General features: G+C 41.7%; 2 protein-coding genes and 1 pseudogene across 3 annotated transcripts in view; 1 reads left to right on the forward strand and 2 right to left on the reverse strand.

Moving 5' to 3' along the window:
* The first annotated feature begins 9,567 nt into the window (after positions 1–9,567).
* On the forward strand, positions 9,568–81,892 carry LOC137644184 (uncharacterized). 2 transcript variants are annotated; one of them, XM_068377185.1, is made up of 14 exons: positions 9,568–9,595; positions 13,169–13,315; positions 33,313–33,514; positions 34,035–34,182; positions 43,689–44,165; positions 44,721–44,987; positions 45,718–45,842; positions 46,957–47,123; positions 58,937–59,078; positions 61,021–61,109; positions 63,539–63,721; positions 65,547–65,691; positions 68,191–68,339; positions 70,010–81,892. In XM_068377185.1, exons 2-14 carry the CDS (start codon positions 13,176–13,178, stop codon positions 70,038–70,040), a joined length of 2,265 nt encoding a protein of 754 aa, XP_068233286.1. In that variant the 5' UTR covers positions 9,568–9,595; positions 13,169–13,175; the 3' UTR covers positions 70,041–81,892. The 2 variants fall into 2 exon arrangements, with proteins under 2 accessions (XP_068233286.1, XP_068233287.1); XM_068377186.1 differs by having other exon boundaries at positions 9,575–9,663.
* Positions 81,893–87,804: 5,912 nt separating this feature from the next.
* The window catches only part of LOC137644186 (autophagy-related protein 13-like), a 97,673-nt gene continuing 41,298 nt past the window's right edge, over positions 87,805–144,179 (reverse strand). The window contains exons 4-9 of the mRNA XM_068377187.1: positions 144,115–144,179; positions 121,140–121,332; positions 120,068–120,181; positions 112,876–113,089; positions 112,470–112,613; positions 87,805–95,609 (exon numbers count right to left, since the gene is read on the reverse strand). The exon at positions 144,115–144,179 is cut by the window's right edge and continues 65 nt beyond it. Of these exons, the coding sequence (XP_068233288.1) occupies positions 95,394–95,609; positions 112,470–112,613; positions 112,876–113,089; positions 120,068–120,181; positions 121,140–121,332; positions 144,115–144,179 (946 nt within the window). The 3' untranslated portion in view covers positions 87,805–95,393. The remainder of the gene's footprint in view (positions 95,610–112,469; positions 112,614–112,875; positions 113,090–120,067; positions 120,182–121,139; positions 121,333–144,114) is intronic.
* Positions 125,621–125,739, reverse strand: LOC137644703 (5S ribosomal RNA; annotated as a pseudogene).

A 144,179-nucleotide genomic window follows, 5' to 3' on the forward strand; every position in this document is an offset into this window, starting at 1 on the left:
AGGGGCACGGACCATCTCATGATGTGGTGGCAAAGCATGTTGTTAATATTGTATACAGTTGCTACGACGTAATGAACTAAATTTTTTATTGTTGCTACGATCGCGGACTTAGATCACTTATGAGTGACTCCGATATATTATTATATTAGGCCTAAGCTACACAGAATAATATAAGGGAATTAATTTTTTTCTTTGTTATTAAATCTGCTGTATATAAAACAGAAAACGTACAATAGATCTATCAAAAATGGATAATTACTAACTATTTGACAAAACATGTTTCAATGAGATCTGAGGATATTTTATGCATAATGTAATAAGTAGAATATTCAAAGAGGGACATCCAAAGGAAGGTGATTCACCATCCCGTCCTACAGCAGAAGCTTTAAATTCTGTATACTGTATACCAGTAGTTACGGTAAAAGGCTAAGGTGAAATTATAGTTACGGATGGAAGAACATCTTGAACAGAAAATTTTTTTTCCTGTAGTAAATAATGTGCTTTCACTAAATTTGACCTTCATTTCAACAAAAAATAACAGAAAACCGGATAGACTGTCTAAGAACGGGTATATTTTTTAGAAATCTAAAGGTTTTTGCTCCGCTGCAAGCTTGCTTCGTATGCAGAAAGAGAAAAACATTAAGCCCCTATTTACTAGCAAGCGGTACATGCTGAGCTGCGCACGCTAACCCCATTGATTATTACTTCTTAAATAATGAAGTTTTTATCTGCAGTAAAAATGGCGTTATTTTCTAAGAAAACGGACGTTTTTCTGTAGGAAACATCTGTTTTTAAGTAGAAATGCTTTTTCCGTCCGTAACTATAATAAAACCAAGGCATAATCTAAGTACAGTCGTGGCTATTGGAAGTTTTATGGCCTGATACCGTACCATACGTCGAGATAGGGAATAGCAGCGTCACAAGAGCTCCAAGCTTATTCGGTCATAGGGAGTAAGCCTAGCTGAGTAATGACACATTCTATGGTAAGTGTAGAGGAGGTAAAGAACCCATAATTGCTAATAAGGGGAAAGTGACCTACGTTAGGTTAGTATATTGTGGTTTGACTAAAATGGAGTATAATATTACACTTAATTTGTACTCTAGCACTTCAATAACTAGATTTACAAACTTTATTCTTCCTTCTTGTTTAGAGGAGGTAAAGAACCCATAATGGCTAATATGGGAAAAGTGACCTATGTTAGGTTAGTATATTGTGGTTTGACTAAAATGGAGTATAATATTACACTTGCTTTGTATTCTAACACTTCAATAACTAGATTTACAAACTTTATTCTTCCTTCTTGTTTACTTCAAGAGGTTTTTATATGTGAAAAAATATATTTTCGATAGAAATTAAAGTAAAATTTATTTAAAAAAGTGACCTACGTTAGGTTAGTATATTGTGGTTTGACTAAAATGGAGTATAATATTACACTTGATTTGTATTCTAACACTTCAATAACTAGATTTACAAACTTTACTCTTCCTTCTTGTTTACTTCAAGAGGGTTTTATATGTGAAACAATATATTTCCGATAGAAATTAAAGTAAAATATATTTCAAACACATTATGATGTAGACATGCCTACATTTAATTTCGAAGTCCCAAATACATTCCTAGCCTAGATATTGTAATTTCTATATATCAACGACTGTATTACTGTATACAGGATATGAAAATCATACAGAATAACTTGTAAAATATAAATTAATATAAATGTACAGAAAAAATGTAAATAATGGTTCCATTAGCTCAAAACGAAGTCGTTAAACCATTCCTAGTCTAAACATTGTAATTTCTATATATCAACAACTGTATTACTATATACAGGCAATGAAAATCATACAGAATAACTTGTAAAATGTAAATTAATATAATGTACAGAAATAATGTAAATAATGGTTCCATTAGCTCAAAGTCATAGCCTAGACATGCAAAGGTACAATAAAAAATACCAATATAATACCTTAATCCGTAGCTCCCATAGTTCCTGGTCCATAATGTGCTTCGATAAAGAGACAGGTTTAATTAAAAGTGGAAAATTAACACTAAAAACATCACTAAATTATATAAAAACATTAACGAAAGTGACATAGAGGACTTTCCTTCGAGTCACTGAATCTAGAACGCAGGTTTGCCAGATTTCAACTGGATTATCGTACATGAGCCTTAAAATTGTCGTGTTTTCAACCAAAATTATCGTACACAGTTTCAATATAATTATTAAGGAGTTACATGATTGACTTAATTCAAAATATTTTAGTATAATTGTTTAATTAAACATAGACGCACACATTTATGTACCTAAGGTATGTATCGTACATCGTACTGTACCTAAAATAATCGTACATGTATGATGATTATCGTACGAATGGCACCCCTGAGCTGAATGCGAATATTTGCGATTTAGTAATTAAATTAACTTAATTATTTAAGTAAGTGATTAGCTAATAACTATTAATTTAAGTATTTTTTTTTAGTAATTGATCTGAAAAAATTGCTATAATAAACCATAATGCTTAAAAAATGCAAGTATTTTGAATCTGGAACGAAGCCCAGTGAATGCGAATATTTGCGATTTAGTAATTAAATTAATTTAATTATTTAAATAAGTGATCAACTAATAACTATTAATTTAAGTAATTTTTTAGTAATTGATCTGAAAAAATTGCAATGATAAACCATAATGGTTAAAAATCCAAGTATTTTATTAAATTATTTGATGAAGCTGAATGGAAATAGTTGCCAGTGAGTAATTAAAATAACTTAATTATTTAAATAAGTGATCAACTAATAACTATTAATTTAGGTTATTATTGAATAATTGATCTAAATAAAATTTACAATAATAAAACATAATGGTTAAAAAATGCAAGTATTTTATTAAATTATTTGCTGAAGCTGAATGGATACAGTTGCCAGTAAGTAATTAAATTAACTTAATTATTGAAATAAGTGATCAACTAATAACTATTAATTTGGGTTATTATTGAATAATTGATCTAAAGAAAAATCAAAATAATAAAACATAATGGTTAAAAATGCAAGTATTTTATCAAATGATTTAATAAAACATGATTTTTGAGTCACTGGGCCGAAGATGAAGCTGAATGCGAACAGATACCAGTTAGTAATTAAATCGACTTATTTATTAAAGCAAATGATTAACTATTAAGCATTAATTCAAGTAACTGTTGAATAATTTATCTAAAAAATATTAAAATAATAAAACATAGTTGACAAAAATGCAAGTATTTCATTAAATAATTTAATGAAACATGATTACCATGGCCATAGGACTAAACCAAAAATATCTATGGGACTATACATTTGACTTTCAAATTGGATGTTAAACAAAAAATGACATAGGGAAGACTATCCTTCCTATTAAATTTTCCAACAATATCCCCACATAAAAAGAGAAAATTAATTATTTAATATTTTTACCCTTCGTGCCTCTCTCCCAAGAACATTTCATTTTCAGTAGTGTGTACCTTAATTTCAGGTACAGTTATGAAAATATTCATTGAAAATTAAACTCAATGTTGGCTAGTTTTATTTGGCCAGCTAAAAGTCTGTTAAATATCCTAGGCTTCACTTTAGGTTGGTTTTGTTCTGCAAATGTGAAAAGTGGATTATCAAATTTAGTTTCAACCATATACGAGACTGCACAGTATTATGCAATAAGTCGAACATTACTAACAAATCCCTTTTCTAATTCGTAGCTAAAGCCAATATCCAATATCTCAGCATGGGGTTGGTGTGGATGGGCGTGAAATGGCTAGTTAACTATCAAGAGTAAACTAATAAAGTAAGATTTTGAAATATAATGTGACCACAGCTATACATGCTACATAAGCAATGCCTCTGACTAGAAATTCGTTCCCATACAGGAGTAAAATCACCAATGCTACTACTGTTAATTCAGTTCCATATTACTGACACACAAACATATATGAGTATCTTATTTTGCTCAAAATTAAGGTAGTTTAATTCTATTTACATAGACTATGTACCTATTCCATTTAAAGGTTTGAAGGTCACTCATGAATGGCATAGGGAAGAGATAGGACAATGACACAGACGCTGAAAATATATACCTATGATCAACACCCAAACCCCCTCTCCATCAACCTCGGACCAGGGAGGGCCAGACAATGGAATCTGATGACTCAGCAGGTAGACCTATAGGCTCCCCAAAAACCCCATCCCTATCTCACAAAGATGTTGAGGTTGCAGATAGACTACTACTAACAACTATCGTGTTTGAATATTTCTCGAACTCCTGTCTAACAGAATGCAAGGCAGGGACATATACAATAGGCTGGCATCTAAAGATGTTAGTCAATAGGATGAAGGTTACATTTTTCAAGTGAAAACCAGAGATTTTTTAAAAAGATATACACAATATACACAGACGCATTGACATCCATTTATGTAGGTAGGCCTACATGCACATAGCCTCAACATAGTTAAAACAGCCTATAAGCCTAGTAGAGAAGTGGTAGGCTATAAAATCAACCATTAATAACTGGCTTGAAGAAACAACTCAAATATTAGTGAAATGAAGGCTGTAGGAAACTTGCAATAGGAATTATTTGAAGAGTAAGAATATTATTTTAGTGATAATCACGTGTGCCTTAAAAGTATTTGTGAAATGTAACGATAAATCTGGAACCGAGAATCAAGTTTACTTTAAATTGTGCATAAAAATTTAGAATAACCATACCATAACCATAAAGCTTTTATATATTAATCTGTAAAGTCTTTATAAGCTTTAATGTAAGAAAAATTCAACTTATTAGGAAAGACTATACGTTGAATAAGTATCGTTTGGTATAGTTAGCCATTCTATCCAAATGAGTCTCCGTTTTCTTATAATCCTATAGAAAACTCAGAGAGAACTATCTGTTACAGTGACTATTATAAAATTGAGCAAGCAGCTTCTACTTACGAGTATTTGTAGTATCGTAATGTTAAAATTTAATAGACATAATATATTCATATATAGATGTTAAATAAAACTAACTAAGTTAATCTATTATAGTAAAGTAGAAAGAATAATGAAACAAGAGCTAAGAGCATGCAAATTTTTGACAAAGTAAAGCGCCGATTTTAAAAAGTTCCAGCAATGATAAAAAACTTGGAAGAAGATTTTGTACTTTAATATAATACAAACCCAAGTATTCTAAATTAATATAACATTAATTAAATCTGGAATGGCATTAGAAATTATATTCAATCTACTAAACTAATAAGTAGCTGGAGGGTGCATAGCTCACCGAGGACTCAGTATTTCGTTTCTTCTGATTCGAAATGAATTAATATGAATGATTTCGGTTTATACTTTATGAAAATTACTAATTATCTTCCAGATTTACGATTTTTTCTTACGACGATACAAGCTTTTATAGGGGAATTCTTTCTGAGATTGTCAATAAACAAACTGAAATACCAGGTTAAAAAAAGAAAGAAAAAACTACTAAGCTTTCTAACATATGGGATGTCAGGCTAAGCTTAAAACTGGCCAAAGTATGCAATGTTTAAAGCTATACTTTAGGAATTATAAAAGACACATATTATATTCATATGCAATTAAAATATACTGTCTCTTAGGGTAACATAATAAATACAAAGATATCCCCTCAGAATTTTATGTTCTACTGGGTACCCACTCTTTTGTTGAATAGAGGTGTGGGGGCATACACATTCCTTTAACAAACTTAATTATCCCTAAATCGTTTAACCTGATAAGTACCTCACATGCCTCAGTCCAATGACTGAAAAAGAGAAGAAGACAATGAAAGAGACATATATCAAAAGTACTACAGAGACACAAAGTGAAGTTTAAACTATTTGCTGACGATACATGAGTTTAGTTCTCCATAAATGACATTGATTACTACTGAAACCTTAAACCAAATTCTTACTACTTTCAGGTAGTGGATGACAGTCAAACAACTAAGATTAATTGAAAATAAAACTGAGTTTACGGTACTTGGAAATGAAAATTGTTTAAGAAACTTAGGTGACATCCAAATAAATAATAATAACTAGGTCACAGAATCTAGTAAAGTTTGTGACCTACAAACATTGATTTTGCAAAGAATTATCTGTAAAGAAACTTGTAATAAACTGTGTTATTGCAAGGCTTGGCTATTGCAACTCCATCTATTATAATCTATCTAAAGTGAAACTTGATAAATTACAAAAGAAATAGAGGAGCAAGAATGATAAAAAAGGGTTCCCCACCATGGGAAAGGATGATATAAAACTCCTATTTTAAATGAATTACACTGGATTCCTATTAAAGTTAGGATAGAGTTTAATGCATATTTGATAACCCATCAAGTTATCAGAACCGGACGTCTAAAGTGCCTAAGATAATTTCTACACATCCTGCAGCCAACGCATTGTGAAGAAATGACATTAATAGTCTTATAATTATACTGTTCTTATAATATTATATTTTTAATTATTTATTTCATTTAGAATACTTAAAATACTTAAAATATATTTGATATAATCGTAATTTTTTTTTTATCCAATTTGACATTAACAAAATAAGAATCTTAGGCTTAATATGCGTTGTCAGTATCTTTAAAGTGTTTAAATATATATCAGAATAACTACATATACCTGAATTACTTTAAAATACTTAAAAACTTAAAATTCATTGGATATAATCAAGAATCTTTATTTTTTATCCAATTTAACATTAAAATAAAAATCTTAGGCCCAATATACGCTGTCAGTATCTTTAAAGTGTTTAAACACACACCAGAATTACTATATTTATCTGAATTACTTTCAAATACTTAAAATACATTAAATATAATTAAGAATTTTATTCTTTTTTATCCAATTTGACATTAACAAAACAAGAATCTTAGTCCTACTATATGCTGTCAGTATCTTTAAAGTATTTAAACATACATCAGAATAACCATATACATTTTAATTACCTTTAAATACTTAAAATACAATTAATATAATAGATTATTTTTGTTTTTTTATCCAATTTGACATTAACAAAATAAGAATCTTAGTCCTACTATATGCTGCCATTATCTTTAAATCGTTTAAACACACATCAGAATAACCATATATTTTTTTATTACCTTTAAATACTTAAAATACAATTAATATAATCGATTATTTTTATTTTGTTTTATCCAATTTGACATTACAATAAGAATCTTAGTCCTCATATATGCTGCCATTATCTTTAAAGTGTTTAAACATACACCAAAGTAACTATAATTATCTGAATTACTTTTAAATACTTAAAATACATTAAATATAATTAAGAATTTTTGTTTTTTATCCAATTTGACATTAACAAAACAAGAATCTTAGTCCCACTATACGCTGTCAGTATCTTTAAAGTGTTTAAACACACACACCAGAACAACTGTATTTATCTGGATTACTTTTAAATACTTAAAATACAATAAATATAATTAAGAATTTTTATTTATTATCCAATTTGACAGTAACAAACTAAGAATCTTAGTCCTATTATACGCTGTCAGTATCTTTAAACCGTTTAAAGATATACAAGAATTACTATATATAGCTGAATTACCTTTAAATACTTAAAATACAATTAATATAATAGATTATATTCATTTTTTATCCAATTTGACATTAACAAAACAAGAATCTTAGTCCCTCTATACGCTGTCAGTATCTTTAAACCGTTTAAAGATATACAAGAATTACTATATATAGCTGAATTACCTTTAAATACTTAAAATACATTAAATATAATTAAGAATTTTTGTTTTTTATCCAATTTGACATTAACAAAACAAGAATCTTAGTCCTACTATATGCGGCCATTATCTTTAAATCGTTTAAACATATACAAGAATTACTATATATAACTGAATTACCTTTAAATAATTAAAATACAATTAATATAATCTATTATTTTTATTTTTTTCTCCAATTTGACATTAACAAAATAAGAATCCTCACATGTTTCTCTCTTTTATCTTTAAAGTGTTTAAACATACATCAGAATAACCATATATATTTCAATTACCTTTAAATACTTAAAATACAATTAATATAATTGATTATTTTTATTTTTTAACCAATTTGACATTAACAAAATAAGAATCCTCACATGTTTCTCTTTTTTTTTTTTTTTACCTTATCGTGCCAGAATAACTATAATTATCTGAATTACCTTTAAATACTTAAAATACAATTAATATACTCGATTATTTTTATTTTTTATCCAATTTGACATTAACAAAATAAGAATCCTCACATGTTTCTCTTTTTTTTTTTTTTTTTAGCTTATCGTGCCAGAATAACTATAATTATCTGAATTACCTTTAAATACTTAAAATACATTAAATATAATAGATTATTTTTATTTTTTATCCAATTTGACATTACAATAAGAATCTTAGCCCTCATATATGCTGCCAGTATCTGTAAAGAGTTTAAACATACATCAGAATAACCATATATATTTTAATTACCTTTAAATACTTAAAATACATAAAATACAATTAATATAATCGATTATTTTTATTTTTTTATCCAATTTGACATTAACAAAATAAGAATCCTCACATGTTTCTCTTTTATTTTTTTACCTTATCGTGATCAGAATAACCATATACATTATAATAACCTTTAAATACTTAAAATACATTAAATATAATTAAGAATTTTCATTTTTTATCCAATTTGACATTAACAAAATAAGAATCCTCACATGTTTCTCTTTTATTTTTTTTTTTACCTTATCGTGCCAGAATAACTATAATTATCTGAATTACCTTTAAATACTTAAAATACAATTAATATAATCTATTATTTTTACTTTTTATCCAATTTGACATTAACAAAATAAGAATCCTCACATGTTTCTCTTTTATTTTTTTTTTTTACCTTATCGTGCCAGAATAACTATAATTATCTGAATTACTTTTAAATACTTAAAATACATTAAATATAATCAATTATTTTTATTTTTTATCCAATTTGACAGTAACAAACTAAGAATCTTAGGCCTACTATACGCTGCCAGTATCCTAAAACCGTTTAAAGATGTACAAGAATTACTATATATAGCTGAATTACCTTTAAATACTTAAAATACATTAAATATAATTAAGAATTTTTATTTTTTATCCAATTTGACATTAACAAAATAAGAATCCCCACATGTTTCTTTTTTTTTTTTTTACCTTATCGTATTTGATCTTTAAAGAGTTTAAACACAACAGATTAACCATATATATTATAATTACCTTTAAATACTTAAAATACATTAAATATAATTAAGAATTTCTGTTTTTTTATTCAATTTGACATTAAAATAAGAATGTTAAGCCTGATATACGCTGTCAGTATCTTTAAAGTGTTTAAACATACATCAAAATAGCCATATATATTTTGATTACCTTTAAATACTTAAAATACAATTAATATAATAGATTATATTCATTTTTTATCCAATTTGACATAACAAAATAAGAATCCTCACATGTTTCTCTTTTATTTTTTTTTTTTTACCTTATCGTGTTTGGTAGAAGGCAAGGTAAAGCCGCGGCGTTGGGCCCGATTAAGGTATTAAATGTTTTTCCAATGTAAATAATACTTTGTGATCTCTATTTTACATAAAACAATCTTCATTTGTAAGTAATATATATATTAATATAATTACTTTTCAGGTAAATATATCTAGATCTATTTAAGCTGGACAATTTCTGTATTAGAGACCAATTGATTCCATGTTGAGATATCGTATAATTTTGGGTTTACATTAATATTTACAAGTTTCTAATTATACATTTATTTAAATGTATTCATTATTTCATTATTTAATACATTCTTCATTCATGACTTCAATGTTTAAGTGTCATAGCTGAGTCATAGGGTATTGTCCCATTGGCTTAGGGTAGGTCGTACGCTAGGTTAATGTCACTATATTTTAGTCTTTCCATTAATATTTAATCATCGTAATTACTGTCATTTAAGTAATTTATGAATGGCTAAATCATTCTGCAAAGCAATTGTAAAAAACTGAAGGCCTACATGTAAACAACACAATTTTGGATCATTATGGGTTAAATATTTACTCGTGCACCGTCAGAAGATCTCGATGGGTCAAATCTTTCCCCGTGCACCGGTGTGACGGTCTGAACGATCCTCCGGTCTCAGAATTCTCCTTGACATTGTATGATGGTTCTTTTCCGCCATTAGCTCGCTTCGCTCGCATGAAAATAATACATCAAGCTCGTATGTACTGGCAAGCGGTAATGTTGAGCTGCGCACGTTAACATTACAGGAAAATAAAACATCAACATTGTATGTACTGGTAAACGGTAATGTTCGCGCATGCGCAGATTATCAAGGAGAATTCTGAGACTGGGGGATCGTTCAGACCGTCACACCGGCATTAATAGATATTTAAAACTCGCGTCCCCACGAACCTAACCTAAGGTACCGTGACATTACTTGGGGTACCACCCTTCGCTTACCTAAACTAACCTTGTATACAGTGTTGTATGCCAAAGTAATACTGAATTCGGGGTGTACGTATAATTACGGCTATCTTATAATACGTCAGTGTAACGTGGTCGCAGGGGACCGTTATCCCCCGCCCCATAAGGTAAATAGGTAAGGACATGCTTGTAATTTAAGTTAGGAGGAAAAGTTTACGTTAGTTGATGTCCATTTTTAATCCTCACGCGAGGAACTGGCCGCTGTCATACAAAGGCTCCGTGAATTTTACCTGTAATCTTGGCCGATTGTATTTGTTGTGTAGGTCATCTATTTTTGTATACTGTAAGTTATTACTCCTAGGCTAGTCTGTCTAACAATATAGGGACAGTTACAGGCTAAACTCCCTGCTCGTAATACGTTGTAGTTCGTGTACAGTCAATTCGCCGGCTTTATTGTACAATCAACTCATCGTCTTTTGTGTAACGTCACCTCGCTGCCTTTCGTGTACAGTTAACTTATCGCCTTTCGTATACAGTGAACTTGTTTTACGTGTACAGTCAACTTACCTCCCTCTAACTTATTGTCCTTCGTGTGCAGTCAACTCTCAACCTTTTGTGTACAGTCTACTCACTGGCTTTTTGTGTACAGTCAACTTATCGCCTTTCGTATACAGGGAACTGGTTTTTCGTGTACAGTCAACTCACCGCCCTCTAACTTATTGTCCTTCGTGTGCAGTCAACTCGCCACCTTTCGTGTGCAGTCTACTCACTGCCTTTAGTGTACAGTCAACTCGCCGCTTTTCGTGTACAGTTATCACCTCCTTTTGGGTACAGTCAACTCGCTGCTTATCGTGTAAAATTAACTCGCCTCCTTTTGTGTACAGTCAACACCCTGCTTTTCGTTTACAGTTAATTCACCTCCTTTTGTGTACAGTCTACTCATTGCCTTTTGTGTAAAGTCACCTCACTGGCTATTGTGTACAGTTAGTGCACTGCCCCGTAAATTATCGCTCTTGGTGTACAGTCAGTTCACCACCGCCTTAATTCATTGCTTCTCGTGTACAGTCAACAACTCACCGGCCCGCTAACTAGACGAGCTATGCCTACAGTCGGCTCAATTCTGGGGTGATAGTTATAGGTGAGAATTTGTTGTTATTATTATTATTATTATTATTATTATTACTAGCTAAGCTACAACCCTAGTTGGAAAAGCAAGATGCCGAAAGTCCAAAGGCTCCAACAGAGAAAAATAGCCCATTGAGGAAAGGAAATAATCGATACAAGAAGTAATGAACAATTAAAATTGAATATTTTAAAAACATTAACAACGTTAAAATAGATAATTCATATATTAACTATAAAAAGGCTTATGTCAGCTTGTTCTATATAAAAATATTTACTGCAAGTGTGAACTTTTGAAGTTCTACCAATTTAAATTCCCGATTAGGAAGACCATTCCATGACTTGGTCACTGGACCGAAAGATCTACGATGTTTACCATATAAGTAAATACTGAGGTACAGTAGGTACAGTATTATGGATATTTGGTAATAGTATGATAGTTTAATTTCTCGCCAACAAGGAATTCGCTATATGAAATGGTCAAGTGCGGGTCGTTTGTGGCGTATTTTGATTGGAATGATTGGACTTGTTAGGTTAGGTTAGGTGGGTGTGGTCAGATTGCAATATATCCTTATATTATTTTCCCTCCGAATAACCTTGGTTTCCCATGTCGTTCGTAAGTTATACTGTATGTTTTTCCAACTGATTTTAGTATAGTTTATGCATACTGTATAGGCCAGGAGTGCATAGTGTAATACTGTGATGTAATGTTATTTACTGTATACAATGCTAATTTTCCAGTTGTGACCCCCTGTAATAGTTTTATCTTAGGCGTGAAGTAACAAAAACTAAGTGGTGTGTAGGAATGATAATTTTCAGATATATATAAAGTAGACCTATTTTTCATATAAACCCTTACTGTAAGGAATGCCTCATATATGGTGAGAAATTTAAATACCAAACTATTAACAACTCATTTGTTCTGAAAGGTGATGGCTGCTTATAGCACTTGAGTTCTTCTCAAGCGTATGTTAGTATTTTTAATTTTTTTATGTTGCCTAACCATTACCTAACATTATGAACCTATTAAAACTTTAAAAAAATTTATGCTAAAGTACTCGTATGCGGTTATACTTTAGCCGTTATTTGTTATAAAATTCTCGTCAGTGCATGCAGGGATTACTGTTCAATAATTTAAAAACTCTCGAAAAGGAATTCGGAACTCTAACCTATCCATAGTCATAAGAAATAGAGTCATTTGTTCCACTAATTAATGATTCTTGCCAATAGATAGATTTGTTAAACTGGAAATTCCAGGATTTATTTGAAAACAAATACACTTATATCCTTATAATGATAAATTTATTTATTTTTCTAGGATTTATTTAGCATAAATATAAACTAACACTTTGTTTAAAACAAATAAAAATTTGTAAGTAATAATAGAAAATATACATAAGCAATATTGAACAACAGTAGCTTATAGAATAATAGTACTATACAGTAAAGACACCATTACACGGCAAAATTTTACCCTACGGATAGTGTTTTTGTCAATAGATGTGTGAAAAGTCCATTTCACAGAGTAGGCCAATCATTGATTCTATTTCACAAAATGTATTCTTCTTTTCAGTAATAACATGTGGGCCCCCATACATATGCGTAAGGTATTTGTGGGTGGAATTGACTATACCACCACGGATGAGAGTCTGAAGGAGCATTTTTCGACATGGGGCGAGGTAGTCGATGCAGTTGTGATGAAGGATCCAGCCACAAACAGGTGAGTCATGATGTTTATAGGCTTAATGCATTTACAGAACATAACATTTGGTTTAAAGGTGAACAGGGCAGCTCTGTAAGAGTCGAGTTTGTATATTAGTCCATAATTTCTTGCCAAATAGGAATTTCCTTCAAAGTTCTTCTGTAACATGAATAATTCAATAAGTCAAAGAGCTAGAAAAGTTTTATTGAGTACAAGATATTTGAATAGCAGATTGGAATCAACTTCTTCATCCATATTGAAAATGAAAAATCTTAGGTTGTACAATCCTGGGGTTTAGGTAAGGGAGACTATTTCTTAATATTTCCCAGAAGAAATGTTACAGCCTAAGATTTTGTTTTTTAATTTTTCAAAATTTGGATAGAGCGTTAATACTTGTCTTAAATGAGAGAGCTTGGGTGTGAAAGGTATAGCTTAAATAAGATTTGCACCTAAGCAAATACAAACCTTTATCCCTTAATAGGAGTATGTTTCAGTGTAGCCGGAACTCGGCTGTTGAAATTTATAACGAAGTATCGGTAGATTTTGGCGACTGGAGGGAAGCCCCACCATTTCAGTGTGTAGCCATTTTGTTTTTAGTAACTATTTCGTTTTTAGCCGCTGAGAATACAGATTTACTCCGGGCACTGTCAACTAAATGTTTTTTCTCCTAGATAATGGTTGGCAGTTCATTGTGTGTGAGGGACATTAAGGAAGCAGAAAGGTTTTTGCAGTTTTCCCGGTAACTAGCTGAGTGACGTCTGTGTAACCTGCCGTTATACACTTCCTTGATCTCACTGTTGTTTATTCCTGTGTGAATGGGAAGTAGTATCTGCTGCTGCTGAGTTAAAGGGAGAAGTTCCATCCTTCTTCTCTTCAGCGTCTTTCTGTGTCCGAAAAGACAATAGACACATGTCTCCTAGCAGTGTCATCTCTCCTTATCTCTCCTTCAAGTTCCTAGAATCTCTTTTCTTTCCTCGTTGGAGTGTTGGTGTCAGGCTGGAATAGATGCTATTTGTTCCATAACTGAAATACAAACCACGCTATTTAGCTACCCCTCCCCCCCTCACCCACCTGTGATTAGCTCACTTTGCTTTTGGCTCGGGTGACGATCAGACGTGTCTGCTCCCACCCTCGCTTGTATGACAGCCTTTGATCTTTGTTTTTTGCTTTTTCTTTTCAGTGTGTTTGGAAGTTGGCCTCAACCATGCGGAAGTGTCCCGGCTTATCTGACCGCCCTTGCGGAACGTTTATGTCTGCGGTGGACACAGACCCTCACACCTTATGTCCTTATTGCAGGGGCTAACGGTGTGAAAGAAATAAAGTATATGGTGAGTGTAGGGAGTGGTCTACCTCCCAGTGGGAGAGGTTTTCCCGGCGCCGTAAGAAGAAGTCCAAACAGGATGTTTCTCCTCCAGGGGTTTCCTTGAAGGGAGAAAATCCCAAGGACTCTTCTTCCGTAGCCCGAACCTCCTCCAAAGATCTCACTTGATCGGTCTCTCCCGAGAGGCCGTCGAGTGGTAGCGTAGGCCGTACTTACGTTCACCAACCTCGGGGTTCGGGAGAGGGAGTTGCCTCCCATAGCGAGGCAGCTCCTCCTCCTCCCCCGGGGGAGGATATTTCTGATAATGTTTCTAACAATGATTTATTGCAGCTTTGGGCTTCCTTGGGGCTTCAGGGTTCGCCCTCCAAGGAAGCCCTGTTTCACATAATCAGGTTGGGGGGTGCTGTCAAACAGTCGCCGACGGTAGCAGCGGTTGATCCTTTGTCTATCGTCGACGTTGTTGTGGCAGGGGCTTCCGATGAGTTTGGTCAAACCCCTGCTATGGTTCCTGATGCAGCTGAAGGCTTAGTTCCCCCCTCTGAACATCCTTCGAGGGAGGAACTAAGTCCAACGGTCTCTCCTGCAGGTGATTCTTCCCCTCGGGAGTTCACTGACTGAGACTCCTCTTCGGAGGACTGCCGATGGTCTGACTGCTGCCCCCAGAGGACGTATCAGACGGAAAGCTCGCCTTCCTCTTCGCCGTAGAGGCCTTCCTTCTCCCCACAAGGGAGTTAGGAGGCACCTCTTCGGTTCTTCGTCTTCACAGTCCCCCCGCAGAGGATCCTCCTCGCCGTGCACCGACCGTTGCAGCTGTATCCCTGGACCTCTCTGCAGATCGTTCACAATCTCCTTCGCCTGCCATACCTGCTGACCTTCCATCTCCGTTCCTGGCCGCTGACGCACTGTTGGCGCCCACCCACCCCGTTATCCAAGGGGCATTGGTCCCTTCGGGGCAAAAGGGGCTTTCTCACATTGTGAGTAAGTCCCTTAAACGCCAGGTATCCCCTGCGTGCCAACGCTCTCCTGCACGCCCACATGCTATGGTGTGCAAGCGTTCTCCTGCTGTTCCTGAGACTGCACTTCAGAAACTACCTGTTCCAGGGACAACGCGCCAGCGATCTCCGGTGGCTGAGACTACGCGCCATCGCTCACCTGCGCGCCAGCGATCTTCTCCCTGCCAGCGCACATCTGCGCGCCACATGCGCCCACGATCTCCTGCTCGCCAGTGCTCTTCACCTACGCGCCAGCGTTCGCCTGCGCGCCAACGTGCAGGCACGCCCACGATCTCCAGATCTGGGCGCAGGAGAGAAGAATCTTTTGTCTCCTTCCCGTCAGCAATCTACTACGCGCCATCCCGCTCAGTCTCCATCACGCGCACCTGTCCCAGCTCCTGCGGTGCTCCCTCCTGCGCACCCACGCGCGAGGGGTATTTCCCCTGCGCTTGCGCACACACCTTCTAGAGCTCAGCGAGTTCCTGCGCACCCACGCGCTCGCGAGCTATTACCTCCGCGCGCACAAGCGCTTGCACACCCTTCGGCGCTCCCTCTGCTTTTGCCAGATCGCGCACCTGCGCGCCATCGCTCGTCAACGCGCCCACTCGACCACGCATCGTAGATCGCCTGCGCGCCCACGCGCCCCCTCGCCTGTGCGCGGTCGCTCGCCAGCGCGCCCGTAAACGTACGCCTGAGCGCGAACCAGGGAAAATCCCATCGCCAGCGTGATTCCCAACGCGATTCCCATCGGGATTCACAGCGCGAGCCCCCGCGCGAAGCTACAGGAAGGAGAGCCTCCAGGTCGTTATCTTCACGTCCCCCCCAAGCGCAGATCAGCGCTCCCGCAGGAGGAGGGGAATACTCCGGATAGGTCCAGGAACCAACTTTCTTCTTCCCTTTCTTTTCAGGCAGGCCCAGTTGTTTCTACTCCGAAGGATCGCCCGATCCCCTTCCCTTCAGAGGGAGTCTCTGACAGCGCAGCTGTCAGTAAGCAGCCATGGTTCGGGCCCCTTGTCAGAGCCGTCATGCAGGCTTTCAAATCTGCCTTCTCTGAGTTGGGCCTTAAATCAATGGCAGATCCGACCCCACTGAAGAGGAAGAGAGGAGTAGAAGTCGTGGTAACTTCTCCCAGGGCCAAGCTGGCTCCTCGGAAGTCCTTGGGGGAGGCTCTTCCCCCCCCCAGACTTTCCCTACCTCTCCTGTGGACGAGGATTTTCCGTCCTCAGGGGAGTCTACCGAGGTGAGACGTTCTCCCATCGCACCATTGGGCGAAACCCCACCTCGTGCAGGAGAATTGTCCCGGGTTGGGGCGGATAAGAGCCCACAGACGTCGTTGTTGGAGTCCTGTGTTCCTCCCAGGAGGGAACCTAAGGACTCTAAAACCATCCCCAAGTCATCCTCAAGGATTCGACCAGAGCCAATAAGACCCGCAGAGAACGTCCACGTGTCCCCCCAAGAAGAGCCTTTGGGGACGGGAGACTTTGCTGCCAGTTCTCCAGGAGGGGAGCCACAGGAGTCAGATCATGCCTTCTGGCAGGTTCTGGCCCTGATGAGGCATCTCAATGGGTTCCCGGACCCTGAGATTCCTCCTTGAGAGGGCAAAGACACGGTCCTGGACCGAGTCTTTGCCACTCAGAAACCCGCTAAAGCCAGTGCGGCTTTGCCCTGGTCCCAAGGGGTGAAGAGTGCCAGGGATAAGGTTGAGGACCAACTCGCCTCCTCCAGCCGTTCCACTGCTGGCAACAAGCTCCTCCCTCCTCCTCGTATCCACCAGAGGAGGTACTTTGAGATCATGGAGGAATCTTGCCTAACTCTCCCCTTGCACGATTCGGTGGAAATGCTCACCAAGGGAGTCCCTCTAGAGAGGCTCTCTAGCCGGCAAGTGTCTTTCTCGGCTACAGAGATCCTATGTCAGGAGAAGGTTGCGAAGTGTGCCATGCAGGCTACTTCGTGGCTGGACGTCTGGCTGGGGTCTCTTGGCATCCTGTTGCGATCCGAGGACCTGTCTATGGAGAGCACCAGGAAGGCCCTGGAGACCTTCCTCCTTTCGGGCACCCGCACCATTGAGTTTCTGGCCCACCAAGTCTCGAACTTGTGGGCCAATTCCATCCTGAAATGACGTGATGCGGTGGCAGAGAGGTTCCACGCGAAGGTCCCAGCCGTCGAGGTCAGCAGGCTCAGGCATTCTTCCCTTTTGGGAAAGAATCTGTTTGAGTGTGAAGACATGGAACAGGCAGCTGAGAGGTGGAGGAAGTCCAATCAGGACTCTCTCCTACATAGGGCTCTTACATCAAAGCCCTATAAACCTCCAGCACCTCAACAACCTCGCCCGTCCAAGACGACGAAACCGGCAGTGGCAGCAAAGGTAACGGTGTCGAAGCCCTTTCCTGTCAAAGACAAGAAAGGCAAAAAGTCGTCCAGGGGAGGGAAAAATCCTAGAGGGAGTGGCCGAGGCCGCAAACGCTAGGATTGGCAATCCCCCTGCATGTCCACCAGTGGGGGGATGCCTACAAAGTTGCGCAATCAAGTGGCAGCAACTTGGGGTCGATTCCTGGACTATTTCCGTAATTAGTCAGGGATACCGCGTCCCGTTCACAACATCTCTTCCTCCCCTGACAGCGGATCCAGTGTCGTTGAGCTCCTTTACCATGGGATCGGTAAGGGGCCAAGTCATACGGGCAGAAGTCGAGACCATGTTAAAGAAGGACGCTCTCCAGGATGTCGTCGACGGTTCCCCAGGCTTCTTCAGTTGACTCTTTTCTTGTAAGGTGGCGTCTGGAGGCTGGAGACCAGTCATCGACCTCTCAGCTCTGAACAGGTTTGTCAAACAAACCTCGTTCAGCATGGAGACGGCAGACACGGTCAGACTTGCAGTGAGACCACAAGACTTCATGTGTACACTGGACCTGAAGGACGCCTACTTCCAGATCCCAGTCCATCTGTCTTCAAGGAAGTACTTAAGATTCAGCCTAGACAACAAGATCTACCAGTTCAAGGTGCTGTGTTTCGGTCTCTCCACAGCACCTCAGGTATTTACCAGAGTGTTCACACAGGATTGGCATCCGTCTCCTCCGTTATCTGGACGACTGGCTGATCCTGGCAGACTCGGAGTCGACCCTTCTTCGACACCGAAACAAGCTTCTGGGACTTTGCCAAGATCTAGGGATCATGGTAAATCTCGAGAAGTCTTCTCTGCTTCCAACTCGGCGACTGGTATATCTAGGCATGATATTGGACACCAATCTCCACAAAGCCTTCCCATCAGACGACAGGATAGCAAGGCTGAGGAGGGTCGCAGATCCTTTCCTCAGACGGGAAGAACTCCCAGCCCAATCGTAGTTACGTCTCCTCGGTCACCTTTCTTCCCTGGCCCGTCTAGTTCGAAACGGTTGCCTCAGGATGAGATCCCTGCAATGGCGACTAGAGTCTCGGTGGAATCAAGGACACGATTCCCCGGACGTCGTGGTCCCTATGGGTCCTGCAGAACGGACGGACCTTCAATGGTGGGTGACAGACGAGAACCTACGAAAGGGAGTGGATCTTCTCGTCCTCCCCCCCGGATTTGATGCTGTTTTCGGACGTCTCAAAGAAAGGGTGGGGGACCCATGTTCTGAACCATAGGACCTCAGGCCTCTGGTCAGAATCCAAAAAGTGCCTCCACATAAATCTGCTAGAAATGAAGGCCGTATTCCTGGCACTTCCAACAGTTCCAACAGTACCTGGCGGGTCACTCCGTGGTTGTGATGAGCGACAACACCACGGTAGTGGCTTACATCAACAAGCAGGGAGGTACTGTGGCGGGATGTATACAAAACACAACCCCCACACCCTTGATCACTCTTACTTCCAAAATACCCCACAACACAAACTTTCCCCTTACTTTACTTTAAACTAGACTCTTGGACAGAAGGAAAATGAAAACAAAACATAGCCTTAAAACTATATTAACGCAACCAAAAGCAAAAATTCTGCATTCAAAATAAGCTTAACATATAAACCACCAACAACCAAAATAATTACACGTAAAACAAATCATTACATTCATAAATATACCGAAAAAAACCGTATCACCATTCAAATAAAAAAAACCCTAACACTTAAAATTAACACACCCAAAACCAATATTTGTTTATGAGTGGAACTCTTTATCCACACACACGTGACACACCAAAACCAATATTTGTTTATGTGTGGACGTCGTTGTCCACACAAGGGCCAACAGTCCTTTTCGGCCAAAGCCACAACTCCCTGGCAGACGCAACACTGGCACAATCTGCTATAACTGCCTCACTTAATTTGGCAGTCTATATCGTCATCATCATCATCATCATCCTCATCAGTAACAGCAATCGAAATCGTAATTGTAATAAACAGGCCAGGTCGTCAACAGTTGATCAATCCACTAGAGCATTCTAAACACAAGTTCCTTAAGTAAGCCAGGTCATCAATAGTCAAAAATTTAAGTTTCTCCAAAGGAGGAATCGCGGCCTGCCAAAATAAAAAAAACACTTATGAACACTCCTAACTAACTTAACTATCGCACCATAATCAAAGATAAACAATAAACTTTCTATCACTCATGAACGCGCCTAACAAAAATAAATAAAAACAGTACTTACTCAGAATATAAAAAAAAGCTTCACAGCCGGCTTTCGAAGAGCAAAAAAAATACACAGCCGACTCCTTCTATCGTTTGATATCCAATGCTTTCGCCCAAGACATTCATCACCACCCTATCCTAGCTAAAAAGGTAAACAAACAACCTCAATTATACCAACAATCTTTCCAACTTCAAGCAATCATTCGCTAATTACCCCTTTTTCTTCAGCGCGCACCGCGGACACACAAACACACGCACACACAACCACACATAGCCTACTCTCTTGCGCACGCGCGATCTAGCAAACTAAAGCAAATTAAATTCTTTTTCTTTCTTTCTTTCTTTTTTCTCTCTCTCTCTCTCTCTCTCTCTCTCTCTCTCTCTCTCTCTCACAAAACTATGCAAATAAACACTTTCTTTCTCTCTCTCTCTCTCTCACAAAACTAAGCAAATAAACGCTTTCTTTCTCTTGCGGTTTGACAAAACTAAGTAAATAAACACCCACACTCACTCTCTCTCTCTCTCTCTCTCTCTCTCTCTCTCTCTAATGACAAAGCTATAGCAAATAAAATGTCTCTATTTAACAATACTAAAACAACTCTCTCTCTCTCTCTCTCTCTCTCTCTCTCTCTCTCTGTGACAAACTAAAGCCAATACTGTAAACAATTTCTCTCTCTCTCTCTCTCTCTCTCTCTCTCTCTCTCTCTCTCTCGATTTGGCAAACAAAAAAATAAATTAAAATAAAATTAATCCTCCACATTCCTCCCCCCTTACTTTGCCAAATCCTCACACAACACTTACCTATTTTCTCATTACCCAGTCGCAATCAGGAACAGGGCCTCGGCTTCGGGTAACTGGGCCTTCATATACCTGCACTCTCTCATTCACTTCTTCCATGTCGTTTTCATTCAACGTACTATTACGATTCCCGTCTATGCTCTGCTCGTCTAAGATATCATTCACTATTTCATCTACCTCAGTTTCATCTGGCCCGAAAATCCCACTAATTTCTGTCAATAATTCATCCATTACATCTAAACCATTTTCTACTTTAACAAAAGAATCATTCATACTGCTTATCATTCTCCTATCTTTCATTCTCGTGTCCGTCATACGTTCTCTTGCCTCATCTAACGAAAAACCACACACACTATAAGTATCATTCATACTCATCCAAGTTTCATCTGTATTAATACATTTATCTTCCATACTCACCTGTACATTTACACCCTTGTCCTGCTTATTCTGATTCCCGCCTACAACTACAAAATTTTCCCGCCTTTTATCCCCAGTAAAATTCTCAGACTTCTTTTTCCTTCCATACTCTACTAACACCAATTGCTTATCTTCTAAACCTAATGCCTCACACATACTCGGTTCATACTTGTTCGTTTTAAGCCATTTAGTCATACCATTCTCCTGAATATATCTTGGTACCTCCTTCCATTTCCGCAACTGATTGTGGTGTGCCCTAACCTTTTCCACACCACCATCCACACTTACTTTACCTAAAACATAACTCAACCCACTAGAACCAACATCTAACACCTCATATGGACCTTCAAACTTATCACGTACCTTACTGACATTCATTCTTCCCTTTTCAATTACTTCTTTTAACACTTTCTCTCCCACTTTGTAGCTTTCAAATCTCTCATTTGCTTTCTTCCAAACATCTCTATCATTCTCGGACACACTCAATCTCGGTCTTACTATCTTTTCAAAATTCAACACAAACTTACACGGAGACATACCAGTACTCTTGTGCACAGTCGCATTATACGCCCACAACGCACGCCCAACATATAAATCCCAATCATTATCACATGTACTCATCATCCGCAAAATTTCTGTCAAAGTTCTTACCGTCCTTTCAGCCAAACCATTCGCACTTGGCATATACGGAGTCGAATACACATGTTCAATGCCCCATTCTCTCAACATCTGCTCAAACTCCCATCCAACAAACTCCGGACCATTGTCACTTAACATTTTTGCAGGCTTACACACACTCATCGGCAACATCACTTGACTTACCATTCTCGCTACAGTCTCACTTCTTTTATTCTTGATGGGTACTGCATATGCAAACTTGCTCATATGATCGACCATGACAATCATTCCCACATGTCTTCTCGCAGTCACAGGCAACGAAACACAATCAATCACAAACATCTCAAATGGCTCTTTCATACGTAACCTCAGAACAGGCGGACTTGCATGCATGCTCTGATACTTTCCCTTCTGACAATCCTCACAAGTAGTCGCTACATCCCTACAAATTTGACTCAACCCAGGCGTAAACAACCTTTCTCGCATGCATTCCCACAATTTATTCTTCCCCATATGCCCATACCTGTCATGCACTACCATACACATACCCACAGCTGCATGCATTGGAAATACAGGAACATATATATCTTCATCCATTCCCCTATGCAAAAAATACACAATATTCTTACAAACAATAAATCTTTTAACAACTTTCTTATACGCTTCAAAATCACACGGCCATTCTTCCACCCTAATACCATTTAAAATACATTCACGTAATCGATTTATTTCGAAACATTCACCTTGCATTTCTTCCACCTCTTCTTTGCTTAACAAATCATCTTCACTCTTTGCAATATCAATCATGCCAACAAAATTCGCCATGAATACACTATTATCCTCGATTACTATTACCTTACAGCCATTCTTTGAAAGCAAACCCTTACCAACATCAACTGACACATGGTGCAACCTCAAAAAATCTATTCCCATCAAAAAACAACTAGGCATTTCATTCTCTCCCATTACAATAAAATTATGTTCAACTTCCATACTCCCTAGTTTCACCTTCAACCTCACTTCTTCCCAAACAAGTAAACTTCCCTGACCTATTCCATGAATTCTCACACTCGTACACTGTCTTTTCACTTCCCAATTGTACCTCTCAATTTCCCTGATAACCGACTCATTTACTAATGACACTTGAGCACCCGTATCAATTAAACTACAATATTCATTCTCATTTATATTCACATACGTCATCATCCTTCCTTTTACACCATGCATACATACATTTACTCTCCTTTCAATTCTGTCACTCACTTCACCAATATGTTCACCAATATGTTCATCATCATGTTCACTGTCCTCTATACCCCCATATCTTAGATTAAGGTCACTTGCACCATTATCCTTCTCACTCAACAATTTGCAACATTCCTCCTTACATTGAATCCTCAAAATATATTCCCTATCATTCTCCTTACATGCCCTATATTCCATCGGTCTATTCCATCCAAAATACAAATACACAGTTACACCATACAACCTACTTACCACCATTAATATCTTTGATAATACTTCCCCTTCTAGTACACTACTCTCCTCCTCATATACCATTTCTTTTGACACTTCATTCATCACCCTTCTTTTAAGCTCAGTTACACTACCTGGTATTTCCGTATCTAACCCTTCTTGTATTAACTTACTTAAACCCATTAGGATACACTTATACACCATATCTTCCCCTTCACAACTCTGCTCCACAACTAAACCTTCAGGCAACCTTTCAGAATTCAGATTACTCTCTTTATCTTCCATCCTCCCATGCATCCTCGACATCGCATCTGCTATCACATTCTTATTTCCCGGTACATATTCTAACCTAAAATCAAATTCATTCAAATCCTCTATGGTCCTAGCAACCCTTGCATTCACACACTCTTTCCTTATCATATACACTAGGGGCTGATGGTCAGTACGCACAATGAATTTTACACCATACAAAAATACTTTCAATGCTTTCACACAAAATCGTATTGCAGCCAATTCCCTGTCAATCGTCGAATACTTCCGCTCAGCTTTATTAAACGCTTTACTAACATACGCTATTACTCTCAATTGCTCTTCTCCATTTACTCTCTGCATTTGAACCAAACAACCACCCATACTCACCCCACTCGCATCCGTATACAACTCTAGCATACTCGCATTTTCACTGTAGTCTGGAAATGCCAAAGTGACGTCTTTCGCGGCCTCTTCCTTCAACCTTTCAAACGCTTCTACCATCCGATCATCCCATTTTAATTTTGTACTATTCCTTTTACCCGTCCATTCATTCAAAGGCTTCCCTATACCTGAACAATCTCTAACAAACTTGCGACCAAACTCAACCAAACCAAGAAAACCTCGCAACTCACGCACAGTCCGGGGACGTGGAAATTCTCGCACCTTATTCACAAACTTGTCACTCTTCCTTATACCAGATTCACCCACTACATGCCCAAGAAATTCCACCTCCCTGGACAACCATGTACACTTCTCAAGCTTAATTTTCACACCAACTTCAATTAACCGCATCAACACTGCCTCAAGCAGCCGCATATGTTCCTCAACAGTCTCGCTCGCAATCAGAATATCATCTATAAAAACAGTCACCTTCTGTCGATCGAAACCAGCCAATACAACATTCATCGCTCTTTGGAAGGCAGCAGGCGCATTAGCAAGACCAAAACTCAACCTTTTAAATTGAAAGTGACAATTCGTACTTGAAAATGCGGTAATGGGCCTGCTCCCCTCTGCTAGAGGCATCTGATAATAGCCCCGCACCAAATCTAATTTAGTAAAAACTTTCATTCCATGCATCTTATAAACACAATCAGACACCACATTCATTGGAAAACGTTCTTTAACAGTCACCTCATTCACCTTCCTATAATCAATACACATACGTAGACTTCCATCAGGCTTTCGTACAGGGACAATAGGGCTATTCCAGGCACTCTCACTCCTTTCTATTACACCCATACGCTCTAATTCCTGACACTGCTCCTCTATCTCCTTGGCAATAGGCGGAGAAAAATGCCTGGGACGCTGATATATGGGGGTATCTTCACTGAGAACTATTTTAAATTCTGGCAGGTCTGACCCCCCACAATCATCGTCACCGAGACTCATAACTCTCCGCTTATCCCATAACATCTTAAGCAATCGTTCCCTTTCGACCTCACTTATACTCTCATCTAACTTAATTCTTCCTTTCAACGTATCGTAATCCCAATCGTCATCGTTCTTCACCTTACCAGCCATTACCCGTCTCGCCTTAACATATCTTCCATCCTCTACATTGATCAGTGTATACATACATCCCATGCAATCGCCCTCACGTATTCCACGTACTCTCTTCCTCCTAACACTCGGCAACAACCTTACATACACCTGGGGTTCCTGCATATTCATAACACCATCATATATATACGCACTCGTTTTCACCAAATTACCTGCTTCCATACCTTCCACTACATATTCATCCTCGTCACTATTTGAAATTCCCAGACTGCTCGGCCATGCAACTTTTACACTAATAACCTCACCTTTCTTACCCGATAACTTTACACTTTCCTTTGCTACCAACGGCACTCCCTTCCACACCTTCGTACTCACTCTGCCGTCTTCCTTTAAATAAAATTCCCCACAAATATTACCTTTAACCTTTATTTCAATCATATTCACACTTGGATGTACAATCATACCACATTTTTTCAAAAATTTATACCCAAGCAGTACGTCATATTTCTCATTCGCTCCCTCGACCACGTAAAAATCATTATCCTCCATCATCAACCCCCCAATCATAACATTTCCCCGCAACTTTCCTTGCACAGGCATACGCAAATTACCAATACCTTTTACTTCACCCTTACATCCCGTAAATTCACAAACCTCTTTTACCTTATCATATGCATTCCTAAACATTAAATTGTCACCACAACCAGTATCAATCAAACCAACCAACTCTACACCATTAAAAATCATTTTCACACTCATGCAATCATGTGCTCTTTCTCCCATCACATCTTCATGCAATAAACCCTCACGAACATGCATCACATTCACTCCCCACACACACGAGGACTCACCCAGCTGAACCCTCTGATTAATTAGTTTCCCGAACATCCTGGCTGACTTGACCCCTTCTTTCTACAAACCCTAGCTACATGCCCATCTGCACCACATTCAGTACACTTACCCCGTGGCTCCTTGCACATTCTAGCATAATGACCATCCTTACCACAATTACCACAAATTACATTCATACGATTATTACGGCATCCACTCGCTATGTGTCCAGTCATACCACACCGATAACACTTAACCACTTTCTCTTTCTTACAGTCGCTAATACGATGCCCTGTCTCTCCACACCCGAAACATGCTCCTAATGCCCATCTACACTCCTTCTTTTTATGTCCTACCTTCCCACACCTATAACACCTCTCTTCACAGATACCACTACCTAACCTAACTTGCTGCGTACTAGCACTTCTACCTCTCCAAACTTGATTTCCCTGTCTAAACCCGTCATTTCTCGGCATAGGTATTCCTACATTACTCACCCTAACACTTCTATCTACTACACTATCAGCTACCCTCATTGGCCCTCTCATAACAGCATCTCTAAAACTACCAAATTCTGGCACACATTCCTCCATTCCAGTTCTTACACTCACAGATTTACTTTCTTTCATACACCTATCCAACTCGTAATCCTCAACTATCTCTAAAATATCATCCCAAGTTAATCTCTCTCTAGTCCACCTCATTTTCTCCTTCCGTTTCAAATTAATAAACTCACACACACTCTCTGGTACTGTACCCAAAAACTTCTTCATTAGTTCCTTATTTTCATTTATTCCTTCGTCCCCATACTTCTTTCTAGCCAATGTTTCTAACCGACATACATACATCGAGATTGCTTCACCCACCTTCATTCGTGCTTCATCAAAATCATTTTTTCGCTTATACCTAACACTACCTTTCATACGTTTTACCTGTTCAATTATCCTATTCTTTACACTTTCATACTCAACCTCTCCTACACTCATTATCACCCCATACATCGTCAACAAATATCCTGACAAAAATTCTCCCAACTCCCTAGCCCAAACTCTCTTACTATCCCCATACTTAGCCTGACAAAACTTTTCATATTCCCTAAAGAAGTCATATACATCCCTACTGCTATGTTCATTAAAACTTGCACACCTAGGTACCTCTCTCATAAACACTGTCTTACAAACTTCCTCTACTTCATTCTCACTACTATCTTCACTGTCTACTCCCTTCTTGTTGCCTTCTTCTTCATTTGAATACAATGAATCTAATTCTACACTCAAAGTCCTATCTTTAACTATTCCCTTCTTACCCTTTTTCTTACTTACCACCTTCACCCATTCATGATCATCCTCACTCACACCCTGACCTTTCTTCTTTTCTTTCTTCACATTATCTTTACCTTTCTTCTCCTTCTTCCTATCACCCTTCGTTCCAATCTTACTATGTCTAGGCCCCTTACTTTCAATATCACTATCACTACCGTCCCCATTATCACTTACCCTATCCTCTTCCACAATCAACCCGTTACCAGAAGCAGAAGCCACTCCTCCGACTGCACCTTCACCTACAACAGTTTTCATCATCCCCATTACTTGCCCTATCATATCTTCCATTCGTTTCTCCATTCGTTCCTCATTCTCTTTCATCCTCATCTCAAAACATTCTTCCACTTTCGCTACAGTTCCCTTTAACTCCCTAAGCTCCTTCTGCATCACCGCATTCTCCCAGTTCAACCTCTCATTCTCTACTAGCAACCTCTCCTCACGCTCCTTACTCAGCCGCAATTCCTCCCTCAAAACCCTGAATTGCTCCTCCATTTTTCATCAACCTTAATCCTAATTCCGTCCTTCGTCCAACAGTCCAGCTTCTATCCCACCTCGGCAGTCCCTGTTCGGGCGCCAAATTTATGTGGCGGGATGTATACAAAACACAACCCCCACACCCTTGATCACTCTTACTTCCAAAATACCCCACAACACAAACTTTCCCCTTACTTTACTTTAAACTAGACTCTTGGACAGAAGGAAAATGAAAACAAAACATAGCCTTAAAACTATATTAACGCAACCAAAAGCAAAAATTCTGCATTCAAAATAAGCTTAACATATAAACCACCAACAACCAAAATAATTACACGTAAAACAAATCATTACATTCATAAATATACCGAAAAAAACCGTATCACCATTCAAATAAAAAAAACCCTAACACTTAAAATTAACACACCCAAAACCAATATTTGTTTATGAGTGGAACTCTTTATCCACACACACGTGACACACCAAAACCAATATTTGTTTATGTGTGGACGTCGTTGTCCACACAAGGGCCAACAGTCCTTTTCGGCCAAAGCCACAACTCCCTGGCAGACGCAACACTGGCACAATCTGCTATAACTGCCTCACTTAATTTGGCAGTCTATATCGTCATCATCATCATCATCATCCTCATCAGTAACAGCAATCGAAATCGTAATTGTAATAAACAGGCCAGGTCGTCAACAGTTGATCAATCCACTAGAGCATTCTAAACACAAGTTCCTTAAGTAAGCCAGGTCATCAATAGTCAAAAATTTAAGTTTCTCCAAAGGAGGAATCGCGGCCTGCCAAAATAAAAAAAACACTTATGAACACTCCTAACTAACTTAACTATCGCACCATAATCAAAGATAAACAATAAACTTTCTATCACTCATGAACGCGCCTAACAAAAATAAATAAAAACAGTACTTACTCAGAATATAAAAAAAAGCTTCACAGCCGGCTTTCGAAGAGCAAAAAAAATACACAGCCGACTCCTTCTATCGTTTGATATCCAATGCTTTCGCCCAAGACATTCATCACCACCCTATCCTAGCTAAAAAGGTAAACAAACAACCTCAATTATACCAACAATCTTTCCAACTTCAAACAATCATTCGCTAATTACCCCTTTTTCTTCAGCGCGCACCGCGGACACACAAACACACGCACACACAACCACACATAGCCTACTCTCTTGCGCACGCGCGATCTAGCAAACTAAAGCAAATTAAATTCTTTTTCTTTCTTTCTTTCTTTTTTCTCTCTCTCTCTCTCTCTCTCTCTCTCTCTCTCTCTCTCTCTCTCTCTCTCTCTCTCTCTCTCTCTCTCACAAAACTATGCAAATAAACACTTTCTTTCTCTCTCTCTCTCTCTCACAAAACTAAGCAAATAAACGCTTTCTTTCTCTTGCGGTTTGACAAAACTAAGTAAATAAACACCCACACTCACTCTCTCTCTCTCTCTCTCTCTCTCTCTCTCTCTCTCTCTCTCTCTCTCTCTCTCTCTCTCTCTCTCTCTAATGACAAAGCTATAGCAAATAAAATGTCTCTATTTAACAATACTAAAACAACTCTCTCTCTCTCTCTCTCTCTCTCTCTCTCTCTCTCTCTCTCTCTCTCTCTCTCTCTCTCTCTCTCTCTCTCTCTGTGACAAACTAAAGCCAATACTGTAAACAATCTCTCTCTCTCTCTCTCTCTCTCTCTCTCTCTCTCTCTCTCTCTCTCTCTCTCTCTCTCTCTCTCTCTCGATTTGGCAAACAAAAAAATAAATTAAAATAAAATTAATCCTCCACAGTACCTTTTCAGAGCAGCTATCCCATCTGGCAGTAGAGATACTGAGATGGACCGAAATCCACTTGATTCCACTTTCAGCTCGTTTCATTCCAGGCAAGAGGAATGTGCTCGCCAACAGTCTGAGCAGGGCATCCCAGATAGTGAGTACCGAGTGGTCTTTGGATCGTCTAGTAGCCAACAAAGTCCTGACTTTGTGGGGTTCCCCGACGGTGGATCTGTTCGCGACAGCTTTGAATTTCAAGCTTCCGCTTTACTGCTCCCCAGTCCTGGACCCCAAGGCTCTCTGGCAAGATGCCTTCCAACAACGGTGGGATAACATCGACGTATACGCTTTTCCCCCTTTCTGTCTGATGAGGAGGGTACTCAACAAGACCAGAATATCGGTCAACCTTTCAATGACCTTGAGAGCTCCGCTATGGCATCACGCAGAGTGGTTTCCGGACCTTCTGCAGCTCCTGACAGAACTCCCGAGAGAGCTTCCTCCTCGACATGAGCTACTCAAACAACGACACGCCAACATCTTTCACAAAGCCGTAGCTTCGCTGCGGCTTCACGCCTGGAGACTATCCAGGATCTCCTCACAGAGAGAGGCTTTTCACAACAAGTTGCTGAAAGGATGTCTCGTCACCTGCGAAAGTCATCCGCAGGGGTCTACCAGGCGAAGTGGAGGGTTTTCTGTGGTTGGTGTCGTGGAAGGGGTATCTCTCCACTCGATGCCACTATTCCAGCAATAGCGGAGTTTCTCGTGTATTTGCGGGAAGAAATGCACCTTTGTCTCGGCAGTGAAAGGCTATCGCTCAGCCTTAAGTCTTGCCTTCAGGCTCAAAGGAATGGACATTTCCTCTTCGCTGGAACTTTCTTTACTCTTACGAAGTTATGAATTTACCTGCCCTGAGTCGGAAGTGAGACCTCCTCCATGGAACGTGGTTCGAGTACTCAGGTCTCTTAAGAGACCTCCCTTCGAACCATTACGCCAGGCTTCTGATCGCCACCTTACTTGGAAGACGGTGTTCCTACTAGCTTTGGCCTTGGCCAACCGAGTCGGCGAACTTTATGATCTCTCGTATGACATCGCCCATTCAAGGGGATGGGGGGAGGTAACGTTCAGATTCGTCCCTGAGTTTGTTGCTAAGACTCAAAATCCTGGAGTGCCGGACCCTCGGTTCGACTCTTTGTGGATTTCGAGTCTTCGTTCTGTAACAGATGACCCAGACCATCTCCTACTGTGCCCAGTGAGGAGTCTGAGGCTCTATCTTAAGAGAACAGCTGCAATTCGTCCTCGGGTGCAGGCATTGTTTGTGAGTACCGGAAGGACGAAGAGGAGGGTCACTAAGAATACTATCTCAGTGTGGATTCGCAGGGTTATCCATGATTCCCTGAATCCCTACCCTCCTCCGTCACGTCGCCCTAGAGCACACGATGTCAGGGGCATTGCTACGTCCCTGGCCTTCAAGAAGAACTACTCAGTGACGCAGTTTTTATAAGCAGGGGTTTGGAAGCATCAGACGACCTTCACAGCCCACTACCTGCAAGACGTGACCCACAGGAGGCTCGATACGTTTTCTATCGGCCCTGTGGTGGCTGCACAATAGCTGGTTTAAACCTCGGGCTCCTTAATGGACAAGTAGCAGAGGGTTGAGGGCATTGTTACTCGGTTTTAGTCTGCATGAAAGAAAAGGTATGTCTGGCCCTTATTCTTTTCTTCATTCTCCCCTCTCTTGGGGAAAGCGGCATCCTGGGTTCTCTGCAAAGCTGACCCCAAACCACTGCAGGTAAACCATGTTTCCTTGTGTTCCTAGTGTTAAGCTAATACTGTCACGTCCCTATACCCTTACGAGGTGGTATTGGGAACGTCCTATCCTAAAATTCCATCTAAAGGACTTCAGGTCACCTTCCTAGGATGAGTCACACTTAATTCCTTCACACAAAAGCTTACGTAGGCCGCGGTCCTTGCAGAGCAAGGCACTTGCGAGGTGCAGGGACTCCTTATCTTTGAGTACTAACACACTCAGATACTGAGTCCCCAGGCAAAAATCCAAAAGCCAGTAATGGCTGGGACTTACCACCCTACCTAAGGGTTGAGTCGCCCATATTAAATAGCGTGGTTTGTATTTCAGTTACGGAACAAATGACAAATTCGTAGATAATTTGTGTTTTTCCTAACTATACAAACCTTAGCTATTTAATCAAACTTGCCCGCCAGCCCTGTCCCCCGGGAAGTCCTACCTCTAAGCAAAGTGAGCTAATCACAGGTGTGTGAGGGGGGGAGGGGTAGCAAGCTACCCCTCCCTACCCCCTCGCAAATTCTAATGGCTTGTCATTTCAGCTACGCCGAAAGTAATACCCATATTAAATAGCTAAGGTTTGTATAGTTAGGAAAAATACAAATTATCTACGAATTTGTCATATTAAAAGGAGAACTCCATTTCTGCCTCATCTTTGTCTCTTCACACACACTGCTGTTTGGGATGGAAGGACTTCCCCCTTTCTTACCCCTTTATGGACAAAGAAGTTCCATAAGATTGATTGATAGGAATAACGTCTACAGTACACAACTACTTACTTCTGTATATCTCTCGGTGGAAGAGATAATGTTATCTATGCTCGTGTGCTTCCCTACCATTAGTACAAGGTCACTCTGAGTCTTCAGTGGTTAGCCCTATGTGTGTACATTACTGCAGTGCTTAGTGCCATTACTTCTTCCTACTGAGAAGGTTTAAGGACTGCTGAAGTCTACTAATACGAATGGAATAGATGTTGGGAACTAGAGACGGGTCATCAGTCTCCTTGCTTGGTTCCCCATACGCCATTCAGTGCAGGCACAGCTGGCAGTTTATGGTCCGTCAGAAGAGCGAAGATTGCTCTGTCCTCATACACCTGAAGGACACGTACCCTCTTATTCATTCTCTCTGCCCTATAGTAGGCTCTCTCCTCTGTGTCTTCTGGAAAAGTATCTACCTGTTCAAAGCTCGATGCTTCAAACTGGCTACCATTCCCAAGTTTTCACACTAGTCTATTGAGCACTTTGAATCGAGACTCGTCTACTGAAAGGTGTCGGCGATTGCTCTTTTCTACCCACCTACAGGGGAATCACTTCAGCATCGAGACAGACATCTTTCCTCTTGTCTCGATCTGAAGATTGAGATATGCTGAAGAAAGTTCTTCAGGACTCCCAGATAGAGATTGGAATATCTGGGAGTACATTAGCTTGACAGGCGACAGCTACGGGGGTCTCCCAGGCAAATGATAGTAGCAACAGAGTTCATGCAACTGTTACAACACTGCCTTCCGGATCGTTATAGATTATAACAGCTGAGTTCTAGCTATGTTAAAAACACCTTATTCCTATAATGAGCTCAGGTTTGTATAGTCATGAAAATTTTTAGTTACAGAACTTTAAAAATTTCTGATATTGGATAATATAATTGTGAGTTGGGCTATATTTTTAAATGATGCTAGAATTTTTGCTTCTGTTTAAGAATTTTAAACTGATAAACCAATGATAGGTATTTTAATATTTATTGTTTCATTAGAGAATGAAAAATTAAAATTAGGTAGCCAATTATTACCTAGGAAATTATCTCCTATTTACATTCAAAAATACATTTTCCTCGCCAGATCTCGTGGTTTTGGATTCGTGACCTTTATGAACCCTGACCATGTCGACGCAGTCCAAAGGGCGAGGCCACATAAGGTTGATGGGAGGCTTGTGGAGACTAAACGTGCTCTTCCCCGTAACGACACCAACACTGCCATACTACCCACAGGAAACCATCCAGATGCAACCCATACTAGAATTTTCATTGGTGGTCTTCCCCAGGTAAGAAATTTGCTTAGAGTATTTCCTTGTTACAATTGTCTTATATTTTCTATGAAGTGTTATATTATCATTTATGAAGGGCATTTTCCTTAGCTTGAGAAAGAGCATCAAGAAAAAGACATTGAACAGGGGCAATAGGAACCCCTTTTTAACCCTTTTACCCCGAGGCTATTTGGAACTCTCCAACCCTTAACCCCCAGGCATTTTTTTTTTTTAAAGCACATTTTGCAATATATATACAGTATTTTAAATTGTTTTAACAGCCTTAATTTTTGTCATAGAGAGGTCAGGTTGGTCTTATTCTTTTGGAAAATGCCTGAAGTTTCTCATAAAGTTATAAAAGATATGCAAAAAAAAATGTAAATAGCAGTTTTTTGCAAGGACGTAACAGTACGTCCATGGGGGTAAAGGGATGAGTTTTGTGAAACGTACCACGTCCATTGGGGGTAAAAGGGGTAAGATTCCATTTTCTGATGCATTTTTACTATTTTATTTCTTCATTGGCATTTTCTTATTTCAGGATGTGAAAGAAGACGACTTAGAATCATATTTTAAACACTTTGGACGAGTTACGTGCGTCAACATTATGTACGATAAGACTAGTGGGAGGCATCGAGGCTTTGCGTTTGTGGATTTTAATGACTATGATCCAGTAGATAAGGTTTTGTGTAAGTAATATCGAGATTCATTGACAAAGCAGTAAATTAGATGCATTAAGATTTGAAATTTGTCTGTGTTTCTTAGTAGTGTGAAGTCTTATTGTCTTAGTTTGTGTATGGTAAGATATTTTTACGTACAAAATTTATGGTGACTGGAAAATTTGCTCCCAGAAATGATTAGTAAACTGCTCATGAAAGCCTTAATTTAATTGATCAGAATCAATATGAAACAAACTAGAAAAGTAAATTGTTCCGTAACCGAAATACTAACCATGCTATTTACATTGGGTTTACCTTTCGGCGTCGCTGAAATGACGAGCCAATAGTTTTTAACGATGGTTAACTACCCCCGCGCTAGTTAGCGGTGGTAGGGGAAGGGATAGCTTGCTACCCCTCCCCCCCACACACCGGTGATTTGCTTCACCTCACTTTTGGCTCCGGCAATGAACAGACGTGTCTGTCCATCGTCCTCGTTGACAGCCTTAATCTTTTTTTGCTTTTTCTTTCAGTTTGTGTGTGTGTGTTTTAAAGTTGGCCTCACCCATATTGTTCACTATGCGCAAGTGCCCTGGAATTGCCGGCTGCCCTTGTGGTACCTTTATGTCGGCGGTGGACACAGATCCTCACACCATTTGCCCGCAGTGTCGAAGCCGACGGTGTGATAAAGAGAATACGTGTAGTGAGTGCAGGGAGTGGTCTGCCTCCCAGTGGGAGAGGTTTGGCCGCCGGCGTAAGAAGAAGTCCAAGAGAGACAGTTCTCCTTCCAGGGTTGCCTTGAAGGAGGAAGGTTCTCGGGACTCTTCTTTTGCCGCCCAAACCTCCTACGAAGCTCCCCCTCGTTCAGCTCCTAAGGAGAGTCTACCGAGTGGGAGTGCAGGCCCTAGTTCTGTTTCCCGACCTTGGATTGGGGGAGAGGGCGTCGCCTCCCATAGCGGGGCGGTTCCCCCTCCTCCTCCGGGGGAGGTTGTTGCTAATGAATCTCTGTCTATTGATGATCTTTTTCAGATTTGGGCTTCCCTGGGGCTTAAGGGCCTGCCCTCCAGGGTAGCCCTGATTGACCTTGTCCAGTTAGGGGCCGCTGTTAAGCAGTCGCCGGTGATAGCAGAGGTAGATCCTCTGTCTATCGTCGACGTCGTGGTGACAGAGGCTTCCGACGGGTCGGGTCAATCCTCTGCAGGTACTGTTGTGGATGATGGTGCTGATGGCTCTCCTCCCCCTTCCGTACATCTTTCGAAGGGGGAAGGGAGTCCCGCGGGTTCTTCTGCTGCCAAGCCTCCCTCTAAGGGGAGTGCTTTGACTGAGACTCCCCTTCGGAGGACTGATGGTCCTGACGATCTTCCTCGTGGCCGCCTTCGCCGTAAGGCTCACCGTCCGCTGCGCCGCAAGGGCCTCCTGTCTCCCTATAAGGGTGCTAAGAGGCACCTTTTTGAATCTTCGCCTCCTTCCTCCGAGGGGGACTCTCTTCGCTGTAAGCAGCCTACAGCTCCAGCTTCCTTAGACCTCTCTGGGGATCGGTCTCCTACGCCTTCCAGACCTTCAGCTTCTGGTGCAGATGTCCAGCAGCCTGACCTCGTCACCCGACGGGCAACGGTCCCTTCGGGGCAAAGGGATTCTTCCCTTGCGCGTCAGGGTTCCCCTGCGCGCCCTTCTGCAGTGTTAGCGCACAGGCACTCTCCTGCTCGTCAGCGCTCTCCTGTTCGTCAGCGATCTCCTGTTCGCCAGCGCTCTCCTGATGGTCGCCCCTCTTCTCGCCAGCGCTCTCCTGAGGACATCCTTCAGCCTGTTGTTCCTGTTGAGCGCCCAGCGCGCCAGCATTCCCCTGCTCTCCCTTCTGCAGTGTTAGCGCACAGGCGCTCTCCTGCTCGTCAGCGCGCTTCTGATGTCCATCGCCCCACTGCTCGCCAGCGCTTTCCTGTGGACTCCGAATATCCTGCGGTTTCTGTTGTGCGCCCTGCGCGCCATCAGTCTCCTGAGCGCTCTAATTTGGCCAAGGACACTTCTCCTCGCCCTCGCGATCCTGTTCGTCAGCCTGTTCCTGCGCAACATCGCTCGCGTTCTCCAGCTCGTACTTCCAAAAAGCCTGTACGCCCACGCGCCTCCTGTTCCTGAGCGTTCGCCTCTGCGCCCCGCGCCGGCAGTTCCTTCACAGGATTCCACGCGTCGCCCTCTTGCTCGCCAGCGATCACAGACGCATCAACATTCGCCTGCTCGTCAGCGATCTCCTGCGCGTCAACGGTCCCCAGCGCGTCAGCGATCACCTGAACATCGGCGATCTCCAGACCGCTCGCGTGACCTATCGCCTGCGCGCAAGTGTTCTCCAACGCGCCGTTGCCCAGAGGATCTGGAGGGACATTGGTCGCCTTCCGTTAGTTCGCCCTCGCGCGGTCGTTCACCTACGCGTTCTACGCGCTATCGCTCGCCAACGCGCCACCATGCGCCATCGCTCGCCTACGCGCCAGCGTTCACCAGCGCACCACCGATTGCCTGCTCGCAATTGCTCTCCCACGCGCTACAGGTCTCCTGAACAACGTCGTCAGCGGTCATCGGAGGGTTCTCGTTCGCCCGCGCGTCAACGCGCTCCCTCGCTGACGCACCAACACGTTCGTTCACCAGCTCGCCCACGCGCTCGTTCGCCTGTACGCCCTCGCGCCCACTCGCCTGCGCGACCGCTCGCCTGTGCGCGATCACCGTTCGCGTCGGATTTCGCAGCCTGCGACAGCAGCAGGAACGCGTGTCACCAGACCGCACTCAGGATCGCCTCCACCAAAGCGCAGGACTCTTGTGCAGGATAGGGAAGACACTTCAGAGAGGTCAGTGCAACTTTCTTCCCCTTTTCCTTTTCAGGCAGGTCCAGTGGTGTCCACTCCGAAGGATCGCCCGATCCCCTTCCCTCCAGCGGGGATTTCGGACTCTGTGTCCGTGGAGCGGCAGACTTGGTTTGGTCCTCTGATGCGGGCGTTAGTGAAGGCTATGATGCCGGCACGCGCCGATCAAGGACACAAACCAACGGCTGCCTCGCCCCCACTGAAGAGAAGGAGAGGAGTGGACTTCGTGGTGACTTCCCCCGGGGAGAAGTTGGTTCCTAAGAGGTCTGTCAGGAAGGCCCCATCCCCTTCGCTGGCGTTTTCTCCTTCTCCCGAGGACGAGGCTTTTCCGTCCTCGGGTGAATCCAGTGAGGTGATAGTCTCCCCCTCGGCACCAAGGTCTGTCAGGAAGGCCCCATCCCCTTCGCAGGCGTTTTCTCCTTCTCCCGAGGACGAGGCTTTTCCGTCCTCGGGTGAATCCAGTGAGGTGATAGTCTCCCCCTCGGCACCAAGGGGGGAGTCTTCTCCTCATGGAGGAGAATCGTCTCACGCGGAGGGTGCTCTCCGAACCTCTTTGTTGGGATCCTGTATCCCTCCCAGGAGGGAACCCAAGGACTCCAAGACAATCCCGAAGTCTTCTTCAAGGATTCGCCAGGAACCCGCTGCTCCCCGGGAGAACGTCCACGCTTCGCCCCAGGAAGAGATTCCGGGGACGGGAGACTTAGCTGCCAGTCCGCAAGGAGGAGACCAGCAGGAGTCTGAGCATGCCTTCTGGCAGGTCCTGAGCCTGATGAGGCAACTCAATGGGTTCATGGACTCCGTGATCGCTCCCCGAGAAGGCAAGGACACGGTCCTGGACCAGGTGTTCGATGTTCAGAAGCCCCCTAAGACCAGTGCGGCTCTGCCCTGGTCTCGAGGGTTGAAGAGTGCCAGAGCCAGGGCCAATGCCCAACTCGCGACTCTTGCTTCCTCCAGTCGTTCCTCTGCCGGGAACAAACTCATCCCACCTCCTCGTCTCCAGCAGAGGAGGTATTTTGAGATCTTGGGTGAGTCTAGTCTCGCTCTTCCTCTCCATCATTCCGTTGAAGAGCTTGCTAAGGGAGTTCCTCTCGAGAAGCTCTCCGGCCGGCAGGTGACGTTCTCGGCGTCGGAGATCCTGAGCCATGAGAAGGTTGCGAAGAGCGCCATGCAGGCCACTTCGTGGCTGGATATATGGCTAGGGACTCTGGGCATCCTATTGCGCTCCGAGGACTTGTCTAAGGAGACCAATAGGAAGGCCCTGGAGACCTTCTTACTCTCGGGCACCTGCTCCATCGAGTTCCTGGCACACCAGGTCACCACCTTGTGGGCCAACTCGGTATTGAAGCGGCGCGATGCGGTGACCGAGAAGTTCCACCCGAAGGTCCCCGCTGTGGATGTCTGTACAGTAGGCTCAGACATGCTTCCCTCCTTGGGGAGAATCTGTTGTAGCCCCAGGATATGGAACGAACGGCTGAGAGATGGAGGAAATCTAGCCAGGACTCCCTCCTCCATAGGGCCCTTACAGCTCGGCCCTATAAGCCTCCAGCTCTGCAGCAACAGCAGCAGCAGCCTCGCAAGGCACCGAAGCAGGCACCGGCAGCTAAGAAAGTGGTGTCTAAGCCCCAGCCCTTCCCAGCCAAGGTCAAGAGGGGCGGTAATTCCTCCAGGGGAGGCAAGACTCCTAGAGGGAGCGGCCGCGGCCGCAAACACTAGGAGTGGCAATCCCCCCGCGTGTCCACCTGTGGGGGGATGCCTTCGACGTTGCGTGCATAGGTGGCAGCAACATGGGGCCGATGCTTGGACGGTTTCTGTGATCGGCCAAGGCTATTGCGTCCCGTTCATAACATCTCAACCTCCCCTGACAGCGAATCCAGTGTCGTTGAGCTCCTATGCCATGGGATCGGTAAAGGGGCTAGCCCTTCGGGCAGAAGTCGAGACCATGCTCAAGAAGGATGCTCTCCAGGAGGTCGTCGACGGCTCCCCAGACTTCTTCAGTCGACTCTTTCTTGTAAAGAAGGCGTCTGGAGGCTGGAGACCTGTCATCGACCTCTTGGCTCTGAACGGGTTTGTCAAGCAAACTCGGTTCAGCATGGAGACAGCGGACAGGGTCAGACTTGCGGTGAGACCTCTAGACTTCATGTGCACACTGGATCTAAAGGACGCGTACTTCCAGATCCAAATCCATCCGTCTTCCAGGAAGTACTTGAGATTCTGCCTAGACGACAAGACCTACCAGTTCAAGGTGCTGTGTTTCGGTCTCACCACAGCACCTCAGGTGTTCACCAGAGTGTTCACCCTGATTTCATCTTGGGCGCACAGGAACGGCATCCGTCTCCTTCGTTATCTGGACGACTGGCTGATCCTAGCAGACTCAGAGTCGACCCTTCTTCGGCACCGAGACAGGCTTCTGGGTTTTTGCCAGGATCTGGGGATCGTGGTAAACCTCGAGAAGTCCTCTCTGCAGCCGTCCCAACGACTGGTTTATCTAGACATGTTGATAGACACCAATCTCCACAAAGCCTTTCCATCAGACGACAGGATAGCAAGGCTGCGGAGGGTGGCGGAACCCTTCCTCAGGCGAGAAGAGCTTCCCGCCCAATCGTGGTTGCGTCTCTTAGGTCACCTGTCCTCCCTGGCTCGTCTGGTTCCAAACGGCCGCCTCAGGATGAGATCCCTGCAGTGGCGGCTCAAGTCCCGGTGGAATCAAGGATCCGATTCCCCGGACGTACAGGTCCCGATAGGATCTTTGGAACGGACGGACCTGCGGTGGTGGCTGGTCGACGAGAACCTGCGAAAGGGAGTGAGTCTTCTCGTCCTCCCCACGGAATTGACACTGTTTTCAGACGCGTCAAAAGAAGGGTGGGGGGAGCACGTTCTGAACCAGAGGACCTCAGGCCTTTGGTCAGAATCAGGAAAGTGCTTGCACATCAACCTGCTAGAGTTGGAGGCCGTCTTTCTGGCTCTTCAACAGTTCCAACGGACCCTGGTGGGTCACTCCGTGGTGGTGATGAGCGACAACACCACGGTAGTGGCTTATATCAACAAGCAGGGAGGTACTTTTTCGCAGCAGCTATCCCATCTTGCAGTAGAGATTCTGAGGTGGACCGAAGTCCACTCGATAACACTATCAGCTCGCTTCATTCCTGGTAAGAGGAATGTGCTTGCCGACAGTCTGAGCAGGGCTTCGCAGATAGTGAGTACCGAGTGGTCTTTGGATCCTCAGATAGCCAACAAAGTCTTGACTGTGTGGGGCTCCCCGACCGTGGACCTGTTCGCGACAGCGTTGAATTTCAAGCTGCCTCTGTACTGCTACCCAGTCCCGGACCCCAAGGCTCTCTGGCAAGATGCTTTCCAGCAACGGTGGGACAACATCGACGTGTATGCCTTCCCACCGTTCTGTCTGTTGAGAAGGGTGCTCAACAGGACCAGACTATTGGTCAACTGTTCGATGACTCTGATAGCTCCGCTATGGCATCACGCGGAATGGTTCCCGGACCTTCTGCAGCTCCTGACGGAGCTCCCGAGAGAACTTCCTCCACGACGCGAGCTTCTCAGACAACCCCACTCCAACATCCCTCACAAGGCCGTGGCCTCGCTTCGGCTTCACGCCTGGAGACTGTCCAGCGTCTCCTCACGGAGAGAGGCTTTTCGCAACAGGTTGCGGAGAGAATGTCTCGGCACCTGCTAAAGTCCTCTGAGGGGGTCTACCAGGCGAAGTGGAGAGTCTTTTGTGGTTGGTGTCGTGGGAGGGGTATCTCTCCACTCGATGCCACTATTCCAGCAATAGCGGAGTTCCTCGTATATCTACGGGAGGAAATGCGCCTTTCTGTCTCGGCAGTGAAAGGCTATCGCTCAGCCTTAAGCTTGGCTTTCAGGCTGAAAGGCGTGGACATTTATTCCTCGCTAGAACTCTCTCTACTCATACGTAGCTATGAGCTTACCTGCCCCCAGTCGGAAGTGAGACCTCCTCCTTGGAACGTGGTTCGGGTTCTCAGGGCTCTTAAGAGACCTCCCATCGAACCATTACGCCAGGTCTCGGATCGCCACCTGTCTTGGAAGATGGCTTTCCTGCTCGCTTTGGCTTCGGCCAAGCGAGTTAGTGAACTTCATGGTCTCTCGTACGACATCGCCCATTCAAGGGGATGGGGGGAGGTAACGTTCAAGTTCGTCCCTGAGTTTGTTGCCAAGACTCAGAATCCTGGAGTGCCGGATCCACGATTCGACTCTTTCAGGATCGCGAGTCTCCGTTCTGTAACAAGCGACCCAGACCAGCTGCTACTATGTCCAGTGAGGTGTCTGAAGTACTACTTGAAGAGAACAGCTGCAGTCCGTCCTCAAGTGCGAGCATTGTTTGTAAGCACAGGCAGGACGAAGAGGAGGGTCACCAGGAACACCATCTCGGCTTGGATTCGAAGGGTTATCCACCATGCCTTGAATCCAGACCCTCTTCCGTCACGTCGCCCTAGGGAACACAACGTCAGGGGCGTTGCTACGTCCCTGGCCTTCAAGAGAAACTTCTCTGTGATGCAGGTGCTTCAAGCTGGGGTCTGGAAGCGTCAGACGACCTTCACAGCCCACTACCTGCAGGACGTGACCCACAGGAGCCTTGATACGTTTTCTGTCGGCCCTGTGGTGGCTGCACAACAGCTGGTCTAACCTCAGGCTCCTTTATGGACAAGTAGCAGTAGGTTGAGGGCGTTGTTACCCGGTTTTAGTCTGCTTGAATGAAAGAGTATGTCTGACCCTTACTTCTTTCTTCATTCTCCCCTCTCTTGGGGAAGCAGCATCCTGGTCTTCGCATAGCTGACCTCGACCTCTGCAGGTAACCCATGCTTCTTTGTGCTCCTAGTATTAAGCTTAATACTGTTGCGTCCCCCATACCCTGACGAGGTGGTATTGGGAACGTTCTATCCTAGATTCCTATTTAAAGATCTCAAGGTCAACTTCATAGGACGAGTCACACTTTCCTCCACACACAACTTATGTAGGCCACTCGTTCCTAGCGAAGCAAGGAACTTGTGAGGTGCAGGGGCTCCTTCTCTCAAGTGCTACTCACTGGGAGGCGGAGCCCCCGGGCAAAGCCAAAGTCAGTAAGGCTGGGGACTTTCCACCCTTCCTAAGGGGTAAGTCACCCAATGTAAATAGCGTGGTTTGTATTTCGGTTACAGAACAAATGAAAAATTCAAAGATGATTTGTATTTTTCCTAACCATACAAGCCTTAGCTATTTACACATATTTGCCCGCCAGCCCTGGCCCCCAAGTCAAGTCCTACCTCTAAGTGAAGTGAAGCAAATCACCAGTGTGTGGGGGGAGAGGGCTAGCAAGCTATCCCTTCCCCTACCCCGCTAACTAGCGTTGGGGGTAGTTAACCCTCGTTAGAAACTATTGGCTCGTCATTTCAGCTACGCTGAAAGGTAAACCCAATGTAAATAGCTAAGGTTTGTATAGTTAGGAAAAATACAAATTATCTCCGAATTTGTCATTTCATTGATGAAAATAAAAAAGCCAATACAGTATATAAAACAGCAAATAATGTATTTAGAAAATTTCCTTTTATTGGACATATCTTACGAGAAATTAGGAAAATTCTGTCCGAGGAAATTTGGTCCCGGAAAATTCGGTCCCAAAGATATTGATAGTAGACTTTATAAAATATACTGCCCCTAAAAACATTTATTTAACTGATCTGATTAAATAGAAAATGAAAGAGAATGATTTTATTAATAAGACTTTAAAAAATCACTTGTATAAACCAGCAAAAAATATTTTCATACTGCTGCCTTTTATTAAACTTATTAATTAAACAAGGAATTAGGGGTAACTCATATTCAAACCATCAAAAAAATACAGGCAGTAGCTGTAGTGAACGACATCTCGTAGTAACGGGGGATTTTGAGGAGGGAGAAGTCTAATTGGAAAGGGACCTCTGGTAGTGGTATCACTCGCTCCGGTTTTAATACCGACACCCTTTAGGGGTGAGCGAGCTGGGTATATTCCTGGCATTCCATGCAACTTTTTTCTCGGTATATTTAGCAGTATTTATACCTTTGAAATGGTGTTTTAAGGAGCATTTCACTGGGCAACACAGGTTCCTCGCCCAGAAATAGATTTTTCCTTCATCAAAATCCCTTATTTGGTCTGGGAACATTATGGTCCTGAAAATAAACAGGAATTTAATGAATGAGCAATTACCTTTAGGAAAGTTGATTTGCCATTGGTCACCTGAAATACCATTGCGAAAGCTCTAATGACAAGAATAACCATTTACTTAAATCATCCATTAAACGTACCCATTTGTTAACAGCTTCTAAACAACATCCCCCTTCAGTATGCCTTTATTGTCGAACTTATTTTGGGATTGGTCAGATGCATTATAGAAATTGTCCGGGACCAAATTTTCATAGCACTAAAATTTATTGTTACAGTACTTTTCAATTTAGTCTTATGATTTTCATGAAAAAAATTATGAAATTGTCAATTTTTTTGTAGTTAATGACAGCAATTTAGTTTTCAAGATTAAGGAAAGATCTAGTGGAGCTTGAAATATTAGAAGGAAAATGGCTACTGTATGTTCGTTATCTATAGAATTCACTTCATCGTCAGATTTAGAGATAATGTGTATCATATTACTCATGTTAATGTAATAGAATACACTATGCAGAACTTATCTGTTCTTCCTCTTCTTCCAGTGACTCGTAATCATTCTATCAAAGGGAGGCCGATTGACGTTAAGAAAGCCATAAGCAAGTCTGACATTACCAAGATAAAAAGCTTCATGACTGGGGTCGTGGGTGGGCCAGAGGCGACATTTCTCGCCAGTCTGGGAGGATCTGGCTCTAATGCTGGCTCACCTCCTGCGAATACTCCCCTTCCTCCCCCAATAGGCACTCTGCCTATTGCCGGACCCTCTGGGACTGCTGTGGTGAACGGTGCCGCCGGAGGACGTGGATCTAGTCACGGTAGCGGGTCTTCTGCCAATAATACCCCAACTAGTAATGCGAGTCCTGCAGCAGTAACTTCAGGCATAGTGCCGACAGTCCCTCCATTAGCGCATCCGTTTTTCCCCCGGCTTCCGTTGGCTGGTCTTCCAGGTTTTTCCGCTCAGCTAAGATCAGGATGGCAGTACAGTATATCAGGAAATGCCGAAGTTCTCAGGAACACAGCAGGTAAGGAATTCATTAGATATATTCATCTTGATAATTTTACTTATTGTAATTCAGGATTAGATTGAGAATAATGCGTCTATTAGGATAAAAGAACTTGAATCACCAGCCATACTGTATTATATTTTTCTGATAGTTATATGTCTTAGCCAAAATGAAACCGTTATTTAGCTTTATTAAGTTGTTTATCTTAGACTAATTTAGCCAAAAAGTAGTAGTTTATTTAGCTTATTAAATTGTTAATCCTAAAAGCTAATTAACAACTTAAGAGTTGCCTTTTTAATAATATATTTTAAAGAATTCAAATAAAATTAAAGAGAGATATACTGTATATTGATTGTTTTATCTAGCTAACTAATGGTATGAATGAATAAAACTGTATTAAATTTTTAAGAATTTCTGCGGGAGTCTGATTATTTTAGTACTTTTGATAGTAAGTAGTATTTTTTTAAATGAAGTTTTTATTTATGGCCGAAATTACATTTGCCATCTCTGCATACACTCGAACTGTTGCAAGCTATAATTTGATATGTAAGTAATTTAATTAATCCTTTGTAGGGGCTGCTAGCAACCGACCCTCTGGAGCGCCAGCCATAGTGCCAGCAGCTCCATTACCGGCCCCTGCTGCAAGAATTATTCCTGCTGCAGACAGCGATGCTGAAACAGAGGGATCCATAGAGGACCAGGTGATGGATACAGAGGACGGAAGCGAATCTTGGGGCGGAGCTGGTTTGGAAGACCGTTTTCCGCCTGGTGCTAAGCTGCTTATCATAGAGCCATTTTATGGGGGCTCTCATAAACAGCTCATTACTTGTCTCAGGAACGGTAAGCTTGCTGATGAAAATCGGTTCTTGGAGTGTCTTTTTCATTGTCCCCAAATATCATCTGGAAACACAATCATTCAACACAAAGTCACTGTTCATTTTCTCATCCCAAATACAGTACCTCTCATTAAGTCAGTTTGAATTGTGTTCCTCATCCTTTGGTGTCGATATTGTAAGATAATGATTAAATGTATAATGTGGCAGACCTACAGAAAGAATGGGAAATACAGTATGTGCATTTATTGCTCTAGAGAACGTTCACTTTGGTTTTTTAAAGATTCATGCCCTTCTAATATGACAAGGTTTCTGTAGTAACTTGGTACATTTGCTTTTGCTTTGTAATATACTGAAACTTGGGATAAGTTATAGGGCTAAAATTTTTGTATTAAGACAATGTAAATTAATCATTGCCCTTAGGTATTTGTAAATTAAGTTGAAAATGTCATTTATTTTTTGGAAGTAACATAGTACATTTCTTTGTAAAATACTGAAACTTGGGATATGTTTCAGGGCCAAAATTTTTCCATTAAGACAATGCAATTTAATCATTGGTACTTTGTTGATTTTAAATTAAGATGAAAATATATCTCATTTGTTTTTAGGAAGTTTTTCATGTATTTTAATGTCCGTTAAATTTACTGTACCATCATTATTACATTTCACCATACCAGCAAAGTAAAACTTTAAACATATGATTGACCAGTGGTTCAGTAAGACTTTACACTTCGCAGATGACTCGGTAATCGGGAGTGAAGATGCTGCATTATTTACGTTACCGAGTAGAAAGTGGCACTGGCGAGCGAGGACTGCAGCCCTTTACTTTTTCCAAAAAATACCTGTAACTCATCATTTTCAGGTAAACTTAGAATTGTAGGTAATCGGTAAACCTTGGTGTTGCAAGCTTTAAAGGAATTTGTCTTGAGGTCACTGTCTTATTACAGTATACTTTACTCTGTCTTATCTTTTTTTTTTTTTGTATTGAAGAGAGGGAAATAGAACTGTGCTCTTAATGAAATTTAATAATTGCAAGGGAAGAATATAAAAAGGCTCATAAGTTAGGATAGATCTGGGTTTTGAAGACTGCTATGTTAGATCATTGAGGGAAGTCATGAAGGTGAGCCTTTACAGTCTGGAATGGAAAATGTTTAGTTAAATTAATTGACTTGAGTTTTTTACATTTATAGTATGTGTTAGAAGGCAAAGCTAGTATTTACAGGATACCAAAGGAAAGTCTAGTATTGTTTCCATTAGATCCAGGTCTTCAAATAAGGACTTTTTCCGTGACCTTTTGGTCTTTTTACTGATCTCCATCCTTCTACTTCCATATCTGCACCCACTCTGACTAACTGGCCCCTACCTTTGCTCCCACTCTGACTGACAGACCCCTACCTCTGCTCCCACTCTAGCTGGCCCCTACCTCTGCTTCCACTCGACTGACTGACCCCCTACCTCTGCTCCCACTCGACTGACTGACCCCCTACCTCTGCTCCCACTCTTACTGACTGACCCCTACCTCTGCTCCCACTCTGACTGACTGACCCCCTTCTTCTGCTCCCACTGTGACTGACTGACCCCTACTTCTGCTCCCACACTGACTGACTGACCCCTACCTGTGCTCCCACTCTGACTGACTAACCCCTACCCCATTTTATGTACAGGATATCTATCTACCGAGATGTGTTCCGTTTTCAGCTGCACCTGCATCAGACTCCTCGTTTTTACCTTAGCTTTTCTCCGAACAATCCCAGCCAGTACTATGAGAAGGAACCGTGAGAGATTTATTGTTAACTGGCCTTCAAATTAATAGATCTTGGTATCAGATGTAACTGTTTAAGAAATATAACTTTTAATGATAATTATGGTGAGGTAATCTTTGTCATTGTATATTGTTGTTATTATTATTATTCCTAAAACTTTTCAGCAAAAGCAATTGGTTCTCCAACTAAGTTACTTCTCTTTATTTTTTTCAGACGTTATTTGCCTCCTCGACACTGAATTTATGTGAGCTGATAGGATTAAGACCCGATTTGGCTAGGATACGAAAGATTTTGTACTTCCACGAAAACCAGTTGGTCTATCCAGTTCGGAAACAGAAAGATAGAGACTTCCAATATGGATATAATCAAATCTTGTCCTGGTAAGTTGTTGTAGGGTTAATGTTTATTTACTTTTTATTTTATTTTTTTTCACTTGTTATTTAATTACTCTGGTACAATTATGTTGTTAAACCTTTGAGATTCTGAAGATTTTAAATAAAATCCTTAAGATTCTGATGATATCAAAGTACAGTATGTTGTTTGTATATAGTTTTTCAGCCAACTTCAGCACACTGTCAATTTGACTTTATTTTTGTTGTTTACTGTACCATTTTCTGAACATTTGCTATACTGAAGTAATTTACAATTATTCAACCTCAAAATGATACCATTGCTAAGTCCGATAATGGTATTTTAACCGCCCCCCCCAATCTCAAAGGGTTAATTTTCTTGATATATTTGAAAATTAGTTGCCTGCATTTCTTGTGTTAGGTGCTTTGTTGAAGTGTTAAATTTACTTAATAAGAGGTTGTGAATTAAGTTCCAACTTGAATAGATTGTGCTTGGTAAGGGTACAAATTAATGGAAAATATTTGTATTTTTATTTCACCATCTTGGAAAAAATATAATTTTCAATATTAAACTTAGCCGGTGATCATATAAGCTGCAACTCTGTTGCTCGACAGAAAAACCTACGGTCAAAATACGCCAGCGATCGCTATGCAGGGGGGGGTGTACATCAACAGCGCCATCTGTCGAGCAGGTACTTAGTACTCCAAGTAAACAAAGAACCAATTTTCTCTCTGTCGGGCTACCGGCAAGACCTACTAATACGCTGTTACTAACTGGATTTGTTTTCACAACTATTTGGTGAAGTACACTATTCTAGTTTTGAGCTTTCGCTATGCAGGTGTTTTATCTTCATCTCAAAACTTGAACTCGTTTTGGATAGATTTAATTAGGGTGACAAAGAGAGTATGGACTCTCTTTCACTTTTAAATGGCCGACCCTTCCCTTAGACGGAAGTGTGTTTAGGTTTTTAGTAATTTTGCTTAACACGTTATAGATCTATATATTTTATATCTCTCCGCCTTTATTAGGCCTCTTCGATTAACTTTCCATTTATTATAAACATATAAAGATAATTTTTATGTTTTGTTTATATGCGACCTTTCCTGATAGTAGGCGGTCCTAACTTGGAACCAAAGTCAATCAACGTTGAGCCCGTTATATCGTATTTAGCCTTTAAAGAATTTAAAACTTTTTAAATTTAATGTTTTATGAAAGAATTTCTTTGATAGTCTTCGTACTGTTTTCAAAGATGAACTAACGTTTAGTTTTTTATGCTACGCAGTTGTTGACGTTCAGGACGTTCAACATGCGCTCTATCGTTACGATAGAGAGAGAGTGTATCACGGTTTCACTTTGCAGTAAGAGTAAATCGATTCTGACGTTTTGTTCATTCTTTCTTAGCTTAAATGTTTTAAATTCTAATTTAAAGGAACTTTTTATTTGGAAAACCTTTCAGTTTTTTCCTTTAGTCAAATACATGTTTTTTTTGACGATATATAATTGGGCTCTTCTCTTAGGTGCGAAATCAATAGAGAAAGAGAGAGAGAGATAGAGACGGAGGGAGAGAGAGGAGAGAAAACGTTCCGTTCAAGCGGGTAACGTTTTTCTCGTGTTACTCTCGTCCCTAGTCGCTGTACGGGGAAGAAGGTAAAACGTTTCTGGGGTTTTATTCTTGTCCCCAGGCTATGTGCGGTGAGAGATTGTAAACGTAGTTTATTTGAACTAGTGTTTAGTCTCTTTCCCAGCCACTGAATTTTTTATCTTTATATATGTTTTCTGTTTTTTGATAGTATTAATGAGCTGCATTATACGACTGATTTCGCAATTACTACCTTTTAATGAGGGTAGAATTGCGTGTTTCAGGTAGAAATCAGTAAAAGTTTCGATTTCAGTGAAATAAGTGCAAAACAGAAAATCGAAGTGATAAAGTGATATGCGCAAAGTGTTACAGTGTTGCGTCCAAGGGTTCGTCTGTTCGTGCCTGTCGTTCACCTAGTCCGGGACCTCTTGCAAGCTCCCAAGCCCAGGGGAGAAGTAATGTCGAACGACTTATGGGTTCGTCAGGCCTTGATCAACGAACAGACGGTTCCCTCCGTGGTTTCGGGCGTATCTACCCAAGATCGCCCCACCCACACAAAGACGAGAGAGCCCATTTATTTCTCGTCTGCGGAAGAGGTTTCTCGTAAGAAACCATGGACCAAGGTCTCGCAGCTTATTAAGCGCAAGTCTGTCCCTTCCGCGCAAGTCCAACGGCCCAGTTGTAGCCACTGGGTCAGTTCGGACTCGCTGCAGTCTTCCGACGACTGCTCACCTCCTAAGAGAGGCAAAGCGGTACCGCATCAGGCAGTCACACCGTCTGTTGCCGCACCTGCTCCTGTAGACCCTAAGTGGTCTTTGCTGGAGACCATGCAGTCTCAGTTAACGTCATTGATGCGGGACTTTCGTGCGGAGAAGGTTGACACTGCACCAACCTCTAGCCTACAACCAACACGGTTGTGCGTCCTGTGGACGCTGAGGCGACCTTCTGCCGCACTCCAGCTGAGAGAGTCCCGCCACCCATGCGTTCCAGTGTACCCTGCCAGCCGCATGTTGACGTTCAGTAACGCACGGAACCTTCCGTTGACGTTCGCGAGGTACAACAACAGTCTAAGTTGTTTTGTTTTGACGCGGTGCGTCAACCTCCGCATTCTAGAGTTGTTTTGACTGCTCAGTATAGACAGTCAAAGCAGTCTCGAGTGAACACTGTATGTCCTCACGCACCTGTTGTGGTTGACAGTTCAGTTGTTGACAGTTCACAGACTGTCAAGCAGTTACATGACGTTGCCTTCTGGTCTGCTACTAATGCACCAGTGAGAGACTCACTGAGATAACCTAGCTTTTATCGGACAAGGTTCCTGTAGATGAGAAAGTGCTGTTCTCCCTCCTACTGATATTCCCTTGAGGACTCTGTCATTTGGAGAGGAGCCTTAAGCTGCTTAGCCTCCTATGGACTTTAATTAAATCATGATGATTTTTTAAGGATCTTCGTCCGGATCTTGTAACTGCTGCTCCTCGTTCGCCTAAACGTCAGAACTTACACTAGGCCTAGCTACTTCGAAGCCGTTGTTTTTAAGCTAGTGCTCTCTCGCTCTCCTAGAGAGCGTTACGTTGGCTAGGCGACTGGTTTTTGCACCAGGAGGAGTTTTACGGATACAGCCTTTGATTTCCCTTCTTTTAAACTGGCTTATAGAGCGAGAGTCTGATAGGACACGAGAGAAGTTCTCGGCTTGGGAGTTCATGCCTCTGCCCAGATAGACTTCTCAATTCTGGTAGACTCGCCCTGGCGCCTAGCCAGGAGACGCTCCAAGTTGTTTACAGGTCAACTTCTCAACTTTTGTCGAGCCTTTGAAGTTTTGCTGTACTATTATGTCACACATAACAAGGCTTTCAGGGATGGTAAATGGTTCCGCCTCAGTCGCTAACCCCGTCTGTTGCCACACCTGCTCCCGTAGACCCTAAATGGGCTTTGCTGCAAGACATGCAGTCCAAGCTTGCGTCCTTGATAGAGGACTTAAATGCGGAGAAGAACCTTCTGGCCAACAACCTTCCAACCGGTTGGTTGTGCGCCCTGTTGACGCTGAGGTAACCTACTCGCGTCTGCCAGTTGAGGTGGTTCCTCCTTCTGGCCAACAACCTTCCAACCGGTCGGTTGTGCGCCTTGTTGACGCTGAGGTAACCTACTCGCGTCTGCCAGTTGAGGTGGTTCCTCCACCGATGCGACCCAGTGTGGGTTGCCAGTCGCACGTTGACGTTAAGCGACGCTCGGAGGTGGTTGTTGACGTTCAGGACGTTCAACAACCAGCAGAGGTGACTTGTTGTGACGCAGTGCGTCAACCTCAGCAACCCGGTAGGGTGTTGACTGCACAACCCAGACAGTCTAGACAGTTTCGGGTTGACGCTGTACTTCCTCGCGCACCCATGGTTGTTGACAGTTCACAGACTGTGCAGCAGTTCCATGATATTGCGTCCGGCTCCGTCACGCATCCACCAGTGCGACCGGATTCAGCGAGTCAGACGTTGCCCACTCCGTTGCCGTTTCCTCATCAGTTTCGGACGAGGAACCCTCTGATGAGGACGTTGCTGAACAAGACAATCAACCCCCAGCCCTGCTATCCATCCAGAAGATGCTGAAGAAGGAACGCTGCCCAGTCAGGCTGTGGATGAGTCTGGTAGGGACACTGTCATCCGTGGATCAATTTGTGTCACTAGGAAGACTACACCTCCGTCCTCTTCTATACCATCTAGCTTTTCACTGGAAAAAGGACAAGACGCTAGAAGCGGTCTCGATCCCGGTTTCCGGAAAGATAAAGTCTTGTCTGACTTGGTGAAAGGACTATATCAACCTTAGAGAGGGTCTTCCCCTGACTGTTCAGACTCCCAACCACATTCTCTTCTCGGACGCATTGGACGTAGGCTGGGGTGCGACATTAGATGGTAGGGAATGCTCGGGATTATGGAACTCGAGTCAAAGGACAATACATTTCAACTGCAAGGAGCTACTGGCAGTACGTCTGACCTGGAAAAGCTTCAGGTCTCTCCTTCAAGGCAAAGTGGTGGAGGTGAACTCGGACAACACCACGGCTTTGGCGTACATCTCCAAGCAAGGAGGGACCTACTCTCTGACATTGTACGAGATCGCAAGGGACCTCCTCACCTGGTCAAAAGGTCTAGACATATCACTAGTAACGAGGTTCATCCAAGGCAACTTGAATGTCATGGCAGATTGTCTCAGTCGGAAGGGACAAATAATTCCAACAGAATGGACCCTCCACAAGGATGTATGCAAGAGACTTTGGGCCACCTGGGGCCAGCCAACCATAGATCTCTTCGCAACCTCGATGACCAAGAGGCTCCCAATATTTTGCTCACCAATCCCGGACCCAGCAGCAGTTCATATAGATGCCTTTCTACTAGATTGGTCACATCTAGATCTATATGCATTCCCTCCGTTCAAGATTGTCAACAAGGTACTGCAGAAGTTCGCCTCTCACGAAGGGACAAGGTTGACGCTAGTTGCTTCCCTCTGGCCCGCGAGAGAATGGTTCACCGAGGTACTTCGATGGCTAGTAGACGTTCCCAGAACACTTCCCCTAAGGGTGGACCTTCTACGTCAGCCACGCGTAAAGAAGGTACACCAAGGCCTCCACGCTCTTCGTCTGACTGCCTTCAGACTATCGAAAGACTCTCGAGAGCTAGAGGCTTTTCGAAGGAGGCAGCCAGAGCGATTGCTAGAGCAAGGAGAACATCCACCCTTAGAGTCTACCAATCGAAGTGGGAAATCTTCCGAAACTGGTGCAAGTCAGTATCCGTATCCTCGACCAGTACCTCTGTAACTCAAATAGCTGACTTCCTCTTATATCTGAGGAAAGAACGATCTCTTTCAGCTCCCACTATCAAGGGTTACAGAAGCATGTTGGCATCAGTCTTCCGTCACAGAGGCTTAGATCTTTCCAACAATAAAGATCTACAGGACCTCCTTAAGTCTTTTGAGACCACGAAGGAGCGTCGTTTGGTTACACCTGGTTGGAATTTAGACGTGGTACTAAGATTCCTTATGTCAGACAGGTTCGAACCGCTACAATCAGCCTCCCTGAAAGATCTCACCTTAAAGACTCTTTTCCTGGTATGCTTAGCCACAGCTAAAAGAGTCAGTGAGATTCATGCCTTCAGCAAGAACATCGGATTCTCATCCGAAACGGCTACATGTTCTACAACTTGGTTTTCTAGCCAAACACGAGCTGCCTTCTCGGCCTTGGCCAATATCGTTCGATATTCCAAACTTATCGTATGGTTGGAAATGAACTAGAAAGAGTCTTATGTCCTGTAAGAGCTCTTAAGTTCTATTTAAAAACCTTTACGAGGCCCGTCTGAAGCTTTATGGTGTTCAGTTAAGAATCCATCTTTGCCTATGTCAAAGAATGCTTTATCCTATTTTATCAGACTGTTAATACGAGAAGCTCATTCCCATCTGAATGAGGAAGACCAAGCTTTGCTGAAGGTAAGGACACACGAAGTTAGAGCTGTCGCAACTTCCGTGGCCTTTAAACAAAATAGATCTCTGCAAAGTATAATCGACGCAACCTATTGGAAAAGCAAATCAGTGTTCGCGTCTTTTTATCTTAAGAATGTCCAGTCTCTTTACGAGAACTGCTACACTCTGGGACCATTCGTAGCAACGAGTGCAGTAGTGGGTGAGGGCTCAACCACTACAATTCCCTAATTCCATAACCTTTTTAATCTTTCTCTTGAAATGTTTTATTATTGTTTTTGGGTTGTCCGGAAGGCTAAGAAGCCTTTCGCATCCTACTTGATTTGGCGGGTGGTCAAAGTCATTTCTTGAGAAGCGCCTAGATTAGAGGTTTTGATGAGGTCCTGTTGTATGGGTTGCAACCCTTGATACTTCAGATCCTAGGGGTCGCTCAGCATCCTAAGAGGATCGCGAGGCTCCGTAAGGAAGACGTACTTAAAAAGGCAGAGTAATTGTTCAAGTCGACTTCCTTACCAGGTACTTATTTATTTTATGTTTGTTATTTTGAATAACTGCTAAAATGAAATACAAAATACTTAGCTCATAATAATGTAAACATGTAATGCTAGTCTCTACCCACCCCCCTGGGTGTGAATCAGCTTATATGATCACCGGCTAAGTTTAATATTGAAAAATGTTATTTTTATTAATAAAATATATTTTTGAATATACTTACCCGGTGATCATATATTAAAGGACCCTCCCTTCCTCCCCAATAGAGACCCAGTGGACCGAGGAGAAAATTGGTTCTTTGTTTACTTGGAGTACTAAGTACCTGCTCGACAGATGGCGCTGTTGATGTACACCCCCACCTGCATAGCGATCGCTGGCGTATTTTGACCGTAGGTTTTTCTGTCGAGCAACAGAGTTGCAGCTTATATGATCACCGGGTAAGTATATTCAAAAATTTATTTTATTAATAAAAATAACATTTTTCAAAGATTAGGAAGTTGGTAATAATTGCTAAAGCAATTATGTTGCCATGAACTGAGTATGTGATGGTGACACATTAATTTCAAGCTCTCAAAACATCACTAACTAGATGGGCACTCAGTAGAGCCCAGACCTCTGCTGCGGCAGCTTATTTCTCAACCTTTTGCTTGACATTTAAATTGACCTCTGACCTTAACATGTACAGTATTAATTGGTGTGAATTTTCATATACTCAAATATGAACTAAGTTTGAAGTCTCTGTAACAACGATGTCCAAACTTATGGCTGATTACGTGAATTGGACGATTTGGTTAACCGTGACCTTGACCTTTTACCTTGACCCTCTGAAATTTGATCATTTCCTGCTGTTTACATAAGAGTTAGTCCTTGCAAGTTTCATTACTCTATGATTAGAATTGTGGCCAGGAAGCCATATACACAAACAGGGGCAAAAACATAACCTCCTTCCAACTTCGTTGGTGGAGATGATAAATCCAGTTCAAATAGGTGAAACCAGAAAGTTAGCCAAAAACTTGAAATACCCTTTAATTTATACAGTGTTTGTACAGACTTTATTATATTTGTCAATTTCATGAATATGAATTCTATTATCCATTCTTAAGTGTTGTTTTACTTTTTACTTATGCCGCATATTTTTTAATTAAATCATTATTAACCCTTTTACCCCCAATGGACGTACTGGTACGTTTCACAAAACTCATCCCTTTTACCCCCATGGACGTAGTGGTGCGTCCTTGCAAAAAACGGCTAATTACATATTTTTGATAACTTTTTGAGAAACGTCAGGCATTTTCCAAAAGAATGAGACCAACCTGACCTCTCTATGGCAAAAATTAAGGCTGTTAGAGCAATTTAAAAAAAATATATTGCAAAATGTGCTTGAAAAAGAAAACGCCTGGGGGTTAAGGGTGGGAAAGTTCCAAATAGCTTGGGGGTAAAGGTTAAAATCTGCCAAAATGATGTGACAGTATGTATTTAGTACGGAAAGTGTAAAGTTACTAAAAAATTGGTAATCTTTAGGTATGGATGCATAAATGTTTATTCCTATGAGAATGCAATCTCAATATTTCTTTGTGAGGAATCTTCATGACGTATTTTTTTTTGGTAAAATTAATTATAAGGGGATTTCATCTTCAAAAACACAAAACAACACAGAGCAAAATAAAACACGTCTGACCAACGCAGGTCCTGATAGAGGAATGAAGATAAGGGGTGGGGAGATGTTGGGGTAGAGAGGGGGGGATGTTGATGAAGGAGAGGTCTAATTGGTGAGGGATCTATGGTCGTGGTTCAATCACGCCCCAGTTTTCTATACCGACACTCAAGAGTGAGCGAGCTAGGTTTATTCCTGGCATTCCATGCATCTCTTTTTTTTTTTCTCTGGTATATTCAGCAATAACTATGCCTTAGAAATGGTGCTAGAGGAGCATTTCACTGGGCGACACAGGTTCCTCGCCCAGAAATAGATTTTTCCTTCGTCAAAATCCCTTTATAAGGGTATTTCAGGGATAGGTGAACTTTAAGCCCTACGTTTTCTTTTGCTACTGTCGAGTTCATATGTTCCTGATTTTGGTGCGGTCATGGAATGAATTAACTAGGTTTGTAGAAGGACTGGGTAGAAGGAATTATGTAGTTGTTATGGGTGACTTAAATGCTAGAGTGGGCGCTGGAGAGGTAGAAGGTGTCATTGGGAAGTATGGCGTACCAGGTGAAAATGAGAGTGGTGAGAGACTGGTAGATATGTGTGTTGAACAAGAGATGGTAATAAGTGCTAGCTTTTTTAAAAAGAAAGATAAAAATAAGTATACATGGGTAAGAGTGGCAAATGGAAGAGTAGTAGAAAGGGCATTAATGGATTATGTGTTGATAACTAAAAGAATGTTTGGAAGATTGAAAGACGTGCACGTGTTTAGGGGTATGGCTAACGGTATGTCTGATCATTTTTTGGTGGAAGGAAAATTAGTTGTAGCAAAAGAGTGGGGGAATAGAGTAGGTGGATGTAAAACGGAGGCAAGTGAGGGTTGAAGAGCTAATAAAACCGGGGGTAAAAAGTAAATATCAGGAAAGGTTGAAAATGGCATATGACGAGGTGAGAGTAAGAGAAACTGGTAATTTAGAGGAGGAGTGGAAGTTAGCAAAAGAAAATTTTGTTGGGATTGCAAGTGATGTATGTGGCAAGAAGGTTGTTGGAGGCAGCATGAGGAAGGGCAGTGAATGGTGGAATGAAGGAGTGAAGGTAAAAGTGGAAGAGAAAAAGAGGGCTTTTGAAGAATGGCTGCAGAGTAATAGTATAGAGAAGTATGAAAAATATAGAGAGAAAAAGGTGGAAGTAAAGTGCAAGGTACGTGAGGCAAAGAGGGCAGCTGACCTGAGGTGGGGTCAGGGACTGGGTCAGTCATATGAAGAGAATAAGAAGAAGTTTTGGAAAGAAGTGAAGAGAGTAAGGAAAGCCGGTGCAAGAATTGAAGAGACAGTGAAAGATGGAAATGGAAGGTTGTTAAAAGGAGAGGAGGCAAGGAAAAGGTGGGCGGAATATTTTGAAAGTTTGCTGAATGTTGAGGATGATAGGGAGGCAGATATAATTGCTGTTCCAGGTGTTGAGGTGCCAGTGATGGGAGATGAGAATGAGAGAGAGATTACAATAGAGGAAGTGAGGAGAGCACTAGATGAAACGAGAGTAGGAAAAGCTTCTGTTATGGATGGTGTGAAAGCTGAGATGTTGAAGGAAGGGGGTGTGACTGTACTTGAATGGTTGGTGAGATTGTTTAATGTGTGTTTTGTGTTGTCAATGGTACCAGTAGATTGGGTCTGTGCATGTATTGTACCACTATATAAGGGTAGGGGAGATGTGCATGAGTGTTGTAATTCAAGAGGTATTAGTTTGTTGAGTGTAGTTGGAAAAGTGTATGGTAGAGTACTGATTAATAGGATTAAGGATAAAACAGAGAATGCAATCTTGGAAGTACAGGGGGGTTTTAGAAGAGGTAGGGGTTGTATGAATCAGATTTTTACAGTTAGGCAGATATGCGAGAAATATTTAGCAAAAGGTAAGGAGGTGTATGTTGCGTTTATGGATCTGGAGAAAGCATATGATAGAGTTGATAGGGAAGCAATGTGGAATGTGATGAGGTTATATGGAGTTGGTGGAAGGTTGTTGCAAGCAGTGAAAAGTTTCTACAAAGGTAGTAAAGCATGTGTTAGAATAGGAAATGAAGTGAGCGATTGGTTTCCGGTGAGAGTGGGGCTGAGACAGGGATGTGTGATGTCGCCGTGGTTGTTTAACTTGTATGTTGATGGAGTGGTGAGAGAGGTGAATGCTCGAGTGCTTGGACGAGGATTAAAACTGGTAGGCGAGAATGATCATGAATGGGAGGTAAATCAGTTGTTGTTTGCGGATGATACTGTACTGGTAGCAGACACAGAAGAGAAGCTTGACCGACTAGTGACAGAATTTGGAAGGGTGTGTGAGAGAAGGAAGTTGAGAGTTAATGTGGGTAAGAGTAAGGTTATGAGATGTACGAGAAGGGAAGGTGGTGCAAGGTTGAATGTCATGTTGAATGGAGAGTTACTTGAGGAGGTGGATCAGTTTAAGTACTTGGGGTCTGTTGTTGCAGCAAATGGTGGAGTGGAAGCAGATGTACGTCAGAGAGTGAATGAAGGTTGCAAAGTGTTGGGGGCAGTTAAGGGAGTAGTAAAAAATAGAAGGTTGGGCATGAATGTAAAGAGAGTTCTATATGAGAAAGTGATTGTACCAACTGTGATGTATGGATCGGAGTTGTGGGGAATGAAAGTGATGGAGAGACAGAAATTGAATGTGTTTGAGATGAAGTGTCTGAGGAGTATGGCTGGTGTATCTCGAGTTGATAGGGTTAGGAACGAAGTGGTGAGGGTGAGAACGGGTGTAAGAAAAGAGTTAGCGGCTAGAGTGGATACGAATGTGTTGAGGTGGTTTGGCCATGTTGAGAGAATGGAAAATGGCTGTCTGCTAAAGAAGGTGATGAATGCAAGAGTTGATGGGAGAAGTACAAGAGGAAGGCCAAGGTTTGGGTGGATGGATGGTGTGAAGAAAGCTCTGGGTGATAGGAGGATAGATGTGAGAGAGGCAAGAGAGCGTGCTAGAAATAGGAATGAATGGCGAGCGATTGTGATTCAGTTCCGGTAGGCCCTGCTGCTTCCTCCGGTGCCTTAGATGACCGCGGAGGTAGCAGCAGTAGGGGACTCAGCAGTATGAAGCTTCATCTGTGGTGGAAATGTGGGAGGTTGGGCTGTGGCACCCTAGCAGTACCAGCTGAACTCGGCTGAGTCCCTGGTTAGGCTGGAGCAACGTAGAGAGTAGAGGTCCCCTTTTTTGTTTTTGTTTCTTGTTGATGTCGGCTACCCCCCAAAATTGGGGGAAGTGCCTTTGGTATATGTATGTATGATGGTACTCAAATAGGTTGTGAAGCTAAACATTTGAATACATACTATGGTTTTATTCGGCTTTTATCTGTATATCTTTTGGTACTAACATAACAAATCTTAATATTTAATGGCTTTTCTTCGAGGTAGTATGTATCTTTTTCCAGGATACTGTATGCTTAAATGAAAAGCTTCAAGTTTGCACTATTATAATGGTTAGATAATCATTCATTTATACTTTACTGTATTAGTCTTTGCATGCAAGTATACATGGGTAAGAGTGGTAAAAAGGGCATTAATGGATTATGTGTGGATTTGAAACAGTCATTTGTTCTAGTAATTTAAAGAAATATTATAAGGATTTTATATTTTTACTCATGTTTTCTTTTGCTAAAGATTCTAATTTATTCTTCTTCTTACCAGTCTGGTTGCAGATGTTATCGTGTTCAACTCCCAATATAACTTTGAATCCTTTCTGCGTGAAATACCTCGTCACTTGAAGTTACAACCCGACCACCGTCCTGATGCTCACGCCATAACACAGGAGATTAGAGAAAAGAGTCAGGTGAGGCTCCTTAGGCAAAACATCCTTTTAATCCTTTGTATGTTTAATGGTATGAAATGCGTATGAGGGTAAATTTAAGGTATTTTCATCTTTTGGGTTTTGTATACATATTCTCCTCTTTCTTCATACACGTGACAACGCTAAAGGTGCGTCCACACTAGCGACAAAACATGTTGGCAACTTTGTAGGTAACAAGTTGTTAGACTGTTGTCGAGATGTTGGTAGAGATTTATTGGTGATATGTTGGCAACCCTGGTGTGGACGAGTCGAAGTGGTTGGAGATACCCGGACAGACACATAACAAGTCTCTAGAATGAGGCGTGGACGGCTTCACCAAGTTGACGCGTGTTGCCAATATGTTGCCAGACATTGTAGCAGACAAAGTTTCATACATTGTTGTTGATATGTGTACCGATATTGACTGTAAGGTTTCCAACTTTGTTGTTGATATGTCGGTAGACACGATATTGCCAGTGTGGACACACCTTAAGGTTCTTCACTCAAGGGTTAACTGCTCCTCTCTTATTATTCAGTGGCTACTTTCCACTTGTAAAAGGTATAAGAGTGACTTTAGCTATGATAAGCAGCTCTTCTGGGTGAAGGACACTCTTAAGATCAAACTATTATTCTCTAGTCTTGGGTAGTGTAATATCCTTTGTACCATTATCTTCCACTGTCTTGGGTTAGGAGTTCTCTTGTTTGATGGTACACTCAGGCATACTATTAGATCTGTTTCCTTATTTCCTTCCTTCACTTGGCTATTTTCCCTGTTGGAGCCCTGGGGCTTATAGCATCTTGCTTTTCCAGTTGGAATGTAAATTTTCTTTGTTTTTAATGATTTATTCAGAAATTAGAATAGATTTAATCAATCAAATCAATGCCATTTTGGTATTTTTATTTTCCTACGTTTTTAAAGGATAGTACTGTACTACTTTCAGCATACTATGGATGGCATTGTAAATGGTACCAAGTCCATTTTACATCTTACTTTCTATTCTCTTTCATTGCTTCCTACATTTTATTTTTCATCTGTTCTCTATTTTCTTATTACATTATAAAGTTTGTCTAGCCTTCTGAAGAAACATTGCACTAGTTTACATAATTTTCCTACATATTTTGTAGATATGTTTTATATGTATCATACTTTATATATTTAAAGTAATAACGTATACATTAGCACCTCATTTGGTGGGATTAGTTCATTCTGGGAGCTTGTTGGCAAACCAAATTGATCATAAACTAAAACAATTTTTACAATAAGAAATAAAGGAAATTCACTCAATGCCTTCCACACGTCCACTTAAAAATAACAACGGTCGATGTGTGCTGAAGGATGAAACTTTTTTAGGAAAAAACTGGAAAAGACATAAAATTATATGCAGTGAATTTTTTTTTATGGTATCAATAGTTCAGCAATGTATAGTCAAATGAGCGGTTGGGGAAAACAGAGAATAAGGAGGTTTTACTGTAGTTGTACCAATAATGAGCTCACCTCCTACAACACCTAGCGTTGGGAGAATGGACTGACCAGGAACATTGATGTCATTGTTCCTTAGTCTAGGGTATTGCCATAGCCTCTGTGCCATGGCTTTCCACTGTCTTGGATTAGAGTTCTCTTGCTTCATGGTACACTCGGGCACACTGTTCTATCTCATTTCTCTTCCTCTTTTTTTTTTTTTATTAAAGATCTAATTTAATGTTGTTACTGTTCTTTAAATGATTTATTTTGATTGTTGTTCTTTAAATAATTTATTTTGATTTCATTACTTCTCTTGTAGTTTTATTTATTTTCTTGTTTCCTTTCCTCAATGGGCTATTTTTCCCCTGTTGGAGCCCTTGGGCTTATATCATCTTGCTTTTCCAACTGGGGTTATAGTGTAACTTGTAATAATGATAATAATGGTGATGAAAAATAGAAGCTTAAGTTTATCCTCGATTTCAGGTTGTGTTTTTTCCGGTTTGCATTGCACATAAAACTCGATCTCCAAAGGATGCTTTAGAACCACTCCACATCATATGGCCTCATAGATGGTAAGAAAGTGAACTCATTCATACAGATTTTTTTATTGACCCTTTCACCCCTAGGCTATTTGGAACTTTCCAACCCTTAACCCCCAGGGGTTATTATTTTTTTAAAGCACATTTTGCAGTATATTTTTTTTTTAAATTGCTCTAACAGCCTTAATTTTCGTCAGAGAGAGGTCAGCTTGGTCTTATTCTCTTGGAAAATGCCTGAAGTTTCTCAAAAGATTATCAAAAATATGCCAAAAAAAATATAAATAGCAGTTTTTTGCAAGAACGTACCGGTACGTCCTTGGGGGTAAAGGGATGAGTTTTGTGAAACGTACCAGTACGTCCTTTGGGGGTAAAAGGGTTAACTAACAAGCTCCCATATTTCTCGAGCCTGTAGGAGTGTCTCGATTGTCTGAAGCACATCATCAACGCATACTGATTACCTGAATAAGTTTTGAGTAGTGTGGGGAAAGCAGAATCATGGAAATAAATTTGAATTTCCACTAGATAAAGGTGACAATATAAGCTTTAGTAGCATAGCACTATATTTCAACTTAAATTGTTGAATGTTACAGTATTTTCAGTTTTTTAAAACATATAGTGCTTATTGAACATCATGTGCGAACTAATATAAAGTTGCTAGTAAAAAGGTAGTTGAATGGTATACGTTGTACAGTGAACCCTCGTTTATCGCGGTAGATAGGTTCCAGTCGCGGCCGCGATAGGTGAAAATCCGCGAAGTAGTGACACCATATTTACCTATTTATTCAACATGTATATTCAGACTTTTAAAACCTTCCCTTGTACGTAGTACTGTTAACAAACTACCCTTTAATGTACAGAACACTTAATGCATGTACTACAGTACCCTAAACTAAAACAGGCACAAATATTAAAGGTGATTTTATATCATGCATTTCCTAAACATGCTAAAAAGCTAGATAAAAAATGGCAACCAATGTTTTGTTTACATTTATCTCTGATCATAATGTAGAAACAAACTGGAGGTAGAGCTTTGCTTATTACCCAGACATATTTCCCATACTTTTCCCTTAGAACTACATCACATCTTCCTACTTTAGATATATATATATATATATATATATATATATATATATATATATATATATATATATATATATATATATATATATATATATGTACTATATATATATATATATATATATATATATATATATATATATATATATATATATATATATATGTGTGTGTGTATATATATATATATATATATTTATATGTATACACATATACATACCTACATATATACATAAATACATACATACATATATATATATATATATTACTGTATATATATGGGTTATGGAAAAAATCCGCGAAGTGGTGAATCCGCGATGGTCGAACCGCGAAGTAGCGAGGGTTCACTGTAGGCCATTACTATAACGTTACGTCTGTAAATAAGTAGAAATTTGTTGTTTTATTAATGGAGGTTCTTTGTCAGATTTTAGCACATGTAAGCGATATATCTCTGGAGAACGTAAAAGTTTTGAAAGAAAAGCTGAGAATGGTATTATAGAGGTTTGTTCACATGACGTACAGTACAGTGTTTTACGTTATATTTTAGATGTACTTCAACTTACAAACTTAACCCTTTTACACCTAATGGACGTACTGGTACGTTTCACAAAACTCATCCCTTTACCCCCAATGGACGTACTGGTACGTTTCACAAAACTCATCCCTTTACCCCCATGGACGTACTGGTACGTCCTTGCAAAAAACTGCTAAATTCATTTACATTTATATTTGCATATTTTTTTATAACTTTATGAGAAACTTCAGGCATTTTCCAAAAGAATGAGACCAACCTGACCTCTCTATGACGAACATTAAGGCTGTTACAGCAATTTAAAAAATATAGCAAAATGTGCTTGAACAAAAAAAGAAAAAATAAACGCCTGGGGGTTAAGGGTTGGAAAGTTCCAAATAGCCTGGGGGTTAAGGGTTGGAAAGTTCCAAATAGCCTGGGGGTTAAGGGTTGGAAAGTTCCAAATAGCCTGGGGGTTAAGGGTCAGAAAGTTCCAAATAGCCTAGGGTTGAAAGGTTTAATAAGTTCCAAGAAGCTATTTGCGAGTCAAATTGTTTGTAAGCCGTATCTGGTTAAATTTTGGCCTAGGGTATGCTGAACCTGACTCCCATGTTTTATGATTTCTAGTTACTGAAGTAAAATAAACCATTTCATAGGAAATGAATATCAGATCAATGAAAATTTTGTTTTTCTTATAGTATTAAATGATATAATACTATTTTATTACAATATTTCTTTATCTTATAGTATATGAGCTTTTGATACAATATCTAAGATTTACAATTTCAGTTTAATTTGTGTCTGTATGAGGACCTACTGGAGTTTTAATTGATAGAATAGATTTAAAGTAAATATTTACAATAATCTTTATTTTTAGGGAACATGACAAAGATCCAGACACTATGTTTCAAGTGCTTTATCAGCTGGTAGAGGCTGGGCTGAATTTCCGTTTGTCTGTTCTCGGTCAGTCGTACTCTGAAAATCCACCTATCTTTGCCGAGGCACGGCAGAGACTAGCCAACTACATAACGCATTGGGGATATGCAGAAAACAAGGAAAAGTAAGTTCCATATTTTTTTGCTGATATGTTGAAAAAATTACGCTTATAAGATTCCTCTGAAATGTTTATCAAATTTCTCAATACATAGGGTTGAGATAAGAAGTATGCATACTGTTTTTACAGGTTTTTCTTTGTATCTGGTGTTGATTGAGTTCCTTTGTACTGTATTTCCCTTAAAAGATATCCCTCATATTTCTCATTGCATCTACAGGAGCTATAAATTACTATGTACAGTACAGGCAAAGAAAAAGTTAATTACAAATTGTTATATATAGTATTTACATAATTTTCAATATGAATGTACATACAGTATTGTACTAGAGTGCAATATCAGAGTTGTAAAAGTAAGTAAATCTAGGTAATAAAGATTTCATGTATTTAGTCTTGATATAATAATGGCCGACACAACATTGAGTAGCATTACATTTTGCTAACAAGACTAAAAGGACACTGGTCTAATTCATAATAAAAGCAATGGGAAACAATTCAGATGAACTTGGTACAGAGGTTATGGCACTACCAACACTAGAGTACAATGGCTTGATTTTGGAGTGTCCTTCTCCTAGCTAAAGAGTCTCTTCTACCCTTACCAAGCAGAAAGTAACCACTGAATAATTACAGTATAGTACTTAACCTCTTGAACAAAGGAGAATTGTTTAGTAATCTCAGTATTGTCAGGTGTATGAGAACAAAGGCAAATGTGGAAAGAATAGGCCAGACTATTTGGTGTATGTGTAGGCAAAGCAAAGAGGAGCCAGTCAAAAGACCTAAGGTACTGTTAAAGGGAGACAAAGGTTGTAGATGATTGGGAAGACTAATGACATAAGAAATTTGTAGTAAACCTTTGCTTTTGCACAGATTGTTATGATCCTTTTCTTCTTTACTATTTCTGGTTTCTGCCACTTTGGAGTTGTAGATTGTTGGCCCCCTTTGAGGTGAAGTGATGCCACAGGTGTGCTTTTTAATAATGACCTATCAGTGACAGAAAGAAATATTTTGTGTTCACTCACTGCTGTCGTTATTTATTGCAGCCCTTTTAGTGACTGGAATGCCTAAGGCTATTGGGGCTAGGTCTCTTTTTCTTATGCTGTTGAAGGTTCAGACCAGCACAACTCTCCCCATTGCTATCCTGTATGATTAGACAAGACCAGTACTGATACAAGATTTGATGTAGTTTGTCAATGAAGGAAGAGCAGACAAAAATTTCATTTAGGCTCGCCCTCAGTGGCGTCTCCAAGACCAATATCAATGAGTATTTCATTCACTCATCTAAAGTAAGTTACAGAATATGACAAAGAAAAAAAAATATAGAAGGATAACTATTGAAAAAGAGAGGAAATTAAATAAAAACAGGCTACAAATTTTTTTCAGGACAGTATTTATTGCTGGTGAATTATAGATGTAAATTTGATGTCTTGGATAGAATTATATGAATCATTTAAAAGGACAGACAATATATATACAGTACTCAAGCATACTATTTTATCTTGTTTCTCTTCCTCTTGTTTTTTTTTAAAGTTTTTATAGGTTATATATTAAAGCTTTATTTTAATGTCCTTACTCTTCTTGAAATATTTTATTTTAATTGTTTAAATACTTCTCTTGTAGTTTCCTTATTTCCTTTCCTCATTGGTCTGTTTTCCCTGGTAGAGCCCTTGGGTGTATAGCATCCTGCTTTTCCAACTATGGTTGTAACTTAGCAAATAATAATAATAATAGTAATAATAATAATAATAATAACAACAATACAGTAATAATAAAGGAATATTTAGCCGATTCTGATAAATCGTAACCATATGGACAAATGATATACTCTATTTTTCAGATATTGGGAAGTGTTACACACAGGAGATGTTGTGGTGTCAACGGCCCATCATGAGTTTTTTGGAGTGGCAATGTTAGAAGCAGTTGGAGCGGGATGTTTCCCACTATGCCCGAATCGTCTAGTGTATCCGGAAATTTTCCCACAGGTACTGTATATTAAGATTGCCTCGTTCGCTTATATTTTTTATAGAGTATTGGTTTATATAGTGAGCTTTAATCAATTTTATTTATTTCAATCCTTTTAATCCCTTATTTTGCATTTAGATGTTATTGTATGAAAGTTTTGTGATTGGTTTTATAGGTTAACCCTTTTACCCCCAATGGACGTACTGGTACGTTTCACAAAACTCATCCCTTTACCCCCATGGACGTACCGGTACGTCCTTGCAAAAAACTGCTATTCACATTTTTTTGCATATTTTTGATAACTTTATGGGAAACTTCAGGCATTTTCCAAAATAATGAGACCAACCTGACCTCTCTATGACAAAAATTAAGGCTGTCAGCGCAATTTTAAAAAAAGAATATCGCAAAATGTGCTTGAAAAAGAAAACGCCTGGGGGTTAAGGGTTGGAAAGTTCCAAATAGCCTTGGGGTAAAAGGGTTAATTAATTTTATTCATTTCAATCCTTTTAATCTTTATTTTGCATTTAGATGTTATTGTATGAAAGTTTTGTGATTGGTTTTATAGGTTAAAACGATAACCAAATCTTGTGAGTGTACTGGTATGTATTGCTTAATTTGTATTATATAGCGCTGAATGGCCTTTGATGCCCCAGTACTTGGCCTAAGGGCTAAATTTTATATCCAATTCTCTTCTTATAGTCACCAATACTCTTACTTTTCAAAAGAGTTTATTAGCATAAAAAATTGTAGTAAGTTTATGAATAATATTAAAACTTAAAATACACATTTAAAGTTGGAAAATGCCCCTTTCGTTTTTAAACAATTCTCCTGCAAATTGATTGCTCACTTATAAATTATGATTAATACGTAGATAATTAATATTGCTTTCATAAATTTGATAATCTGTTTACAGTTTTAATCATTTAAGATTCTCGTCTGAGAAAATGAACATTCAGTATAGGCTTACTTCTTATGAGTTTAAAGATAATGTCCTATTATTACCCATTATATTTTTCATGTTATTATGGTGGGTTTGGTCTCGTTTACTTTTTTGTAGTTCATTTGAAAATAAAAATCAATAATTTATAATTGACGTTTCAAATTTGTAATAGTCATCTCATCAACCCAATCCATTAGTAAATATATATTAGCACTAACTACTTGTTATTTCTGCAATGCATTATATGCTTAAAAAATTAGCAACTTGTAAAATAGTAAAGATAATATGGTATTCTGTTAAAGTATTACACAGTCAAATCACATGTGAGATATGGTAAGAAGATAACCAAACAAGGAATTCAACAGATGTTTGTTTATGTAAGTCAATGGAATATTTCATTTTATTTTTATTATATTGTGGCTTAATCTCTCTATTACCTCTGCCAACGAAGTTGAAAGGTTATCTTTTTGCCCCTGTTTGTGTTTGTTTGTGAACAACTTCCTGGCCACAATTTTAATTGTAGAGTTACAAAACTTGCAGCGATTAACTGTTATGTAAAAAGCTGGAAATGATAAAATTTTGGAAGGCCAAAGTCACGGTCAAGCAAAATGTCCAATTCACGTAATCAGCCATAAGTTTGGACATCGTTGTCACAGAGACTTCAAACTTGGTTCGTATTTGAGTGTATGAAAATCCACGCCAATTAATACATGTTAAGATCAAAAGTGAAGGTTGAGAAATAAGCTGCCACAGCGGAAGTCTGCGCTGTACTAAGTGCCCCTTTAGTTTAAGAATGAATTGCACAAGTTTTTGTCATGTGTTGTATTCCTGACATTGGCAATTTTTATGGTATTTTGTTTTTGAGTATAGTATTGATAACTCACTCTAGCGTCTAGTATCTTTATCGATTACCTTAACTCTTCTATTACAATGACGTAAAATTAATGCCATTCAGTTTTCCACTGTTTCTGTACTTTACCTATAACAAAAAATTATCATAAGTGGAAAATTTGTTAATGAATAGAAAATTATTATTATTATTACTAGCCAAGCTACAACCCTAGTTGGAGAAGCAAGATGCTCTAAGCCCAAGGGCTCCAACAGGGAAAAATAGCCCAGTGAGGAAAGGATACAAGGAAATAATCGATATAAGAAGTAATGAAAAATTAAAATGAAATACATTCAAAAACATTAACAACATGAAAACAGATAATTCATATATAACTCTAAAAAGACTTATGTCAGCCTGTTCATCATAAAAACATTTGCTGCAACTTTGAACTTTTGAAGTTCTACTGATTCAGCTACTATGATTATATATGACTAAACATCTTGCTATGCTATGGCTCAAACTGGGTAATGTGGGGAATTATTGTTGGCTGATAAAAAATTTGGTAAAATATTGCAATGCATTATTGTTGCATTTTCTAAAAATTATTATAAATAACCACTAAGATTAAATCATTGCTTATTGAGTTAGGAATGAGAGGCGCATGCTGCATAGACAACATTTGCGAGTTGTTGAAACCTTGAGTTAATTTATGAAATTTTATTTATATTAGTGATTTTTTCTTTTCAGGACTGTCTGTATAATACAACTCAACAGTTGCAAAAGAGTCTTGCTCAGTGGTGTTCTCGTCCTCAGATTGTTCGCTCTAAAAAAGTGAACTTGGATCTCAATACCTTTTCGTGGGCGACATTAAAGCAGCGATATATCGACCTTTTAGCGTAAGATTAATTATTGTTTTGTTTTTCAAGTGTCATAGCTGTTCGACATAAGACATATAGGATAACCATCAAAGTTTAGTTTATAATTTTAGATGTACATTTGGTCCTCCTTACAGGTGTTATTTTTAGAATCCACGCTGGACATTTTACTTAATAGAGAGTAAAACCTCATGCTTAGAGATACAGTAATGATAGATTTATGCAAATAGTACTCTCTATCTATTTACCATGGCACTTCCCCCAATTTTGGAAGTAGCCCACATCCCCCCAAAAAGAGAAACAATAGGGGATTTTTTCTTCATTGTTCCTCCCTGCCTGACGAGGGACTCAGCCAAGTTTGGTTGGTACTGCTAGGGTACCACAGCCCGCCTGCCCTCGTCTTCCACCATAAATGAAGAAGCTTTACATACTGACTACCCTACTGCTACTATTTCAGCAGTCACCGAGGTGACTCGAGGTAACAGCAGGGCATGTCGGAAATGCGTCACAATCGCTCGCCATTCATTACTATTCCTTGCATGCTACCAACAGCAATTAGTGCAACACTGTAATAATGATATAAAGTACAGTATAATACATAATAATGAAATTAATTTAGAAACAAACTTTTGTTCTTTATTGATTATATGCTTCAGCTACATGGGCCGACTCGGTCGATGAGAAACAAGTGTGAAACAGGAGTCGAGAGGGGTCCCTGCCAAATGCTTTCTTTGGTTATCAGACTATATGAATGTGTAGTGTCATGTTCCTTCCTTTGCATTTTGATAATATACATACATACATGAATATGGGTATTTTTGTTTACTTCCATTAGTATGGAAAACTGCAAGCTTAAGTAAAAAATTTGGAAGTGTCTGAGCAGGCAACAATTTTCGTTCCTGATAACCAGTCTTAGTTCCCACAGCTTGTTTCCTGCAAGGAGCTACTTTATGTCTGCGAGTGCCCAGGAATTTTCCCTTGTGTAATATTTGTTACACACAAACTATATGCCTTAATGTTTTCACCATACCCAATAGTTCAGGATACACACAGAAATTCTCCGAAAGATATCCTTCGTATCTCTCATTGCATCTACAGGAGCTATAAAGTACTACGTACAGTACGAGCAAAGAAAATTTTAATTTCGAATTAAGGTTATATATAGTATTTACATAATCTTTAAAAGTCTGTTGGAGTTATAAACAATTTTGCTTGGATTGGACACAGGTTATGGTAAAAATAGAATACGTTTATGAATTTGGTAATTATGTTTCCCATTTAATTTTTTTTATACATTCTCTGAAATAGAGGTGGTTCAGCTGTATGCTATTTGTGGCTGAAAAATGTCATTAATGCAGGCTAATGTAGTGTGTGGGTTATGGTGATATGGAAGGTAATACTATCTTTTATATGATAGCTTAATACTCTACAGTATTGGCTTATGATTCCTTACAAGGGAAAATGACATTGGTAGAACCACGGATGTCTGTATTACTTATAGTAATTCAAGTAGAATACCAATTTTTTTTGCATATTTTATCCTTATTCAATGTTTTGAAGAAACCACAGATGTCTGTATTACTTATTGTAATTCAGGTAGAATACCAATTAGATTTTTTTTTTTGCATATTTTATCCTTATACAATGTTTTAAAGAAACCACAATACCTTCAAATATTCTGCTTTTTCCAGAATTAATGAAGACGACGAGGGTCAGCAGTAATCCGAGGAAATCTTTCAAGTTTGTTGTTAAGGTGAACATTGGTGTTGTGATCGATTGATGTGGTTAGTCTTCAAGAAGATTGATGTATTTAAGGTATAATGTTTTTGTTTTACTACCTCTTCAGATTCAACCTTTTTGAAGGAAGGAGCAAAATAGTACGTCATGTTGTCGTAATTGATTCTCTTGTCCATATCTCATTAGCAATTGTGAATAGAGTTTGGTGATTTTTCATACTTGTATGTGTGGCCGTATATTCGGGGATATACCTTGATGTTCTATTGAAGGTGATAAGGCTAAATAAACCCTCTTGTAAATGTTTAAATCATAATATAGAAAGTTCTTGCAATGTAAGACCTTCAGGTTTCATCCTTCATCACCGAGAAATGGTAGCGTTGGTTAAAAGTTTGTTTAATTTTAAAGAAAATGAAAGAATTTAATTTTTGAAGATTTTGGGAAATGTAATGAAACGGTGGAATTAATGTTTGTAATATTCTCATATTAGAGTTCACTCATTATAGTTGCAAGATTGATAGTGGTAAGCAAATTATGACTGCAATAATGTTTGTATGAAAATGCAATTGATGTTTCAGAAGATAATTTTCTTGTGTGTTTTCGGGCACATCTGTTTGAAGATCTCTAAATGTGAGTGAATGGAGTAAGGCCAAATGTTTATTTCATGGATCAAAAGAGATGTAAATCCTGAAGTGTGGGTACAAGAAAGGTAATTTTAAGACATAGTTAAAAGTTTCAATATTAAGACGCATTCAAAAACCAGTCTTATGCTAACAATACAGTGGCTTTAAGATTTATACTTGAAATGTTGACAGTTGTTCAGAGCCCCAACGGGCAGTTCTTTTTATATTGATGTAAAGAGTGGCAGGTTCCTCTCAAGTTTCGAGTGGTTAACTTAATTTATCTTTGCTAAAATCTGAAGGTTGGTTGACTATAAGGAAAAAAGAAGTTTTGACGAAGGAAAAACTTATTTTTGGAGAGGTGCTATGTGATCTCCAAGGATTTTTCTGCCCTGTTTTAGCCTTTTACAGGAAATTCCTTGGAGACGACACTGCACTTTAACCCCCCAAAAAATCCTTGAAAATTTGAAAGTTATAAAAGCAATAAGGAATTTCAATTCTCGTACGATACTTTTCTTTGGTTGACTCATCTTTCGTGTGAGTGGTATATTTTGCTATTAATGTTTTGGTTACTTTTGATATTATGTAGAAAATTAAAGATGGAGTAAATTATATTGATGAATTGTACTTTTGAAAGAAGTGTCCCATCTTTTTGTATAAACTAAATATCTATAAGTACAGTACCTCAGGTTTCACAAGAAATAATATACGCAATTTTACTGCAATTATGTCATGAGCTTAGCAATAGAAAACTGAATGTATAAACAGTTGCAAATCCAGCTCTTTGAAGAGAAAATTTCTGAAAAGCAGCCACTGTGTACATCAATATCCAAGTTACAGATAACTTAACCCTTTTACCCCCAGGCTATTTGGAACTTTCAAACCCTTAACCCCAGGATTTTTTTTTTTCCAAGCACATTTTGCAATATATATTTTTTAAATTGCTGTAACAGCCTTAATTTTTGTCATAGAGGGGTCAGGTTGGTCTCATTCTTTTGTAAAATGCCTGAAGTTTCTCATAAAGTTGTCAAAATTATGCAAAAAAAGATTCTAAATAGCAGTTTTTTGTAAGGACGTACTGTACCAGTACGTCCATGGGGGTAAAGGGATGAGTTTTGTGAAATGTACCAGTACATCCATTGGGGGTAAAACAGTTAAAATGTGGCCCTGCTATGCAAGTTGGATAATGAATATTCTGATTATTCATATCTTCCATGGGTTAGTAAGGGATCATCAGGCGGAAAAATATTTGTTTTTACAGTTTAAATACAACGGTTGATTTAACTTTATGGCACTTCCCTGTATGATTTATCAAATATTGTTATGGTTAAGCAAGAAGGTGTATTTTTGGTCTCCTATAACAGATGTAATCTTCCTTAGCACGAAGATAACTTAATATATGGTAGTCCACATGAGGAAAATTTAAAGATGTGTATATGTAGAAATTCTCTACAGTTTTGTCCGCCACTGGACCTCTTCTAAGAGCGTTTATTATGAAAAAGGTCCCCCTATAATTTGGTGCATTGAGTGAAATGGCTTCGACATAGACAAAATATAGTAAATATTAAAGAATGTTGTATATATTGAGTGTATATAGGATTCTATTGACAATTTAGCTTTTTTTTTCTTTCTGGCCTGGAAGTAATTGAAAACTTGAGAATTCCTTTTTAATATTTAAATGACATTTTATTAATACAACGTTATCTGGACTAAAAGACCCTTTTGCTCTTGTCACAAAGCTTTAGAAGCAATTGAGTTAATTCATGTACCTAATTAAACGAGTATAGTTATTTTTTCTAAATGTCATTTTTTTACAAGAAAAATCTAACATCTGTATAAACAGGACAAGCACAGGTGGTTATATTTTGTGTTTTTTGGACTATTATTTAAAACTTGAATGTATTTGTTTCATCTATTCAAATTTTGCACATCTTGATAACATCTGACGAGTATATTTTCAATGAATATGTTTATGCATGGGATATATTTGGTTATATTTTGTTTTTTTGGAGTAATATTTTAAACTTCAATATATTTGTTTCATCTATTCAAATTTTGCACATCTTGATAACATCGGACAAGAGTATTTATTTTTTCAACGAATATGTTTATTCATTGGATATATTTGGTTATATTTTGTGTGTATGTGAAAGCAGCCATAGATTATGAAGCTCTTTCGCATTGTATAAAAGGTATTGACACGGTGTTAATATGTTGAACTAGTATCTACATAGACAAATCGGTTACAGAACCTGTTAGACAAAGTTTTTCCACCAAGAAAACTAACTCCCCAGACAGTAATTCAATTAAATTTTCTCAACTAAAACTTTATGGAAATTGCCTTTGTCTTTTTACCTAGGAACTTCCCCCAATTTTGGGGGGTAGCCAACATCAAAGGAACAAAAGGGGACCTTTCTTCTCTACGCTCCTCCCGGCCTGATAAGAGATTCGGCCAAGTTTGGTTATTACTGCTAAATTATTTGTAGTAATTTTTTTTCTCGAGTCTTTTCAGTTGTTGGTGGGCTTGAGTATGACCTTTTCAGTAATGGGTATATGTTTGCAAAATATCCTTCCAATTTTTTGTTGTTTAATTGGAAATTTGTTTCATTGTTAATGATTTGTTTAGAAATATTCTTGTTTATATTACTTTATGGTATGTTCTTGATTAGTTGTTACATGGAGTATATGCTTCCTAAATTCCATCAAACATTGCAATGTGAAGTGTCATGATTATTAAAGTTAGGAACTTGTTTCATAGGAAGCATAGTCTTGGATTCTTTGCTTATTATTCCATCTTTTTTGTTCCAATTTGGGGGGCGACATTCGTATTTTTGCATCTCTTCCATTTCCTTGTTGGTACTGAATTGAAATTTATCGTAAAATGAAAACACAATGGAAGATTAAGATCATCATCGTGCAGGTTTGTTGTTGACGAAGAATTTTATTAGCAGGTGATACAAGAGATTTCCCTCTTGCTTACATCTTGCCAGCTTGTCAATTGCCTCAATTTTTTTTAACTATTTCAGTTCTTGTCTTAAGAATTATCCCAAGAATGAAAATGGAGGTTAATAATTTATAGGGAACCCCTCAGGACAAATTCTTGATGGCTGTTGATAAAGAATTTTCATTTTTTCACCTGTTTCAGTCCTTGTCTTAAGAATTATCCCAAGAATGAATGATGAAAATGGAGGTTAAGAATTTATAGGGAACCCCTCAGGACAAATTCTTGATGGCTGTTGATAAAGAATTTTCATTTTTTCACCTGTTTCAGTCCTTGTCTTAAAGAATTATCCCAAGAATGAATGATGAAAATGGAGGTTAAGAATTTATAGGGAACCCCTCAGGACAAATTCTTGATGGCTGTTGATGAAGACTTTTGATTTTTCCACCTGTTTCAGTCCTTGTCGTAGAGAATTTTCCCATGAATAGATATTGATGAAAATGGAGGTTAAGAATTTATAGGAAACCCCTCAGGACAAATTCTTGATGGCTGTTGATGAAGAATTTTGATTTTTTCACCTGTTTCAGTCCTTGTCTTAAAAATTATCACATGAATGGATGTTGATGAAAATTGAGGTTAAGAATTTATAGGGAACCCCTCAGGACAAATTCTTGATGGCTGTTGATGAAGAATATTTGATTTGCCACTAGGAAAGTTACGAAAGCCACCTCACACGATTTAAAGTATAGAGATTTGAATGGAATTGGGTATAGTGGAAATTGCGATGTTATTTTGATGCGATAGAAAAGATGGATTTGTATTTAGAGAGGCTTTTGAATACTACTTTGGTCAAAAGATCAATAGTCAAATTCAAACTTCATACCGTGTCTGTTTACGACAAAGGGTGTTGTGTGGCTCAGGGAAAGTATGCTCTCTACTAGGTGGTAGTTATAATTGCAATAAATCACTCAATCTTGTGGCTTTGATGATATTTAATAGCAGTAGTAAAATGACTGGGTTTGTAATTCAAATAAGAAGCACTGAGAGAACATGTGCTAGTCCTCTGTAATAATGTTATAAGATGCTAATTATGTTCTGGTGTGTTTGTGCATTGATGGTTGTTTAGATGTTTGAGTTTGGACTTAATAAACAAAGCAGCTTTCAAGTGGTTCTAGATGGAAGTATTTTCACCAAGATTGACTACTCGTTTAAATGTAGTTCCCTTCAAGGACAGATTTTAAAGAGCTCTCGTCTCTTCAAGGACGGATTTCAAAGAGCTCTTGTCTGCTAAGTACACCTTTCATTTTCAACTAGGCAGGAATGGTTTCTTTTATCAGGATTACAAAGAGTGACCCATGTTTTTTGCCCCATCATGTTACCATGCTGTCATGTTCTTTTTTTCATGCAGTGCATACTTTTATCCATCTAGATTATTGGGCCGTACAAGGATATATTTTTTTTGAGCCAGAGCTTAAGAACATTGTTTCTCCTAGGTAGCTGGCCACAGTGTCGTGCATTAGTTTTAAATGGAAGTTTGAAACTACTGTACTATGATTTTACACATGTTCTAGTTTTTGCATATTCTTTCATATTTGGTATGCAGTCTTATCACAGAAACCTAATAAGTTCATGTTTCTGTTTCATTCCTAATAATTTATAATGACTCTTTTAGTTTGTTTTGAAACTCTATTCTTTGCATCTGTTATTATTGTTTGTAATTGTTCTTATAATTTATTCCTCCTTTGTCAGTACTGTACTTACTTGGTCAATGGACCAATATATAAATATTCTGAGGTTTTACTGAGGTACCTTAAGAATAGTCTTGCCGTCTACTGTATCAAAAACGAAGTAGCTTTCGTGTCAAGAAAACATTTGAGCTACTAATTTTCATAGATTTGTAATTCAAGCAAAATCCTTCAGGCCACTCCTTTGGTAACTGAGTATGGAATATAGTGGTCTGATTTTACAATACTGTAACCAAATTTCTCAGACAGTAAGGTCCACACGCAGGTTTCAATCGTCGATAAGACCGTAATGAAAATTCTCAAACATGAAGGTCCACATGCAAGTTTTATTCTTCATAATCTCTATTACATTTTTCTGCGAATCATTTTCATTGTTCTGTACGCATACAATGCTCTAGTCCTAAACTCAAATGGTGAAGTGGAAGATTACTAAATGATTTTTGTGTAAGTCGAGTGTGACAGAATAATAAGAAGCTCTATCAAAAGTTGTTTTGTGCCTCAAGAAGTTTTCACTCCGAGAGATTTAGTGAAAATGTAAAATTTAAATGTTACACTAATTAATCTTGAACCATTGTTAATTGAATACTTATGGAAGTGTCTCTTACAAGTGATGTTATTCCTTTTAAGAAATATTTACATGAGTATTCATTGTTTATTATACAACCATGTCAGCCCTAATTCAAGTGCCTCAGCTTTTTGTTTAGGCAAAGAAGTCTTAAAAAGAAGTCTTAATATTGAGAAACGTTCTTGTTGTAGTAGTAGTCGAGCTTTAGTACACAGTATATTGAATCTTCGTTTCTTTTAATCGTAGCTTCATGCGTTGATCTCATAAAATTGTAGGGTGCGCTAGTGCATTGTGTAATCTTACTCCTCCTGTGTTTTAAGAATTTTTTAAGACATGAATTATTTGAAATATTTTGTGAATGAAAGATGAAGGATAGCGTGATTCAGTGATCACGCCCAGATTGCTGATCAAAAATTTATTCATGCTAGGTTTGCAACACTTTGGTAATAGATGCATCTTTTATATCTTATTAGAAAATGTTGTAATTTATTCTCACATGTTGGTTAGTAAGACTTGGAAACTTTTAAACCCAAAGAGGTTTTTAGAGGGCTTTTAAATTATGTTTGTGTTGCCTTTTCTAATCTTGATTCTTTTATCTCTTGCCTAGTTATAGTCTGTCATCAGGATTTTTTTTTCAAGTAAATATAGGAGGAATTACATGTTAATTAAGGTATTGATCTTTTGTATATGGTTAAATTATGTGTTGTTTGTGATTTGAACGGCCTCTTGCCTTTAAATTCTTTTCGTGTTCAATAATATATACATGTAGCTTTTTTTAAATGTTGGCACCAAACATAGAGAATGAAGTTATGAGGGTAAATACTACGTAAATTATGTTTGTAAGGTCATGTAATTCATTGTAGACCATTAATTTTTTTTAAAAATGTAAATTATGTTTGTAAGGTCATGTAATTCATTGTAGAGCATTAATTTTTTTTTATTGTATTTCATCATAAAGTTGTAATAATTGTATTGATAGGAAGAAATAACAAATAATTGGTTGTATAAACATTTAGGAATGCTGAGAATCGCCAAGTATGAGAAAGACTTTAACTGAATTGATTTTATTTCTGGGATAGATCACACACTTTTTGACTCGAGCATATCTAGCGAATAACTCTCATGATCCTATCACACAATGCTGGGAATGTAGATCAGGAAAATTTTTATATTTCCCACCAAAATTAATTCATATGCAGGGAATTGTCTTTAACCCGTTTACCCCCAGGCTATTTGGAAATTTCCAACCCTTAACCCCCAGTTATTTTTTTTCAAACCCATTTTGCAGTATATATATTTTTTTTAATTGCTCTAACAGCCTTAATTTTTGTCATAGAGAGGTCAGGTTGGTCTCATTCTCTTGGAAAATGCCCGAAGTTTCTCAAAAAATTATCAAAAATATGCAAAATAAAATTTAAATAGCAGTGTTTTGCAAGGACGTACCATGGGGGTAAAGGGATGAGTTTTGTGAAACGTACCAGTACGTCCTTTGGGGGTAAAAGGGTTAACATTGTTAATGTATCCAAGCATTAAATTTTTTAAGGAGAGAGATACCATACCATTCACATAAAAAAGAAACCTTTTATGGCAAGCCTGTGAGATTCAAGAATCCAACTTGGTAAGAAGGTTAAATCATTTACTGATTTAGGCAAAGTAATGATTTATGAAGGTCAAAATTTTAGTCAATCTAAAATGCCAAGGTTAGGAAATAAACCAGTCTGGGAAATCTTGTTAGAAATGGTCCTTTCAAGTGGGCTTAATCATTGAAGTGTTAGCCTAACTTTGCAAACATTTCATTTATAAGAAGCTCTGTGAGATTTGAGAATTAAACTCGGTGATCTGGTTAAACTCGCTTGTAACAATGATGATATTTGATAGTTTTCTTCAAAGAGTTACAATTCATTGATTGAAAATTTTAATTTTATTATTAAAGACAAACCCCTCAAGCTGACCTTATGACAGTTGAAATGTTAAACGTTTTGGTCTAGATAAATTGTGTCTATGATAATTTATAACCTATTAATTAGGGCTAATTAAGACTTGACATGAAAAAATGTGACTCCTGTCTGGATCAGTTTGCCTTAGAAATATAAACTTATTTTTTAGGCTTGTCACCTCATTTTAATATGCTGTCTAGATGTTTGATAATAAGGAATGTATTTGTTCATGGGTTTGCCGACATACTCAAGAAAATTGGTTTTGGAGGCAGTGTCACTTTGGTTTATGGATTTTAGACATTTTAGGATTTGAAATTGAAAGCTCTTTTACTTTTTCTTTGATTTCAAACACTACTTGTTTGTCCCTAATGTTTCAAATTTATTAGTTTATGTATTAGAAATACTGTATTGCTATCTGATGATTGTGTCTTAAAGAGGTGTAACTCGGTGTAACTCATTATTTTAGCATTATTTTTTTTTTATTTAAAGATCAGTAGGAAGATGAAATGCTGTCATTATGATGCCCATTATTTTAGATTAGTTTTTGATAGCATTTCAGACTGGTATTTATGTTTAAACTTGGTCATGTGTTCTAGACTCTTAACTTATGCAGATTTTCATCATACGTTTTGACTTCAGATTAAGCGGGAAATTATGTTGCCGGGGAATATTCCCGGGAACTCGTTTTAACATAACTTTGACCACATTTACAGTTTTCCAAAAGGGAGAGAAAAGCATGTTACTTTATGAACTATTTTATTTTCATCTTAATTTCTTGAAGGTAGACTAGACAAAATATGTATCGGATATAAAGTTGAAAACTACCTTCTCGTGGTTGTCACATGAACATAAAACTTGTGAGTCATGCAAAACTATGTACTTACTTTCTTGAAATACCAGTTAATGTATTCTAGATTGGATGTTTTGAAATCTATTTAAATGATCTATATTAGGAAGCACCTAAAATTTTGCTCATACGCCAGGAAATTTTGTTAATCCCTGGTGTAGCGTAAGAGCCGGAGGCTGATGGTTTATGTTTGATTGTTCTGTGTACACAAGTGTGTCTAGATTAAAAAAAAATATTTTGAGATCTTTATTCTACTTTTATGTTTATTATTGAATTTTTTATTTTTATCGTCCAATCATTGCATGGACTTGGGATATAGTAGTTGGCACCTCGCGCTAGACGATTTCTACATTTCCACTTTTTACAGTAATTGACGTTGTGAAGTATTTGACATAAATATGCAGATGTACATGGCCTAACCATAAAAAGTATTGTGACGTGATCATTTATAGCTATGAGCCTTTGTCGTCGTTTGCATATGGCTCATCAGTACATTTTTATGGTATGGTGTATGTGATGTAGCTGAAATGTATAATATGAATACATTGCTGTTTCTGTATTTGACTTTCATCTTAATGTCAACTATTTATTAATATATTTATCCTTTATTTACGTTGTAATGTATGTAGAGTTGTTGCCATTCTTATATAGTAGTGAGTATGAAAAGGTTTATGTACTTAGAAGTATTGATATAAATACTGTAGTGTGGTTAGTACAGTAACCAGTATAAACATTGTACTTGAGATAGCCTTAAGTAAGTTGTGATCAGACTTTTTAATTTTTGGGGGACGGGGTTTGTACGGAGATACCGATTGAGACTAATCTATTAGGGTTATTAACCTTTTAACCCCCCAGGCTATTTGGAAATTTCCAACCCTTAATCCCCAGGGGGTTATTTTTTTCCCAGCACATTTTGCAGTATATTTATTTTAAATTGCTCTAACAGCCTTAATTTTTGTCATAGAGAGGTCAGGTTGGTCTCATTCTCTTGGAAAATGCCTGAATTTTCTCAAGAAATTGTCAAAAATATGAAAAAAATAATTTTTATAGCATTTTTTGCAAGGACGTACCGGTACGTCCATGGGGGTAAAGGGATGGCTTTTGTGAAACGTACCAGTACGTCCTTTGGGGGTAAAAGGGTTAATTCATCACACCTTTTCTGAAATTGGTCTCATACTTAAGTCTGTCTGTTGTGCAATGGCTGTAGCTTAGATAGACCTAAGACACAAGTAGAGGTAACTTTCTGGTAGTGTTTTAAAAAATGCTAATCGTATTACGAAGCTTTGGATTCTGGTATTATTGCAACATTGCATCTTAGGATATCAGTGCTTACAATATCTTTCTCTTGTGTGTAGTCTGGGTAAAGTTACCTTAATGAGTTTGGTTTATAATTTTAGAGTTTAACATGGGCTTGGATATTATATTATTAGATCAAACCTGAAAATGAGATGCGAAGGCATTATAGCATAGAATATTCCAAGGCTGTTGCAGATTTATACCATATTTTCTTTACTTCAAAATAGAATCAGGAATAAAGTTCAAGGTTGCTTGTCCTAGAAGAATATTTATTTGCCATATGTAACTGTAGTGAGGTTTCGTAGTAACAATGATTAGGTATGTATCCGTGAATATTGTATTTGTTTGCCAGTAATATTTTTGTCTTCACTAGTAGTAGCAATAGTAGGAGGCTAGAAACATGCATATTGTCATCTCATCAAAGTTTACAGGTGTCGGTGTTGGTGTTGTCTGTAGCATGGGTTGTTGTTCATAGTTAATGTTTGGTTTGTTTCTCTGCACATACAGGCTTTTTATCCTTTAAAATGAGGAATGTCTTCAGCAGCAGTTAACGACAGGTGGTGAGCTCGGAAGAGTAGCCCCGCCCACTCTTCTGTTAAAAGAGATTTAGGGCATTTCATGTCTTCTGCGGTGACAAACGAGTATAGACGTACTCTGAGTCCTATCCAAGGCCGTTTAAGCTTTTCTCATACTTTTTAGTTTGAATGATAGGTTTTGTCTTGGCCCTGATGATGAAGCAGGAATTTGCATGCGGGTGAAAGGATTGATTCTCATCGCCTTACGACTAAACTGGCGATAGAGATGCACTTACTCTGTACTAGGGGCATGGTTGTTTGCAGTTATCCTCGTGCCGAGTGTAGATCGTTGCCGTATACTCTTTGAGGAACTAGAAGGCCAAGTCTTTTTCAGTGTCATTTTTGGCAAGCTCGAAAGACTGTGTAGCACTTTGCTCTCATCGATTTTGCTGACCGCTGAAGCTTCTTGGTATACACTCTTCGCTTGGTCCCGGGGAGTATGCTTCAGGAGTAGGAAGAACTAGATTCTACATCAGTATTTTCAGGGTTTGTGGAGTGTGAGGTGATTGTTGCACTCTGTGTTTGCAGGAAGCTCTTCCTTGTATAATGCTGAATACGAGTTTGATATAAGGATGTGTGGCCTTCTCCAAGTCTTACAGGTTGGCCCTGGATGTTATTTATAATCATCCCCAGTGTTCTCAGTGCCGGTGACCCCAGTGATATTAGCGGTGATCCCAGCAGTGTGCCACAGGCCAAAAGACCAGCCGGAAGATTGCTGAGAAGGCTCATCACCTGTAGTTAACGACCTCGTTAGTTAATTCAACATTTGCTACAACTCCACTGAAGACATCCGCCATATTAAGAGGAATTAGGTTTGTATAGCTAGGAAAAATACAAATTTTAATTTTTTTTTATATTTCTCTTCTCATATCATATGACAGTAATGTTTGGAACTCATCAAGCTCGCCTCATTACTGGGACCGTGATTTAATTTTCATGTATCAAAATGTTCAGACAATTACTTACTTACATGTGCCTGAATGCTTAATCATATTAAGTGGTACAAAAATTGATAGTAATTTCCATCTCCCAAGTAAAGTGGATCTGATATGTTTTAGGTTTCCTAATCTGTTTACCACTCCACTTAGCTGGAAGCTGCAATTCATTCATAGTTTATACTATGAATGAACTTTCTTCTCTCTTTCAATTTAAGTAGTACTGTGGCAGAATGCCCTGTTTACAATTAGTGTTTGCCAAACCTATACGCAGTAGCAGGTATTTGTGTAATCATGGCAGATATGTTTTGAAAGCGATTGTCCTGTGAATTTTTGATCATCGCTATTATTTATTTATAGGTCAGAGATTTGGCTTTTATTTATCATAGATTATTTAGAAATGTCAGAAGAGATGGAAGTAATTAACTGCATACCAGTAACCTTTCGAATCACTGCATCACTGCTTTAGCAGTGATTTGTACTTATGCAGGCGAAGTACAGTATCCTAATTTGTGGCAGTTTTTATTTTTTTCGATAAGAACAAAAATGAGATCCTTGAGAAATGTCCATAAAATTCTCTTGCGTTCATATTCCCACGTAGACACACTTAGCAAAGTTCCAACATAAGTACAGTAGTTGTATGGTCATTGTTTGCTCTTCATAAACAAACTTTTCTTCTGATGATGGCATTAATGTTGTCTTTTCATTATTGATGACTTTTTGTTTAATATTTTAGGCATTGTACTTAGATTCATTTATGAATAATTAATGTAAAGTGCAAATCTTGCTTACCTGGTATAATGAAAACTGGGGCTACTCTGTTAAATCATATTCATGGTGGTCTACGGGCAAAATAAGAAATGGTGAACTCTGTTGTAGAATTGTAGTGTTGTAAATCCTGATGTAATGTGTAGATCGTAGTTTCATCGTCGTATTTGTTTTTACGTCTGATTTCTCTCTTATGAAGTTAGGTACAAACTTACATCTCGCCTCTTCTGACTTGCACCATATTTGCAAGAATTCTTATCAGGTCTAGGTCTTTATCTCTGCCCTTTTCCAGGATTATAAAAGCCCACTAACTGGTCTCCATTCTGGTACTTTTATCAGACATTTCTTTAATCAACTGTTTCTTATTCTTTGTCATCTCGTATCCAAACTATCTTTATTTTGAGACATAAGTTTATGCTTATACTGATCTCTCCTACTCTTATACTGATCACTATTATTTCTTCATTTGCAATAGAGTACTCCTATGAAACTCTTACTTCAAGTCTCACCACTATAGTCACATATTTTTAAAGTCCTCATCTATTTGCTTTTTCAGTGAGCTTATCTTAGCTATTGATCACTATTATTTCTTCATTTGCAATAGAATACTGCTATTGAACTCTTACTTCAAGTCTCACCACTATTGTCAAATATTTTAAAGTCCTCATCTATTTGCTTTTTCAGTGAGCTTATCTTAGCTATTGATCACTATTATTTCTTCATTTGCAATAGAATACTGCTATTGAACTCTTACTTCAAGTCTCACCACAATAGTCATATTTTTAAAGTCATCTATTTGCCTTGTCAGTGAGCATATCTTGGCTACTTGGTGGAGTACAGGCCTTATACATTATATTTATGCACTTATTAATTAATTGTAAACCTTTACTTTGATATTCTAATCATCCAGAAATATCTCAACTTTGGCCTGGCTGTTACATCTCTCTCTCTTGCTGCTTTCTCAGTACTCGGTAGTATTCCTCATGCGGGGTCGTGAAAGTTCGGTCATAACTAATGTGACTACATATACTATTTCATGGCAAATGTAGTTTGATTTTACATTCCATTTGCTAATTGATCGCTATTAAATCTATTTCATGTGGGCCACTTTTCTACACTTCCTATTACATTAGGATTAAATTAAAAACTATAAAAACATACTAAAGATAATGATGTTTCCAAGTAGAACATAGATAGCAGTTATTCATTAGAGTTGGTGAACTACTGTGGTGAGTAATCTGGAGTTGTGGCTTCCACACTTTAATTTTATTCCGTATCGTAGCTTACCCATGAGGGAGATCAGAATTGTCATCCATCTTTATCACCATGCCCATCAAAGGTTCTGTTACTAGAAGTATAAATCAAACCAGTTTTCCTGAACCAGATAATCAGGATTTGTCAGTTTACATTTTGTTTATAGGTGTTTAATTTTCCGTAGAGGCATTTTGACTCGTTCGAAGCCTTTTACATTTTTTCTGCATCTTTGGTTTTGTGCAGCCATTTTATATTAAAGCATAGTCGTAGGCTATATGCTTTCACGTCAAAGACTGCCTCTTACTACTGTTTATCTAGGGAAAGTAATGGCATGATTAATAGGATTTTTATCAGGGAACATTAATAAACCATCCAAGTGTTTTCCTTTGCCCTTGCCGAGAATGAAAATATAAAATCATTGTTCATTCAACACTTTTGTTTCTTCGTAGTGTATCTTTGCTTATTAGATATTAAAAGTTAGTTTTTGTAGAGGAATATTTGACCACCTTAGAGAGGTTACAAGTTTTTTTTTTTTAATACTCGAGGTAATTTTACAATGGTAGTCTGCATTCAGGCGATTTTGACAGATTGACATGTGCCTCATGCTTAGGGAAACTTTCGTCATGTTGGGTACAAATTTTTTGATGTTGTCAACATAAAGACTAGACTTATGTATTTAGAAACAATCTATTACTCATGTAATGTCCAATGAAATTAATGTTTTTAAATTAATAATATTGATACGAAAAATTTGGAATGTATTTCCTCTGTGTTTGTTCATTATCTCGAGCCCTTTATTTCTGTGTTTATTCTCGTAGGTTTGCTGCATATTGTATAGTTAATGATGTAGTTATGGTATTGTTAGGCAGCAATGGATTCTATAGTATCAAAAGTGACTTACTTACAGCATAATTTTCATTAATGTGAATAGAAATAATGTATAGGTTATTATATGTTGCAATGTTGAGCTTTGAAGTTTTAAGACATTTAATTGATTCTTAAATTTTTTTTTCTTTTGATATGACGATAGAATTTCTGTACTGCAGCCTCCTTACCACATCGCTTCATGTGATGGAGATTATGCTGTGGTAAGAATTCTTAGTGCATGGTAGGATAGGCAACACAGCTCAAGGGTAGACATAGTAGAATACCTTTGGTAGATGTTGCAGTGTAGTTCATATATTTTGGATAATAAATATTAGTATATTTCACAGATTTTTAATAACATTTATTTGAAAGTATTTTAAGAAATTCTTCTTGTACGGGATTCTCTGTTTTTGCCTTTAACTGGAAAGTCCTTGGAGACTACACAGCACTTTAACCCAAAAAATGAATTATTAAAATATGAAATTTAATGGTAGCCCAAACCCTTTAAACTGGTTGCTTTGTGGGTTGATGGTTGAGATATGCTTAAATTTTTATCATGATGTTTTTCAACCAATGGGTCATTGACAGTTGTAAGAAAAATAATTTGGCCTTGAATTTTATATATTCTATACATGTGGATAAAAAATAAAGGTTTCAATCTAAAGTGTTCCATGTTACATAAGGTTTGAAAAGGAAATATTTTTTCATTTTCAGGGTCAGTGTCCGTGTTTTCTTTCTGCACCGCAGGTTGAATTGACGGAAAATCGGATGATTTCCCATTTTGTTTACAACTGGATACGAGGGATGATACGCATGTACACAGAGGACTCGTTTTGGTAGGAGATGTACTAGAGCCTACATTTACCCTTCTGATGAGCTAGCGGCCGCGCTTGCAAGCAAATGGAGCACACTGCCTTTGCAGTAGTGCTATACCATAACATTTCTGGAAGGGGTTATGGTGCTACTTACGGGAGCTCATGCTCCTGCTACCTTTCCTACGCCTCTTACAAGACCGAGCATGAGCACTATGGGTCAGGTTGTTACCAGCAGCCATCATCCCTCTCCTGCCTCAAGACTTACCTAAGACGCTTTGCTGGCTCCATCGCCACTGTCTATTGAATCCGTGATGCTAAAGGGATCTAACACGCTGGAAGTTGTTAGAGACAGATCTCCTGGCTTGGAGAAGTCTCCAGGAGGTTGGAGACCAGTTATCAATCTCTCTTCAGAAAGAGTTTTGTTCTACAAACTCTTAACAAAATCCATTCTAGATGGAGATGGCATCACAGTCTGTACTGTCATCAGGAGAGAGGACTTCTTACTTTCTGTCGATCTGGAGAATGCTTATTTTCCGATACCCATCCATTGATTGAGCAGTAAGTATCTCCGCTTTGTCCTCAATGGAGTAGTGTATCAGTTCAAAGTCCTGTGCTTCTGTTCACTTGTGTATTCTCATGCTAGTCTCTGCTTCGTCCCATTCAATCAGGGTTTCTCTTCTGAGTTATCTTGATGATGGCTAATTCTATCCTCTTTCAAGATGATTAGATACTCCAGGATTGAGACAGACTCCTAGCCTTAGAAAACAATCTGGGGATTGTTACCAATTAGAAATTTTTCCTTGCATATTACAAGGCTGTCCCCTACTACATCAAAGCTCTGGCTAAAGGGTGGAAGTAATTTAGAATAAACATCCTTAATTTCTTATTAGATAATTAAAAGAGGGATGAATGAAAAAACTTTTAACTGTACAGGTTTATTTCAAAATTACCTGATCACTTTTGATACATTTTAATTCCAACCATACCAGCACAAACAGGATCTGTACACAATTAAGATTTCATGAAATGAATACTGTACTTCAAAATAAGGAAATTTCAAGTTTGACCTACATACCACAGTAAGATTTTAAAATTTAGAAGGTAGACAAGCAGGACTGATAATTGTCATATTAATGCTATACATAAAATGAAAAAAAAATTAAAGGCGGAGCTTGATACCTCCATTCAATATTAGTGAAATTTAAAAATTAATTAGCTTTTCAATTTTTTTACATATATGTAACCAAACGCTTCAAAGGTTAGTTATATAATAATACTATTTCTACTAAGAACATACATCAATTAGATTTTTAAATAAAAAATCTTGACATTTCTATATCCATACACTTTTATCTCATGCTTTGCATGTTCACTTATATTAGTTCATACACTTTAATATAAACCATTGTCCTTTAATAGGAGTATGACTAAAGGCTGTTGGAATGCCCGTTTTAACTCTTAATGAGTATTTGTTAGTTATGGCAGGCGGAGTGTAGGCCTTGCCCACTCGCTAGGTAGAGTAACCTTCAGTTTGACTTCAGCTGCAGTTCAGTACACATGTACTGCTCTGCTGCCTCTTGATCGGGCTGTTTTAATCTTTTGCTTTTTCTTGTAGATTGATCATAAAGTTCTAGGGATATTATTTGAAAAATCAAGGATATGCAGCGTTTCCTGATAACTAATTAATCAAGAGAGTTTTCTGTGCTACCTGCCGTTATCCAACAAGCTTGTTAATGTGGCTGTTCTACCCATCGTGTTTGTGGCTTTACAGTGAAAACTTTAACCCAAGGAAGTTGATTTTCCTTAGGAAGGGGAGTTCTGTTGCCGCCACGTGTGAACGAGGACGCTGCCTTTCCTTCACCTGGTTGTAAGAGCACCGTCACCTACTGGAAATACTCTGTAGAAGACGAACCCTCCCGCCTCATCTTCGTTAGTCTTTGCTGTAACTTCAAGACGAAGAATAAAAAGTCTTCAAAGAAGTCCAAGACGACCAATCAAGAGGAATCGCATATGCATTACTTCTACCATTTCTTTCACCACGGGAGAGACAGTACAGTACCAAGACTTATCCACTAGCAGGAAGACAATCCTAGTACATTCTTGACTCATTCACGATGTTGGATAGTAAATACCGGGAACATGACATGAGATCTTCCCATACTCCAAGACTTTAACAAACATCAAGCACTTCCAAATTGGATTTTTTACGTCAGATCTGCACTTGTATAAACACCGACATGTTACGTTGTACTCGAACAGTTATCAGCAAGAATCCTCTACAGCCAAGGACAAGAACTCGCGTGATGCTACTACACACTGTGGTGCCACACTCCAGCTCACTCTCCAAAGGCAAGGACTTAAGGGCCCCTAGCCTTGGTGAGCATGGAAGCCAGCAGCAGTTCAGTCACTGAGGGAAACCAGCCAACCATCCTTCATCGATTTTTCTTCTACAGGGGATCATGGATTGACTGGCAAATGTCTTGGTGGAAAAAGGATCCTTTGAAGAACATTGAGAGAATCATCAACTGCACAGCACCTGATTTTAGTCAGTTACATACAGAGGCAGAGATCTTCAAGACTTGATAAATAATCACCAAGGTCTGTACACTTATTCAGGATTTCAGAGGAGGTACTACATGCATCAATCAGCGACCCTAGAAGTTCTAACCAGCCCTTATGGTGCCCTCATCAGCTCTTCCTCATGGATTTTTGTAAGGATAAAGTCCTATTTCTCGACCTGAGAAAATCCTTATGCTCCAGCAAACCAATTAGATCATGCCTTGTACTTCCTTGACAATGCAGGCTCTGCATGCCAGAGGGGGTGATCCTCATCCGCTGTCCATCATTTCCGGGATAACACGAACCCAATGAAAGACTGACACAGGTACATAATTCTAGTGCCTGGAGTCTGATGCCATGTTAAGTCACTTCCAAGACTAGCCCTAATAGCATCCTGTTTCAACTACTGGTTTGGTTTAGTTGTATACTTCGACTCGACCTGTAATTCGTCAATCCTGAAATCCGGAAGTATCCAGACTTTGTCTTCTCAAACTGAAGGCAGGGATTTTTCTGATGCTGTAGACAGCTTACCAGTGGGAGGATCCCAAAGGAGTATGAGGGAGGATACACACTAAGTCTTCCAGACGATTCTCTGGGCATTTACAGTCGATTCTTCATTGTCCTCTGGTTTAGTTCCCAGTTAAACACCACGAGCTTTGGACTGCCTACCGCTCCTTTGCATTCTTACTTCCCTTTTCTAGTGCCTTCGCATACGATGCTTCAGGACCAAGACAGTTGGCTATCCTTTTTGCTATGATTTGAGAATTGTGCTCAAGCCACATGGCCTAGCAAAAGATAGAGGATCAAAGTAACTGATAATATTGAATATCAGCAAACAAAGGGAGGTATTGGAACTTCTTGTGCACGAAGAATTACTCCCAGCTCAATGGTACGTCTGTGACTTCTCTCGTCTCGGAAGAACTCGTACTACACAGGTTTCTACAACACCACTTACTCCAGGGTTGTTGGAAGTACCACAGGTTAGCCATCAGCGATTGTTCTACCTTCTGGATACTTCTCCGATCAGAGCCTCTCTGCAATGGATTACGGTGCTCCTCATCTTCCTTCCTCAAGGAAGCTGCTCTCAATCTCTGCAGCAAAAGGCTGTCACCTAGCTGTTAGCCAGATTTTAGACTAAAAAGCTCAGATCCTTCCTCTTTGGAGGATCAGCCGAGGCTCAGGAGTAGCTCCGAAGATATTCCCTCTCCAGGAACTCTAGCTTCCTGTTAGGATGTCGCTCGAGTCCTCGGGTCTCTTTAGTGTACCCCGAAAGAACCCTTGACCTGACATCAAATAGGATCTGACTCCAAGACTACTCATGAGCCTTGATGTTATGAATAGGTGTACTGTATGGCATTTTAGATGCTGAATCTTTCTCAAATGGAGGAAGGCTTTCCTCTCCTTTGATTAAAGTACAAAATCCAGATTTTAACCTGGCATAACTCAAAATTCAAGTCCTTCTCCATGTCTTCTTTACAAGATGGGTCCAAGATGACTTGCCCCTCTGTCCTGTGAGATCACCACGATGCTACCTAAAGAACTGGGGGAAAAGTTAAAGAACATATCCAAAAACATTACCCTGTTGAATCTTGCATCATCAGACATGCTGAGCCAACGAAAGGACCATTCTGGTTTAAGCACATGTCTGGGATATACTGTAGGACCTACCCTAACCTTCAGGAAGAACTTCTCAGTGATGCTAGTATTGAAGGCAGGAGTCTGGTATGTCACAACCTTTGCTGCCCACTACTTAAGGGTGTGTACTCACAGGTCCCCAGATAACCTTATCCTTGGGCCACTGGTACCTACTCAACATGTTGTATTGCAAGCCTGGCTCTCTCAAGGGACAAGAAGCATCTCGTTAAGATAACGATTGGAACGGACGTCGTTTAAAGGTTGCTCATGAATGGCAGAGGCAAGGGACAGTGACTGACCACATACTGTATGATCAGCGCCCAAGCCCCCTCTCCACCCAAGCGAGGGCCAGGTAATGGCTGCTGATGACTCAACAGATAGACCTATAGGATCCCCCAAACCCCCCCATCCTTAGCTTACAAGGATGGTAAGGTTGCAGACACTACAGACACTAATAAGTCTGAGTGAAATTCGAAGCCCTGTCCGGCAAACACCAGGCAGAGACGTTACCAATCAGGAAAGACTGTCTGGCCATTCTTCTCCTCTTTCTTCCCCTCCGCTGGGGTGAAGCAGTAATTTCCGTTATGTGTTGGGACGGACACTAGATGCAAATAAGCCTCACAACTGCCTAACTTTTCTATATAGAAAAGTGTGCATTGAAACATCACCCCCATTTTCCAGACAAAGGGGGATGGATGGAATGTATGCAAACAGATTTCTCAAAATTACCATACATTCAGATAACCCATCTTTATGAATAGATTCTTCCATTACTGCTTACCAGTCTCCTCTCCTGATAGGGAGCTAGCCAAACACCTTCATGCTCAGGTAGTTAGGAGGCTGATAGAAATCACTTTTTCCTCCACAGGACAAAGTGCATTGATATTTCCTGGTTTAGTAAACCAGAGTTTGTTTAAGGATGAGTCCCGAATTAAAGGACTGGTTTGTATAGGTACGAAGAATATAAATTGCTTGAAACTTTTCCAATGAAATATAACCTGAAAGATGACGCAGTACATTAAAAGTAATGACCACTCCAGTACTTCTCTTATTTTCTTAGTCACTGCAACCCTCGATAAGCAACTCTGACCTTCTCTAGCAAAGGCCTGATGGAAATGAGAATAAAGTGGGGCTTTCCTCTACAAATTTAAAAAAAATGATTTAACCACACCACCTAGAACCACTAATGAAACAAAAAAACTTGCCTCCTGAAAGATATAGAATAAATAGTTTACAAACTGATAATGAAGGAGACTTCCAATATCTGGTAGTGAAAGAGAAACTCCAAATGCAAGCAAAGTGGTTTTTTTGCCGCTAGGTAACAGAGGGCCTACTAATAGGCTACTGCATGAAAGGTGGGGGACTATATCTTTTCAGATTACAAACAAAAAGGCCATTCTCCCATAGAGAAGTAAAGCCTCTATGGAAAAAGTAATCAAAGGAAAGTAAAGGCTCTATGGAAAAAGTAATCAAAGGGAATTATTAGTTTGATATCAACATAATCAACTCTCAATGCAATTGTGAAAAGGTTAACATAAGAAGTGACACTAAATCTTGAGAGAAATAAAAGCACAAGATTAGATATTGGATAAAGAATTGGGTTTATTAATACAGGATTTGGAAAATGGGTTCATGAAAGAAAAATGGAAAAGGCTCTAAATGTTCTTAACAGTACTTTAGAATTACTCCGTAAATTCATGTTAATGCCGGCATTACTATTCTAAACCTCTAAGAATTGCAGTAAAAGCCAGAGATATTTGCAATAAAGTTTAGCCTCCATATAGCTATTTTTGGCATCCAGGTGTGAATTGACTTAAAAAGAAAAAAATAGATAATCACTTAAGCTGTTTACGTATACAGGACTTCATTGGTCCAATATGATTTGGATTATTTAATTAAAATACATTGACTTCTTTATATACATAAGAATTTTCTAAACCTGCATGCCAGTACCAATCCTTACATTATCATATATCAAGCTTTAACCCCTTTACCCCCAGGCTATTTGGAAATTTCCAACCCTTAACCCCCAGGTGGTTATTTTTTTCCCAGCACATTTTGCAGTAATTTTTTTTTAAATTGCTCTAACAGCCTTAATTTTTGTCATAGAGAGGTCAGGTTGGTCTCATTCTCTTTGAAAATGCCTGAATTTTCTCAAAAAATTATTAAAAATATGAAAAAAAAAATTTATAGCATTTTTTTGCAAGGACGTACCGGTACGTCCATGGGGGTAAAGGGATGGCTTTTGTGAAACGTACCAGTACGTCCTTTTGGGGTAAAAGGGTTAAGATACAAATTTACTAAATCTGCACATTGGTAAAAATCCTATCTGACATTGAATTCAATGTAAACACAATAAATTTACAGATGAGTAGATGGGAAAATAATTCTAAATGATGTAAAGATTTCCACTATAGTTTACAGCTCTATAATAGAAAAAAATATACAGACTGATAAAAAATAAAAATTCTGTAAAAATTAAAGTCATTACAGACAATAAACAATTGTATAAATGTTTATATTAAAAAAATGTCTAGCTTGACATGAACCATAATGATTGTATAAATTAATTTATACAAAAAAAAAAAAATGCTTGACTTCAGTTCCTTAATGCATGAATGTACACACACATTCATATACTGAAAACCTGCCGCAGATCTAAACTAGAAAAATTTTCATCTACCCAATAATTAAGTAAAGGTATATGGGTGCTTATCAGGAGTAAAAAGTAAATTTAGTAAAAAATAATTGTGAAAACCTAAAAAAAGCTTCATGATATAGAGCATCAATGTACTAAACATGATTATCGTGTATCTGAAAGGCACAAAGAATATAAGAGCAAAATGAAGAATTCTTGCAAAATGTACTCTACTGAATTATACTTTTTAGACAAAAACTTTGTAGCCTCTGTACAAAGTTTATATTTAAACAACACTGTTCCAGGACTAAGCTGCATTACATAGAAAAATAAACAAAACACTGTACTGTACTGTAATGGAATTCTCTCTCTTTAAGGATATGTAAGTAGATGAATTTTGTCGCAGTACTTTAAATTTTCTTAAATGATTTCAATGGCTATGAAATAATGCCATGTAATATAGTTTCATTCTTAGAGCCCAAGGTAGATTAGAATAAGATGTTCCTGTCAATGGTTTTATTCTGCTTTGAACAACATTTCAAGTTACTGCTTTTTGACTCGAGTCCCTGAGACCCATCATTTATCACAGGTACAATACTGTATTAACTTCTGATAACCTTGCCAATCCCACCTTATTCAGGGGCCTTGATCATATACCTTTATCAGGGCACACCATTTCTACCTAGGTATATACAGTTAAGGTACAGAAAGAGATTAAGCTCGCCCAATAGAAAGTTGGACGGAATGAAAAATAGAAAAATTAAGTCCTACTAAATCTTACCCCACTGAACTAAAATAACTCCAGATTCTTAATTTAAACAATTTTCATTCTTTTTAAAACAAATAAAACTACTATGAAAACTAAAGCTTCACAGCCATAAAACTAAGGAATCTGAATGCTTTCCTTATGTATGCAGACATGGGTGTCTTAGTAATTCCATTAACTAAAATATGCATGCCTCCACCAAACATGACTATTTATGTAAAGCCAAACTTATATCATTCACCTACAAAATGATTTATTCATGCTAAAATCATTATAGAATAACAAAAGATTAAGGTCAAAACTAGTTGATAAAATTTTCTAAAAAATACATTATGTAAATCTATATGGAGTTATGTTTCCAACCAACACATTGGTGTTAAAAACTAAAATAAAATAGGTGGAAAATATGCATTTTGAAATAGACTACCCATGTGCAATATAGCAATAACTGAAACAAAATGGCATAAATGTATGTACTGTAGTCTATGAAATCTTGCACTTGCATACAGCTTTACAAACAAATATTAACATCTTTCAACATAGCCCAACCATAAACATTGAGACTTAAAAAAAAAAAAATGTAAACTCTACCACAACCAGTCAAGCCTCAACAGACATATTACGAACAGTTTAATTTACATTTATACACATCTACACATAAATTTCAGTGTGGAAGCGAATAATAATGATACAATCAAGGCAGAGAAAATAGCTTGGCAAAGTGATCACTGTTCTCAGTGCATTGTATAATGTGCATCTATGAACGATTGCATGTGGTTGCACCCTCAATTCTAACATCTATTGCACTTTAGACTATATAAATATTCATGCTTTCAGGTCCTGCCATCTAGTTTTACTCGCTGCTGAATAAAGAATATGAAATACTGGATGGAATACAATGTGTTTTTACTTACAAATTCTCATATAAATATAAATTCCACATGTACCACTTGGAGAATTGAGGGTTTGCTCGCACAACAAAATTCTCAGTACCTACTTCTTCATTTGTAGAAATATAAAATGTCAGTGAAGAAGTAATTCTTAAGTGACTGTGCATCTTTGAAAAAAAAAAAAAAAAATGAAATAATTTTCTAAAATTCAAGTTGCCATCCAATCTACTGATCTCTGAGCTATCAATAAAAACCTAAAATAACTTGCACTATTTACAACCTGATACTCTTTTAAATAGTTACTCTAGCGAAACACAAGAGGTAAGCAATATGTGAAACTTAAATGTTAACGAGAAAGATTATGTGGTTTACCACTTGTTTAAATAATTGCATTTTACACTTTATAGCCTAAATATTGAAACACGCTAAGGAAGGATACACTTTGTTGTGAAACCGCCATCGCCCCACGATACAATGGGGGATGTTCTACTTTGCTATGAGACAGATATAACAAGTTGATGTCCTTTGTACAACCAAGAACATCAACTATCTATAGAAAGATCCTGAACTTGCCTGACTAAATTAAGGAACTCTATATTAAAAATAAGAACTTGCATTATTCCCTTATACAACTTTTTTTTCAAAAAGTAAAATCAAATATAGGAAAAAGTGGGATCATTTTGATATGGACAGCAATAGCTCAGGGAAAATAACAGTACACGACTCGTAGTATGTCAGAATAAGACAAACAAAATTATAATTAAAATCTTACAATGCAGATTTTAATTGTTTTTGAAAACCTGAAATTACTACAAGTGACCCGAGTTATCTATCTATTGGTAATAACCCACAAATTAGCACTCTAAAACTAAGTTACGTTGAAATTTACGTAAAGAAAAGAACTTTTGCTCCCAAAACGCAAATTCAGTGAAGTAGGCAGCATGTAGTATTCCACTAACACCATTTAACTTCTCAACTAGACTATGGCAAAGAACACTTAAAGATTTATGCTCCTGATCTGAATAGAAAGTAGAAGACATTTATCGTTTTTACTGATATGATTGTAATAGTTTCCATGATAATGGAGATCGCTTTTATCTTCCTGTCTAGTAGTGCGATGAAAAAATGGATTCAAAATGAACACCTGAGAAATACAAATTGTTACTGGGGTTCTCAGCTTCAGAAGACCAATAATATCCTTACCAAATTGCCTAATACAGTGATAGTCAGCTTGAAAAATCAGAAGCCTTAAGATGACCCACATATCTTGTTCATCAGTAAGATATTAAAATTCCAAACATCTTAGAAATAGTGATACTCCCCTATGAAGTCTTCATGGAAGACTTCATAGAAGAATAAGTTTCATAGTTGCAACTAGCACATTACAAGCCAGATTACAAAATATCAAAGCATATTTTAGTACAAACTTTACACAGTACTGTAATTTTACACTGGGTATACAGTAATTGCATTACGCAAATTAGCTATAAAACCTTAGAAAAAATATACGCAAATAAAATAGAAATACTTCCATGTCCTGGTTTGCTCCCAGTATTCTCAGTAATTTACACGTCAAATTTCGAAAAGCCAATCCTTACACTTCCTAGTGACAAATATTATTTTAGTTAAATTATAAAAATTAGTTCTTATCAACTATAATTATGTAAATGAACTTAGCTTATGACTGTTCAGTCAGGACTATTTGGACTGTCAGAATGTAAAGACTTTACTAGTTCGTTGTACTCCTCCATGTTTGCTTCAAAACTTAATAGCTGCTCTGTGAGATCACTAATTTCATCTTCAGGAGTGTCGGCAAACATTCGAAGTGGGGGAGCACTTTGGCACTCTCGATAAAAAGCACCGAGGTCATTTCCAGTATCACATGGCTGAACAAATGGTGTTTTCTGTAAAGAAAAATATATATAAGCCTTCAAAGTAACCTTATTAGTATCTTTCTGGATAACTTATTTGAGTAGCATAGAATATTGATAAGAATGCTTCTGGATGACAAGCTATATTTTAGGTTTTAACCCTTTTACCCCCAGGCTATTTGGAAATTTCCAACCCTTAACCCCCAGGGGTTATTTTTTTCCCAGCACATTTTGCAGTATATTTTTTTTTTAATTGCTCTAACAGCCTTAATTTTTGTCATAGAGAGGTCAGGTTGGTCTCATTCTCTTGGAAAATGTCTGAAGTTTCTCAAAAAATTATAAAAAATATGCTAAATAAAATGTAAATAGCAGGTTTTTGCAAGGACGTACCGGTACATCCATGGGGGTAAAGGGATGAGTTTTGTGAAACGTACCAGTAAGTCCTTTGGGGGTAAAAGGATTAATAAAAAAAGTGCAAAAAGCATTACCAATACTCAAGAAACTGACACTTTTGGATGATTCAAATCGCTACATGAACCTGAATTTTGCATTGCATTAGCAAGAGGATGGTATTCTGTTGGTGTCGCAAATTCCAAGGCAATGTGGCCAGACACAGGCTCCTGCAATTATTCAGATTATTAGAATAGTAGATTTGAATGAGGATGAATTTTTAGGTGCCTGATAAGGATTCCCAAGCAGCAACTCCAGTCTCTCTTTGGATCATCCAAAAATTTGTCATTTATCTTTCTTGTACTATTGAAGGTTACGAAGAGAAATCTTAATGATACACTACACTCAGCTGTGCGCTGGAAGATATACTTGCGATGTCAGACCTGTATTCATCTTGTATACCTTATGCAGCTTTAGTTAACATAAAGGAAAACTGAACCATGATAATCTTATTACTTCTATACTTAGGGATAGTATAAGATGTCATGAGTATGGCTGGTGTATCTCGAGTAGATAGGGTTAGGAACGAAGTGGTGAGGGTGAGAACGGGTGTAAGAAATGAGTTAGCAGCTAGAGTGGATATGAATGTGTTGAGGTGGTTTGGCCATGTTGAGAGAATGGAAAATGGCTGTCTGCTAAAGAAGGTGATGAATGCAAGAGTTGATGGGAGAAGTACAAGAGGAAGGCCAAGGTTTGGGTGGATGGATGGAGTGAAGAAAGCTCTGAGTGATAGGGGGATAGATGTGAGAGAGGCAAGAGAGGGTGTTAGAAATAGGAATGAATGGCGAGCGATTGTGACGCAGTTCCGGTAGGCCCTGCTGCTTCCTCCGGTGCCTTAGATGACCGCGGAGGTAGCAGCAGTAGGGGATTCAGCGTTATGAAGCTTCATTTGTGGTGGATAACGGGGGAGGGTGGGCTGTGGCACCCTAGCAATACCAGCCGAACTCGGTTGAGTCCCTTGTCAGGCTGAGAGGAACGTAGAGAGGAGAGGTCTCCTTTTTTGTTTCATTTGTTGATGTCGGCTACCCCCCAAAATTGGGGGAAGTGCCTTGGTATATGTATGTATGTCAGTATGATATGCTCCATCAGATAGCTAACTTAATTTATAATTGTCAAAAAAAAAAATATTTTTAGATTAAATTCAATTATTTCAAAACTTAGCAAAGTTAATTGCTGTTTCTTCTCTAGAAGTAAGAGTTGTTCCGACGCAATATACAAAATATACAAACCTCGTAATCATTTAATATAGGAAGCGAATTCCTATATTAAATGATTACGGGTTTGTATAGCTAGGAAAAATACTATTTACGTCAAATTTTCATATTTGACCAGTAACTTTAAAATAAAATATCTAAGCTCTATCTATTAGTACAATATGCTAATTGTGTATCGCTTCCCAGCCATGTGAGGAAAGGAAAAATGGAAAATAAAATATTCTAAGAAGAGTAACATCAAAATAAATACCTCCTATATAAACTATAAAAACTTCAACAAACAAGGGGGAGAGAAATAAGATAGAATAGTGCGCTTGGGTGTACCCTCAAGCAAGAGATGTCTAACCCAAGACAGTGGAAGACCATGGTACAGAGGTTATGAAACTACCCAAAACCAGAGAACAAGGGTTTAATTTTGGAGTGTCCTCTTAGAATTGCTGCTTATTATTATTATTATTACTTGCTAAGCTACAACCCTAGTTGGAAAAGCAGGATGCTATAAGCCCAGGGGCCCCAAACAAGGAAAATAGCCCAGTGAGGAAAGGAAACAAAAGAAAAATTGAATATTTTAAGAACAGTAATAACATAAAAATGTTATTTTCATTAGTAAAATAAATTTTTGAATATACTTACCCGATGATCATATAGCTGTCAGCTCTGCTGCCCGACAGAAAAACCTACGGGCGGAATACGCCAGCGATCGCTATACAGGTGGGGGTGTACATCAACAGCGCCATCTGTCAAGTAGGTACTCAAGTACTCGATGTCAACACAGAACCAATTTTCTCCTCGGTCCACTGGGTCTCTATTGGGGAGGACGGGTGGGTCCTTTAATTTATGATCATCGGGTAAGTATATTCAAAAATTTATTTTACTAATGAAAATAACATTTTTCAATATTAAACTTACCCGATGATCATATAGCTGATTCACACCCAGGGGGGTGGGTAGAGACCAGCATTACATGTTGACATTATTATGAGCTAAGTATTCCGTATTTCATTTTAGCAGTTATTCAAAATAACAAACATAAAATAAATAAGTACCTGGTAAGGAAGTCGACTTGAACTATTACTCTGCCTTTTTAAGTACGTCTTCCTTACTGAGCCTCGCGATCCTCATAGGATGCTGAGCGACTCCTAGGAGCTGAAGTATGAAGGGTTGCAACCCATACTAAAGGTCCTCATCAAAACCTCTAATCTAGGCGCTTCTCAAGAAATGACTTTGACCACCCGCCAAATCAAGTAGGATGCGAAAGGCTTCTTAGCCTTCCGGACAACCCAAAAACAATAATAAAACATTTCAAGAGAAAGATTAAAAAAGGTTATGGAATTAGGGAATTGTAGTGGTCGAGCTCTCACCACTACTGCACTCGTTGCTACGAATGGTCCCAGAGTGTAGCAGTTCTCGTAAAGAGACTGGACATTCTTAAGATAAAAGACGCGAACACTGATTTGCTTTTCCAATAGGTTGCGTCGAATATACTTTGCAGAGATCTATTTTGTTTAAAGGCCACGGAAGTTGCGACAGCTCTAACTTCGTGTGTCCTTACCTTCAGCAAAGCTTGGTCTTCCTCATTCAGATGAGAATGAGCTTCTCGTATTAACAGTCTGATAAAATAGGATAAAGCATTCTCTGACATAGGCAAAGATGGATTCTTAACTGAACACCATAAAGCTTCAGACGGGCCTCGTAAAGGTTTTTAAATAGAACTTAAGAGCTCTTACAGGACATAATACTCTTTCTAGTTCATTTCCAACCATACGATAAGTTTGGAATATCGAACGATATAGGTCAAGGCCGAGAAGGCAGCTCGTGTTTGGCTAGAAAACCAAGTTGTAGAACATGTAGCCGTTTCGGATGAGAATCCGATGTTCTTGCTGAAGGCATGAATCTCACTGACTCTTTTAGCTGTGGTTAAGCATATCAGGAAAAGAGTCTTAAAGGTGAGATCTTTCAGGGAGGCTGATTGAAGCGGTTCGAACCTGTCTTCCATAAGGAATCTTAGTACCACGTCTAAATTCCAACCAGGTGTAACCAAACGACGCTCCTTCGTGGTCTCAAAAGACTTAAGGAGGTCCTGTAGATCTTTATTGTTGGAAAGATCTAAGCTTCTGTGACGGAAGACTGATGCCAACATGCTTCTGTAACCCTAGATAGTGGGAGCTGAAAGAGATCGTTCTTTCCTCAGATATAAGAGAAAGTCAGCTATTTGAGTTACAGAGGTACTGGTCGAGGATACGGATACTGACTTGCACCAGTTTCGGAAGATTTCCCACTTCGATTGGTAGATTCTAAGGGTGGATGTTCTCCTTGCTCTAGTAAACGCTCTGGTTGCCTCCTTCGAAAAGCCTCTAGCTCTCGAGAGTCTTTCGATAGTCTGAAGGCAGTCAGACGAAGAGCGTGGAGGCCTTGGTGTACCTTCTTTACGCGTGGCTGACGTAGAAGGTCCACCCTTAGGGGAAGTGTTCTGGGAACATCTACTAGCCATCGAAGTACCTCGGTGAGTCATTCTCTCGCGGGCAGAGGGAAGCAACTAGCGTCAACCTTCTCCCTTCGTGAGAGGCGAACTTCTGCAGTACCTTGTTGACAATCTTGAACGGAGGGAATGCATATAGATCTAGATGTGACCAATCTAGTAGAAAGGCATCTATATAAACTACTGCTGGGTCCGGGATAGGTGAGCAAACTATTGGGAGCCTCTTGGTCATCGAGGTTGCGAAGAGATCTATGGTTGGCTGGCCCCAGGTGGCCCAAAGTCTCTTGCATACATCCTTGTGGAGGGTCCATTCTGTTGGAATTCTTTGTCCCTTCCGACTGAGACAATCTGCTATGACATTCAAGTTGCCTTGGATGAACCTCGTTACTAGTGAAATGTCTAGACCTTTTGACCAGGTGAGGAGCTCCCTTGCGATCTCGTACCATGTCAGAGAGTAGGTCCCTCCTTGCTTGGAGATGTACGCCAAAGCCGTGTGTTGTCCGAGTTCACTTCCACCACTTTGCCTTGAAGGAGAGACCTGAAGCTTTTCCAGGTCAGACGTACTGCCAGTAGCTTCTTGCAGTTGAAATGCATTGTCCTTTGACTCGAGTTCCATAATCCCGAGCATTCCCTACCGTCTAATGTCGCACCCCAGCCTACGTCCGATGCGTCCGAGAAGAGAACGTGGTTGGGAGTCTGAACAGTCAGGGGAAGACCCTTTCTAAGGTTGATATAGTCCTTTCACCAAGTCAGGCCAGACTTTATCTTACCGGAAACCGGGATCGAGACCGCTTCTAGCGTCTTGTCCTTTTTCCAGTGAAAAGCTAGATGGTATAGAAGAGGACGGAGGTGTAGTCTTCCTAGTGACACAAATTGAACCACGGATGACAGTGTCCTTACCAGACTCATCCACAGCCTGACAGGGCAGCGTTCCTTCTTCAGCATCTTCTGGATGGATAGCAGGGCTGGGGGTTGATCGTCTTGTTCAGCAACGTCCTCATCAGAGGGTTCCTCATCCGAAACTGATGAGGAAACGGCAACGGAGTGGGCAACGTCTGACTCGCTGAATCCGGTCGCACTGGTGGATGAGTGACGGAGCCGGACGCAATATCATGGTACTGCTGCACAGTCTGTGAACTGTCAACAACCATGGGTGCGCGAGGAAGTACAGCGTCAACCCGAAACTGTCTAGACTGTCTGGGTTGTGCAGTCAACACCCTACCGGGTTGCTGAGGTTGACGCACTACGTCACAACAAGTCACCTCTGCTGGTTGTTGAACGTCTTCCTAGTGAAACACTGAACGTCAACAACCACCTCCGAGCGTCGCTTAACGTCAACGTGCGACTGGCAACCCACACTGGGTCGCATCGGTGGAGGAACCACCTCAACTGGCAGACGCGAGTAGGATACCTCAGCGTCAACAGGGCGCACAACCAACCGGTTGGGAGGTTGTTGGCCAGAAGGTTCTTCTCCGTATTTAAGTCCTCTATCAAGGACACAAGCTTGGACTGCATGTCTTGCAGCAAAGCCCATTTAGGGTCTACGGGAGCAGGTGTGGCAACAGACGGGGTTAGCGACTGAGGCGGAACCATTTACCATCCCTGGAAGCCTTGTTATGTGTGACATAATAGTACAGCAAAACTTCAAAGGCTAGACAAAAGTTGAGAAGTTGACCTGTAAACTTGGAGTGTCTCCTGGCTAGGCGCCAGGGCGAGTCTACCAGAATTGAGAAGTTTACCTGGGCAGAGGCATGAACTCCCAAGCCGAGAACTTCTCTCGTGTCCTATCAGACTCTCGCTCTATAAGCCAGTTTAAAAGAAGGGAAATCAAAGGCTGTATCCCTAAAACTCCTCCTGGTGCAAAAACCAGTCGCCTAGCCAACGTAACGCTCTCTAGGAGAGCGAGAGAGCACTAGCTTAACAACAACGGCTTCGAAGTAGCTAGGCCTAGTGTAAGTTCTGACGTTAGGCGAATGAGGAGCAGCAGTTACAAGATCCGGACGAAGATCCTTAAAAAAAAAATCATCATGATTTAATTAAAGTCCATAGGAGGCTAAGCAGCTTAAGGCTCCTCTCCAAATGACAGAGTCCTCAAAGGAATATCAGCACTTTCTCATCTACAGGAACCTTGTCCGAGAAAAGCTAGGTTATCTCAGTGAGAGTCTCACTGGTGCATTAGCAGCAGACCAGAAGGCAACGTTATGTAACTGCTTGACAGTCTGTGAACTGTCAAAAACTGAACTGTCAACCACAACAGGTGCGTGAGGACATACAGCACTGGTGCATTAGTAGCAGACCAGAAGGCAACGTCATGTAACTGCTTGACAGTCTGTGAGCTGGCAACAACCATAGCTGTGTGGGGAAGCCTCTACTCCTGACTGACTAGTCTGCTGCGGGCGAGTGGCGGTAACCACAGTGGGTTGCGGAGGCTGACGCACCACGTCAAAACACAGCAGCTTAACTCCACCCTCCTGTTGTTGTGGTAGCACACGCACGTCAACGGAGGGTTCCGTGCGTCTGTGAACGTCAGCATGCGTCTGGCAGGGTCGACTGCGCATGGGTGGAGGAGCTCTCACAGCTGGAGTGTGGGAGCAGGCAGCCTCAGCGTCTGCTGGGCGCACAGCCGTGGTTGGTTGTAGGCTAACGGGTGCAGCGTCAACCTTCTCCGCACGATACTCCTGCAAAAAAGATGCTAACTGTGTCTGCATAGACTCAGCATGCGTCTGGCAGGGTCGACTGCGCATGGGTGGAGGAGCTCTCACAGCTGGAGTGTGGGAGCAGGCAGCCTCAGCGTCTGCTGGGCGCACAGCCGTGGTTGGCTGTAGGCTAACGGGTGCAGCGTCAACCTTCTCCGCACGATACTCCTGCAAAAAAGATGCTAACTGTGTCTGCATAGACTGTAGCAAAGACCACTTAGGGTCTACAGTAGCAGGTGCGGCAACAGACGGTGTTACTGCCTGTTGCGGTACCGCTTTACCTCTCTTAGGAGGTGTGAAGTCATCGGAAGACTGCAGCGAGTCCGAACTGACCCAGTGGCTACACCTGGGCCGTTGGACTTGCGCGGAAGGGACCGACTTGCACTTAATAAGCTGCGAGACCTTGGTCCAAGGTTTCTTACGAGAAACCTCTTCCGCAGACGAGAAGTAAATGGGCTCTCTCGTCTTTGTGTGGGTGGGGCGATCTTGGGTAGATACGCCCGAAACCACGGAGGGAAAAACGTCTGTTCGTTGATCAAGGCCTGACGAACCCATAAGTCGTTCGACATTACTTCTCCCCTGGGCTTGGGAGCTTGCAAGAGGTCCCGGACTAGGTGAACGACAGGCACGAACAGACGAACCCTCGGACGCAACACTGTAACACTTTGCGCATATCACTTTATCACTTTGATTTTCTGTTTTGCACTTATTTCACTGAAATCGAAACTTTTACTGATTTCTACCTGAAACACGCAATCCTACCCTTCATTAAAAGGTAGTAATTGCGAAAACAGTCGTATAATGCAACAGAAAACATATATAAAGATAAAGAATTCAGTGGCTGGGAAAGAGACTAAACACTAGTTCAAATAAACTACGTTTACAATCTCTCACCGCACATAGCCTGGGAACAAGAATAAAACCCTAGAAACGTTTTACCTTCTTCCCCTACAGCGACTAGGGAGGAGAGTAAAGCGAGAACAACGTTACCCGCTTGAACGAAACGTTTTTTCTCCTCTCTCTCCCTCCGTCTCTATCTCTCTCTTTCTCTCTAGATTTCGCACCTGAGAGAAGAGCCCAATTATATATCGTCAAAACATGTTATTTGCTAAAGGAAAAAACTGAAAGGTTTTCCAAATAAAAAGTTCCTTTAATTTAGAATTTAAACTATTTAAGCTAAGAAAGAATGAACGAAACGCCAGAATCGGTTTACTCTTACTGCAAAGTGAAACCGTGATACACTCTCTCTCTATCGTAACGATAGAGCGCATGTTGAACGTCCTGAACGTCAACAACTGCGTAGACTAAAAAACTAAACGTTAGTTCATCTTTGAAAACAGTACGAGACTATCAAAGAAATACTTTCATAAAACATTAAATTTAAAAAGTTTTAAATTCTTTAAAGGTTAAATACGATATAACGGGCTCAACGTTGATTAACTTCGGTTCCAAGTTAGGACCGCCTACTATCAGGAAAGGTCGCATATAAACAAAACATAAAAATTTATTTTTATATGTTTATAATAAAAGGAAAGTTAATCGAAGAGGCCTAATAAAGGCGGAGAGATATAAAATATATAGATCTATAACGTGTTAAGCAAAATTACTAAAAACCTAAACACACTTCCGTCTAAGGGAAGGGTCGGCCATTTAAAAGTGAAAGAGAGTCCATACTCTCTTTGTCACCATAAATAAATCTATCCAAAACGAGTTCAAGTTTTGAAATGAAGATAAAACCCCTGCATAGCGAAAGCTCAAAACTGGAATAGTGTACTTCACCAAATAGTTGTGAAAACAAATCCAGTTAGTAACAGCGTATTTAGTAGGTCTTGCCAGTGGCACGACAGAGAGAAAATTGGTTCTGTGTTGACATCGAGTACTTGAGTACCTACTTGACAGATGGCGCTGTTGATGTACACCCCCACCTGTATAGCGATCGCTGGCGTATTCCGCCCGTAGGTTTTTCTGTCGGGCAGCAGAGCTGACAGCTATATGATCATCGGGTAAGTTTAATATTGAAAAATAAATATTTCCTATATAAACTATAAAGATTTTAATAAAATAAGAGGAAGAGAAATTAGATAGAATAGTGTTCCCAAGTGTACCCTCAAGCAAGAGAACTCTAACCCAAGAGACAGCGGAAGACCATGGTACATAGGCTATGGCACTACAATGGTTTGATTTGGAGTGTCCTTCTCCTAGAAAAGCTGCTTACCTTAGCTAAAGTCTTTCTTCTACCCTTAGCAAGAGGAAAGTAGCCACTGAACAATTGCAGTGCACTAGTTAACTCCTTGGGTGAAGAATTGCTTGGTAATTTCATTGTCAGGTTTATGAGGACAGAGAATCTGTAAAGAATAGGCCAGACCATCCGGTATATGCGTAGACAAAGGGAAAGTGAACCGTAACCAGAGAGAAGGATCTAATGTAGTACTGTCTGGCCAGTCAAAGGACCCCATAACTATCTAGCGGTAGTATCTCAACAGGTGGCTAAAGAGTCTCTTCTACCCATACCAAGAAGAAAGTAGCCACTGAGGAATTACAGTGCGTAGTTAACCCCTTGAGCAAAGAAGAAATGTAAGGGAAGCTTAGGGGGCAAATGAAAGTTAAACATATAACATAATGCCACAACAGAATAAAAATTGACACACAAAGAACAAAGCAGTAATTGTCAAAGTCCTATGAGGAACTTGTGAAAATACTGAAATCTTACCAGCTCATCCATAACAAAATCAGCATCAAATACTGAAATCTTAAATGCTCATCCATAGCAAAATCAGTATCAAATATTGAAATCTTACCAGTTCAACTATAATAAAATCAGCATCAAATATTGAAATATGATATTTTAATTATAAAATAAATTTTTGAATATACTTACCCGGTGAATATATAATAGCTGACGCCTCCGGCGGCTCGACAGAAAAACACAAAAACTCGCGAGCGATCGCTATGAAGGTTGCGGGTGTGCCCACCAGCGCCAACTATCGGCCAGATACCGCATATACATGTAAACAGCTCCAATTCTTCTCATCCCGCTGGGTCTCTATCGGGGAGGAAGGGGGGGCCTTTAATTTATATGTTCACCGGGTAAGTATATTCAAAAATTTATTTTATAATTAAAATATCATTTTTAAATATTTAACTTAGCCGGTGAATATATAATACCTGATTCACACCCATGGTGGTGGGTAGAGACCAGAGTTAATTAAGTTTACAGCGTATATGCTTAGAGTTTTTGACAGTTATATCATAACAAAACCCAAATATATATAGGTACCTGGTAAGTAAGTTGACTTAGACAATTACTCTGCCTTGTTAGTCTGTCTTCCTCATGAAGCCCAGCGATCCTCTTAGGATGCTGAAAGACTCCCAGGAGCTGAAGTATCAAGGGCTGCAACCCATACAACAGGACCTCATCAAACCCCTAATCTGGGCGCTCTCAAGAAATGACATTTGACCACCCGCCAAATCAAAAAGGATGCGAAAGGCTTCTTAGCCTTCCGTACAACCCAATTAAAAAACATTTCAAGAGCAGATTAAAAGGATATTGGAATTAAGGGAATGTAGTGGTAGAACCCTTACCCACTACTGCACTCGCTGTAACGAATGGACCCAGTGTGTAGCAGTCCTCGTAAAGAGTCTGGACATCTTTTAAGTAAAATGACGCGAATACCGACTTGCTTCTCCAAACGGTCGCGTCCATAATACTTTGCAGAGATCTATTTTGCTTAAAGGCCACGGAAGTTGCTATAGCTCTTACTTCGTGCGTCTTAACCTTAAGCAAGCATCGGTCTTTTTCATTCAAGTGAGAATGAGCCTCTCGTATTAAAAATCTGATAAAATATGACAAAGCATTCTTTGACATAGGCAATGATGGTTTCTTAACTGAGCACCATAATGCCTCAGATCCACCTCGTAAGGACTTAGTACGAGCTAAGTAGAACTTAAGAGCTCTAACTGGACACAGCACTCTTTCAAGTTCGTTGCCTACGATCTCTGACAGGCAAGGTATATCAAAGGACTTAGGCCAAGGACGAGAAGGCAGTTCATTTTTTGGCCAGGAAACCAAGTTGAAGTGAACATGTGGCTTTTTCTGTAGAAAAGCCGATGTTCTTACTGAAGGCATGAATTTCACTGACCCTTTTAGCCGAAGCCAAGCACACTAGGAAAAGCGTCTTGAGGGTGAGATCCTTCAGGGAGGCTGAATGTAATGGCTCAAACCTGTCTGACATGAGGAACCTTAGGACCACGTCTAAGTTCCATCCAGGAGTTGCCAAACGACGTTCCTTAGAGGTCTCAAAAGACTTAAGGAGATCTTGGAGATCTTTATTGTTGGAAAGATCTAAGCCTCTATGACGAAAGACCGAAGCCAACATGCTCCTGTAGCCCTTAATCGTGGGAGCTGAGAGGGAGCGAACATTTCTCAGATGTAAAAGAAAATCTCCGATTTGGGCTACAGAGGTACTGGAAGAGGACACAGATGCTGACTTGCACCAGTCTCGAAAGACTTCCCACTTCGACTGGTATACTCTGATGGTAGAAGCTCTCCTAGCTCTCGCAATCGCACTGGCTGCCTCCTTCGAAAAGCCTCGAGCTCTTGAGAGTCTCTCGATAGTCTGAAGGCAGTCAGACGAAGCGCGGGGAGGCTTTGATGAACATTCTTTACGTGGGGCTGACGTAAGAGATCTACACTTAGAGGAAGACTTCTTGGAATGTCTACCAGCCATTGAAGTACCTCGGTGAACCACTCTCTCGCGGGCCAGAGGGGAGCAACCAACGTCAACCTTGTCCCTTCGTGAGAGGCGAACTTCTGCAGTACCTTGTTGACTATCTTGAATGGTGGGAATGCATATAAGTCCAGATGAGACCAATCCAGTAGAAACGCATCTATGTGGATTGCTTCTGGATCTGGGACTGTTGAGCAATAGATTGGTAACCTTTTGGTCAACGAGGTGGCAAAGAGGTCTATGGTGGGTTGACCCCAAGTCGCCCAAAGACTCTTGCACACGTCCTTGTGGAGGGTCCATTCCGTGGGTATCACCTGACCCCTCCGACTGAGACAGTCTGCCAAGACGTTCAAGTCCCCCTGGATGAATCTCGTCAACAGGGAGATGCCTCGATTTCTTGACCATATGAGAAGGTCCCTTGCGATCTCGTACAGCGTGAGGGAGTGTGTGCCTCCTTGCTTGGAGATGTACGCCAAAGCTGTGGTGTTGTCTGAGTTGACCTCTACCACTTTGTTTCGAAGAAAGCTTTCGAATTTCATCAAGGCCAAGCGGACTGCTAATAGCTCCTTGCCGTTGATGTGCATGCTCTTCTGACTTGAGGTCCACAGACCCGAGCATTCCCGACCGTCCAGGGTCGCACCCCAACCCAAATCCGACGCGTCTGAGAACAACACGTGGTTTGGGTTCTTGACTGCTAGGGATAGTCCCTCCCTCCGACTGATATTGCTGTCCCACCATTTCAGGCATGCCTTTACTGGTTCGGAGACTGGGATTGATACCGTCTCTAACGTCTTGTCCTTGTTCCAGTGAGAGGCTAGATGGAACTGGAGAGGCCGAAGGTGTAGTCTCCCTAGCGAGACAAACTGCTCCAGGGATGAGAGAGTCCCTACGAGACTGTTCCAACTCCTGACTGAACAAACTTTCTCTTTTCAGCATTAGTTGGACTTTGAGCAGGGCTTGTTCTATTCGGGTGACAGACGGAAAAGCCCGAAAAACTGGACTGCGAATCTTCATCCCCAAATATAGAAAAGTCTGGGATGGGATCAGTTGGGACTTTTCTAGGTTGACCAAAAGTCCCAACTCCTTGGCCAGACCCAACGTCCAATGTAGATCCTGCAGACAGCGATGACTGGACGATGCTCTGAGAAGCCAGTCGTCCAAGTACAGGGAGGCTCGGATTCCCGATAGATGGAGGAATTTTGCCACATTCCTCATGAGCCTCGTAAACACGAGAGGAGCAGGACTGAGGCCAAAGCACATGGCTCGAAACTGGTACCCCACATTCCTGTAAACAAACCTCAGAAACGGTTGGGAATCCGGGTGTACTGTATAGGAATGTGGAAGTATGCATCCTGAAGGTCGAGAGAGACCATCCAGTCGCCTTCTATTCATACTGTCAAGACAGCTTGGTAGACTTCATCGTGAAGTTTGTCTTGACAATGAACACATTGAGCGCACTTGTCTCTTACGTACTCCTGCAGTGAACGTGGCTGCCAGATCATTGGAGCCATCCCTGATAGTCTTGTTCCTGCAGAGAACGTGGCTGTCAGATTATTGGAGCCATCCTTGATAGCCTTGTTTATGCATGACATAATTGTACAGCAAAACTTCAAACGCTCGAAAAAACTCCTAACAGGAGATGGTCTAGCTCTGAAGCCGACCATAAAATCTTGGAGAGTCTCATGGCCAGGCGCCAGGGAGAGTCTATGAGGTTTGAGAAGTCTATCTGGGCAGAGGCAGGAACTCCCAAGCCGAGAACTTCTCCCGTGTCATACCAGACTCTCGCTCTATAAGCCAGTTTAAAAGGAGGGAAAGCAAAGGCTGTCTCCCCCAAACTCCTCCTGGTGATCAACCAGTCGCCTAGCAAACGTAAAGCTCTCTTAGAAGAGCGAGAGAGCACTAGCTTAGAAAACAACGGCTTCGAAGTAGCTAGGCCTAGTGTAAACTCTGACATTTAGGCGAACGAGGAGCAGCAGTTACAAAGAGATCCGGACAAAGATCCTTAAAAATCAGCATGATTTATTTAAAGTCCATAGAGGGCTGAGCAGCTTTAGGCTCCTCTCCGTCTGACAGAGTCCCCAAGGGAATATCAGTAGGAGGGGGATCGGCAACTTCCTCATCTGAAGGAACTTCGTCCGACAATTGCCGAGTCTCAAGCAAGGGAGAGACCTGCCGTGGTGGCAATGCTTGACAAGCAGAGTCCACACGCAAAGGAGCAACAGTAGCAGTCAAGGACGCTATGTCATGTAACTGCTTAAAGGACTGACCAGCAACAACAACAGGTGCGGGAGGACGCACGACGTCAACTCGAGACTGCCTTGACTGCCTAGACTGAGCAGTCAAAACAACTCTTGACTGCGGTGCTTGACGCTCAACGTCAAAACAAGTCAACTTCGCTGGTTGGCGAACGTCCTGAACGTCAACAAGAGCATGCGGCAGCGGCTGAACGTCCACAAGCGGCTGAAAGTCAACACTGGACTGCATCGAGTGAGGCTCTACAAAACGTGACTGACGTGACTTTGTAACGTCAACGTCAACAGGACGAGCAAAGGTTCGTTTGGGCGGCTGACGGCCAGGATCTCGATCAGCTAAGCGGCGAGGATCAACGTGAACTTGTTCAGCAGAATAGTCCTCCATAAGAGAGGCAAGCTTATTCTGCATGTCTTGCAGTACAACCCATTTAGGATCAACGGGAATGGGTGCGGTAAGAGACGAGGGTAACGTCTGTGACTGCAAAACCTTGCCTACACTAAGACTCTCGGAGCCTGTGTTACGCTTCTGTTTAGGCGTCGAGCAGTCTTCCGATGACTGCACAGGGTCAGAGCTGTCCCAATGGCTATAACCAGGACGCTGGACCCGTCCTGAAGGGACTGACTTTCGCTTTAAGGGTCTCGAAACCTTGCTCCACGGTTTCTTACGCGATAAGCCTTCGGATGACGAGGAGAAAACCGTCTCGCTCGTCTTATGGTAGGGGCGGTCTTGACGAGACACGTCTGAAACCATAGAGGGAACGTCTGTTCGTTGGTTAAAGTCTCTCGAACCCATAAGTCCTACGACATTACTTCTCCCTGGGGCATGGGAGCTTGCAAGAGGTCTCGGACTAGGCGAACGACAGGCACGAACAGACGAACCCTCTGTCGCAACACTGATAACACTTTGCGCAATTATCACTTTATCACTACAATTTTCTGTTTTTGCACTTACTTCACTGAAATCGAATTTTTCAATAATTTCACATTAGGCATGAATAAAACTGATTTCTACCTGAAGCATGCAATTCTACCCTACATCAAAAGGTTATAATTGCGAAATAAGTCGTATAATGTAAGCACATTAATACAAGCAAAAAACAGTAAACATATATATCGAATAAAACGGAAATATATAAAGATAAAAGGATCAGTGACTGGGAAGGAGACTAAACACTAGTTCATTCAAAACTACCTTTTCAATCTCTCACCGTACAGTGCCTGGACGAGAATAAAAACTAAAAACGTTTTATCCTTTCTCCCCGTACAGAGACTTGGGACGAGAGTAAAAAACAGACTCGAGAACAACGTTACTCGCTTGGGACGAGAATAAAGATCGGAACGTTCTCTCTTCCTCTCTCCCTCTCTCCGTCTCTCTCTCTCTCTCTCTTGATTTCACACCGAAGAGAAAAGCCCACTCACCTTTCGTCAATAAACAGGTTATTTGACCAAAGGAAAAAACTGAAAGGACTAAGAAAATGAAAATTAACAAGTTCCTTTAAATTAGTATTTAAAACATTTCAGTTTGAAAGAAGAATGAACAAAACGTCAGAATCGATTTACTCTTTCTGCAAAGTGAAACCGTGATTCTCTCTTTCTATATCGTAACGATAGAGCGCAAACTGCGTAGCATAAATAAACCAAACGTTAGTTCATCTTTGAAACAGCACGAAGACTATTCAAAGAAAATCTTTCATAAAATATCTACTAAAAAATATTCATTTAATAAGTTTTAAATCATTTGCTCTGTAAGAGTTATTAACGATTGAAAGGGCTCAACGTTGTTTAACTTCGGTTTCCAAGTTAGGACCGCCTACTCTCGGATTAGGGGAGGAATAGGTAAGGCCGCATATAAACAAATCATTAAAATTTATCTTGATGTTTATTATAAATGGAAAGCTAATCGAAGAGGCCTAATAAAGGCGGGTGAGATATAAAAAATATAGAGGAAAATCTATAATTAACAACAACAATTTATAACGTGATAAGATAATTGCTAAAAGCCTAAAACACACTTCCGTACTAAGGGAAGGGTCGGCCATTTTGAAAAGTCAAAGAAAGTCCAAAAAAACAATCCAAAGTCATCAACAATTAAATCTATCCAAAAAAGAGTTCAAGATTTAAGTTGAAGATAAAACACCTGCACTGCGAAAGCTCAAACCAAAAGGAAGTACTTCACCAAGACTGTTGAAAAACTCCAGGTTAACAGCGAGTAATGGTACGTCTTGTCGATCAGACCGACAGAGAAGAATTGGAGCTGTTTACATGTATATGCGGTATCTGGCCGATAGTTGGCGCTGGTGGGCACACCCGCAACCTTCATAGCGATCGCTCGCGAGTTTTTGTGTTTTTCTGTCGAGCCGCCGGAGGCGTCAGCTATTATATATTCACCGGCTAAGTTAAATATTTAAAACTTACCAGTTCAACCATAACAAAACCAGCATCAAATACTGAACTCTTAAATGCTCATCCATAACAAAATCAGCATCAAATATTGAAATCTTACCAGTTCAACCATAACAAAACCAGCATCAAATACAGAACTCTTAAATGCTCATCCATAACAAAATCAGCATCAAATACTGAAATCTCAAATGCTCATCCATAACAAAATCAGCATCAAATATTGAAATCTTACCAGTTCAACCATAACAAAACCAGCATCAAATACAGAACTCTTAAATGCTCATCCATAACAAAATCAGCATCAAATACTGAAATCTCAAATGCTCATCCATAACAAAATCAGCATCAAATACTGAAATCTCAAATGCTCATCCATAACAAAATCAGCATCAAATATTGAAATCTTACCAGTTCAACCATAACAAAACCAGCATCAAATACAGAACTCTTAAATGCTCATCCATAGCAAAATCAGCATCAAATACTGAAATCTCAAATGCTCATCCATAACAAAATCAGAATCAAATATTGAAATCTTACATGCTCATCCATAACAAAATCAGCATTAAATATTGAAATTATACCAGTTCAACCATAACAAAACCAGCATCAAATACTGAACTCTTAAATCCTCATCCATAACAAAATCAACATCAAATATTAAAATCTTACCAGTTCAACCATAACAAAATCGGCCTCATCTTTCAACTGGGCCGAGGTCGTTGATTTATGAGAGCCATCGGAGGCTGTCATAACTACCTTTTCTCCTGTGTCTGGATGTGGGTTACCACTTGCTACACCCCCAATAATTTTGTCCTGAAAGCATAAATGAATAAATTAGTTAACAAATGAAAAATTTTACCTGGAAAAACTACAAATCAAACTAAAGTGAAAAAAAACAATCATAACTTACTCCTACATGATTTATTCAAAGTTCAGAAGCCAAACAAAAGCAATGAAAAAAAAAAAAGAGAGAGAGAGAGAGAGAGAGAGAGAGAGAGAGAGAGAGAGAGAGAGAGAGAGAGAGAGAGAGAGAGAGAGAGAGAGAGAGAGAGAGAGAGAAATTTGCACATCTAACCTGTGCATTTTTATCTTGGGGGGTGACAGTAGCATCTTTATCTGACTTCTTTTCCTGAGGAACTTCAATGGTAGATGTAAGTAAATTTGAAAATGGTATTTCCGGCATAAAAAAATCATCAGGCTTGGGAGGTTTAGCATCTACAAACGCCACCGACACCTTTCGTTCAGGCTGCTGCTGCTGGTGCTGGACGTAACCACGGCAACTGCTGTCACTGAAGAATCAATATGATGTTGGTATAAGGCATATCGTAAAATAATATATTCCTAATACAAGAAAATGAAATACAGTATTAATAGATTCTCACATTCAAAAAGAGAATTAATTTCTCTACTTGATGGCAAACTTTCAACTGAGCTTCACAAGGCACTAGAAGAGTTGGAAGAACCAGGCCTGAATGGCTGAGGACTATGAAGCATGAAGTGGGAGATTACAAAATGTTATTTTCATTAGTAAAATAAATTTTTGAATATACTTACCCGATGATCATGTAGCTGTCAACTCCGTTGCCCGACAGAAATCTATGGTCGGGATACGCCAGCGATCGCTATCCAGGTGGGGGTGTACTCAACAGCGCCATCTGTGGTCAGGTACTCAAGTACTTCTTGTCAACAAGAACTCAATTTTCTCCTCGGTCCACTGGTTCTCTATGGGGAGGAAGGGCGGGTTCTTTAATCCATGATCATCGGGTAAGTATATTCAAAAATTTATTTTACTAATGAAAATAACATTTTTCAATATTAATCTTACCCGATGATCATGTAGCTGATTCACACCCAGGGTGGTGGGTGGAGACCAGCATACATGTTAACAAAGAAGCTAAGTATCCCGTATTTCATTTTATTAGTTATTCAAAATAACATAAAATAAATAAGTACCTGGTAAGGAAGTCGACTTGAACCATTACTCTGCCTTTATTAAGTACGTCTTCCTTACTGAGCGTAGCGGTCCTCTTAGGATGCTGAACGACTCTTAGGTGCTGAAGTATAAAGGGCTGCAACCCATACTAAAGGACCTCATCACAACCTCTAACCTAGGCGCTTCTCAAGAAAGAATTGACCACCCGCCAAATCAACCAGGATGCGGAAGGCTTCTTAGCCGACCGTACAACCCAAAAACAACAATAAAAAGTATTCAAGAGAAAGGTTAAAAAGGTTATGGGATTATGGGAATGTAGTGGCTGAGCCCTCACCTACTACTGCACTCGCTGCTACGAATGGTCCCAGGGTGTAGCAGTTCTCGTAAAGAGACTGGACATCTTTGAGATAGAATGATGCGAACACTGACTTGCTTCTCCAATAGGTTGCATCCATAACACTCTGCAGAGAACGGTTCTGTTTGAAGGCCACTGAAGTAGCCACAGCTCTCACTTCATGTGTCCTTACCTTCAGCAAAGCAAGGTCTTCTTCCTTCAGATGAGAATGTGCTTCTCTAATCAGAAGCCTGATGTAGTAAGAAACTGCGTTCTTAGACATTGGTAGAGAAGGCTTCTTGATAGCACACCATAAGGCTTCTGATTGTCCTCGTAAAGGTTTTGACCTTCTTAGATAGTACCTAAGAGCTCTAACTGGGCAAAGTACTCTCTCCAGTTCGTTCCCCACCAAGTTGGACAGGCTTGGGATCTCGAACGACTTAGGCCAAGGACGTGAAGGAAGCTCGTTTTTAGCCAAAAAACCGAGCTGCAAGGAACATGTAGCCGTTTCAGATGTGAAACCTATGTTCCTGCTGAAGGCGTGGATCTCACTTACTCTTTTAGCTGTTGCTAAGCACACGAGGAAAAGAGTTTTTAATGTGAGGTCCTTAAAAGAGGCTGATTGGAGAGGTTCAAATCTTGATGACATAAGGAACCTTAGGACCACGTCTAGATTCCAGCCTGGAGTGGACAACCCACGTTCCTTTGAGGTCTCAAAAGACCTAAGGAGGTCCTGTAGATCTTTGTTGGTGGAAAGATCCAAGCCTCTGTGGCGGAAAACCGCTGCCAACATACTTCTGTAACCCTTGATCGTAGGAGCTGATAGGGATCTTACGTTCCTTAGATGTAACAGGAAGTCAGCAATCTGGGTTACAGTGGTACTGGTTGAGGAAACTGCATTGGCCTTGCACCAGCTTCGGAAGACTTCCCATTTAGACTGATAGACTCTGAGAGTGGATGTCCTCCTTGCTCTGGCAATCGCTCTGGCTGCCTCCTTCGAAAAGCCTCTAGCTCTTGAGAGTCTTTCGATAGTCTGAAGGCAGTCAGACGAAGAGCGTGGAGGTTTGGGTGTACCTTCTTTACGTGAGGTTGACGTAGAAGGTCCACTCTTAGAGGAAGAGTCCTGGGAACGTCGACCAGCCATTGCAGTACCTCTGTGAACCATTCTCTCGCGGGCCAGAGGGGAGCAACCAACGTCAGCCGTGTCCCTTTGTGAGAGGCGAACTTCTGAAGTACCCTGTTGACAATCTTGAACGGCGGGAATGCATACAGGTCGAGATGGGACCAATCCAGCAGAAAGGCATCCACGTGAACTGCTGCTGGGTCTGGAATCGGAGAACAATACAACGGGAGCCTCTTGGTCATCGAGGTAGCGAACAGATCTATGGTTGACTGACCCCACAGGGCCCAAAGTCTGCTGCAAACATTCTTGTGAAGGGTCCACTCTGTGGGGATGACCTGACCCTTCCGGCTGAGGCGATCTGCCATGACATTCATATCGCCCTGAATGAACCTCGTTACCAGCGTGAGCTTTCGATCTTTTGACCAAATGAGGAGGTCCCTTGCGATCTCGAACAACTTCCTCGAATGAGTCCCTCCCTGCTTGGAGATGTAAGCCAAGGCTGTGGTGTTGTCGGAGTTCACCTCCACCACCTTGTTTAGCTGGAGGGACTTGAAGTTTATCAAGGCCAGATGAACCGCCAACAACTCCTTGCAATTGATGTGAAGTGTCCTTTGCTCCTGATTCCATGTTCCCGAGCATTCCTGTCCGTCCAATGTCGCACCCCAGCCCGTGTCTGATGCGTCCGAGAAGAGACGGTGGTCGGGGGTCTGAACAGCCAAAGGTAGACCTTCCTTGAGAAGAATGCTGTTCTTCCACCACGTTAGAGTAGACCTCATCTCTTCGGAAACAGGAACTGAGACCGTCTCTAGCGTCATGTCCTTTATCCAGTGAGCAGCTAGATGATACTGAAGGGGGCGGAGGTGGAGTCTCCCTAACTCGATGAACAGGGCCAGCGATGAAAGTGTCCCTGTTAGACTCATCCACTGCCTGACTGAGCATCGGTTCCTTCTCAGCATGCTCTGGATGCATTCTAGGGCTTGGTTGATCCTTGGGGCCGACGGAAAAGCCCGAAAAGCTCGACTCTGAATCTCCATACCCAGGTAGACAATGGTCTGGGATGGGACGAGCTGGGACTTCTCTAAATTGACCAGGAGGCCCAGTTCCTTGGTCAGATCCATAGTCCATCTGAGATTCTCCAGACAGCGACGACTTGTGGGAGCTCTTAAAAGCCAGTCGTCTAAATAGAGGGAGGCTCTGATGTCTGCCAAGTGAAGGAATTTCGCAATATTCCTCATCAGTCTGGTAAACACAAGAGGCGCCGTGCTTAGGCCAAAGCACAGGGCTTGGAACTGGTACACAACCTTTCCAAAGACAAATCTCAGGAAAGGTTGGGAGTCTGGATGGATGGGGACGTGAAAGTATGCGTCTTTCAGGTCTAACGAGACCATCCAGTCCTCCTGCCTGACCGCTGCTAGGACCGACTTCGTCGTCTCCATCGTGAACGTCTGCTTGGTGACAAAAGCATTGAGAGCACTGACGTCCAGCACCGGTCTCCAACCTCCTGTCTTCTTGGCTACCAGGAAGAGACGGTTGTAAAAGCCCGGGGATTGATGATCCCGGACTATGACCACTGCTTCCTTTTGTAGCAAGAGCGACACCTCTTGTTGCAACGCTAGCCTCTTGTCCTTCTCCTTGTAGTTGGGAGAGAGGTTGATGGGAGATGTAGCTAGAGGGGGATTGCGGCAGAACGGAATTCTGTATCCCTCCCTTAGCCACTTCACAGACTGAGCGTCTGCACCTCTGCTCTCCCAAGCTTGCCAGAAGGTCTTGAGTCTGGCTCCTACTGCTGTCTGGAGAGGAAGGCAGTCAAAACTTGCCTTTTGCGGACTTGGAACCCTTCTTGGACTTGCCACGGTGACTGTCTGCACGGGTACCTCCTCTGCTGGAGGTTCTGCCACGAAAGGGCGGGATGAACCTAGAAGCAGGTGTATCAACTGCTGCAGGGGGGAAGGGTCTAGGCACGGAAGGTAAGGTTTTAGCCTTACGTGCAGAAGAAGCCATCAGATCATGAGTATCCTTCTGGATAAGTGAGGCAGCCATCCCCTTAATCAACTCCTCTGGAAACAGACACTTGGAGAGAGGAGCAAACAACAACTCTGACTTCTGGCAAGGAGTGATACCAGCAGATAAGAAGGAGCAAAGATGTTCTCTCTTCTTGAGGACTCCTGATACATATGAAGCCGCAAGTTCACCAGACCCATCCCGAATTGCCTTGTCCATGCTAGACATGATCAGCATGGCCGAGTCCTTGTCTGAAGGGGAAGTCTTCCTGCTTAAGGCTCCCAAACACCAATCGAGGAAGTTGAATATCTCGAAGGCACGAAAGACTCCCTTCAACAGATGATCTAGATCGGAAAAGGACCAGCAGATCTTCGAACGTCTCATAGCCAACCTGCGGGGAGAGTCAACCAGACTTGAGAAGTCGGCCTGGGCAGAGGCAGGAACCCCCAAGCCAGGTTCCTCTCCCGTGGCATACCAGACGCTCGACTTAGAAGCAAGCTTGGGAGGAGGAAACACAAAAGAGGTCCTTCCCAGTTGCTTCTTGGAATGCAACCAGTCCCCCATAACCCTCAAAGCTCTCCTAGATGATCTGGCGAGAACAAGCTTGGTGAAGGCAGGCGCAGCAGACTGCATGCCCAGAGCAAACTCGGAGGGAGGAGAACGAGGGGTTGCAGACACAAAATGCTCAGGATACAAGTCCCTGAACAAAGCAAGGACTTTGCGAAAGTCTAAGGAGGGTGGTGAAGACTTGTGTCCTTCAACATCAGAGTGAGGTTCATCCAGATGAGCAGCTTCATCATCCGATAAATCATCATCCGAAAGTTGAGTTGTGAGTGGCAAAGGCAGAGCAGCAAGCTGACCGACTGAATCCTGCAGAACGGGTGCATGCGTACCTGCGGATCCAACATCATGCCTCTGCTGGACAGTCTGCGAGCTGGCAACAACAAAAGCAGAGGGCTGGTGTGAGGGAGGGTCTGCGGTGGGCTGAGGAGCATGCGGTATAGTATGCAGAGCATGCTGTAAGGTATGCGGCTCATGCTGCATGGTATGCGGAGCATGCTGTAAGGTCTGCAGAGCATGCTGCATGGGCTGAGGAGAATGCCGCATAGTGCTGGAACCCGGCAACTCCTGATGCGGCAGCTCACGCATGTTAGCAGATGGTGCAGCAAGAACATGCGTCTGGCAGGGAGGACTGCGCATCGGTGGAGGAGCTCTCACAGGTGGGGTGTGGGAGCAGGCAGCCGCAGTATCTGCTGAGCGCACAACCTCTGCGGGTTGTAGGCTAACAGGAGAGGTGTTAACCTTCTCGGCATGATACTCCTGCATGAATGCCGCAAGCTGAGACTGCATAGTCTGCAGCATGGACCACTTAGGGTCTACTGTGGTTGGAGCAACAACAGACGGAGCAGTAGCCTGTTGAGGGACCACTCTACCTCTCTTGGGAGGTGTGCAGTCATCAGATGACTGTGGCGAGTCCGAACTGACCCAGTGGCTACACCTGGGCCGTTGGACAAGCTCGGAAGGGACCTTACGTTTGAGCGGTCGTGAGACCTTGGTCCACCGTTTCCTCCTGGAAACTTCTTCCACAGACGAGGAATGTAAGGGCTCATTCGTCTGTATGTGGATGGGACGATCCTTAACAGATACGTCCGCAACCACTGAGGATACATCCGTGCGCCGATCAAGGCCTGCCGAACCCTTTGGTCCTTCGACATTGCTTCTCCCCTGGGCTTGGGAGCTTGCAAGAGGTCCCGGACTGGGAGGACGACTGGCACGCACAGATGTACCCTCATGCGCAACACTGACACTATGCACATCACTAGCACTAACACTTCCCACTGCACTCTTCGCTTTCAGCTCTCTGACATCTGCCAAGAGCTGATTGCGGTCACTAACCAACGACTCCACCTTCTCACCGAGAGCCTGAATGGCACGCAACATATCAGCCATTGCAGGCTGAGCACTCGTAGCAGGTTCGGGAGTCACCACCACAGGGGAAGGAAAAGGTTGAGGGGCATGGGGAGAGGAAAAATCCACAGAGCGAGAAGAACTCCTCCTATCTCTCTCCTTCTCTAACCTACGTGCATATCTAAGGAATTCGTTAAAATCGAATTCCGAAAGCCCAGCACATTCCCCACATCGATCTTCCAATTGACAGGATTTACCCCTACAATTGGAACATACGGTGTGAGGATCTATAGAGGCCTTCGGAAGACGCCTAGTACAAGTCCTAACACTACACTGCCTGTATTTAGGAACTTGGGAATGGTCAGACATCTTGAATTTAGAAGTAGTCAAGGGGGAATTCCAAAATTAAGCAAAGTTCGTTAACCAATAAATCAAATTAATTCCAAAAGCTTGCTAAGCTAAGGATAAAGCTTCCTGAACAGCGAAGGCTAAACTTTAGAGCAAATACATCACCAAATCGTGAACAAAAGACTCCAAAATCAACAGCGTATCCAAGTAGGTCTTGCCGGCGGCACGACAGAGGAAAAATTGAGTTCTTGTTGACAAGAAGTACTTGAGTACCTGACCACAGATGGCGCTGTTGAGTACACCCCCACCTGGATAGCGATCGCTGGCGTATCCCGACCGTAGATTTCTGTCGGGCAACGGAGTTGACAGCTACATGATCATCGGGTAAGATTAATATTGAAAATGGAGAATTATTGATTTAAAAGCTCTAGAAAGAGATGACTGGCGAAATCTTCCGAGGCCTTTTGCGTCAATGGGCGTAGGAGGAGATGGTTATGATGACTTGATGGCAAAGTAAATCATTTTTCACAAATACTTCAATGCATAATCAATCTACAAATGTAGGAATCCTTCAGTTTGTAAATAAAACAAAAGAATTTTTCATTGAACAATACATATACCTGCTGGTTCTAGAACGTGGCGTTGAAGGCTGATCCAAGGGGGAAGCTGTAAAGAATCTATTGGCATCTTGACTATCATCCGAGGTTTGTGTTGCCTCACTACTGTCGTTTCCCCTGAGGAATAAAATAATGTTATGATATAAACTTCATGAAACTGCATAAATAGCCACCCAAAGCTTTCAGTACTAGAGGGGCAATCAGAAGAGCGCAGACCTCCGCCACAGCAAGTTATTTCTTACCTTTTGCTTGACCTTGACCTTTGACCTTAACATGTAGTAATTGGCGTAGATTTTCATGCACTCAAATATGTACCAATTTTGTCTTGACAACGATGTCCAAACTTATGGCTGATTACATGTATTAGACATTTTCCTTGACTGTGACTTTGACCTTCCAAAATTGAATCATTTCTAGCTTTTTACATAACAGTGAGTCCCTGCAAGTTTCATTACTCTACAATTAGAATTGTGGCCAGGATGCTGTTCACAAACAAACAAACACACTCACAAAAGGGGACAAAAACATAACCTCCTTCCAACTTTGTTAGCAGAGGTAATTACAGACCAAAAACCTTAGGATGCTAAGGGGAGAGGCGGAGTAGGAGTCTGAGCTGATAAAAGCAATTTTAATGGAAGAAAGGTTGTCAGAAGCCTCAGAAAAAAAGAGCTTTACAGATTACAGTATTTTGTTAAAGGTGATTGTTGCATCAGCAGAGTTCATTTGGTATAAAACTTTCTCAATGTTTTAAGATACAAATATTATGAATCCTGGCTAACTAGTCAGGATTAACTCTATATTTTCAGTTTCCTTGTTTTTTCCATCATCCTGCAATTGTATATATTTCCCAAATGGAAGTTAAGTACCATAATAAAAAAAAATTACAATCATTTGCCCTTGAACTGAATACTAATATCAATTTTCTCCACATTAAATGCTATACAAATAAACAATGTTCAATAGCCAACCATATAAATTGCAAAGTACTAATCACCAATTGCAGATTCTATATTGACCATCCAGGATTCTGGATTCCAGAAAATGAACGATCATTTCTTTCATTCTAGACTCTTACCTATCAGTTCCTCTTCGACAATGTCTGGGGGATACTTCAGGTTTAAAGTGATCGCTTTTGAGCATGATGGCATCCTGGGCAGGGCTGCGATTGGGTGGGCTAAGTGTAATGTTTGTACGGTAATTGACACTTAACAACATCGTTGATTCGGGAGTCGTAACCTGGCCTAACCTTGCACGAACTGGGTTTTCTCCTAAAAGGGAAAGAAAAGATTATAAACTTTGTTCGATATCTACCATACTTATACTGATTTAAGAAGGTTAGGATTTATATAATTTTAGTTTATGGTATATTTTACTAGCATAAGTAATGTACAGCAATATACTAATCCGAAGGCATTGCTATACTACTAAACACACTTTTACTTTAGTTTTAACAGTAGTCCTTACTCTGACTATGCAGAATAAGGAGTACTACTGAACTGTACAGTGTAAGGCATCAAACTTTAAGCAAAATTGCAAAAATGAAGCAAATTAAGACAATAATGCAAGGTAAAGTTCATTGTGAGAATGATACATACATACATATACCATGGCACTTCCCCCAATTTTGGGGGGTAGCCGACATCAACAAAGAAACAAAAACAAAAAGGGGACCTCTACTCTCTACGTTCCTCCCAGCCTAACAAGGGACTCAACCGAGTTCAGCTGGTACTGCTAGGGTGTCACAGCCCACCCTCCCACATTATCCACCACAGATGAAGCTTCATAATGCTGAATCCCCTACTGTTGCTACCTCCGTGGTCATCTAAGGCAGCAGCAGGGCCTACCGGAACTGCGTCACAATCGCTCGCCATTCATTCCTATTTCTAGCACGCTCTCTTGCCTCGCTCACATCTATCCTCCTATCACCCAGAGCTTCCTTCACTCCATCCATCCACCCAAACCTTGGCCTTCCTCTAGTACTTCTCCCATCAACTCTTGCATTCATCACCTTCTTTAGCAGACAGCCATTTTCCATTCTCTCAACATGAGAACGATACACGATAAAAATTAACCAGAACAATACAAGATAGAGAAGACCAAGATAAGAAAGAAAGGGAAAAGAACCATGATGATGATATAGTACAAAATAAAGAGCCAAGATGAAAATGAAAGTAATGAGAACAAGGTAATGACCAAAAATAAGCCAGTTTTACTATAATCATAATATTTTAAAAGAGTAATATAATACAGATACAAGGTGACGAACACTAAGGCTATCCTAGGCTAGATGATGATTATCAAGATGAAAATCTACGATAAATAGTAATCAAGGATGAAGCGGTTAAGAGTAACCATGAATGGTATACAGGTCTTCAACTTGCAAACTTAATAGGTTCCAAGAAGCTGTTTATAAGTGGAATTTTGTTAACTTTTGGCCTGGGGTAGGCCTAACCTGAATCCCATGCCTATGATTTCTAGCTAGAAAAGTCAACAAATATGACAAATTCGAAGATAATTTATATTTATCCTAACCATACAAACCTTAGCTATTTACATTGGGTTTATCTTTTAGCGTAGCTGAAATGGCGAGCCATTAGAATTTAACGAGGGTGTATTATCCCCGCGCTAGTTAGCGGGGGGGTAGGGGAGTGGTAGCTAGCTACCCCTCCCCCCCTCACACACCGGTGAAGCTCACTTTCACTTAGAGGTAGGACTTGTCTTGGGGGACAGGGCTGGCGGGCAAATATGTGTAAATAGCTAAGGTTTGTATGGTTAGGAAAAATACAAATGATCTTCGAATTTGTCATTTGTTCCGTAACCGAAAAACAAACCACGCTATTTACATTGGGTGACTTACCCCTTAGGTAGGGTGGAAAGTCCCCAGCCATACTGGCTTTGGCTTTACCCGGGGACTCAGAATCCGAGTGAGTCGCACTCAAGAAAAGGAGTCCCTGCACTTCACAAGTTCCTTGCTCCGCAAGGAACCGTGTGGCCTACATAAGCTTGTGTGTGAAGGAAGAAGTGTGACCCGTCCTAGGCAGTTGACTTGGAGTTCCAGAAGGAAATCTGGGTTAGGACGTTCCTAATACCACCTCGTCAGGGTATGGGGGACGCGACAGTATTGACTCAATACTCGGAACACAAGGTAGCATGGTTTACCTGCAGAGGTTCGAGGTCTGCTATGCAGAGACCAGGATGCTGCTTCCCAGTAGAGGGGATGATGAAGAAAGAAGTAAGGGCCAGACATACTTCTTTCATTCATGCAGACTAAAACCTGATAACAATGCCCTCAACCTTCTGCTACCTGTCCAAAAAGGAGCCTGAGGTTAGACCAACTGTTGTGTAGCCACCACAGAGCGATAGAAAACGTATCGAAACTCCTGTGGGTCACGCCCTGCAGGAAGCGGGCTGCGAAGGTCATTAGACGCTTCCAGACTCCAGCTTGTAGCACCTGCGTCACAGAGTAGTATTACTCGAAGGCGAGAGACGTTGCGATGTATCCGAAATCGTGCTGTAGGGCGACGTGACGGGGGAGGGTCTGGAGTCAGGTTGAGATGAATGTCCTTGAGTCCGAGCTGAAGAGGTATACTGGTGACCCTCCCCCGTGTCCTTCTTGTGCTCCCAAACCGGCTGCAACTGAGGACAAACCGGCTGCAACTGAGGACAAACTGCAGCTGTTCCCAAAGCTAACCTCTCGATTCCTTTACTGGCAAGAAGGAGAAGGTTTTGGGACATCAGATACAGAATGGCGACTCGAAATCTTGAAGGAATTGGACCGAAAGGCCGGGACCCCAAGATTCTGAGTCTAGCCAACAACTCAGGAGCGAACCTGAATGTTGCCTTCCCCCATTCCTTAGAAAGGGCGGAGTCGTACGAGACCAAGAAGATTGCTTACACACTGGCACATCAGATACAGAATGGTGACTCGAAATCTTGAAGGAATTGGACCAAAGGGCCGGGACCCCAAGATTCTGAGTCTAGCCAACAACTCAGGAGCAAACCTGAATGTTGTCTTCCCCCATTCCTTAGAAAGGGCGGAGTCGTACGAGACCAAGAAGATTGCTTACACACTGGCCGCGGCCAGAGTGAGCAGGAGCCCCAAGACGGAATACGATCAGAGGCCTGACGTAAAGGGTCTTGAGAAGATCTCTTAAAGGACTAAAAAGTCCGAGCCATGCTCCAAGTTGGAGGTCTCACTCCGACTAGGGCAGGGACGTTCGCAGCTTTGCATGAGCGAGGAAAGGTCCAGCGGAAAGGAAAAAATTATTCCTTTAAGCCTGAAGGTCATGGAAAGGCTGAGCGACAGGCTTCATTGCCGAGAGCGGAAAGGAGTTTCCTCCCGCCGAAAGGCAATAAGATCGTTATTGCTGGAGAAGAGGCCTCAAGGGAAGAGGTATATCTACCACGACACCAACCACCGAAGACTCTCCACTTCACCTGGAAGACCCCTGCGGATGACTATCGCAGATAACGCGACCTCCGTCCCGCGACTGTAGCGGGTTGTCTCTTCTTGAGGAGGAGGCGTAGTGTCTCCAGGCATGAAGCCGAAGCGATGCCCCGCCTCGTGAAAGATGTTGCAGTGTGGTTGTTTGAGTAGCCTGTGCCGTGGGAGAGGCTCTCCCGGGAGTTCCGTCAGGGGAAGCAGAAGGTCCGGAAACCGTTCTGCGCATAGTCCCAGTGGAGCTCTCAGGGCCATTGAAAGGTTGACAGACAACCTGGTCTTGTTGAGACCCATTCTCAACAGACAACAAAGGAGGGAAGACGCAGGCGTCGATGTTGTCCCACCATCACCGGAATGCATCTTGCCAGAGTCTCGGGGTCTGAGACTGGGGGGAAGAACAGCGGAAGCTTGAGGTTCCAAGCTGTCGCGATCAGGTCCCCCAGACCAGGACTTGCCGGTTACTCAAGGCCAAAGACCCCAAGGTACTCTCTCTCTACGAGGCTCTGCTCGGATAGTCGGAGAGAACATTCCTCTGCCCGGAATGAGAGAGCCGATGGTGGAATTGAGAGTATCTCAAATCAACTCAGTATCTCTACCGCAAGATGCGAAGGTGTGAAAATGCGTCCCCTGCTGGTTAAAACACGCCAGAACCATGAAGTCGACGCGCACGGAGCGACTCGGCAGGAGCTGTAGGATCTGTAGAGGGGCCAGACTACGGCCCCTAAGCCTGCCTGAATGATGGAGAGGTATCCTTCAGGTCCTGACCATAGGCCTGGACTGGCCAAGAACAGCATAAAAAATGTAGGGAAAGGACGAGAATATCCACTCCCATCAAGAGGTTCCATAGGTCAACACCCATTGCAGGTCTAATCGTTCCGCTGGTCCCATAGGGGCCAGAAAGTCCGGTTAATCGTTGCTTTGAAACCACCGGAACTTGGGCCGCCCCACAGGGAACTTATCCTGAGGCGACCGTTCGGAACTTTAGACGGGTCAATGAGGAAAAAAGAACTAGGAAACGTTCCAAGATAGGGCTGAAAGCTCTGCTTGACTGAGAACAGGTACTGCGACTCCCCTCAGCCTTGCCACAGTCAACTGAAGGGAAGGCTCGGAGGAGGGGGCAACAGAATCTGGCGTCCCCAGGCGGTCACCCATCCAAGTACCGACCAGAACCGACGTTGCTTAACCTCGCTGGACGGACGAGAAGCGGGGTTTCCAACGTGGTAAGGCCGTTGACTCAATATCATGGCTAGATACTCCAGATGTTGAGGCAGAAGAAGAAAAGAAGGCTCCTAGCAAAATACCATGAACCCCCACTCATGGTAAGCATCCGGAAGCTTGTCCCGGCGCTGAAGAAGGTCGAACCCGAGCCTACCGGAGTTGACCAGACCTCCAAAAGGCAAAGGAGGCGGAAGTCTGCACCTGAGCGGCCAAGAGGAAAGCAGGGAGAGATCTCTGGGGAAAAAAACCTGCGATGCCTCGGCGGGATCGCCACACTGCATCTCAAGCAGGAATACCTGTAGTCTAGGCTGAATTCCACGAGCTTCCTGGAAGATGGATGGAATGGACACTGAAAGTACCCGTCCTTCCGATCCAGGGCCTCGTTACCAGTCTGATCGATTCTGCTGTTCCACGCTGGACGAAGTTTGTTCGACAAACTTGATCAGGGCTGAGAGGTCGACTACGGAACTCCTGTCTCAGATACTTCCTTACAAGAAAGGATCGACTGAAGAAGCCGGGGGTGAAGCTGTCGACGATCCTATGGAGGACCTTCTCCTAAGGCATGGATCATTCTGCCCAAACGGGCAAAGTCTTCCTGACCCTATGGCATAGAGGTTCAGAGACACTGAATTCGCTGACAGAGACGGCAGGCGCGATATCCTTGGCTGATCACAGAGATCGTGCAGGAATGGGCATCGGGAAGCTGTCATCCGGATGATTAACCATAGGCATCTTCCCAGCGTGAAACCTGCAAGGGGGGGGTGCCAATCCTAGAGTTCGTGAACTCTGCCGCTCCCTCTAGGACTATGCCCCCCCGGGAGAGCCTCCCGTGCCATCTGTTCCTGACAGGAGGGAACTGCAATTGGACACCTTGTCTCAGTTGTCATAGCCGGTCCGATAACTTAGGCCGACGTGGCTGAAAGAAATAGGCGCTGGAGCCCTGCAGGGTCTGGAAGAAAGCGCCTCTGAGGAGTGAAAACGGAAGTCGACTTCCTCCGCACAGCCGCTGTCTATGTCTCTGTCCTTGGGCACAAACAAACTCTTCTCAAGGATGGAAGGGTGTCTGAGGTTGTCGACATCCACGGATGAGACACCCGAAAGGAAGCCCTCGGTCATTGCGTCCAGATGGTCCAAGATCGAGCTTGCCCGCAAGTTCGATACTTGACAACGAAACGCCAAGGTGCATGAGCCCGAGAGGAGGAAAGTACCCATGACCTTCCTGTAGCTTCCTTGAACAAAACCTCGGGTCGCAACCGAGGAGGGAAAGGACCTGGTAAGCCCCTTTCACGAGATGGAGAAGAGGAAGGGGTAAACCAGTCACCCCTTGGCCGATGGAGAAATCTCGAACGGAAGGCCCCCCACCAAAAACCCTTCCAGGGAATGACAGGGAAGGGCTAACCCAGATTCTGGAAAGAAGAATGTTGCTCAGACCTCCCTGAAGATTCTTCCTATTCTTGCATGTTCCATGCTCTGCGTTTACGGGGGTGAGGCCATGTTCTGGAAATACGCTCCAGAAGACTCGCCAAGCTGGCCATGCTGAGAAACCCCAATGGGAATCGGGGTCGCAATCGCCCTGGCGCTCGCGCGATGGTAAATCAATGATTTGCGCGTGGGCGAACGTGGAAGCGCCCATGCGCGGGCACGCAGGAACGCAAACGAAGGTGAGTGAAGGAGCGCAGAAGGAGGGCGAGCGTGGTAGGAAGGGCGAGAGCTGGTGGTCGGCGAGCAATGGATACTGCAAGAATTAAGCCGATGTTCGCGCGAAGAAACACCGTCGGTCCGCGCGACGGAACACCGTCGGTCCGCGCGACGGAACACCGTCGGTCCGCGCGACGGAACACCGTCGGTCCGCGCGACGGAACACCGTCGGTCCGCGCGACGGAACACCGTCGGTCCGCGCGACGGAACACCGTCGGTCCGCGCGACGGAACACCGTCGGTCCGCGCGACGGAACACCGTCGGTCCGCGCGACGGAACACCGTCGGTCCGCGCGACGGAACACCGTCGGTCCGCGCGACGGAACACCGTCGGTCCGCGCGACGGAACACCGTCGGTCCGCGCGACGGAACACCGTCGGTCCGCGCGACGGAACACCGTCGGTCCGCGCGACGGAACACCGTCGGTCCGCGCGACGGAACACCGTCGGTCCGCGCGACGGAACACCGTCGGTCCGCGCGACGGAACACCGTCGGTCCGCGCGACGGAACACCGTCGGTCCGCGCGACGGAACACCGTCGGTCCGCGCGACGGAACACCGTCGGTCCGCGCGACGGAACACCGTCGGTCCGCGCGACGGAACACCGTCGGTCCGCGCGACGGAACACCGTCGGTCCGCGCGACGGAACACCGTCGCTCAGTCTCAGTGTCAGCTCCTGTCTCAGTGTCAGCTCAGAAGACACTGTCTCCACTGACCATGTCCAGTCCCTCCAGACAGAACGCAGTCTGTCTGATCTTATCAAGGTTCTTGACTCCAGGAGGAACCCCAAGCCAGGAATCTTCCAGCTGGAAACTGGCCAGAGTTTTGCCCGATTCCTGAGGGATTTCGAGGCCTACTGTGCCAGTAAGTATACCGCAGGAAGCTCTGGTCGGTGGACTGTTGATCTCGGGAAATTTCTGAAGGGAGAAATCCATGAGGCATTCTCGGCCATGGGGGGTCCCGAGATCTCATACCCCGTCATGAAGGAACACCTCCTCGACTGGTGCCGAGAAGCCCGAGAGAGGCGTGATGCGGGCAGGAAGGCCCGGTTCAGCAGTGCCACCTGTGGCGAGGGCGAACTGCTGAAAATTTACGCCGTCCGGTTGGCCTCCCTGTACAGGTCTGCCTATCCTCGCCGTAGTTTGGACCGGAGGGAGCTTAGGCGGAAGCTCCTCAGAACTGTTCCAAGCAAAGCTGCGAGTTGGCTGGAACAGTCTATGGCCACCATTAATGTCTCTGCTGGCCGTCAGGCCACTTGGCAGGGTGTTCTTCACCTGTTGAGTGTTCTCGACGAGGCATCCCGTCAGCGAAGCCAGAAGGCAGAGGATTTGGCCATCAGTCGTGTGGGACAGTCATGGCACGGTTCGTATGCCGACAGGGTTGCCATGGCTGCCCCCAGCCGTTCACCTGGACCTGACAGAGCGTATTTACGCACTCCTCCTCGACCGGTCCCCAAACCAGCACCTGTGGAAGTGCGCCTGCCACCATCGCGCACCCCGGATAGATCTCTTCAGTTCCAGAGGAGGTACTGTGCATTACGCCGAAAACCAGGGCACTTTGTGGACGAGTGTCGCAGACGCCTCAACCTCTGCCTACGTTGTGGCTCGTCCAACCATCATGTGGCACAGTGTGGACAACAGGCGCCGGTTATGAACAGATCACCTGTCCAGAACACAGCTAATGCCTGCAGCCCTGGGAGGGAGACTACCTCTGTCCAGACTCCTTCAAGGTGGAGAGCAGTACCGGTGAATGCTACTCCGACCCCGTCGTCCTATTCTGGATCAACCAGTAGCCGGGAGACCCGAAGTGGGAGCGAGTCCAGTGCTCCTTCTCGGACTGTGGGGAAGAAGAAGAAGAGCAAGAAGGCAAAGCCCAGGAAGTCAAGAACTGAGGAGTAAACATAGGGCTTTAAACACCAGGCCTTCGATGTAGAAGATGGGGCTACATCGAAGGAGGGTGTGAGTGCTAGGGTGCATGCTCCTAGTATTCCAGCGGCAGCCTCGGAAATCTCGATTTCCAAGGTTACCCCTCAACCTGAAGAAGTCATTGCACCTCCAATGGCTCTTTCAGGATTGGCCTGTGATAACCTGTCCTCGACACAGTCCAGAGCTTCTCCAACTGACTCCTCCAGGGAGAAAGCAGAAACTGAGGCTGTATTGAAAACCCTTCGTAGGGTTAACCTGGCGCAGTTGGCTCCTGTACCACTCATGGTTGTCCCAGTGACCATGTCTGAGTTTCCATCGGGAGCGTTGGATGCTCTCATTGACTCCGGAGCTGAGGTCAACCTCCTGTCATCGAGAGTAGTACAGGATTACCAGCTGCAGATGGTACCCAACACCATTGGACTGAAGGGTTTAGGGCAAACAGGACCTAAGACCCTAGGTACTGTACTGTTGACCCCTATACTGCATGGAATGACATTCGCCCCGGGTGTGTTCCATGTAGTGCCTTCAGGAACTATGGCTGAGCACGTAGCGCTTGGTTACCAGTTCTTGAGAGCAAATGGGGTGATAGTTGACGGAGCCCGAAATCGGCTGAGCGTTGGCAGTACTCCCCAAGAGCCTCTTTGGGAGTATTATGTCCCGATACGTGGAGCCTGTTGTCAGCAAGTGCTTTATGCACTTGATGTCCACGCAACCGATTCAATGAGGATTGCCAGTATTGAGCCAGTACTTGTTCCAGTTAGTGTTAACTTTCCTAAGGGACTTGACACGTCTTTTAGGTGCCCTGCTTGTCCGACCAACTGTTGGCCGGAAATGTATTATGATGGCGACATCATAACCCCCGGTCTGTCAAGGAAAGTTACAGCAATTCCTGGCATCCTCGAACTGAAAGATGGAAAAGCCTCAGTTTTAATCAAGGGTTCATCTGAAGAAACTGCCAAGATCAAGAAGGGCGATCTCTTGGGGAAAGTGTTCACCATGGCAATGGTGGATGCTCCTCTATCCTGCCTGATAGCGCAGGAGTGTGACCTGACCCCTGAACCGAGCGTATTGGAAGAGATAGACAATCTGTCTATCTCCGACGAACTGGACTCCTCTCAGAAGGACCAGTTTTGTCAAATGCTTCGACGTCATCTTCCAGTCATCAGTACTGGTGATGATGTGGGAGAGTGCTCAAACACACCAATACGCATCCACCTGTATGACGAGACGCCCATTTATCAGAGAGTTCGACGGTTTGCCAAACCTGTCGCTGATGCCATCGAGGAACAGTGCAAGGAGTTGCATGAACTGGGTATTATTGAACCCAGCATCTCTCCTTGGTCTTCACCCATTGTTCCAGTCCGAAAAAAGGACAATAGTATATGGTTGTGTGTGGACTACCGTAGACTGAATAAGGTGACTGTCTCTGATAAGTTCCCGATGCCTAACATGGCCGACTCTGTATTTGGACTTCAGGGAGTCAAATACTTTACAACCCTTGACCTGGTTCGTGGATACTACCAGTTACCGTTGGCAGAGGACAGTAAGGAATACACGGCTTTCTCTACCGCCTTGGGACACTGGCAGTTCAGACGCTTATCGTTTGGACTGAAAAATGCACCTGCAGTGTTCCAGAGAGAAATGCAGAGTATTCTCCAAGAGTTCCCGAAAGCCAAGGTGGTTGTCTACATTGACGACATCTTGATACTTGGGTCTTCTTTCGAGGAACACCTGAAACTGGTAGAACGAGTTTTGGCTACTCTCCAGAAGCACGGACTCAAGATAAAACTCAGGAAGTGTTCTTGGGTTCAAGCCGAGGTCCAGTATCTTGGTCATCTGGTTGGACGTTCTGGTATGCGTAAGCTACCAGAATACATCCAGAAAGTGGAAGACTTCCCTAAACCGACCACTGTGCGTGAGCTACGGGGATTCCTGGGACTGGTCAACTTCCAACGGAAGTTTATCCCCATGTGCTCACAGATAGCTAAACCATTATCTGCGAAGACTGGAGGACGAAAATCTCAAGGAACTAGGAAACTGAAGTGGACTGCAGAAATGGACAGTGCCTTTGTGCGCTTGAAGGAACTGATCAAAGAAGACATTATGTTGTCATACCCTGACTACTCCGCTGATGCTAAACCCTTGGAGTTGTTTGTTGACGCTTCGGGTGAAGGTGCTGGTGCTTGTCTGTGCCAGGAGTCCTTGGAGCATCCAGGGGAGCGTCGGGTTATAGCGTACGACTCTATGACTTTCCTTGACTGCGAGACCCGTTACTCTACCATTGAGCGTGAGTTGGCTGCTCTGCGATGGGGAGTGAAAACCTTCAGGGCCTTCCTCTATGGTCAGTTCTTCGTGATCCATTCTGATCACCGTCCCCTGATGTACCTTCATGACATGAAGATGGTGGACAGTCGTCTAGCACGGACACTGGAGGACCTGTCCGAATTTAACTTTATTGTTAATTACTGTCCAGGAGATCAGAATGCCGCCGCTGACTGGTTATCCCGCTGGCCCGCATTAACTGACTGACTGTGTTAGCTACTGAACCCAGCACTCCAAAGTTGCCTACTGGACTGGCCTTGTATAAGGAGGTTCGTGGTGGTCCAGATTCTCTCATCGAATCCTTGGAGCTAGTCGTGAACTGCTGGACAGAAGGGTCAGGTGTCGCACCCGACTCTCCGCTGAAGGGAGCCAAGCTCCGGGATGCCTTAGTTCAGCAGTTTCTGAAAGACGCCGGTCGACTAGGCTTCAAACTGGACAAGACCAGCAGGAACAGGATCAAGGCAATGAGATTTTCAGGTACAGTCCCAGCTCTGGAGTTGCTATTGGCAGCATCAAAGTTATTGAACCTGGAAATCTGGGTCCATTGGGGTCCCACTTGTCCCGTAGTCTATCGTGATCCATCCGTGACTGAGCCTCAGTGTGTGCATCTTCAGTGTCTGTCTGGAGTGCATTTTAACCCTCTGATCGAGCCCCGTAATTACGTCCCTCCAACTGGCGTGATTCTGGGCCATAAGGCGGAGGTAAAATCTCGTGTTCCTGACGCTGAGGGCTTGATCACTGATGATCAGGAAGCACCGGAGGATTGTCCTGTAATCCAGTACGTGACAGAAAAGGCACCTCGTCAGTCCAGTTGTACCCATGTGTCTCAACACTCGGCAGTAGGGACAGTAATGATGCAGGAGACCTTATTTTGTGCTCTTGTTGATACAGGAGCACAGGTTTGTCTAGTGAGTGAGTCTGTACTGAGCCAACTTGGCATAGAGTACCAGGTACTGTCAGGAGAACAGCTAGAGGGGTTGACTGGTTCCTGCACCAGCATTCTAGGCTACGTCCAGTTAGAGGTGAAGTGTCCTTCTGGGTGGAGGCTACCGCTGTTTAACTATGCAGTGGTAGCTGCCAAAGACATCAACTTTTGTTTTGTTCTTGGTAGGAATATACTGGACGCAGCCTACCTGACACTGGATTCACCCCGAGAACAGTTGGTGTATGACCACACTACTGTTCTTCAGTTGTCTCCCAAGGTACTCTCAGTCTCCTCCCTGCATACCGAGACCACTGTGATGAAGGTAACTGATCCTGAATCTGATCAGGGAGTGTTCTCCGGAAATTCTCTTCTGTCCTTTAGTCAGGTGTCCAAGATCCAAGGAGATCATCGACAGATTCAATCTGTCATTAAGATGATCTACTCTGGGGTTCCTGCATCTCGAGTTCCACGCTCCTGTCTACCCTATAGGAGATGTTGGTCGAACCTGGAAGTTCACCAGGGTTTGCTAGTAAAGCGGAACCCAGACGGCTCAGTAGTCCCAGTAGTCACCTTCAATGTCCTGATTGACCTAGTTGCCGAGACACACCTCCAGAATGCTCACTGGGGGATCGGAAAAATGATTACAATGCTCTGTCGACTCGTCTGGCACAGATCTTTGATTAATGTAATCAGAGATATGTGCCGGACGTGTTGGGAATGTCAGACTTGTAAGGTCTCAAGGGAGGTGGTTGCCCCTCCGACCTTGAAAATAGTGACCTCTTCTCCCTTTGAATTGGTTGCTATGGATCTTGTGAGTCTCCCAACAACCAGTACTGGTTTTATTGGGTGTCTGATGGTAGTCGACCATTATTCCAAGTGGGTGACGGCAGTACCCATAAGGAATAAGAAGAGCAGTACGATATGCCAGGCGCTTGAAGACCGAGTTTTTCCTGTTATTCCTCGTGTTCCAGTCCGAATATTGACTGATAACGGCCCTGAGTTTATTTCCCAGGAATTTACTGAGTTGTTGGAGCGGTATAATGTTGTACATGTGAAAACAACTCCGTATAAACCCTCTAGTAACGGTGCAGTGGAGCGAGTGAATCGTACCATTGGTGAGTTACTGAGGGTGATTTCTGGGGAATCTCGGAAATGGGACCAGTTCTTATCCCGAGCAGTTCTCAGCTACAACCATTCCCACCACACTGAGATTGGCTGTACTCCAGCTGAGAACATTCTGAAGGGTGCTCACGATGTTGATAGTATCCCGTTGCTATCAGCAGAAACGAGAGACCCATAGGCTGAAGGACATCCTCGGTACAAACCGTTTAAAGAGGGTTCTCTGGTGCTTAAGAAGGTGCACCTGTTGGGACACCTTCTGACGAACAAGCTCATCCCTAGGTTTGAGGGGGTATTCCGTGTTACTAAGGTACACGAGAATAAGGTCACCTATGAGCTGCAGAGACTGCCTGATGGTGAACTGATAAAAGCTCACCATATCCAGTTAAAGGCCTGGTTTGAACCTCCAGTTTATCTTAGGAGGCACTTTCTCTGGTATCCGAAGGGTCCTGATCCTGTAACAGAGACTGAATAGTCCAGAACTCATGGATGACAGTCCTGTTTCTTCTGAAGTCTCTGAGAGTTCTAGTTCTAGTAGTGATGGCGACTCCTATGGGGTGGCTGCAGTAGTGGCGTCCTACCTTCTGTCTCGAGATTGTAACAAGTCCCGACGACAGAGGAAAAGTCACCATCCTACTAGGGCTACTACTCAGCCTAAGCCCATTCTAAAGCCAGCTAGGACTTACGAGAGAAAGAAAACACTGGATGCTTGGTTATATCCTCCGGAAAATTGTGATGAGACTCCTGTGTTAAAGCCTGAATCGTTTCGAGATCATTTGGTCCTCCAACTATGGGAGAACAGCCCCACTGAAATGTGTAAAACCCCTATTTTGTCTCCCGAGTCAGTGGTTCACTGTCCTGTTCCTGAATTGCCAATGCCCTAGTTCTTAGCTTTTTCTTTCCAAGAGGAAGGTATCGTTCATCCTCCAGGGAGTTGGGAATTCTGGGAAGTTTCCAGTATTCCATTATTGGAACTACCTTCTGTTGGTTCCAAGAGTTCCAGTCCAGATTGGTCAAGACCTGCTACTTTAGAAAGCTCTGTTTCTGAATCGGCAGTGTCTAATTATCCTGATAATGATTTTCTCGGTTTATTGCCACCCGATTGTGACGACCGACTGTCGCCTGAAGATCCCACCTTTAGTGGATTTAGTCCCCCATGGACTAGGTCAAAAGGTCCTGTTCTTGACCTACCTTTAGTTCAGTCTCGAGTCCTGGAGTGGAGACCTCGTCTCACTGACCAGATGAATATTATAGAGAGGGAACCATCCTCCATTCCTGAGTCACCTCAGAATTTAAACCCATTCTTACATTCTGATGGTGGATTAAAACACTGGTCAGAGCTCGAGGCTGAAATGGCACAGTCAGGTATATCTAACCTGAACGATACAGCACTGTTTGGGTCTCCCGAAACACAACGTTGCCCCGGGTCATCGCCTGATTTTTCGGGATTTTTATTGTCCTCTTCTGAGTCTACGGATTCTGTCTCTGGTTTACCTCAGAGTGTGTCGATCACCCGCCGATACCAACTCTTGTGCAAGGTTATCGATCGATTGAAGACACCCAGCCTGTATCTGGAGAGTCGCCGGCTTAGCCTGTCTCCTGTGCTGCGAGAGATTAATATGGCTCGCCAGCAGATTGCTGAATCCCGGCGCATGTCCCGAGACAGAATTTTGAGACTGAGAAGAAGAACTATAATTTTCCCACTGAATTAATCTTTGAACAGTTTTTTAAAGAAAGTTTTGATAGTAATTACCCTTTTTTGTTCTTATTAGTTATAATTTACTTCCCACATTGGGTATCTGAAAGGCTGAGAAAGGGACACGTGGTGTGAGGAAATCTTTATTTAGTCACGGTTTCTGTAATTGTTGCATTATTGTAGTCCTGTAAATTGACCTTGACCGTGACAGTTATAATAGATTCAATAAATTCCTTTTATCATGTAATACCTGTAGTCCAAAATCAATGAGTTTTGTATGTTTTTAAATTGATTTTGGACTACAATGAATGTAATTTTTTGACTGATCCTGAATGTATACCTGTAATACTGATGTTTTCTGTATAGTATAATGGAAATTGTTATGTTGTATATTATTGAAACATTGTTGGGAGGAATAGACGGTAATCAAACTTTTTATTTGTAAGTACTGGATCTCCATTGTGTTTAAAAGGTTGTCTATTCCTATTGCTTTTTGTTAAATCTTGAGTCTGAAAAAAAAAATGTATTGTACCCAATGTAAATTGATATACAATTGGATATGTAACTGAAGGAAGGGAGGATGAATTAAATCTTTAGTTGGTCATCCTACCTTTTTATTGAATTTATTTTTGCAAGGTAAAATTTTTTTTTTCACTTGAATGTATGAAGTTAGTGTAGGGCGTTGTTGCTAGTCGTAAGACAATGTTGAGTTGACCAAAAAATCTAGAGGGGGGGAATGTGAAAAAAATTAATAATAGTTGGGGAAAATATAAACCATTTCCACATATAACGAGCTTGGGTTATATATGTTTTAAAGTAACTCTCATTGTCAATTCCCTTTTGTCATAATGTCTGATATTCTGCCCCAGTACTGTACTATAATGATTTTCCATATACTGTATTCACTGTAAAGATTTAAATTTTTCTTAAATAGGTTTACATATTTTGCCAGCAACAAATTCATTTATTTTTATAACAGAAAGTCATGAATAGAAGCATTATTTATATTTTTAAGGGGCACTGTAATATTTTTTGGTCCTACCAGTTGTCTAACCACCCTTGTTTTTGCAGCAAGCCCTACTCTCTGTAGGGTTTGAATGTGTAACCAGAGTTTGAGTAAATAGAAGTACTGTACTTTACAAGAATAGGTTCCTTCATCAAGAAAAGAAAAAAGAACAGATACGGCAGACATTTATGTTGACAGAAGTTCCCAATTGTAAGGGAAATTTACTCGAGACCACTGTATGTACAGTATATAGGAACAGAGTATCTGTCTAGTACTGCTCATAACAATTATGAATGTGGTTGATGGCCTGTTACCAGTGTGTAGTGGTGGGTGTGTCTGCTCTGTACAGGTATTCATTTTTCACTGCCTGTGAACTGTAAGTACCATCATGTGTTTGAATGAATAACACCACAACCAATGTATTATAAGGCCATTGGCGATTGCTCGTGTTGTTGACAAAATTTTTGAGACATTGTTATTATGGGCCCGCAGAGACCTGTACGACATAGTATGCGGCTGTACTTTTCAGAAATTAGGACTGTTTAAGTGACTTTGCATCCCAATGGTGGACGGGAGATTGATGAGAACAGTATTGATTTAGGGAAAATTGTGGTACTGTATTTTTCACCGTTATATGTTCTTTATAGATGGCATACTGGTACTTGCCCAAATAGATACACGGTTAGAAGTGCCCCTGGTTATACTTGAACTGTATAGGAACACTTATGAGTGTCCCCCCAGTGGAAATCTTGTTTGTGTAATGTGTTTATTTTGTTACCCGGATGCTGAAGTTTTCCGAAAGGGATGCTAATTTTTCCTTTGATTATTTATTCTAATTGATATACTGTAATATTATTCCTATTAGTTTTTCCAAATAAACATTTCTTGTTTTTTATGTATACAGTACCGCATCTCATTCCAGTTCCTTAAACCACTGAGTTCCCCTACTCAGCCACTGTTTTTTTAATCTTTCAAATAACTTATAATAATCCCTTTCACCTAATATTCTTATACTTATGATCAGCAAGCTGGAGAAGCAAAGGTTTAAGTCAGGATCTAGCTGGGTCCCCTTGCCCATTATAAATCAAGGGGTGGTGCCCAGTGCTTTGAACTGTTACTTAGGTTTTTGGGTATTCCACTGTTGTATATTTTTTGTGTAGTGAACGTCGGGTTGTGGTCGGCATTCGGACACTAGGCAGTTCGGGTGCTACCTCTGGCCACAGTCCGCAAACCACTACAGCGCGACGGAACACCGTCGGTCCGCGCGACGGAACACCGTCGGTCCGCGCGACGGAACACCGTGTCCGCGCGATGGAATACCGTTGGTTCGCGCACGGGCGAACATTGGAGAGCATGTGCGCGGTCGCGCATGAGCGTAGGCGTGCAGACACGTGGGCGCGCAGGTGAGCGCAGGCGGTCGGGAGACCGATGACGCGTAGGCGGGCGATGGCGCGTTGACGAGCAATGGCGCGTTCTGGCGAGCGATAGCCCGTAGGAGAGTGAAGGCGCGTTGGCAAGCGATGGCGCGTCGGCAAGCCATGGCGCGTTGGCGAGCGGTGGTGCGTTAACAAAACGCTAGCGCACAGGTGAAGAATCACGCGGGCGTGTAGGCGATTGCCAACGCGAGAGAGACTAGTGATGGTTAGCGCGCATCGCGCTAACAGAAGGCGCGCAGGTGCATCAGGAAGGTGAGCGCTGTTAATCAGGCGATCCTAGACGGTCAGAAAACCGTTGGCGCCCATTGGTGCGTGGCAAAGAAGGGCGCGCCGATGTGCGCTGGCGATTGAAGAAAGCTGGCGCACAGAAGGACAGAAGTAAAGGTGAGCGCTGGCGAGCAGGAAGAAGATCTACGGCAAGACTCGGCTACCGGAGATCGTGATCCACAGCAGGCGAGCGCTAGATCGCTACTGATGGTGTTCAGGGGAACTGACACGCGTGGCAGATCGATGGCGATCGTTGACACGTAGGAGATTGCTGACGAGCAGGTGAACGTTGACGCGTCTAAGGTCGCTGGCGAGCAGAAGGCAATGCGTGGAAGCCTGTGCGTAGAAGAAGAGTCCTTGACCCAGACCTGAACTGAAGTTCTAGATCGCGAGGGCGAACATAGGCGCGTAACAGGAACCAACAGGAACAGCAGAGATGATCATCATGAGAGCGCTGACGAACAGGAGAGCGCTGGCGAACAGGAGAGCGCTGGCGAACAGGAGAGCGCTGGCCAACAGGAGAGCGCTAGCGATCAGGAAAGCGCTGATGAGCAGGAGAGCGCCTGTGCGCTAACACTGAGCTGGCAGAAGGGCGCACAGGGGAACCCTGACACGCAAGGGAAGAACCCCCGTGGGAGGCAACCCTTTGCCCCGAAGGGATCGTTGTCCGTCGGGAGACTGATGTCCGTCGGAAGACCATTGTCTGTCCGCCGGGAGACTGATGTCCGTCAGAAGACCGTTGTCCGTCGGGAAGACCGTTGTCCGTCGGGAAGACCGTTGTCCGTCGGGAAGACCGTTGCCCGTCTGCACCAGGGGCGGAAGATCAAGAAGAAGGAGTTGTAGGCTGCATACGGAGATTCAAAAAGGCGCCTCTTAGCACCCTTATAGGGAGATGGGAGGCCCTTACGACGAGGCGGACGGTGAGCCTTACGGCGAAGGAGGCCAACAGCAACAACAGCAGAAGAATCCTCCGATCCCTATGAGTGTACTCTCCCGCGAACGAAAGAGAAACACTTCGTAGAAGAGACTGGTCAGCCAGTGACCTAAAAGGAGCAATCCTCCAAAGAGGGGCTCCTGCAGTTGCCCAGCCCCTTGAGCGAAACTGCAGGTGCGACCGCTCAGCACCAAGAGCATAGTCGCACGAAAAAAAGGCAAGAGAAGAACCCCCCAAAAGGGGAAAAACTCAAGCCTGGACAGGAAAAACTTCCCTCGGAAGGAAAGTTACCCACCCAAAGAGGCGAGCCTCCTGAGAGTTCTAAAATGAACTGGAGAGCTGTCAATCGTCACGGGAGTACTTTCAGTAGAAGGAGACACGCCCCTGACGAAAATCCAAAGGGGGAGGCAGCAACAGCCGAATCCCCAGGCCTCAACAAGACAGCTCACACCGTTGCCATATTACAGAAACGAACTAGATCGGTAACTGTAAAAAAATAAAACAAAAATCATTAGTACACATTCATTCCCCCGGGAAGGGTCCGAAGAGGAATCCCGAGGGAAAGGAAAACAAGAATTACACAACAGGCACGTGCCCTCACAACCACTTACACTCACGGAAGGAGAGCTGTAACCAAAACAGAATTATAACAATTATAATTATGTAACTATGTAATTTATGCCCCCTGTGGCCGCGGGGGCATAAAACAATTAGAATAGCGCCAACGTTATCCCTGCGTGTCGTAAGAGGCGACTAAAAGGGACGGGACGAGGGGGCTGGGAACCCCCTCTCCTGTATAGAAAATCCTGTGAGACAGCAACAAAGAGATGGAGCTGGGGGGAGAGTGACTGCTCCCCGCACTCTAGTTTTGGGGTGTTTGAATGTGCGTGGATGTAGTACGATAGAGAGTAAAAGATGTGAGATTGGAAGTATGTTTAGAAGTAGAAGGATGGATGTATTGGCCTTGTGTGAGACAAAGATGAAAGGAAAGGGTGAAGTGATGTTTGGTGAAATGTCTGGTAGAGTGTCTGGGATTGAAAGGGGAAGAGCGAGAGAGGGTGTGGCTTTATTGTTGAGTGAATGGATGACAGGTAAAGTAGTGGAATGGAAGGAGATATCATCTAGGTTAATGTGGGTAAGGGTTAGGTTGGGTAGGGAATGTTGGGCGTTTGTCAGTGCGTATGGGCCAGGTAATGAGAAAAGTGAAGAAGAGCGGAATGAGTTCTGGAATGAATTAACTAGGTGTGTAGAAGGACTGGGTAGAAGGAATTATGTAGTTGTTATGGGTGACTTAAATGCTAGAGTGGGTGCTGGAGAGGTAGGTGTCATTGGGAAATATGGCGTACCAGGTGAAAATGAGAGAGGTGAGAGACTGGTAGATATGTGTGTTGAACAAGAGATGGTAATAAGTGCTAGCTTTTTTAAAAAGAAAGATAAAAATAAGTATACATGGGTAAGAGTGGCAAATGGAAGAGTAGTAGAAAGGGCATTAATGGATTATGTGTTGATAACTAAAAGAATGTTTGGAAGATTGAAAGACGTGCACGTGTTTAGGGGTATGGCTAACGGTATGTCTGATCATTTTTTGGTGGAAGGAAAATTAGTTGTAGCAAAAGAGTGGGGGAATAGAGTAAGTGGATGTAAAAGGGAGGTAGTGAGGGTTGAAGAGCTAATAAAACCGGGGGTAAAAAGTAAATATCAGGAAAGGTTGAAAATGGCATATGACGAGGTGAGAGTAAGAGAAACTGGTAATTTAGAGGAGGAGTGGAAGTTAGCAAAAGAAAATTTTGTTGGGATTGCAAGTGATGTATGTGGCAAGAAGGTTGTTGGAGGCAGCATGAGGAAGGGCAGTGAATGGTGGAATGAAGGAGTGAAGGTAAAAGTGGAAGAGAAAAAGAGGGCTTTTGAAGAATGGCTGCAGAGTAATAGTATAGAGAAGTATGAAAAATATAGAGAGCAAAAGGTGGAAATAAAGCGCAAGGTACGTGAGGCAAAGAGGGCAGCTGACCTGAGGTGGGGTCAGGGACTGGGTCAGTCATATGAAGAGAATAAGAAGAAGTTTTGGAAAGAAGTGAAGAGAGTAAGGAAGGCCGGCGCAAGAATTGAAGAGACAGTGAAAGATGGAAATGGAAGGTTGTTAAAAGGAGAGGAGGCAAGGAAAAGGTGGGCGGAATATTTTGAAAGTTTGCTGAATGTTGAGGATGATAGGGAGGCAGATATAATTGCGGTTCCAGGTGTTGAGGTGCCAGTGATGGGAGATGAGAATGAGAGAGAGATTACAATAGAGGAAGTGAGGAGAGCACTAGATGAAACGAGAGTAGGAAAAGCATCGGGTATGGATGGTGTGAAAGCTGAGATGTTGAAGGAAGGGGGTGTGACTGTACTTGAATGGTTGGTGAGATTGTTTAATGTGTGTTTTGTGTTGTCAATGGTACCAGTAGATTGGGTCTGTGCAAGTATTGTACCACTATATAAGGGTAAGGGAGATGTGCATGAGTGTTGTAATTCAAGAGGTATTAGTTTGTTGAGTGTAGTTGGAAAAGTGTATGGTAGAATACTGATTAATAGGATTAAGGATAAAACAGAGAATGCAATCTTGGAAGTACAGGGTGGTTTTAGAAGAGGTAGGGGTTGTATGAATCAGATTTTTACAGTTAGGCAGATATGCGAGAAATATTTAGCAAAAGGTAAGGAGGTGTATGTTGCGTTTGTGGATCTGGAGAAAGCATATGATAGAGTTGATAGGGAAGCAATGTGGAATGTGATGAGGTTATATGGAGTTGGTGGAAGGTTGTTGCAAGCAGTGAAAAGTTTCTACACAGGTAGTAAAGCATGTGTTAGAATAGGAAATGAGGTGAGCGATTGGTTTCCGGTGAGAGTGGGGCTGAGACAGGGATGTGTGATGTCGCCGTGGTTGTTTAACTTGTATGTTGATGGAGTGGTGAGAGAGGTGAATGCTAGAGTGCTTGGACGAGGATTAAAACTGGTAGGCGAGAATGATCATGAATGGGAGGTAAATCAGTTGTTGTTTGCGGATGATACTGTACTGGTAGCAGACACAGAAGAGAAGCTTGACCGACTAGTGACAGAATTTGGAAGGGTGTGTGAGAGAAGGAAGTTGAGAGTTAATGTGGGTAAGAGTAAGGTTATGAGATGTACGAGAAGGGAAGGTGGTGCAAGGTTGAATGTCATGTTGAATGGAGAGTTACTTGAGGAGGTGGATCAGTTTAAGTACTTGGGGTCTGTTGTTGCAGCAAATGGTGGAGTGGAAGCAGATGTACGTAAGAGAGTGAATGAAGGTTGCAAAGTGTTGGGGGCAGTTAAGGGAGTAGTAAAAAATAGAGGATTGGGCATGAATGTAAAGAGAGTTCTATATGAGAAAGTGATTGTACCAACTGTGATGTATGGATCGGAGTTGTGGGGAATGAAAGTGATAGAGAGACAGAAATTGAATGTGTTTGAGATGAAGTGTCTGAGGAGTATGGCTGGTGTATCTCGAGTAGATAGGGTTAGGAACGAAGTGGTGAGGGTGAGAACGGGTGTAAGAAATGAGTTAGCGGCTAGAGTGGATATGAATGTGTTGAGGTGGTTTGGCCATGTTGAGAGAATGGAAAATGGCTGTCTGCTAAAGAAGGTGATGAATGCAAGAGTTGATGGGAGAAGTACAAGAGGAAGGCCAAGGTTTGGGTGGATGGATGGTGTGAAGAAAGCTCTGGGTGATAGGAGGATAGATGTGAGAGAGGCAAGAGAGCGTGCTAGAAATAGGAATGAATGGCGAGCGATTGTGACGCAGTTCCGGTAGGCCCTGCTGCTTCCTCCGGTGCCTTAGATGACCGCGGAGGTAGCAGCAGTAGGGGACTCAGCAGTATGAAGCTTCATCTGTGGTGGAAATGTGGGAGGTTGGGCTGTGGCACCCTAGCAGTACCAGCTGAACTCGGCTGAGTCCCTGGTTAGGCTGGAGGAACGTAGAGAGTAGAGGTCCCCTTTTTGTTTTGTTTCTTATTGTCGTCGGCTACCCCCCAAAATTGGGGGAAGTGCCTTTGGTATATGTGTGTATGTAAAAATTAACACTAAAGAAAGAACGAAAACCCCGAAAGGAATCGTTCTACAAAGCTGAAAAATCAACAAATACAATTAGATTCATAAACTAATTGAGACAAAATGTACGGCGTAGCAACCCCCCCACACGGGAAGGAAGCTACAAGCGGCGTAGTAACGTAGTAAAAGGGTGAACGACCTCAAGAGAGAGAGAGAGAAAGACCGAAGTCAAACTCGATACCCATAAAATTACACCGTGGTGGCCTAAACTGCCGAGGGCTCCACGGAGATATCGTACACTACACACACAAGCACAAATCTCTGAAAAGGAAACTTACTGATTTTTATACTCAAATATATATACAAACATGAAAAAATGTTTACATATATATATAGAGTAAAACAAAAGTAAGTGATTAAGTAAAGACAAAACAAATAATGGCTGCCAAGCGAGGACAAAGACAGAGACGTCTGTCCCAGTCCGAGCCAAAAGTGAAAGTGAGCTTCACCGGTGTGTGAGGGGGGGGGGGGGATTGGGGTAGCTAGCTACCACTCCCCTACCCCCCCGCTAACTAGCGCGGGGGTAATACACCCTCGTTAAATTCTAATGGCTCGCCATTTCAGCTACGCTAAAAGGTAAACCCAATGTAAATAGCGTGGTTTGATTTTCGGTTACGGAACAAAGTCAGGTTTAATATGAAATAGATATCATGTTATTAGAAACGTTGTTTTGCTTATTGTATTAAATAATGTAATACTGTTTTATTATAGTATTTCTTTATCTTATCTGTACTTTTCAGTTATTTTGAGTTTGTATCTCCGTGTGTAAGTCAGTTGGGGAATTCTGTAATTTAACACATATGAGCTGTTTTGAATGATACTCCAAACTCTCACAATTATGAAACATAACATCTGGATAATCTACTGAGAGAAAGCAATTTAGTCATTATAGCAAATAAGGTATCTTTTCTTTGTACAAATTACTCACCAAAACAAAACATAAACTTCGTGAAAAAGAGGCACTCACCTAAACATTCATAATTAGGTTCCCCAAGGTAGACCCTATAACATATTATGAATGAATCTGCTCCT

The sequence above is a fragment of the Palaemon carinicauda genome, chromosome 7 (assembly GCF_036898095.1).
Source record: "Palaemon carinicauda isolate YSFRI2023 chromosome 7, ASM3689809v2, whole genome shotgun sequence".
NCBI classification, from domain to species: Eukaryota; Metazoa; Arthropoda; class Malacostraca; order Decapoda; family Palaemonidae; genus Palaemon; species Palaemon carinicauda.

Coding starts and splice junctions, on each gene's coding strand:
- LOC137644184 (XM_068377185.1), top strand. CDS start 13,176: ATGTGGGCCCCCATACATATGCGTAAGGTATTTGTGGGTGGAATTGAC. Junction 34,183..43,688: donor TCCAGTAGATAAGGTTTTGT/GTAAGTAATATC, acceptor CTCTTCTTCCAG/TGACTCGTAATCATTCTATC. Junction 59,079..61,020: donor AGATTAGAGAAAAGAGTCAG/GTGAGGCTCCTT, acceptor CCTCGATTTCAG/GTTGTGTTTTTTCCGGTTTG.